Source organism: Pagrus pagrus (genome assembly GCF_965226575.1).
Source record: "Pagrus pagrus genome assembly, chromosome: 3".
NCBI lineage: Eukaryota > Metazoa > Chordata > Actinopteri > Spariformes > Sparidae > Pagrus > Pagrus pagrus.
In genome coordinates, this window is record NC_140187.1 from 19,106,018 (window position 1) to 19,249,148 (window position 143,131).

Sequence of the window (143,131 nt, forward strand, 5' to 3'; positions counted from 1 at the left end):
GAGGAGGCTGATACTGTTATAAAAACAGTGATTATATACGACAGGGTGGTAAAGACCAGCACGTAAATGGAGCTGTTTAACCACAAAGAAATGTGGGGAAAAAAGGCTTCTGGAGCTGCTTTTGAGCAAAGACAGTGAGACAATTAAGACAGGAATATAACAGTCTGCAGGAAGCAAGGAATATATGTGAGCACAAGAGAGCACGTCAGCAGCCTAACCACCTCCCTACTGGTGAAATTGTTAATTAATGTGGCGCCCATTAATCAGTCAAATGGCTGCTAATTAGTCTTTTCAATCTCTTCTGCCTTGAACCACATTTTAAACTCTTTTCTTGCCCTCCTCCGCTGCCTTGTCAATAATCCAGCCACCACAGCCTCCCCTCTGTTTCTTTCTCTAAAGCAGCTGCCTGTTATCTCTGCTCATCGCTGACTGTTTCTCATCTATAAACATTCAGGAGCTCAGACGTTGACCCTCGACTCCTGGCTGACCTGCAGGTCACTGGCAAAAAAAGGACGGGGGTATTGAGGGGAAATCATCACGGCTGCTGTGTTATCTCTCAGGAGGCAAAGGAGAGATTTAAATAGAGAAAAAATATAGGGGAAATTGGAGTGAAGAATAAGAGCAGTGGGCCCTAAATACAGGTCAAATGAACAGGAAGGACAGTGGGCGTGATAACTTTCCCATGTCAAGTGTCCATCTCTTGTCCTGGCTTGGTCTGGGGCGAGAACACACTGCCAGCTGAAGTCCCATAGTCTCCCAGTCTGTGTCCTCCTGCCACAATCAGCTACGGCTCTGAAAGCGGATTATATAGTCCGCCCAAAATCTCCTCACCTAAGCTCAGAAAGAGACGGTAGTGTCTTTCTCACACACACACACAACAGGATTAGCATGCGTGTTAAATCATAGTGGGGGGAAACACGGTGCACGCACACTCGCAGGAGGATCTTTATCAAGACAAGGAGGATGAAAATACATCTTCAAACAAGATGCACTGGCAAATTGATTCAGTGTTTACGGTTATATTAGGGCGTATTAATGCATTTTATTTTTTAATCAAGTTGTAATTGAAGACAGCTAATTGGCTAATTCATACATCAGTGTGCATGTTTTTTAATATAAAGACCATTAAGATAAAGATACAGACTAGATATTAGATATGGATTTGACTAATCTGAATGCTAGCTTTTAGATTAAAAAAAATTTGCTAACATCCATTTCCATATTACAATATTGCAGCAATTGTCACAGACCACCTGTGAAATGAAGACATTAAAGGCACAGTATCTAATATCTGCTGCTATTGGTCTTACAAATGATGTAAGAAGCAAAGGATCATGGAAGTTGTTGTCTTTATTGTTAAACAACCACCATTGCCAATTAAAATCTACCTATGTGACGTCCATGTCAAGTTTTATTCACGTTATGTTTCATCACGCTCAGCGAAATCCCTCCTCACTCTCCGACTCTCTCCCTGAAGTAACAGCGGCAGGCGACCAAATGAAACGCACCATTACCTTGAGTAAAAGTATGGATTTCTCTGGGATTTGATTTTGTCTGAAACATTTGGACTTATGTACACAAATCAACAAATTACATAACCAAAGTGCAGTAATCTTTAGACATTTGAATGCAAAAATCTTACACATGTCTTTAAGGGAAATATTTCGGACCCCTAAAAGATGATTCCCATTACTGTCTCATGACGAGACATCAGACTGGTAATGGACAGAGAAAAAGCTTTTCAATAAAAAACTAGAATGGATGGAGAATGAAAGAGGGGGTGGAGCGAGAAAGAGGCATTGGAGAGACACAAGAGATTTTTTTTTTCCCCGTCTGGTTTTCTATAAGAGGAACGAGAGGAGATAAGACTAAAAGGACTGTCACTCAGAGGAACAATCCTTCCAGTGTCCCCTCTTGCTCCTGCAGCTCCTCCTCCTCCCTCTCTCTCTCCAATTTCCACAGATTCCTGCTGAGATAGAGTCGCTGTTCACAGGGACAGTTTGCTGACATCATCCGCTACATACTGAGTGTCCTGCACTCTCACTGCCCCGCCCCACGACACTTCTTTGACAGGACGGACACACACATATAGACACAGAGACATGGTCGTTTCCAACCTGTGCAATCCTCAATGATCAGCTGATCAATCACCTACAACACTGATAATCATTGTTACATTTTCCTACTATTTGTTTTTCATCGTTTACTCATTCAAGGGTGGGAATGTTTACATTAAAGGAGGAAGACTTTAAAAATCATAAAAAGCATTCATTTTAAAAGTGTACATAAAAGTTAACAATCACACTTTTTATTCTGAATCTCTAACATCTTTCACCGTGTTTTGGTCGTGCTTTTGCTGACCAGTGTAATACGATTCGGCTGGCAGTTTCATACTGCATGCTTCAGTAGTAGGCGCATTTGTGTGTATTGATTTGGTTCTGGACAGTGTGACATCAGAAAAACTAGTGTAGGAAATTAGGAACTTAAGTACGACAGCAGAACAAACCAACCACAGAGAACTGCAGGTTGATATTTAGGGTTCAGTGTGTATGAGCTGTCATTAAATATCTGGATAATCTCTTCTGGCTATTGCACACATGCAGCAGTGAGCACATACAAACTGCAGATAGCAGTACTTCACGTTGCTGTTTGTTAAAACATAACTATTCATAAATTCATCAAGGGCATGAGCAAAGATCACACAGAAAATGGCAGTTTCAGCATAAGTTTGATTTATTTTTTCTTTCTGAAAATGTCAATATTCAACTTAATTCAAGCACTATATGGGGTAATTGCTACTCGGAGCAAAAAGCAACGCTACAAACTCCCATGAAAGTAATGAAATGAAAACACTAAAATATAAACAAATACTTTTGAAATCACAAAGCAACCCCTAAATGAATCCAAGCCTGAAACATAACATGGCCTTTATCCCAGCAGACAGTGAGTACAGAGATCTGAGTGAACTAGAGCTGCAACAATTGGTCAATCAAACTATTAGGCAGTCGAAAGAACTATCCTGATAACCAATTTATCATTTCAGTGATTTTTCAAACAAAAATGTCTAGCATTAGCTGGTTCCAGCTTCTTAAATGCTGATTTTCTTTGTCATTTATGACAGTAATTGTCCTTTCTTTGGGTTTTGGACTGGTGGATTAACATAAAAAGCAATTTGAAGACATCACTTTGGGCTCAGGGAAGTTGTGATGAGCATTTTTCACATTTTTTTTAACATTTTGCAGACAGGCAGATTCATCGATAAAAAAAATATTGTTAGTTGCAGCCCTAGCACAAGCCAGTTCAGTATTTGTAAAATGTGTATGCTAATCAAGGCTCAGCTGAACAGGAAAACATACTAAAAACGTTTTGCTGCAAGTCAAAAGGATTGATTCAGAAGAACAAAAGTACTGATTTATATAAAACAACTCAAATGCATCAACAGCAGAGGAGCAGCTTCCACCCATGTGATGATGCAAACTGGATTAAAGTCCATCTCCATAAAAGGGAGATAAAACAATCATTGTTTCACATGCGTTCAGCATTCCCACAATCATTGCATCTCAGCAGACTGTCTCCATCCCCAGAAAGAGGCTGATAGAAGAAGGTTATCACACCCCCCGATACAGAGGCCAGTGTTACCCTCACCTCTACAGGACCCCTGAAACTGCCTGTCTGAAGCACTGTGACAGTGTCAAGACTGAACCATCTTTTTATGGGGATCAAAGACATACCGCTTGAAATGCAAATTAATGCTAACAGGCTGCGAATCTGTTTTGGGCTCCTCTTCGTTTGCTGGTCCACCTTTGCCTCCACCCTTCCCTTTCTTCTTAGTGGTGGAGGATAACAACTGCTTGGTTTCTGGGCAAAGACCCTCTGAAGAAAACATAAACAGGCAGGTCAAGGTAAAAAGTAAACAAGGTGATTATCAAGAAACATTATATAAATAGATCCCCTTTGTGTAATTAATCTTGATCATACTGTCCTCCAGCATGTCCTACAGTACTCAGGTCAAATTAATCATCTCAGTGTAGGTACTGTATATCTGATACCTGATACAGATCTTTTCTCCCCTGTTATGTGTGCAGTAGGTGCTGTATCAGTGCTTCTGTGTGCTGACCTCAAGATCAACTGACGCCTTCATCCTCCTGATGTAACTGATGAAAATGTGCACAGAGCCAGATCTCAGCTGCTGCTCGAGTCTCTGGGTTAGTCTCCCCTATCTGCTCATACTTAACTCCTCCTTCACTGGGGCTCCTTCCTGTGAACGCAGAGGTGCTGTTGGAGGCTCCTTATGCATGCACCACAAATTCGATATCCGTCATTCGATATCTTTCTTTATGTGTGTGTGTGTGTTTTTTCGAGGATAGAAACTGGCTGTGTGCTTGCTGTTTTGCACACGGATGGTAAGAAATGTTCTGGGTTCACTGCTTTACACGCAGGCTGTCTGACCTCACGTACAAAACGGCGCCAGCATTCTTCTTGTTATCGTTATGCCAATGTGAGGGTTGTTATGATTGCAGCGCAGCCAGAAATCTCTTCTTGTTATCTATGATCAGCTGAAAATGTCCGCTAGCCACCACAAAACACACTCACACACCCAAACTTAAATGATTTGTGTTCACATACAAGTGACGCGAAGAAATTGCACTTTGTCCTCAAACATATTTCTAAGTATTTTTTAAAGACGTGTAGAAAAACTACTGCACAGACTTGAAGGGAAACGGGACTGATATGGAAGCATAAGAATAAAGATAAGTGCATGTGAAACACAGACATCATGAGTAGCAAACTCACCAGAGAGGGTCAATAATCAAAACCTAATAAGCACCAATTATGGGGACAAATTGGCTTCGGTAGACAAATAAATCAGGATCAGTGGAGAAGCAACATAACACGAGGTTTAAACTACTGTATTATAACAATATGGAGGAATGTTTATCTCGTTCTCTCCCTAAGCTGTTCGACAGAAACCTGCCACAAACATACCTTAATTCAAGGCTTTAAATGTTTAGATTTGCTACATTTGTCTGTATGTTTTAGTCAAATGAATGTTGGGGGTTTGCATACCTGCCAACATTAGGCAGTGAAAGAGAGGGAGATTTTCTGGGATATCAGCATATAACCCTATAACCCGACACAACAGACTAATAGAATAAATACAAGGATGTAACTGTAAAAAAAATGTACAATGAGGTCATGATCTAAAATCTAATAAAATATCACAGCAAATTAAGACATTGTGAGAAAGTGTGTGAGGAGCCATCATTGCTTAAGAGGGAGAACAAATTGATGCATGACGTCAGTCTGCAGAGTGCAAGCAAGAGGAGGGGGAAGTGAGACAGAGGGCAAATGGCAATAAAGGGGAAAGTCTTGCTCTAAGTTCAATGAAAGTTGGAAGCATATTTCTTCTTCTTGGCAAGGTTGCCAGGTACCACAACATTTGTATCACTAATCCATTAAGACCTAGGATCCCCATTAAAAATGTATTCTAACACCTAATGCATTGTTTGGGAAAACGTGTCAAAGTTCACTCAAACCTTTGTTTCTCAGCCTCTGAAGCAGATAGAAACTTGAGATAGTGACCATTCAAGAGCTTAAGACATTGGGTTTAACTGGAGATTAATACCTTTACTCCAATGTTCATTAACAAACTACAATGCATTTCCTCATTCACATATTTTGAAAGTGACAACATCATCCAAAACATGCTCACGTTGCATCAGGCTCTAAAGGGAGAAACACAAAATCGCTACGAATTATACGGAGCCTGGTGAAAATCTGTAGTGTTGGCAGGTATGGGTTTGGACTGTTATAAAAAATAAAACCGATGAAAGTAAGATGAAAGTAATCGTCAGTTGCAGCCTTGTAGGTATGAGCCGTAATTATGAACAACAGAAAAGCAATGACCTGTGACTTCTGCATTCTCGTCATTGTATGCATGAAAAGACAGATTATGAATACTGACAAAAAGCAACAAGTCACGTATTACCAAAAAAAAAAAAAAAAAAAAAAAAACAGACTCTCACTGCATTATGAAGTATTTTCATTTTTATGTACAACTGGAATAAAACTACTTCAGAGAGTTGCATCATGCATGGAAAGCTTGCAAAGTCCTCACTGCCATAAAGGAAATCTGCAGAGTTAAATACAGCTAAACCTATTGATCAAGTACTGTAACAGACTGTGAACCGATATAGGTCTGTATCAATGATTTGACCTACCCCTTATCAGCAGAATAGTGCCATCTTTGTCCTAATGCCTGTGGGGAGTCTCACATGAACACCACACTGGATGTCTACATTAGGTTCATGCATGAAGATGTGTGTGTCGGTGTGTCTGAGGCTGTTGAATATATGCGAGTGTGAGGCAGTGAAGAGGATGTAGGTGAGGCTCTCTTTCTACATGTTTTTGTTTTCTCTTCCCCCCCGGTGTGGAGCAGTGGGCTCGGAGCAACAGAAGGTAAAATAAACACGGAGCAGACTTCCCCCGGAACACAGGCAATCCCCAGAGGAATTCTGGGAATGTGGCTAAGGATGTCGGGCCTACCGCTCTTACCGCATCCTGAAAACTGTCCGCCGAGCCCCAAAATCTGAGAAGAAAGTGCTTTGGGTGTGTGTATTGATGAAGAGGGAGACTTGTCTGTGCTGACCGATGTCAAACTAAGCTAACACAATGATGATACGTGTGACAGACACTCCAACAAACAGCATCGTTGGTTTGACTACTAGTGCAACAGAGGTGATTATCTGTAGAACATATAATAACGCTTCAATTCAGCTAATCTTTAATTAATCAAATAGTTGATTAAGAAATTGGAAATGCCAACTTTTTTTATATTCGTTTAGGTGTTTTAGTAGTTTTACAAGCAGAAATGTCAGAAATGTGCTGATTTCAGCTTTTTAAATATTTGGATTTGCTGCTTTTATTTGCCATTAATGAAAGTAAATGAAAAGTTTTGGTCTGTTTGTTGCACAAAAGGAGCAATTTGAAGATGTCACTATGGGCTCTGGGAAATTGTGATGAGCATTTTAAACAACTTGTTTTTTTTGACATCTTATGGATTAATTTGACAGGAGAGACGAAGAGCGAAAAAGAAAGCAGCCAGGTTGGGATTCATCCCAGACTGCTGCATTGAGGACACAACCTCTCTATATGGAGCACATGCTCTACTGCGCTACTGGAGCACCAAGTTAGACCAAACTATTAGCTGATGATTTGTAAAAACAATCAGCAGATTAATCTACAATGAAAATAATTATTAGTTGCAGCCCTAATCCTTACCTTGTACCCTGATCTTGAACTTGCCGCTTTGTCCGAACCCGCCCTCGATAACGCCGGTCTCGCCCGTCGACAGCGTGACCTTCAACCCCACAAAGAGCTGAAGGTTTGTCTCCTTCTTGAACAGGCTGCGGCCGATCACAGTGTAATCGTCAGTCACCTGAGCACAAGAGAGAGGGAGAGAGCCTTAAGAGACGGATATATAAGCTCAAAATGTGACAAACATGATTAGAAGTACTTGTTAAATGGTGTGTGAGCATGTGATCTAATTATTATGGTGAGAATGTCAAGATGTCCTTTCTCTGGTCTCACTATCTTGTGGTTTCCTTGATTTCACTCATCATCATGACAGTGTGAGGAAGAGGCGCTGATCCTCTGCCTCGGGCCCTCATCGGCTGCAACACTCACTGAGAGTCAGTCACATTCTTCGAGGCTCGCCGCCTGGCTGTCTCGCGTTCACTCTTTCATCCTCCAGCACATTTTATGTTATATTTGTTTGTATTTCTTTCTTATCATACATCACTAACCCGCCACTAATCTGATAACAGGAGGGCACCACTCTGTCTCTGACTCACCCCCCACAGCTAGCTCTTCCTCTCTCTTCTGCCTAAACCCTCATTCATTCCTGAACATTTGACCCTGACGTCCCTCAAGCGTGACTGATGCGCTGATTTAAAAAAGTTGCTGTACAATTGCTGTACACGTCTGACAGAGCGTATGAATTGTGACTGGACGAGGCAGTCATATCTCAACAATGCCAGCAATGTGTTCTTTTGCGAAAAAGGAATTTTCAAGTCTTGAAACATTACTGTCTCTTTCAGGGAGACAGACGAGCGACAAATGAAACGTCATGTGACCACTGTCTGACCTCCCGCACATGCTGTTCTGCTCCTGAGTCACTGACTGGAGCTGTCAGCAGCCTGAGGTGCTAACAGCAGGAAACTAGTTCACACACTTGACCCCTGACCTAAATCTGACCCTGCACGAGGCTGCACACAGAGAAACTTAACTGTACAGCGCAGAAAGAAAAGACCAACATCTTCAGTGCGTCTACAGATGAACTGTTGAGTTTTTGAAAAATTGTCAGATCAGATGTTTAAGTCAATGAGACAACAACAGAATTAGAGAGGATGAGATCAGATCGGTGAGAAGTTGAACTCGGGATTTAGGATAGAACATAACAGGAATCACACCAAGAAAAAAATCCAAATGTGTGTGTGAGAGGGAAAGATGCTGAGGCAGAGAGAAGTGAAGGTGAGTCATGTGGGTATTCCTGTGCCACTCAGGTGTGTCCAAACACTGCCAGCCTCTGACAGCTAGACAGGCCTAGTGGCGTCAGGCGGCCACCCACGCACACCTCAATGTCACAGCACATGCTAAGGCATGCATGCGCACCCATCCGTGCCTCACGCTGCTCGGCAGGGCTGAATATGCATTCTTGTTTGTGTGTACGTGTCTGTTTACAAATACACAATGAGGGCTCTGTCTGAGAGGCACGCTCCAGTGCCACCAGCAATGAGAAACATTCAAAGAAGAACCAGAGCCAGAAGAAGGAGCACAAGGTGACAGAGAGGGCAGAAGAGCAAGGGCAACACTCAAGGGTAATCAGAGAAAACGACAGTCATGAAAAAGACATTTTAAATAAACTCTGTAGGATCCACTCACCCTTTCCACCTGTCCCTCCTTGTGTTTCGTCTTGTAGATGCGCAGACGGGGCAGGGAAGCCTCAGCATAGCCTTTATCTTCAAACCCCTGTAGCAGACGGCCTTGGAAGGCCAACCGGCATGCATTGGCGTGGATGTCTGTGTCCAACTTGGAACCAATCACCAGGCAGAGTGAGGGACACGTGACTGGCCGCTCAAACTCCAACAAAGCCCATTGGTCTGGGTCAGGTCCTGAACTTGCCTCACCCTGACCGGTCATATATTCATCCTGGTAGAAGTACTCCCTATCGAAGGTGAAGGGTGTTTCCAGTGAGCAGGGCTGTGGCGGAGCTGGTTTAGTGTCTGAGGGGGGCTCTGAGGCAGCCACAGGAGGCAGGCCAAAGAAGGTCACCTTCGCCATGACTGTCTCGTGACCCACGGTGATGTGGAACTTGGCACGAGTGGCAAGGGATCCCTTAAAGTAGCCTATCTTCCTCACGGAGATAACAGCTGCATAGAGGGTGCGCAGGGACCCCGGGGTGCACACCACGCCCCGCTCTAACAGTTTAGGGTCAAACTGTGTCACACACACACCCACACGATCCCCCTGCATTGCCCCAGACACTGGCTTCCGAAACATCTGCACCGACTTTATCTTCTTGGTCACCTGATGTCAGAAAGCATAGATATGTCAATATCTCACATTAGTTCAATATTTAATCTATTTAACAACTTTGTCAGGTCAAATTTTAATGTTGCATGTAAAAGTGAGTTATTAAACATAGTATACAGCACGAGATTAAATACAGGAAAAAAATCATCAAAACATTTTTTATCTGCACAGTACTGGGATGTTTTTTTAACATATTCAAAGCAAAAGGGACTATAGCGGATTAAGATTTTCTGTCAGTAAAGTATTCACATAGGTAAGTAAACAGCCTATTTAATATGCACAACTTTCAGTTTATGCTACTTATTTTTTAATAAGGTAAGATAGCTATTTTTTACAATATTAATTTTGACAATGAATGACAAAGACTGTCAAATGTGACACACATCTCATATCACAAGGATTTGTTTAACAGAGCTATTCTGGGAGGTATAAAGGATCTCTGGGCAAGGGAGGTCCGCAAGGTGGTACCCTGTACCTGCAACCAGATGATAGCAACTCATATTCACCACAGAGAGGGTGTGATACATCACTAAGGATTGCCCGTCCTTTTCCTGCCACTCGGGCCTCACAAAGTAACATTCTGTGTTGTTCCTGACTGGAATATGTATTTAGATACTATCAGGCTTTGGTAAAAACTTAATTATAGCTGATGATGTGCTTTGTTTGGTTCAAACTACACATCTCCAAACAAATCATAAGTATACAAATAAACAACTAAAAGATATCTATCTATCGACGCATCTATGGTTTTGGGATCTGGCATAGCCTACTGTTTCTGTGGTTGTTTTTGTTAGTTAGTTACAAACACTGACCAAATCAACAGTAGTGGCACAAATCAAGGGTGTGACAAACTGTTAATTTAGCCATTTGCTGCCACCAAGAGGTGAACATAAAAACTGCAGACCAAACTGCTATGTGGAGCTGACGTGTGCATCTGGTCTAAATTACCCAACTCCTGTGCTGCCAGTCCACCCCCCAGTCCCCTCATCCTTCCCTCACATTAAACTGACACATCCTCTGAACCCACTCGGCCATCCCTCCCTCTGTCTGCCCACTTCCAGTCAACTTCTGAACTTCCGAAAACTCTGTGGTTTCTACTTAAGAATTTCCAGAGCTCTGCTCTGTTACTTGCTTGTAAATATCAGACATTCAGAATTCATGACCATTTTTTTGGAGCATACCTTTAGCGCTGGGATTTCCACAGTGTCATTGATGGCCAACGACCCCTGCAGGATGGTTCCAGTCATGACTGTTCCCTGACCACGGATGGAGAAGCAGTGATCCACAGCCATCAGGAGGTCACCCCCGGGGTCTCTCTGAGGGAGGTATGTCTGTTTCTTCAAAAGCTGAGACAGACAGAAAAAAGGGCAAGAAGAGAGACGCATTTACTCAAATAACCCAAAAGACAACTGCTGTCATAATACTGCAGGGTCACACATACATAAAAACCAGATAATTGGATCCATAACTCATCAGTGCTAAGTCTGACTTTGTGGTGGCTTGACTTTGGTGTGCCTGATACACATTGTCTCTTGTGTTTTAAGTGCTGATTTGACCATAAACTGTGAGTCATAGTGCTGTTATTCACAGCCAAGGTAAAAGGATATCATCTTTTCAACTGCAGCATACTGTGTTGGGTACCGCCAGCCGTACATGAAGTTTTGATTCACTTCCCAGTTTGTTGAGAGAGCTTGACATCAGTACAGCCCGAATGTTGGGGGGGACATGGCCCTACATAATACGTTTCTATCTGATATCTAACGTTCGTTTACTATTTCACTTTATAAAGTAATTAACACATAACGTCAACATCCTTTTCAGTTGGTCAAGTATACTTTGTTGACTGAGCAAAGAAAGCATCGTTGTTAGTTTAAATTGTAGAATAAGTAAACACAGCCGAGCACTTGCTTTACTTTTATACCACCACTTGAACAATATCAACTCACTTAAAGTGCAGTATTCATAAGTGAGAACTTATGTGCTCTTTTGAGCTAAATTAGTAACAATGGAGGGGGACCCGCGTGTTTCCGGACTTTACCTCTATTAACTCTGGCACTCCATGTGGCTCCTCTGTGTCAGGAGCCTCCGGGCCCCCAGGCTTCGCTGCCACAGCAATCACTGGACATTCCTTAAATCTGGCCAACAGAAAAAATATTGGAACTACTTCATGCTTTGATGTTGAGGTAATGATTAAAGTTACTTCAAATAAAAAAACAAGTGGGCCTGACAGACTGACCGCTGGAATGCAGACAGAGAGACAGAATGTTTAATGAATGAGGAAGTTTGACAAGAGATTCAATCCCAGGCCATTGGGGACTACATGAGATGCCCTAACCCACAATTCACAGCCACTACCTCTACACACATCCCGATTCACTCTTGGACTTGTATTTAATACAGACCTGGTGTTCTCCAGTGTTTTGTGAAGTCGCTTGGTCATTTTCTCAATAGCACTTTGTCTCTTATTGGGTGGCAGCAGGTCAATTTTGTTCAGGACGACTACCATGCAAGGGCAGGTCAGTTCGCCTATCAGCAGACACTCTGCTGTCTGAGTCTGCACCCCTTTCACAACGTCCACCACCAGCATCATCAGGTCAATGATCTGGGCACCTACAGAAGGAAGAAAATTCAAACAATAAGGAAGATGGTGAAAAGCAGCAAGCTGAAACAGAACAACAACAGCAACACAGTCATTTGCTGTTAAAGACATCCTAGCTTTCTTGATGTGTATCTAAACAAAGATGTAAAAGCTGTGAGTATAGACTGTAAAGAGACTATTAAGCCGACAATAGCAATACAAACAGGAACACAGATACCCAAAAATAACAGTAGAACAAGCTGAGAAATTAGGGGAGGGGTGCACAAAGGCAAAGACAGAGTAAAAGGCTAGAGGGTTGAAACTAGAGCTGCAGCTCACTTGGTTGTCTTTCCTTTTGCTCTTTTCTTTTCCTGACTTTGGCAGTCTCTCTTTCCTGTGCTCCCCTCTTTTCTCTCGTTCTATCTGGCTCCCTCTCTTTCCTGTGCTCTCCCCACATGGGACAGGAGGGGAAGTTTAATACGTACCCCGATCACCATACTTTCCTTCCTCCCTAATCTACAGCATGTGCCACCCCACTGGCTCATAGGCTTCATTTAGTATGTCGGTTAGACGGCTCAGCAGCATTCAGTGTTCGAGTCTGCTCTGATACCAAAACCATTACTTCTACTAAATTTGCATTATGTTACACTATTTGAGCTTCAAAATGTTGGATCTTGGTTGACACACAAGATTGACTAAGAGAGAAAGCAAGTAAAAGAGTGTCCTCATTATCTCTGGACAGCTGCCCCCCTTTAGTTATTTCTCCTCATATTCCCAACCATACAAGTCAATATGACATGATCAGAGATATGGCGCCCTCTGCTGGAGAAGGTCAAATTTGTGTGTGATAACAGTGAGGATGTAGTGAAGGCAGCATCCTCCAGTGACCATGACTGTGCCATTTCGATAGCCAGGTCTTTGTCAAGAACATGTGATGACACATGTAATAATTTATCATCTCATGTTATATTGTGATGTGTTACTGACACACTGGTGCTAATATCGCAGTACACTGACACCAAGTAGGATCAATATTTGTGTTAATTATGGACATAATCCCTTCAAATTTAAAGTCAGATGCTCAACTGACTGTTCTGGGTTTTTTTTTTAGTTTGCAGTCAAACCATTTTCCAATTTATGGCTGTTTTTTTTACGTCTGGGGTGATGTGTGCCTGTAAATAAGGTTAAAAGGCTACAGGTACTTTGGCTGTGTGCTGGTTTGCTGTCACACTATTACAGCCAACTGAGACACTTCAGTGGAACTGAGCCATTGTTAATGTTATTGGTAACACCTGTGCTTTTCCTGCTATGACAAGTCAGAATGTCAGCTGTGAAAAAGACCTATTTAAGAGGCATGTTTTTATCTTAGTTGTATAGATTAGGGGTCAGCCAATATGGCTTTTACAGGGCTGATACCGATTATTAGAAATCAAGGACTGAAAACCAATATGAAATAGAACAGAACAAATCAACTACTTGAGTATTTCCTTTTTCCACTACTTTATATCTCCTCTTCACTGCATTAATTTGCTGAATTTAGTTACTAATTAGGCCTACTTTGCAGATTCAGATTACTCAGTGTTTACAGGCTATAAATCGTGACACGTTACAATTCAGATATTGTTTTTGTGGGAAATTGTGTGTGAGGAAGTTGCATCAGAGCCAGAGGTTTATTTTATCGACAATCTGACAGAAAAATCACCGAGATACCGATCATCGGAAAATGCTGAATATCGGCCGCCATAATCGGTCTACCCCTAGGATACAAACTCAGTTGCCAGTTTATTACCTACATTTTGCTCAAACTATGCAGTCAAAATTAACAGTCCTTCAATTAATCCCAGCTCCATGAAGGTTATACTGCTCAGTATAGTGAGAGGTGTTTCTAATATTTATCTACCATCATTGATATGAATGAGGTGGACACAAAGGTAGAATATTTCAGGGCTGATGTGCATATGTGTACCTAATAAAGTGCCAATTAAGTGTAGTTAGAAAGGTATGGGCTGCCGTTTACCACCTTTTCATGTACTGTCACCTGTGACATCTAGCAGCAAAACTTCAGAGAGCTCACCTCCGATGATAGTCCGAATAAGAGAGGCGTGACCCGGACAATCCACCAGGGTGAACTGCAGGCTGTCATACTGCTTCTGGCCCTCGCTGTCCCGCAGATGATCCGGAAGATCCACCGTGAAGGAGGAGAAACCGAGGTCCAGCGTGATGCCTCTCTCACGGGACTGCGGGTTCTTGTCGAAGGCAGCCGTGGAGGCGGTGCTGCTCAGCGCCCTGGCGAGCGACGTCTTCCCGCTGTCGACATGCCCGAGGACCCCGATGTTGAAATTTAACGTCTTGGTGCGACTGTCAGCAGACTCTGACATTTTGACACCGGTGTGATGTAATGTTGACTAGCGTGTGTATTTTTCCTCTACTCTGAGCTGGACCTTGAACTCAGCTCCAACAGAAACATTACACGGCGTTACTTTTCCTTCGTTGGCATCCACTCATTAGCACCTTCAACAACATTCAATAACAAGCTGTTTCAATTTGTTTGGGGTTTACAAAACATAGATAGCTATAAGTACGACTTTTGCGTTACTTCAGCGTGTAAACAGTTGAGAGAAACGACTTCCCTGGTGACAGTGCACTCCATCCTCAGAAAAACATGCTAAAGCGGAACGGCTTTTAAGCTAACAATAAATAAAACGAGGGAAAACTGACCTGCCATATTGGCTCTGTGGTTGGCTCTTAAATGTAAAACGTCGACGGGTTGACGAAAACCTCTCTATATTTTAAATTCTGCATTCATTTGACACTCTCAATCACACTTTGACAAGTTTCTAGCAGTTTCTACTACGACAAATCTACTGAAGCACAACCGGAAGTAAAAACTGTGAAGGGCGGGGTTTTGAGTGGATGAAATAAATGACAGTGATTTTATCCAATGACGTGTCGTATGAATCGACACGGTCCAATAGTCTTTCTAGAAAGTCCAAATGGGCGGTACTTCAAGGTATTACTTCCGCTGATTTTCCCTAGTTACCCACATGGAAACCGATTTCCCTGTGTTTTGAGTTTCCGCGCCGATTGTGGCGGTGAGAAATAATCTGAGGCACAGGAGGCGTTTTCTTCACCATAAACCTGCCTTGAAGCTTTTACATCCCATATTTGCAAATTAACAGTAACTATGAAGATCGAGGAGGTAAAAAGCACCACAAAAACTCAGCGGATCGCCACTCACAGTCATGTCAAAGGACTCGGGCTAGACGAGGCCGGGAATGCTAAACAGTCGGCATGTGGTCTCGTCGGCCAGGAGGCTGCAAGAGAGGTAATATTCATGTTTCACTGCACCTACGTTATACTTGTATTATATGTAGGAACGACCTCGAGAACTGAGGGATTAATGTAAGGATGATTGTCCCTCACTGCGGTCGGTAAGGTGCACCAACAAGCTAGCTGAGTTGCCTTAGCACTGTGGTGTCGCTGTTTCAGTCAGGTCAGGGGTTAGGAAAAAAAAGTCCACCCTAAATGTAAGTTATATTCATTCATAATCTCTCTTGTCTTAATATGCTATGTTAAAAGTTTGATTTTTTAGTTTTAACTGGTCTTCGCCGCCGCCCACCAGCAAAGATGATTAATGTATTGTTGAATGTAGACGCCAATGGATCTGCTGTATAGACACTCAATCACCCACGGTGATTTTATTTAAATATGATATATAGACAATATAGTAACACATATGGACAGATAGGCCAGGGGTTACAATATAGAAGTGAAACTTATAACTGAAAATATAAACCTGGTGTGACATACAGCTTTCATGGCTCTGTATTGAATTGACTCTAATGGTATGGACAATAGGGCAGGTCTAATGACAACAAGTACAGTAAATGTGTTGACTTATGTGCTTGACAGTAATCCAACACACACCTGCTTTGAAGTCAATTCATAGCGCTCAACTCAGGGTGGTAACCCACAGCCAGCTAGCTGTATAGCAGTTGTGTCCTGTTAACATGTTCTGAATGTATAATGGTACTTTTTTCACTCTCCAGGCTTGCGGCATCATTGTTGAGCTGATCCGTTCAAAGAAAATGGCAGGAAGAGCAGTGTTATTGGCAGGGCCACCAGGTACAGGGAAGGTAAGTGTGCTGTGCTGATTCACAAGAAAGACAGCAGCAAAGCTTCATTGAATCCAGCTGCTTTTGTTGCTGAAGATTGTGACGTTTAGATTATTTTTCTGCTTCCCCTCCTTCAGACTGCCCTCGCCTTGGCTGTAGCACAGGAGTTGGGAAATAAGGTCCCTTTCTGCCCGATGGTTGGCAGTGAGGTCTACTCATCTGAGATCAAAAAAACAGAGGTCCTGATGGAGAATTTCAGGAGGGCCATCGGTGAGTGTCGCTTAAATATGATTTATTTCCTACCATCTGTCAAAACAAGTCATGTTACTGAGGTTGTTGTTTTTGATAGGCTTTTAGAGGTCGGTTGATTAAAAAACATTTAAACAAATTCCATCCTCATTTATTGCTTTCGGTTAGGGTAACATAAGAGAGGGAGAAAGCTGTTTCATAACTCAGCACATAAAACCAAAACTGTACTCATACTCTACTTTGATTATCGCTTGGTGCAAAAAGACCTTATAAGTTCAACTCATTCCCTCAGTAAGGAGTCCTTGGGCAGGAAGAACAAGGTGTCCTGCTCACACTGTTCTCAGGAGCTGAAATGCAACACTTGACAGAGGATTTATGAGAATGATGTTGAGAAGGAAGGAAGGCCGGAGAGGGGGAAGGGGCTGCTGATGGTACCTGTCGCAGGGAAGGAAATCGGAGCTTAGGTAGAGGGAGAGGTGGTCATCAGCCCATTTGCCCCTCCCCTAGAACAGGATCCACAGGGGAGTGAGGGGGGTTTCATTTTGAAGTTTTCATCACTCTGTTGATAAGAGCACTGTGACAGACAGACAGTCCCTGCTTTAAGCACTGCTTTCTGACCCTCGCCACCATGGATCAGCCACCTGCGTGCTGTTCCTACTCAGTGCCACAGGCCACATGAAAGAGGGACAAGAGAGTGATCATGTTACACGAGATGATGCCCCGACATTTCATGGGCACACGCACACACGTTCAGTCTCTGTAATAAAATGCACTGTTCGGTAGACTGAAGGATGTGGCGGCTTAGTTGATACAGGAACATAAAGGCCTGATTGAGTCCTCACTCTGTGCTGTGATGTCGCCCACATTCAGGGCTGCGCATCAAAGAAACAAAAGAGGTGTATGAAGGAGAGGTGACTGAGCTGACCCCCTGTGAGACTGAGAATCCAATGGGTGGCTACGGAAAAACCATCAGCCACGTCATCATCGGTCTGAAGACCGGCAAAGGCACAAAGCAGCTCAAGGTCAGACTGAGAGCTAGAATCTTTTTCTTTTTTTTCTATCTTTCATTTGAACTTATCTTACTGCTACACGTAAAGCACTGAGTTATGTTGCATGTATAAACAGTACAATTATAATTGTTACTTATCTGATGGCACATTCAGTTTATCAAGAGCCAACTTCTCCAGGTACTTGAATATGTTTTTAAAATGTCACCGACCAATTGTTTGGACCGTCTTAATAAAGAGATTCAGTGCTTCTTTGGAAGATTAACTTAATGTTCAGAGTTAACGTTTAATGTGCTGTAATAACACTGATGAACAAGGTTAGAACGTGTGTTTTACTTTAAGCCTCTTGTCTTGTTTCCTTAGCTGGACCCCAGTATTTACGAGAGTCTTCAGAAAGAGCGTGTTGAAGTGGGAGATGTCATCTACATTGAAGCCAACAGTGGAGCTGTCAAGGTATCGCTACATTGCTTTCATGTGTTTATCCCTCATATTATCAGAATGTGACTAAGTATTCTAACTTAAGAGTCTTGAGACATTGTGCAGGATGATCATGATTTATATAAAGTACAAATTCAATGTACTTGTACTTGCCTTGAGTATTTCCATTCTATGCAGCTTTATCCTTCTATTCACTACATCTCAGAGGAAGAAATTGTACTTCTTTCTTCACTACATTTGTCTGGCCGCTTTAGTTACTAGTTGCTTTTCAGATTACAATTTGTCATACCCACCCTGTACAGTGAAAACCATGTATTTCCAAATTTTGAATGTTTGTGATAAAGTGAAGGATGAAGTATTCCTTCACGGTTTGAGAAAATTCTCCTATATCTTCATCTAATGTATTTTAAAACCCGCTTAGATTAGCTGGCATCCTCACAAAGCTGAAAACAGGCTGTTTTTCTGAGCTCATGAAAGTTGACTTTTTCGAGATGCATGTTTCTCACAGGACAGCAAAACTACCTATATATGATGATGTTATCAAGTATGATATACAACTGTAGGTATGATTTAATTACCCAACAGTGTACCAATTAGTTAAAATAAGCTCAACCTTACTTTTACTATTGATTCTTTCAGTAAGTTCTGCTGATGATACCTACATCATTTTACTTAAGTAAGGTTCTGATGCTTCTTCCACTGCTGCTCACCACTGTCACAAATTTTGGTAGAAAAAGACGAGTTTAATTCGCAAAATTGTTTCATTCAGAAACTCACAACTGAAATATTTCACATAGAAAATGATAAATGTTTTATTAAACAGAAGTTTAGCGTTTTCTGTCCTGCACGTCCTCTCCAGTCCTTCATGGTGGCGTTCTTTCATCTCCTTCAGCTCTGCATGAAAGCTCCGCTGCATTTCTACTGTACTCTGGAATGAGCCTCTCTCATTCCTGCAGCTCTTCATGCTCCCTTTATCTCTCCATCTCCCACAATGCCTCTTTTCCAGCAGCGGGGGCTTGTGGCCTGCGTTGACAGGCCGCGATGACGGTTCCTTTAATCGGTGCAGGTGGGCCGAGGGGGCGCAGGTCGGCTCTAGTCGGAGGCCAGAGGAGGAGGGCTGGACGACACATTTGTTACTGTTGACAGCCGTATCACGAGCTGCCCTCTGAGGCTCTTTCATCCCTCAGCCACATGCCCTCCTCTCTGCGATGGGCTGGCACTGGCTTCAATCACACACCTGTTCCCCTCTGCTGTCTTTTGTTTGACTGTTGTCCAGAGCGATGTGAGACGTTCATTTTTGTAAATTGTTATTACTGACACATTCCTCTCTGACTGTGTCTTTGCAGAGACAAGGTCGCTGTGACACTTTTGCTACAGAGTTTGACCTGGAGGCAGAGGAGTACGTGCCGCTGCCCAAAGGTGACGTCCACAAAAAGAAGGAGATAGTCCAAGATGTCACACTGCACGACCTGGATGTTGCAAATGCCAGACCCCAGGTATGATATTGCAGATTGCTGTTTGTTAATATCAGTGCAGCTGTTTACATCTTATAAAATTCACTGCCAGTTTGATGCACCAACCCCTATATTTTCTAAAGAATTGCTCATTATATAATATCAGTATAATATGCATTTGTTTTTACCCGTGTTACTGTTATTTTGAGTAATCTCTCGCACAAGAACTTCCTCCGAAATCAATAAAGCTCTATCTTATTTTACTTTATTTGATCTCAGGGAGGCCAGGACATTCTCTCCATGATGGGACAGCTGATGAAGCCCAAAAAGACAGAAATCACAGGTAGCGCCCTGAGAGATAACCATCTGGCTTCTCCACTAGTTGACTTTTACTCTGTATTCATTACATTTTCTCTTTTTCCCATTTTAGATAAGCTGCGTGCTGAGATCAACAAGGTGGTGAACCGCTACATCGACCAAGGCGTGGCAGAGCTCGTACCTGGCGTGCTGTTTGTGGACGAGGTGCACATGCTCGACATCGAATGCTTCACGTACCTCCACAGAGCACTCGAGAGCACCATCGCCCCCATCGTCGTTTTCGCCTCTAACAGAGGAAACTGTTTAATCAGGTTGGGGGTTTTGGAAGATTCAACAGAAAAGAACATTTCTTGTGCTAAGATGGAAGATTTGTAGCATAAACAATCATTTGTTTTCTCACCAGGGGGACGGAGGACATCAGCTCTCCACACGGGATTCCTCTGGACCTGCTGGACAGAGTCATGATAATCCGCACCATGTTGTACACAACGCAGGAAATGAAGCAGGTGAGAATCAGACATCAACATGTGTTTGTGACACCTGCATCTGTACGCGTGTCACTAACGATGCTGTGTTTCGTAGATCATCAAGATCCGCGCTCAGACCGAGGGGATAAATATCAGCGAGGACGCTCTTACACACCTGGCAGAGATCGGCACCAAGACCACCCTCAGGTAAGGATGTGCGCTGCGGATCGCTGAATAGACTGAAGAAAGGAGAAGCTTTACTTCGAGCATCCACTGTAGACCAGCATTTTCTATAGAAGGAACACAATTATCAAATAAAGAAGAAGGAATGAAAGCAGTTCTTTGACCAAAAAATGAGTAACATAACCTGAATATTACTCAAGAGTCACATATATATAGAAAAATAGTACTAAAGTATACTGCAGAGGTGTATGTGTGATTATACTAAGTGGCTTTTATTTCTCTCAGGTACGCTGTACAGCTGCTGACACCGGCCAGCCTGCTAGGCCGTGTTCAGGGAAAAGAGAACGTTGAGAGGGAGCAGGTAGAAGAAATCAATGAGCTTTTCTACGACGCCAAGTCTTCTGCCAAAATCCTCCAAGATCAACATCACAAGTTTATGAAATAAGAACTTTATTTCTACTTTTTCTTTTACGACTCGCAGGGCTGCTGTTCTCAGCCAGTTGTTACAGGGTTCATGTTGATTCTCCACCCTTGACCCTTTGTTTCTTTGTATTTCCCCATCTTCACACTCTCCACACCATGGCTCATTCTAGTGCCCTCATTTACTATAGTAGTTTTGTTCTAATAAATTTAAAGTTTTATTCTTTCTTTTTGTTGATGAAGATAATTTTTTGAATAAAAAAAGAAAAAACACAGATTGACTCACTTTTTTAAATTGCTTTTTGATTGGGCTGTTGCCTATTTTGCCACATTGGTGGCACGTCTTGCTATGAAACAGGATGGATGAGACAGAATTTGCGTAGTTCCAAGAGGTTTTTTATTGCAATAATTTTGACAAAACATCACAGCACAGGCACAGCTGTGCAGACATTAAGATATTATGTTGTTTTGCAAACCTATCTCAGGCTCTTCTTTTGAATGTTCAAATGTATAAATTACAGAATTGCAAAAAATGCAGCTTTTGTGTTCATTATTAGACGCATTGGGAGTTGATCCTAGTTTAACAAACAGTAGAAAAATGAGCAGAATCCTGTTGAGTCTGATTTACCATTCAATAGAAATTGTTTAATATTTTAAAAAGTGAATTATTAACCTTATAATAGTGCAATTACAAAACAGTAAAGTGCAAAAACAAGTGTGACTTTTACAAAGAACACAGAGACTTTTTAAAGATTGAAGTACAGATCCAAAACCCCTAACATGGAACAGGCGTTGTCCATTCCTGGTCAGGAGGTCCACTGCTACTTCCGGTTTGGTTGACCTGAGCGTGTGTTCAAAACCGTCTCCCCTCCTGACCTCGCTCTACTGAACACAGAGGGAGCAGCTTTACCCACTTTCTCTGCAAAGAAGATGAAATGACAACCAAAATGCTTTACTGATGAATGAGACAGTAAGACGGGTTATGTAATATGGTGGACATGACCTTTATAAACACACACTTCATTTTTCTTCTGACAGGCATCTCCCTCCCTTCCTGTCTGTATATGGAGTGGAAACTTGATGAGAAACTCCCCTCACATAAACTCACTGCCATGATGTGATCTCAGCTTAACCAGATCCAGAAACAAAAGACTGTTTCCTTTCTGTTTCATGTGTAACACTAGTGTCAAATCATATTTCCACGTGTGTCCTCACCGCACTCCTCCATGACTTGAAGTGTCTTGCTCTTTGCTGGCCCACTTGTCCCCAGTTTGTCCTTTGCGTCAGTCAGGTCCTCTTCCCTCACCTCAGGACGCTGCATTTGTTCATCTTCTTCCTGGCCGGGCTGAAGGACAGTAAAAAGGAAGAAATATGACCACACTCATCTGTGATTTCTGGCTGTCCATGTCCTCTCAACAGTATGAGAACATCTCCTTTATAAACAGAGGTCTTACCTGAGACATGTTGGTCGAGCAGTTGAAGAGATGCTGCTAGGAAACTCTCCTTATTCTCTTCTGAGTCCAGTCCAACATGCACTCGCATATATACACAACCTAGCAGTGATTCCCCTGGTGGACAATAAATCTGTTCTTGAGACTATAAAATGACGTAATGAGCGTATCTGCTCCTCCTCTTTTCTGTCTCTCTGCATCTGGTTTTTCTCAGAGTCGGCTGTCCTCTCTGCTGCCTCATTAGATCGTGTTGAGATCACTGCTACAACTTCTGCCGTAACATTATCGGACAAATGTCTCCCTGTGTGTTCCCTCCCTCCCTCCTGCAGCCAAACCCAAACTTTGTGACAACAAATTGGACTCAAAGTTCAAAAGATATGACTACTAGATAAGTAGTTGTCAGTCTTACAGCTTGAAACTAACAACAAACTTTAGACCATGTCTGACTCACAATCAAAAGTATATGTGAACAAGAGGGAGCAGAGGAGAGTGAGCATTGCCCTGCTTTAAAAGAATGCTGTCCCCACCCCTTCCTGCTCATTTTCCACAATTACATCATTATTCAGCCCTAAGGGACCCTGAATTCAGTGGTAATCATTACAGAGGAAGTTAAAAAATAACATGTCGCCAAGCAACATGTCAAATAATGACTGAACTCAAATCTACTTAAAGTAAAAGTAAAGAAAAATATGACAAACAAGTTGGCCTCCCATATGGTATGATTCAGCCTGCCAGATGACCAATAAAGTTAAAATCGTATAATTCAAAATGAAAGAGTTTTTTTGTCGTTGTTGTTGTTTTACCTGTTCTTAAGTATAAACACACGAGAGAGAACACTTTAGGTCAGACTTGGATAACCAGTATTTTTTTTTCTTTATGTCTTACAGAATTTTTGCCTCTCAGGACTTCCGCACTGTAACATTTGGCATATAAATGTGTATTCAGTCCAATACAATATGTGCATGCTCTTGGCCTGTGGTCCACCATTAACTTTCTGTTTTAGCACTCCAAGGGAAAAAGGTTGGGAACCTCTGCTCTACAAAGTGTGTACACAGTACACATCTACAGCACTGAAGTCATCAACATTTAGAGCATACAAAATATAAATGACAAACATCAAGTGGAGATGTGCCACTGTTCTTTGTGGTGTAAAACAAATATAATTCCTGCTACTTTACCTTGTCAAAAACAAAGGTTATGTGATCAGACATTTTATGAGTTGACTGAATTCCTAAAATAAACATTAGATCAGAAGACATAGTACATATACAAAACAGTGGTGAAAAAATGTTTTCATGTTTTGTTTTCATGAACAAACTGCAACACAAGACCTTGATTGTCCCATCACCGTAAATTTGAATGTGTCAAATGTAATGTTATTTAAACAGTTTTAAGTAAATGAGTATTTATAATTTTAAGTCATGTTATGTTATGCTATGTTGTGAATATAACTGTATATTCAGTTTTTTACTAAATAGCATTAAAATCACCTGGACTACATTCAAAAAACACAGTTTATACTCTTATATTTTATTATTAAATTATTTATAAGACCACATATATAAATTAGGTTTCCTTGTTTTATTGTGTAGGAACATCTATTCCTGTAACAAGTTGTTTTCTTAAAATACATTCTTTTTTTTTTTATTACCCACAATTAGATCCCAAAATGGTAACGACATGTTTGTTCACACTTGTAAGTGCCAACACAGGAATGATCCAGTGAACACACACACACACACACACACACACACACACACACGGTCACGAGGTCTCTTGAAAAAAGTTGTTCCCCGTTGCTTTCACACAGTCAGTAACCGTCAGTCAGTAGCTCCTGTTTAAACTTTTTGTAGTACCACAGAAGCTTCCCTCTGGTCCAGTCCACCGCCTTAATTTTGGTACATTTAAGTGAGTTTCTTTGTGTATTGGGGCAAGAGCTGAGTCCTCACAAACTGAACAAGCCGAGTCTCTGTGAGAAGAACAGCAACAAACACAACGAGCAGACACGCTGCTCCTACGCAGATATGGACCATCCTCAGCAACCAGCCGCTGTCACAGCAGAACATACCCTGAAACAAAGAATAAAGAAGCTCAGGCTGATCTGTGCAAGATTCAATACAGATTAAAACTGCTGTAATGGTCAGTATTAAGGGTTAAAATAAACAAAAAGACTTGATTCTTTTGTACCTCGGACAGAGCTGTGACAACAGCACTGATGCCCAGTGCCAGCAGCAGAAGCGGAGAGGGCAACAGGCCTCGCAGAGGTTTCCATTGACTGGACTGGAAGTAGTGGTGTATGTAAAGCAGGCTGTGCAGGATGCGAAGGCCCATGTTGAGGCAGTTTGCCATTATGAAGCCCACAGCGCCGGCCCACCACGTCAGCACGTAGGACAGGAAGAGGAAAGACACAGACAGAGCCAGCATCACCAGGTTATACCTGAGGACAAAACACAAGCACAGTGTTAATTCACAGGTTATATGATGTGTATTAACTAAATGTATGTGTCTGTGTATATTTCTTGTTTTACTTTAGTTTTTATTAATTATTATTTTATTATCTTTTTAAAATAATTATGTTTTAAAGTTCCACATTCTTACTTGTCAACCTCCCCTTGGCTCATGGCAGCAAACACAAAACACTCCGTTACACCATTCACAGCGAGCAAGAGAACATAGCAGCTGTAGCATCGCAGCAAATTGGGCCCTTTAACAAAAAAACAAAACATTTGAGCGGTGACAACAAATACCAAGTACAGCAGAATTTGTCACACATACCCAATATGACCAGTGGGTTGTAACTCACTTACCTGCCCCACTGCTTAGTAGTGAGCCACCATAAATGTCCAGAGCCAGGTGAGAGTAGGCGTAGCCAAAAACCGTGATAATCAGACCGATCACCAGCACCAGCTTCAGCAAACACTCCAGGACCTCAGCTGCAATGGCAACATCTTCCTGAAAACAAAACCCACAACATGAAGTAAAACCAGAAACCATTCATTTTTAGCCATTCACAAAAAGAGACCAAGTGTTTGCGATTACATCCAAGACTCTCACCTGTTTCTGACTTTTGACATCACGTCCTCGCTCAAGCACTTTGGCAAAGAAGATGTAGAAGCTTTCCTCGATGGGCAAGAAGATGAAGCGAGCCACCATGGAGCCCAGATTGTTGATGATGTCATAAACTCCCTGGTCTCCAAAGCTGAGGACGTTCAAGAAGGTCATGACGTAGCGCTCACCCTCTGTCAGGATCTGCTTCAGGAAGGACTGCTTGAAGAAGCTCCACGTGAGCCGTGCCAGAGTCCAATCAACCAGCGGCTAAAAAACAATAGATGCGGATTATCAGTCCTGTATGGTGTGAGTTATTCTTGTAACTGATCAGTTTGATTTTGTAGATAGATCTTATATAATAAATGGCAAAATATAGTCTTGCACTTCTACCTCTCCATCAGCTCTGCAGGGCAAGAGATCGCCAACACGGCAAAGAGGAAAGCTCTCCTTGGCAGCCTCTTTAGAGCCCAGGAAACGTATGAAGTAAACAGCATAGCACAGCACCAGGAAACCTGTGTAAACCAACTAAAGAAAAACCCATAGTTTAACATAATTTCATACCAAGGAAGTTATCACAGAAACAATACAGAGCAACTTACATGAGCAGCAGAGAAGATGTAAAGGCCCCATTCACGGGCAAACACCACAAGCACCACAGTTACACTGCACTTAGCAATCATCGCGAGGCTTTCAGCGACCACCTTCAGTCGGACAAACATGTGTGCCTGAGCCAGCACCCAGAGGGGCTCAGCCAGGAGCTCCTGCACTCCTGACAAGGCGAACAACACCACAGCAGGGCTGTAGTAAGGGACAGTGTGGGGGTCTGGGATTTCCAGGAGCCACAGCCACACACAGGCTAGCAGGGCTGCCCATAACACACCCAGAGGCAACCTGAGAGTTAAGAAAGACAAAAATCCAAGCTGAGTACACAAGATTAAACACTTCACACTTGAATCATTTTGTAAAATCAACTCACGTCAGCCACAGCAGGTTGATCACTTGTCTCCAGCTGTGGTTTGTGCCAGATACCCCACTCAGGCAGGCTCTCCGGAAAGCTTCTCTGGATAAAAATACTAATGTGGAGTACAGCAGTGTGAGCCTGCATGATATAGACACACACATACATGTTACAGGAGCTGGTATAGTGAAATATGTTAAATAATTGTGCTTTGTGTTATCTTGGCTGTTTGCACTGTTCTCTGTTTTTGCACCTTCATCTTGGACACCTTAAACTTGATAATTGATAAGTATGGAAGATTTAAAATTATATGATTATATATGATTAAGTCAGTCTCTTGTTTATTTTACCTGGACCATGTTTATGTTTTTTGTTTTAGGTTGTTGCTTGTTCCTTAATGTGAACATTTGTTATGCTTCTGTCTTGGCCAGGACTCAAATCTTAGTGGGAATATTCCTGGTAAGATAAAGACTGAAAGAAAAAAACCGTCTTTACCTGACATTGACAACCCCAATCAGCTCTTTGGACACAAACCGCAGTGTGAATGCATTCAGCAAGAAGGTGAGGACACGGAACATCACCTGAGATAAACAAACAAACAAACAAACAAACAAACAAACCAACAAACAAAACAAAACAGTAAAACATATTCATTATTAAACAGCCAAAACAGAAGTATTAGTTGACTAAACTTTAAAACAAGGGGCTGGCGTGGTGTTATAGCTCAGCTGTGTGTGTTCATCTACCTGTAGCAACACATTATACGACGCCAGAGTGGACGCATTCTTCAGTACGTCCTGAGAACTCATCTTGGACTTCGCTCAAAGTCTTCGTCAAGTGTTAATTTCACAACCTATCTGATGTTTTCTCCGGAGGAACGTCATAATACAGTCATACTGTAAAAACTGCCACTGTAGCTGCCGAAAAACCGATTACAAAAGCGCCTACTTCCTAAAGAGCAAGTGTGAGATTTCACTTGTGGACCAGCACTGGAAGCTAGCAGTACCGGTTACACTTCCGTACACAGTGTACGGAAGAGCTATACGCGGTGACGTCAGAGTACGTCATGTCCACCGCGCTGTCGCTAGAGGGCGTACCCATCCCCTCTGATCTCACTGTTAGAGGAGTGTCTGGCTCACAGACCAGTTATTGCAAATTTCTATTTCTGTGTCTTCACTAAATGTTTCTTGACAATTTATTGATGCTATTGGTGTAACTTCTGCATGTGCAAAATGAATTCTTCTGAGAAAAAGCCCATTTATATGTATACTTTTGTGAAACAGATCTAAAAGTCTATATTAACAACTATTATGTAAGTACAAGATGATGAAATCTATTAAAATTCACAAACTTTTCAATTTGATCTCAAAGCCCCCCTTCCTTAGTTTTTCCATCATGTATATTTAGCCAAAAATGTTTATTTCATTCCCTGACAGCCTATATATATCTGCATTTTGTTGATCTGAAAATTTCATGCCACCTAGAAGCACTTCAATGTCACTGTAAGAACTTTTCATTAATATAGTTTATAGGGGCATAATAACAGTGATGTTTCTGAGGAGGTATCAAAGAGCATCCTACCCAAACAGGAAGTGCAAAACTGTCTTCTGGAGGTTTTATTGATTTACTGCAAGAGAGGATATTGATTTTTCTATTTATTTTTTGGTTAACTTACAGATTCACAAAATTCAGTAATATATGAATGGATATATTAGATTGAGAACAGTATTTTAAACATGGTTCAGACTGACAACATGCATAAAAAACCGACAATAGGAATCTTTGAAACCTAAAATACATTAGTACAAACTCACCCCAAAATTAATGTTCATATCGAAACACTAAAATACAACAAACCTTCATTTGTAACCTGTAACCTTTTATCATAGGTAAGCCTTGATTCCAATGAAATGTCCTTGTTTTTGATAATTTAATTATTCATAATATGAGGATAATGTGAACTGTAAGTTTTAAAAATAGCAAATCAGACTTGGGAGATGATGTTTTTTTAATTGGATGTAAAAGATGGAGACAGTAAAAAAAAAGTACATCCTTAGCGAACCAATATACATGTTACAACAATATAAATATACATTGTCTATATACAGCATTACAGTAACTCTCAACTCATTGTTTAAAGTCAAGTACCTTTACTGAACTTTTTGCACTTGAATGCATCAAATCCGCCCCCATCCACAGACAGGACCTTTCAATACAGCTGAGATCAGCTGTTACTCTGATTAGATTTGTTCTTTACATGGCACAGTTGAGTCAATCACACAAGTTCTTCTTTGTCAGCAAGACATGATTTATCCAAGAATTCAGATGTTCCAAAGACAGTTAACATTCATTATTGATCTATATTTTAAGATTTTTGTCAGTCTGTTCTCTATACATGCAGCCATCTCATTCACACATCTATATTTTAAGTATACAGCATAATTTATTCCTATCGGTTTCTTTCCCGCCTCCTAATTTTTCATTGTTTGTTATGAAATGGGACACAAAATGGCTGCGGATGGTAGCAGTGACGTCAAGTGGAATGTAAGGATTTTCAACCTCCCACCCTAATATTATTACTCATATAGGCCTTCACAACCTAGACAAATAACAAGCATGCACACAAGCACAATTACATCAATATATACAGTACATGGCCCGTTTTTACTCATTTCTACATGTACCCAATGAGAAAAGTTTGTGCTTAAAACAAGGTCACAAAAATACTGATTGTTGAACAGCTCACTCATTTGCAGGTTTCACAATGTGACAGAATAAGAGAACTGTCCGGGCACAGTAGGGATGTAACCCAGGTCAGACTGTCGTTACGGCAGTCACTTTTCTAAAAGGTGCTCCATCTTAGGGTTGATGAATGAGAAGCCAGAGAACGCCGTCTGATCCATGGAGTCTATGAAGTTCTTATCGCTGTGGGAGAGACGAGGCTTCTCACTCAGGAACTCCCGATCAAAGTTGCTGCAATCATTCGGTGCTTTCTGTAAATGACAACAAACGTATCTCAATGAAGCAATCATCACAGATTATAGACATAACGTAAACACAGCACATGATCCATATTTCTTCATAATTTAATCTTAGGTAACATTTATGAGATGGGCATACCACTTTGGGTTTGAAGGGGGGATCAACCTCTCTCTTCTCCAGAGCCTGCCAGTTAATGACCTTGAAGAAAGGATGTAAACGGATATTGCCCACGATTCCTAGCCTGCGTGTGGGGTCCCTCTCGAACAACTGTAGGAAAACAAAGTTTGACAGAACAAGTAAGGAATGTGCACCAATATATGTCAAAAACAGCTTAATTAATTTAATTTGAATAGATTTCGTAAACCCAAGAGTTATATAATTCTGTCATCCTATACAGGAGCATTAAGCTTTGAAACGTGGAAAGACTAGATTTTCGCAAAGGTCCAATGGTGCACTCTAACAGATGTATTTTGTATAAAAAGTATGGTACAGACCCGCTCAAGCAGGTCCTTGGCTTCCTTGTTGATCCAGCGAGGATAGTGGGGCGTATCCATGCGGATGGACTCAAACAACTCATCCTCATCGTCTCCATGGAATGGTGACTGACCAACCATCATTTCATACAGCAACACCCCGTATGACCACCAGTCAACAGAAAAGGAGTATTTCTGTCCCAGCAGGATCTGAGTTGAAACACGATATCACGAATAAGAATCAGACACTTGTTTACATGCAGAATGACAAAAGCTTATCAGTTGCGGAATTGAATATTTCAGAACAAGAGTATGTCTGTAAGTATGAAACACTTCACCTCTGGAGCAATATAATCGGGAGTACCACAGAAAGTTGTAGCACGATTCTCTCCGAACAAGTTCTCTTTGCACATGCCAAAGTCGGCGATCTTTATGTGTCCCTCATGATCCAGCATCACATTATCTAACTTCAGATCTCTGGAAAAAACAAAACAATCGCAGCAGCAGGATTGTGAGTTTTCAATTATATTTTTTTGATTTGATGATTCTTTTGTATAAATTCATGTTTTAAATGAACTCTTAGAGGGTTTAATATGTGATAGAAAAGTGGCAGCTGGACTGTGAAATCTTGAATGTTCACTGCCTTAGAAGAGCACTCAAGCCAGAAAGGACTTTATAACTGACGTCTTACAAAATGTTTTTATGTAAGAACCATACCAGTGGTTTTGCATGTTTTATGCTGTAATTATACCTTGCATTTACTTAATGTCATATTGCTGACCATTTTTACGAAGAATACCTTACATTTCTTTATTTCGAGGCAGCCACTTGTTTTAGTTCATTCATTATCTAAATCTTACCTGGACCTGAAACTTGCCTATGGATGGGTAATCCATCAAAAAGAATATTTAGTCCACTAATTTACTACAGAAGCCCTAAAGGGCCATGCATTCATACATTTTATTTCCTCCGTTTTCCCGTGATAACGAGTTAATTTAATTTGTTTTCTCGAGATCTCAAGTTATTATCTCGAAATAACAACTGCTGTTTTCCCGAGATAACGGGACAATTTTCTCGAGATCTCGAGATAATGAAACTTTGTTTTCCCGAGATAATGATATAATTAATTCGAGATCTTGAGATAATGACTGTGATATGATAGGCCTGAGATTATGGAGACGCCCGGGACCTCGTAGCTGGTCAGCTATGTAGTTAACGATGACGTCAGGCTCACTTAGATTGCACTGCCGATATAGCTGAAGCCTTGCTAACGTCTTTATAGATTACGCACACTAATGTGTATATTATCTGTAATAGCAAAGGCATAATGCTATTTCAGCCTGTGTCAGTCCTTGATTGAAAAGATGTGTGACACGGTGATCGATATGCTCCTGCTCCTCTGACATTGCTACACTGAATGATGTTTCCTGCAATGATTAAATATACTACACTATCGTTTTGTTTTCTCAAGATCTCGAATTAATTATATCATTATCTCGGGAAAACAAAGTTTCGTTATCTCGAGATCTCGAGAAAATTATCCCGTTATCTCGGGAAAACGGCAGTTGTTATTTCGAGATAATAATAATATCTCGAGAAAACAAATGAAATTAACTCGTTATCACGGGAAAATGGAGGAAATAAAATGTATGAATGCATGGCCCTTTACGGCTTCCGTAATTTACAAGACATTTCATAAGTTATATTATTTTTACATGATTAATAGCAAGCAGCTCTACACAACTCCTGAGATTTTTAAGTCAAATTTTTTTTACTGCAAGAAATGAACAATTGTTTTTCTTCACAAAATCCACGATTCGTTGTTTCTCCACTTTTCAGACTGCATCTACAGGGACAGTTTTCTTAACAGTCCCTGCAAACAGCTGCATTTCCACACAATAATGAAACTTTGACAAAAAAATAAAAAGTGTCAAAATGCGTGGGATTATCTAACCAGGCAAGTTTAGAGTATTTTCAAGTTCATTTTAACATCACACTTGCAACTGGACTGAAATCAAGCAAGAGGAAGACAGGGAATTGTTTCAAAATGCTCAGTTGTTATGTAAAGAATATTTACGTTTATTTAAGTTTGACTGCAGAAACATGAAAAATACCAGTATGGTCATTTAGGTGTAAGTGCTGATGTGCTGTACATCCAGATGTGATACATATGTTTGCTCTGACCTGTAGATGATCCCTTTGGTATGTAAGAACTGCAGGCCACAAATGATCTCAGCAGAGTAGAACCTGGGAGGACAGACAGACAGATATCAACTTCTAATCTATGGGGATAAGCTACAGGTCCACGCTGCAGCTATCTCACTACAGAGTTGGCAGCTGAACACTGGTGTCACTGCAGACACATTTCAGTGTAGAGCTGAATTATTGAGGAGGACATTTGTATGGAGTAGGAGACTGGTGAATAACGCTCTCATAATGTGAAACCTGAGAGCCGCTGTGAGCCGAAATATTAGCCTATCTCTGACCTGTTTCGCTTGTCATCTGTGTCAGCTGAAACGATTCCTGAGAGGTGATAGAGTAGCCTCCGCTCTAACCCAATAACTGGTCATTCACTGTAAATGACCGACTGACAAGGACTGAATAGGCTGTCTGGTTTTATCCATTGATCATTCTCACTTAAACCCTTACAAATACTGTATACTGTAGCTCTCATAGAACGAGTTAGAAAACAAAACAGAATGGAAAATGAAGTCTTGATGTGGGTAAGAAGGTGTAGGTGAGTTGGCTCTGCTGTGTGTGGAACGTTGAGACGCCAGAGTAGAATCTCTACGGCACCGGGTCAACAGGTTAGCAGTAGCCACTGGGAGAACAGGGCCTTTGTGCTGATAAAGAGGTCACCGGAAACTCTGCAGTTCATTTGCTGCCTCAGGAAAAATACTGCATAACCAAATCCAGAAGATACTTTCCATTCCACTGTGACAACTTGTTCAGCAACACACAACCTTATTTAGTATTTTGAAGCATAAATGTAAACAAACATGAAAACTCATGTTGAGTTAAAAATGAATGCTTTGTCAGATAATGATAAGGCCCACTCTCTCTCTCCCTCAGTCACTGACGGTCAATTTTCCATCCAGGCTGAATACAGTCACTGAGTGAGGAGGATTTTAGTGGATGCCAACACAAGATCAGGTGTCTGTGTTTGCAAAGGAGAGAATTACTCCTGTCATCTCATGAGTCCAGGAGGCAGCCACCAGTTTAACTACAGGAACCTCAATGGCAGACCACATTTTAGAATCAGTGATCATGCTTTCATAATGTGATACCTTTTTTAAGAAAAAATCAATGCTGGTTTAAAAAAAAAAACATAGTGGTTAATGCATTAACCTGTCTTTTGTTTTCCTCTGATAACGAGTCAAATAAAACTAGCTCTGCTTCACCTTTAAGGTAAATTTCTTCTGAGTTTGTATGTTTTTGCTCACAAGCTTGTGAACATAACACCATAAAAGACCTTACTCACATTCTTACTTGTCTATTCTTAAAGTGCTAAAAAAAAATGACAATAATTATTTACAATAATAGCTCCAGAAAAGCTATGAAGGATCCTTGTGGTAAGACTGCTTTCTTAACAATTTCTGTCTGATTTCAAGAAGGTGAATCAATAAAGGTGACACCATTTACTGGAAAAATATTTCATACAAGAAGTCACTTCTAAATAAGCTTCAAAGCCCAAATGTTGCTGTGTTTAACAACACAAGATAATCATTAATCTTTTATTTATTGATTTAATGTTAGATTTGTGTTTCTAACAGCATTTGTGAAGAAATGTTTCACTTCCATCTCTATGTTTGTAAATGTGAGACTTGTGTTGGTGGCGGCGTAGGTTCATAACACTCTTTTTTACCAGAGAGCCACTTGTTTTCTTCTGGAGGGATTCCCACAGTGGGATGACTATAGAGGTGGGCGGTAGTAACTGATACCACTCCAAACAAACAATACACAGGCACTAAGAGCTGTTTACTCCTTACAAGGCCAGTCTGCTAGTGAGTAGTAGCTAATGGACGCCAGTGCAACCCCCGCTCCCCAGGATTCAGTAAATCATGTAAAGAAAAAAAAACATAATCTGAGAGAGACGAGGGGAGTAAAATAGGGAAAGTAAACATCGGCTCTTCTTTTTAAGCATCTGCTTTCCATCATCTCACTTATTCTGTATGGATGAGATTCTACACAGCTACAGGAGCACAAATACGCTGAGTAATGACAGCAGGTAGTGTGTGTTTTTTTTACACCAACTCTATCTTGTTATGTCAGTGTGACAGGTGTGACTCACGTGGCTCTGTAGAGTTCGAAGCGCCCTTTCTCCTGAATATGAAACATCAAGTCTCCTCCATTCAGATACTCCATCACAAAGAACAGATGCTCCTGTTGATAAGTTTCACTTTGAGTATGATGTAGAGTAGGAAAAAGAGTGACATAGATACTACTGAGGTGTAAAGGGACTACCTTGGTCCTACCTTGGTCTGGAAGGTGCAGTAAAGGTGTGTGAGGAAAGGGTTTTCCCAGGCCAAAGCCAAGACTCTCTTCTCTACCATAGTGCACTCCACATCGTCATCCATCAACACCACATCTTTCTTCAGAGCCTTCACTGCAAAGTACTCTCCACGACCCTTCAGCTCTGCCAGGAGAACCTGAGGAGAGGAGAGGAGACATTTGAACACCTTGTCTACAGCTCATAGTTTCATCAAACACAGACAATTATTTCAACATGAGGCCTGATGTTGCTAGTGTGTTCATGACGGTTGACAAGTATTGACTGAAGTGTTGTTGATTCACTCATGCTTGGATTGGGTTTCTGAAACAGAAGTCTCACAGTTGAATTCACACTGACATTGTTGCTTTGTACCTTGCCAAAGCTGCCTTTTCCCAAAACCTTGTGAAAGATGAAATTGTCCACATTGACGCGGGTCAGATGGGTGATGCGAGACTGAGACCGTGGGCTGGACCCCTCCCACAGTCTGCCATAGGGCGATCCATCTGATAGACAAGGTACCACACATAGAAATTACTTATACACATCATAATCTTAAACATTGAACACTTTTGGCATATTATTTTGCAAGCATTATTCCTAGTACAAAGCCTATTCTGCTCACATGAACGCATGCAAGTACATGCAGGTAAATGGTAACACTCACTTACCATTGACATCCAGTCCAGCAAGCTTGTTAACTTCATCGTAGATTCCAATGTCAGGCAGATTAGGCAGGTTTGGATCTGACCGGCGGGTGGACGACTTCTGATGGAGTAGCAAATGTAAAAGCAAAAATAAGCATGAAACAGACAAACAAATAGTTTCCCAGCAATGGTTACCCATCTAGCTGTGGGATATCCAATGTAAACACATTCTGGCTGATTCTTCTCTTGAAACGAGTGTGTGCTCCAACTGCCCCTCACATATACTACATGTATTTAGAGGTCAACAAGAGACAACAAGAATACTGGGGGTTCTACAACAAGCCAGTCTTAAACACACCAGGACAGGAAGCTCAGGTTCCCATCAAGGTCAGGTGTCATGTTCTCAACAATTTGTTAACAGAGGCTGGGAATTTGGAATCACACTCAGTTTGAAGGTTACACTTTATTTGAGAGTCTGAGTGTCATAATCTCCTGTGCAGAGCCCCGATAGATATGCTCTGTCTGGGTAAGGATTTGTTTTAATGTCGGGATTAATGATGGCAACAGGCCCAAATAAGGACTGGGTTTAGGAATACAATTGGGTCAAGGTTACAACTAGGATATGTGCCAGGGTACGATCATGGTTAGAGTCAACAATGACACTTTTTTGATGACAGATCTCGGTCATACACCAAAATGTTATTGCTTTTGACACTGTCAGGGTTTCCGTTATCTGGTAATTACCATTTTATCACTGGGAAAATCTTTTTGGGCACCATGTCCACTGAAAATAATTCCCATGTTCAAAACAAACACGAGTCAAAATTCTCGCACGGTGCGATCACATTCAAAGTTAATGCAAACTTATACACACAACTTGTAAATATTCAACTTGCATTGAAAAGTTGTGTGTATTGAGAGGCTTTGCAGAGTGTTGTGTGGGTGGACCAGGCTGAGCGGAGGGACCGAGCTGCTGTTTATCTGCCAGTAGAGCCAGGAGCAGAGCTGGAGCCTCTGGAGAAATAAACACCTGCAGTCACACTGCATTCTGCTCTGATCTGGAGCCATTTACTGGTGTGAGGAGCGCTCAGAGTTTCTTTGTTTTTTTTACTTTCGGGATTAAAAAGTGGATTTATCTTCACTCTCACCTCTCAACCTGACTGCAGCAGCAAGCCCTGGAGGTGCTGCCGACCTCCCCTGTCGGGTGTAATGTACTGTATTATGTCTCTCTTTGTCCTTGTTGACCGCTGACTAGAGGGTAAGTGAACATTACTTCATGAATGTACAGAGAGGAGTGGGGGAAAGAAGAGTCAGGAGGAAAATTATCAGAGTCTGGGCTGTTTCCTGAGTTAAGTCAGAGGCTGGACTGACACGAACGCAGACAGTTGGACCGAGCTTGGTCAGAATGAGACCCAACGATCAACTATCTTCCTACTCCTTCAACTATAGTTGATTGTTGAGTCTCACTCCCATGTCATCAAATACAGACTCTTTTGGTTGGTGGTGCACAACCAGAGTGAATTATTTTTAAGCTCAATAAACACAGACAATATTTAACAATTTCTTCCATCTTCCACACCAAAACGGAAACTTATTGCACCTCCTTATTCAAAAAAGCTGCATGCAACGTAAGATGAATGAATCAGAATCAGAATCAGTATTCCTTTATTAGTCCCGCAAATGGGTAAATTTGTGTGTCACCAATGTGTGATATAAACATAGTTCTCAGGATTATTATTAAGAGGGTAAAATTATAAGGTTAATTGTTGTTATGTTTTAACAGTTAATCAGTAACACCCTCAGACTTGGAACAACATCCAATTAAAGTGTTACCAAGCTTACTCCAGACTCCAGTCCAGACTCTCATAACAATGCTGTTTTTGTGAGTACAAATGTGTGTCAATGTTTATGAAAACAAATGTACAAGTGTACAAATGATTACTGCCTGGGGCTGGGCATTGAAATGTATCAAGCGTTTGTCTGAAAATTGTCTTAATCAATTTCCATTAAACCCCCTTCAGGAGACTAATAGATAAGTAAAAGATAATGTAATCAGATATATCTGTAATGTCTAAAAGAGCCATGCTATGATTTAATTAGGTGGTACAATACTTGAGTCAGACGTGTACTTTTCTAAATTCTTTAGACTTTACATTGACTGCGACCTAAATACTTCAAGACACTTGATTTGACCACATATTGAAAGACTTGTGACCAGCTCCATGAACTCACCTGGCTGACTTGTGTAAGTGCTTCAGCTAGTAGTTTCTGGTTGATACCACATAGGTTGGCTACTTTATCTTGACACTTGTGATGGACATTCATGGCACAATCTACAAACAAACAAAGTCTGTTAAGGATAAAAGAATACTTAGATTCCAACAATTAGTCAATCATATCCGCACTGTACCTTCACACTTGAGGCCTTGTTTGACTAAACCCCACAAAAGACTTCCACAGTGGTCGCAGAAGGTGGGACTCATGTAGTTGTTGGTCTTGAAACGGTGCGGCATGTCAATTTTAAAGCGCTCCTTCTGGAACTGTGGGGACAAAGGATTTGTTATGTCCATGAAGGCCTTTGGCACTTCATAGGTCTGTGCACCTGCCTCATCTTTTTTCTTTTTGACGTTGTCTTCTGCTTATACAGATATGCACATATCTGAGTTTATACAGTCAGAAGTGACCACACTGCTGGGTAAAAACTCCCAGAACTCCCTCAACTGTGGTTTAAAGTGCCTCTCTGAAACCACACACCGTGAGTGGAGCCATTCTCTTGATTAGTTGGCCTTTGATCATCTTTATCCACCTATACTGATGCTTGGTGAATAGAGCATCTTATTGGACGTGGACCCTGACTAGTACAGTATATGTAGTATGTGCCTTTGTATTAAACTCTGACCCAGAAACATTTGCCAGTTCGATGATATTACCATCATTGTTCATACTGATGAGGACGGACACTTTTCTACAACAGCAAAAACCAGAGTGAGAAAAGCCCACACTCATGTGAAATTTTGAGACATATGGAGAATGCTCATAGTACACGGTGTACTGCAGAAATATGTGATACGTACCACAGTATCCCGACTGTTGGCAGCCGTACCAGTACATCTGCCGATGATTTTGTCTATGCATTTCTTGTGGATGGCTGCATTGCATTCTGATAAAAGGGAAGATAAAACAAAATTTTTATACTTTGATCAACTATCTCAGCACATCCTGTGCACTGGCCACAACTGAATGTTGACAAAATTCTTACAAAAAATAACTCTTACCCTAACTATTTTTATTCATGGTCAAAATCACATTTTGTAATATACTGTATACCATCTATGCATTGTGCTTCACTGTACTTTACTGTACACTTACGTCTGCATTTATAGCCTTGCTTGTTGAGTCCCCTGTGGGAGAAGAGGTGACACAAATAGGTCAGTTTGTATCATTCTTTGATCATGTGAATATTTTGCTGATTGAACACTTGTTAGTCATAATGCACAACCACAGTACACCCCTGCTGATGTGTTTATCAAGTTTCCTTTTTCTACAAACTTCCTCTTCAGTGAGACCAAAAAAACAAGTAAATTAGTGGAGGTCTGTGGCCATCAAAGGATGACTAACATAATTATTTCTACAGACAGTACAACTAAATGGGAAGGTTGGCGTTTTGTTTTATCATATTCACAAGAAAACAGGTCGTCTAACTCACTTTGACAGAAATGCTGAGAAATATCAGGAAGTGCCTAAAAGCTGTTTTTAATCCACCCATGTCTGGTGTTTTAGTTTGTTTATCTGATTGGTGGTTTATGAGTTCCCCTTTAGCTGCCTTGAAGGTTTGTTTATAGGGCTGGAACATAGGCCGGACTGACCAGACAAATTCTCTGCACACGGAGCAGAAAGTGGGCTGTCTGAAGAACGTGGCGATGAACTCATGGTTCTTTATGAAGTGGATCTTGGCTTGCTTAATGGCCCCTCGTCTACGGTTCAGAGTTGGAGCTTCTTCCTCCTTCGCAGCCTGCTTACTCTCTTTCAGAAAGACAGAGAAACACAGATCAGTCGTTTCACAACACTGCATTGCTACAACAAAGGTCATTATGTGAATGTCACAATTGATAGTCTTAATGGTAATCTATGTGTATATATGGGGTTTGGGTAGGGGGGTTGAATTGAAAGGCATACAAAAATTACCGATTTTGTAATCAGTCTGGTTGTTTATGACAAAGTTAGAGCAGTTATTGTTATTTCATGTGAGTGATTTCTGCATTTGTCTTCTTGTCTCTGCTCTGGTTTGAAGTGTGTAGGTCTCCGTTAGGAAAAACCGTGATGTCCCATATCTCTGTGCACCAATCAGAATTTAGCAATAGTTATAGAGTTATAGGGCCCTATCAATGACGTGCTTTTTAGGACATATTTACTGTTTACACAGAAATACGAAAGATTTGAAGGCAAGATTACAGATTACAGGAGCTTAAGTGGCACAATGACAAACCAGAGAAAACAAAGCAACCAGACAGTCAAGTCCTACAAAGGGCCAAGACCAAAGGAAAGTAGTGTTTTTTCCTTTACCTGTATCCCCTCCCTCCAGAAAATACTGCACTGCCATCATCACTTTCCCAGAAGGATGAAGATCCACCTAAACACACAGTTAGACACACAGTTACACACAGACAGCCTGAGTTATAGCCCAACAAGGACAGAGGAGAGTCTGTAATGTCCTACCCAGAACTCAGCGCGCCCGTTGGCTTTCTTGCAGCGCTCAGCAAGGACAGACACTCCAACAGTGACCTCAGCTAGTGGCTCTTCCGCTGTCTTCATCAGCAGAACCTCGAGCACACGACCCTCATAGATGTGCGCATCAAAACAGGCCTTCCAAGCCGGGTACATGGTGGGTTTCCGCTGAACAAGGGTCTTGCCTCGTTCTAGAAAAAGGAACAGAGATAAAAAGAGAAAAAAAATCTTGTTAAGTTCTGAAGTGCAGGAAACAAGAGGGGAGTAACCACTTTTTTACAGAGGGGACAACTTCTGTAGAAGACGGTGGTGTAGGCTATTAAAGAGTTTCTCACCAGTTGTCAAGGCCTCCTTCATCTTGATTGCACAGAAGGGCGGGTCGGCCAGAGGAGGCAGGACGCCCAAGTCATACGAATTAAAGGCGATCCTCAAGAAAGGAGCCATGGTGACGAGTACCAAGGTCACCCACTCTAAGAGATGGACAAACACAGCGTTACCCTGGTGACATTTATCTATAATGACATGTTAGTTATACACACAGCTACACTTCAAAATCACATCCACTTATATACCCAAAGTTGCATATTTGCATGCAGCATTACTGCCGGCTCACATTGAAGCATTAAGATAAGTGCTGTATAATTGAAGAACTGCATCATTTCTATGTACACTGTGAGACCAACGTTATCAGAAAATGAAGATAAGATGGGACTCCTTTAATTGACGTCTCAGAAATATATTTTAAACATATTCCTGATACCCTGTCAAACATCTGCACTTGCACACAAAAACAGTATACGGCTGTGTCTGCAAAGACAAAGTGACTTCTGTTGAACCACAGTGAAATTCAAAGAAATGGGGGGGAAAAAATTCTGGCCCTGACTGCACCACCACTTTTTATTTACTCCTCCTGTGCTTCTTTCTCAATTTGAGACATTTCTACACAGTCACCCTGATATGGAGAAGGGACACAAAAGAACTTTACACCTCCGTCAGTTTTCTTCTAAATCAATACATTTAAAGATGAAGAAAACTAGTTTCCGCCCTTGTGCATTAGAGGTGAAATAAATGTTGATAGTGACAAACTAGTGAAAGATCTTTATCACCCTACATGCTGAAATATAGCAGTAGCAGCTCTATGACACAGGTTTCTGTAAGTGCAATGCAAAAGGTGACGCCCAGGCACTTCAGTCACACCCATGCTGTCTTACTTGCCTACTATGTTAATTCAACACCTCTCTGTGTAAAATTCAACCACAATGTCACATGTGATGGCATCATTTACGCCTCAGTCACTTGTTCAGTTCCTATGTCACAGTGTTTTTTTGGCCTTGTAGTTCCTAAAAGGTTGCAGCTGCAACAGTGGAGGTGTTTGCCTGAACTACAAAGGCAGAGCGAGCCTCAACATGTCGCTAATCCAAATACAAGCATGCAGCGCACCACAGTAGGCCTTGCTGGTATTCGCAATCCTAAACTCATAACCGCCCACACTGAGACCAGAAAAGTAAGACACAGGGAAACAACAGTAAGCACTGAAAAGGGAGGGTGATGAACGACCATGTTCGCTCACTCACATGCTCATTCGCTGCTGCTGTGGGCTGTGATGTCAGGGTTTTTGGAGTTAGTCAATACCAACCACACTGTGTGATTGAGGGCGGTGGTGATTGATTACCTAGCAAACTGTTCATGTGCAGTTTCGATTTGTCCCATCTGTTAAATTCAGTAGTTATGTCCCATGCACCAGTAAACTGTAACTTGTAAACTTCAACCTCATTAATATTTATTTCATTGTATAGTTATTATGACCACCACAAATATGTTTGTTAGCAGGAGTAGCAATACTTTTACTGATACAAACATTACATTAAGTCCCAAAGCCTCCGTTTCTGACGAGTTGGGAATGAGACCCAAAAATCAACTTTTTTTTTTACAGATAGCACCTTTAAGCAGTTTCATTAGTTGATAGTTGGCTGCCTTAACAATCTATTATTGATTAATCATTAAAAATAGATTATATATGTTGGAGGATTTTCCATTAGAAAACTGTTTTAGCCACTTTCATGATTTATGTCCGATGCAAAATCAAAAGATGTGAGTCAAAACTAAGTTACTTGAGTGATTAAATAACACAAACTAATGACCTAATTTTAATTATGGAGCTCCTGTCTGGCACTATTTAACAACTGGCCCAACAAAATCCAACACATATTGAAGCTACCAATTTTTGCATTTTGTAAACTGTAACAAGATACATTTGATGTATTTGTGCCCATCTTGATTGTCAGTTAATTCCTTTTTTAAATCAGTCAAATTCTTAAGAGCAATTCATCGATTAATCATTAACATCCCTACACTCTGACAGTACAAATGAGTTAAGTGAACCACATAAAAAGACAGTGAGTTTGTACAGTAATCTGTTATATGGATGTAATTACACCTTGAAACTATTTTGGAGCACCTCATAATCAAATCAGCAGGCTGCAGCACTAAACCAAACCTAACAAGTTGTTGCATGTACCTCTCTATGCCTCACAGACACACACACACACACACACACACACACACACATTCCAACACACACACGTGCTGACAGCCATGAACATACTGTATCTGGTTCTGAATCCTGCATATGAAATCCCAAACCTAAAACCAGGGTATCTGTTTCAGTAGTTTACAATGAAACTGTGAGCATGCAATCTGGTGAGAATAGGCATCAAACGAGAATCAGTCAGTGCATTTCAATTTATTTTTGCAGTTGTCTCTGAAGGATGTGGTTGATTGTCAGTTGGCTGAACGCAGACATAACCTGACTCAGTTTTCAACCACAGTGTCTTTACGACAAACAAATGCCGCGGTTTTATTTCAAACCAAGATATATCTATCTCTGCTGTCCAGACCTGCAGACCTCCGAGCGTTACAACATATTTTGTGACCCGTGAGAATCTGTGACCTGAACTCGAATTCCAAATGTTGCTATGGCTACCACCGCCTTATCAACGGACCCGGCTGAATGTTGGTAGCTGTCACAGCACGAAGTGATGGTGGCAAGGTCACTTTGAGTCATAGCCCAACACCTCACCTGTCAATGTTTGATTAACCAATCAGTCTTTTTTTTCTTTCTTCCCGTAGTTGGCTCCGTAACGCTGTAAAAACCTGACAGGCCACAGATTCCGTCGCAGCATTTAAGTTAAAATGTGTTTAAAAACGAGGCAAAACTCCTCGAAAAAGTTATTTCAATCAGAACAGCTCGCTAAGTGGTGTTTTTTTTTTTTTTTTTAGTGGCCACAGACGAGGCGTAGACATGAAAGTTAAAGCTGTCAAACTGTAAAGAATGAGTTAGCTAACGTTAGCGCCATCGGTCACGGTTGAACGAGTTTAGTTTCCCCACAGATAAAAGCATAAAAGAAGAAGAAGAAGAAGAAGCGAGGGCGACGTTTATCTTGTTCTTTGAGCAACTTTGTGCAAACTCCAGACGCTACAAACCCAGACTCTTTGGGAAAAGACTCGACTAAAAACAATTAAAAGAGCACTCTCACCTCGCCCTGCGAAGTCGGTGCTGTTTCTTCTTCACCGCAGCGCGACGAAAGTTGATCTTTCTCTTCCTCTCGGTTTTTTCGCTCCGTGATTCCGTCGATTGAGGAAGTGTGGCGCGCGCTCGCAGAGGCTTTCTCGGCAAGCTGTGACGTTTGCCTGCTATGCGCGCACGCACACACACACACACACACACACACACACACACACACTCTCTCTCTCTCTCTCTCTCTCACACACACACACACACACACAAACACACACAGCCAGTTGCCCTATTTTGAATACAAGTCCTTTTATTTGACATATAATGCACTTTCCACATGATTTGGATTATTTACACACATCTAAATATCGCCAGTTCCCATGTAGTTATCCATTAAAGCCCCCCTGGGTTGATTATAACATGATGGTGCAGACTTGTTGATCATCTGAGCTGGAAAGCAAAAACTTGCCCAGGCAAGTATCACTAAGGATAAAGATTTGCATTGCTGGTGAGTGTGCCCTAGATTACTGTAGCATAGCCCTGAATGAGAGGGAAGAGATGTTTTTGTGTTCATTTAAGGTGCTTGTGTGGCAGGGGATGGGGTCACGTGGTGCTGTAGGCTGCGGGGGTAGTTTTGAGGTTTGAGCAAGGTTTTTTGGTGGTGAGGAGGAGGTGGAAGATTTGGCTCTTGCAGCCAAAGCATCTTTTCTTGTCCTAAACTCACACAAACACTCCAAATTATCTGTATCCTGCATTTATCTCATGCCTGCCTTCACCCCCTCACACACACACACGCACACACATCTAAATATATGCGCGCACAAATGAGCAGGGGCAGCTATTCTCATCTGATGACACTAATGAAAAACTGGCTGAAGTGAGGACATAAATGAGGAAATGCAGTAGATAAATTCCTGCACAGTGAGTAATAATTACATGTTCAGGTGCAGTTTACGAGACTGAATAAACTGCTGTAGTGCAAAGTGACTGTATAGTGAAACCTGCTCGGATCAGGCTGACAGGGCACAGGTGTGTCAGTGTTCCCTTCTCTCCTCTCAGAACTTACATAACAGACAGATTGTGACTCATGGTAGACACAGGAAGTCTACAGTGGAGACTAGGTGTGTGCACTTAAGACGAGAGACACTGCTCAGCTGCTCTTCTCTGGCTCTGACAGATGCACGTTCAAAGCTTGAGGAACCCTCTCCTTCTGTTCTTCCTCTCGCAAACACACACACACACACACACGAACATCCGTATAGTCACAGTCATGATCCACCCGTGGGATGTATACAGGCTGTAGAACAGGCGGTTGTTAAATTTATCATACAGAGCTTAAAGAGAGCCAGATGAAGAGCCACATAGAAACCCCCTATATGAAGTTGACACATATAGCTATATGTAAAGTCAGGAGAAAATTGCATCATTTATATGTATCCCAGCCAGTGCCCAAGATAAATCTCTGTCGTAGAAAGATAAGATGATTGTTTTTATGAATACTGGATACTTTTCACCATCAGCAACCTAAAAGTTGTTTAAATCAAACCATGTGATTAAACTGCTTACCAGTTATGTCAACACAAAGATCACAACCCATAATTCAGGATCACAAGAGTACACATTGGTTCATATTCAGGGTCACAAGTCAAAAAGGTTGAGAACCACTGATTTCAGATATTTCTTATTCAAGGTTATATACATTGAGAGCAATTATTACACAAATAAAAAATGTAAAACTGTTAGATGTTAATACCTCATCCACCCTGGTAACACCTGATTTAAAAGTTGATTAGAATTAATCAGTTGATCAATGGACAGGCTCAAGAAAAAATAATACATCAACTCTGGCAAGGTTAGCAAAAGCATCTCCTTATATGCTTTAAGGGTAGTAAACCAAAAGTGATTTTGATGGTAAAAAATTAGAAAAAGCTCCAGTGTTTCAGAGGTACCAGCAGAGCCAATACTCTAATAATACTCTAATTTAAGTAGGCATGTAGCCATGTCAGTAGGTTAATCTCTTTGGCAATAACGCTATTACAGCATAATGAGTCCACAGTTTCTTTAAATTATACTGTGTTGTTTTTAATGATAAGACTTAAAGAAACAATTTGGCATTTTGGGAATCACACTTAATTCAGACTGGTATCATCAAATGGTGTATGATTAGCACAGCAATTGTTAAGTCATTTTGTGTGTTATCACAACACTTGTTTTGCTTTTCACGTGTCATTTAATGGCATCCACATTGAGCGTTTTGTGTGGCATTTTATGCGCAAAGGTCATAGAGAAACAAGATGCCAGGTGACATATTATAAAGAGCAAGAAAGTCTACATAAGGTGGAGGCTGGGATAGATAGATGGGTCAAACAAACACCAGACTTTTATCTAGGAGACTAGCTTTTGAGTCCTGTATGAGAACAAAAGTCAAAGGTGACTTCTTCTAACTTCTTCTAACTCTAAAGTGGAAAGCTACCGAATTCAGTGCTCAGTCGGGGTGACGGCTTATACCACACAGGCCGAGTGCTTAAAAAACTTGAAGAAAAGAAAGAGCCAAAGAGCCGCCCCAAAAAAAAGAAACAAGTCATGTAAGTGTGATGATGTAAACAGAAGGGAGTGGATTGCGAACTGCAAAACAGACAGGAGGTTAGCCAAAACAACAATAACGCTGACAGCAGCATTAAGTCTGTAATGGAGACGTGAAAGGAAATGGTGCCAGGCTGCCAGCCTGACTGGATCACAGCTGGCCAGCTTTCATTTTTTTGGGAGGTTTTGTGTTCAGTGGCAACAAAATTGCAGAATAAAAGCAATGTTTATATGAACCATCTAACACTAATTGTGTCATTATTCTATAGCCCATAAACTGTACAATCAAAATATACTTCTTAATAATAAGCTAAAGCAAAAATAAACCTGTATCCTGCCAACGTCACATATTATTTTAACCGAAACCATGATCCTTTCTAATTTTACTGTAACCAAGTAGTTTTGGTGCCTAAACCGAGCCAAACTGCCACTGTTTCTCAACGTTAACCACTCGTCACATCTGCTCCCCACAGACGTTTATAGGGAAGGATTGATGAATCACCTTCACAGAAAATTGGATTTTGGCGTATGCAAAGTTGTGCTTTTTGTGCAAGAGACTGAGTTTCTTTCCAGCAGAGAGTTGGTTGAGATGATCAACGTCATTTGTTTGTTATATTTGAAGCTAGCAAAGCTTAGCATCAAGGGGAAACAGCCAGCCTGGCTCTGTCCAAATGTCCAAAATCCACCTAGCAGCACTTAAATGCTCATTAATGATTAATGAGCAGGTTATATCTGGATTGTTTAATCCAAATGAAATTGAATATGTGAAAAACACAATTCGTTTTGCTCGTGTTTTCTGATGGAGTATTTCTTAGACCAGAACACTGACCTCCTGGAGTCTCCGCTAGCAACTGTCCCTGAGCTTCAGTTGTAGGGCGTCTTTTGTTAGCAACTTTCTCTTGCTGTCTCCAGACTTTTCGCTAAACTACGTTAACCAGCTGCTGACGCTCGCTTCATATTGAACACACAGAGAGTGGTATCAATCTTCTCATCCAATTCTCGGCTTGAAAGCTAAAAGCTATAACCCAAGATGTCAAACTATTAATTTCAATATTAAAGAAAAAATGTACAATCTGACTATCTTTGTGTTGGCTCAAAGGCTCTGGAGAGATTTGACATCTCTTAGTGACAGCTGCCGGCCCTGCTGACACGTGTTTATACTGCTCTCTCTGCAGATAGTTGCTGAGGACAGAATGGTCACGAGAGAATGGAGAGCATGATGTCGACTCTATGTTTAGGCAACAGGGATAATAAATGTTCAGTCAGAGGTGCAGAGTGTGCTGAAGGCTGTGTGTTTTTCTCTCTGTTTGTCCTGCACAGGGAGAGTGGGCTATTTAAAGCTTTAGGGGAGGTGGAATAGGTGTAACATTGACTTGGCAGTGTAGGCTGCAAAGAGTTTGCAAAGTGGGACATAAGAGTGCGTCCCTCTATTCTTCCAGCCTCTCCAACATAATATTTTTCTCTCTCCCTCTCCCCGTCTCCGAAAGGGTGCCGAGAGACACAAGACAAGGTGCAAACCTAGAAATGTCAAGCCAATGTCAAGTGGATGCAGCTTTTGTCCCCCTGTGTCCTATTTCTTGGTCTTTTTTATTTAATTCTGCAGCTATTATGTAATAAAATCTTTTCTTTTCCCCTGAGGCTTTGCTGCCCACACAACATTATGAGCGATGAGAAAGCATGCTGTTGTAACTCACGACATCAACACAAACACTGCATTGCCTTCTCAGACTGAGGCTGAAAAAGACCAGAAAGTTTGTAGAGTTCACACAACTCAGTTGTTAATAAAATGATTAGCTCAGATGAATATTTCAGCTTTTTTAGCATCAGTTATTAATGATTTCCGAGGCTGAGCACATATAACAGAGCTGAATGCATCCGACCTTATTGAGTAGGCTGTGTGTGTATGATTGATTATTTGCTTCTCTCTGCATTGCTCCTGCCTGCAGCAATATGGAAGTAAGCTTGGATTATGACACTGTTGCTGCCCTGCTGTAACGAAAAAGCCTATCTTTTCCACCATCAGACCCACAGAAAACTTTCATCACTTTATTAAATGAATCAGCACATTCAGAATCAACTGTCTACTCCAATTTTTGTCTCGTCTACCTTTCAACCAGCTCAAGTCAACGATTTCCTGTTTCTTGCTGCTTTGCTCTGACAGGAAAATCATAAGCAGAAGGATGGTTAAAATACAAACAGGAAAGCTGTGTTTAACGTATGGAACCTGACATATAACACTTCTGTATTCAGGTAAAAAAAAAGATATTTCGACTGATTTGTGCTCTGTTGCGTAAAGATGAAATCAAGTACACTTTTCATCACAGCAAATTAAGAGTACTTATTGAAGGACTCAGTGAGAAGGAACAGGTGCAGGTGTGGGGTGATACATTCTTGTAAAATCTGTCACTTGTAAGGAAATTGTGTTTTGTGTCTTAACCAATGTTAACAAAAAGAGAGGAAACACTATTTTGAGAAAAGTGAGGCAACAGAGGAGGGAGAAAACAGAACTGGGGCTAGAGAGGGAGAGCAGAGTGATGAATGATCTGTCCTCTATATAGGACGAGGTGTCTGCAACTTTTCAGGAGCCCCAGAAAGCAAACTTTGTGCCTGATATTATTCTGGGTCAGGAAGCCTCAGGGGGAGACGAGAAGCAGAGCAGGCCTGGCCTTTCTTTGGCCGCATAGCACACTGGTCTGTGTGTCACTCAATCCCCGGTGTCTTCCCAAGTGTGATCTGACGCAGTCGCCAGCTTCGTCAGAAAAGGCCACACATCCACTACATGTCAGCGCACACAGGATACGCTCATATAGGGGGTGCTGCGAGTGCAATGTTTCCATTTTTGACATATTTACAGAGCTCCATCAGTGAGGCCACAGTGACAGGAAGTCAATGACAGCCTGTTGTGCTTTAATGTTTAACCCACTTGCCATCTAGAGGACAGGAAGTGAATAAAGAGAAAACACAGACACAGGCTGTTTCCATCATTATAGCCTCTTTTACTTGATTTTAAAATAACATTGTTAGAAATTTAAACTAAATAATCATCATCAAAGTACAGTACAAAGTCCATGACACTGATGTAGATCAGTGAAATCATTGATTCAGGGCAAAACAATCTGCACATGAAGAATTTACATTATGCTTGTTCTGGATTGAATTGCCACCATTTTTCTCAAAAAGCATGTCCATTAAGTGAAGTACAGTTGGCCTCTATGATGAAGGTACACTCATATTCCTTTTTAAGTTTCATTCCTTTTTATATCAGTGCAAAAAAGCATATTTATCCACTGGCAGGACCATCTCCAACAATACAGTACATGGTAAAGCTACAGACACATCTTTACATATAAAATTACTCATTCTCTGATACAGCCTGTTCTTCAAGGTATAAGTCATAGAGATGCTTTGAATCCAGTGGAAGAACACATGTTGAAATGAAAGCAGAACTAAATCAAATTTTTTGGCTGAAGGCCATTCAACATTTGCATTTTTGAATGAGGTTTCATCAGCCTCTATGGAAAGACAGTAAGATTACTGTGGTTAAAGTGTGTGTTCAGTTATTCAAATGATTTGCTCATGTTCTGAAATAATAGATGCATTGGAAAAATCCTAGAATATCTTTCGTCTCTACAATCTACGTTCCCCTCAATGATTTGGAGGAATGCGGCTGACCAGCTGCTGAGGGAGATACAGGACACATCAATGTAATGTTCCACACAGGCAGGTATCTGGGCCAACGCCTCTCGCTGCTCTCAGCATCACACCTGCTGTAGCAGCAGGCAGGGGACACTGGAGGTTGACAAAGTAGGTAATCGCGTCCCCTCTCAAAGAACACCATGTCTTCTTTTATTCAGCCCAGCCAGGCAAGTTAAAACTTGCAGACATAATCAAATATTGTGTTTTATTCCGTGTTCCCTTCTTGGTGTCACAGTCTGTTTCGGAGCAGAGGACGAGGCCGTCCAGATGTGGCCGGCTCTATAAAACTGTGGCTTCCTCCATGGCATTAACCCACCTGTATGAGAAGAGGATTCCACATTAGGGAAGAACAACATGAGCTGCAGTTTTGCTGAAAGAGTAATTTCCGTCTACTTCAAACTTTCAGCTATGTGCTTGGCGGCATGACAGACGGCTACATTATTAATTGAGCTAATTTTATAGCTCGCTTCTGAATTTGAAAATGTATAGTATTTTGCCTTGAGGAGTGAGTTTTATTAACTTTGCTGTTTCTGTGCACACAACTCATTGCACACATTGTTGCTGCTCAGAGAAAACACTCACACAACAACACTTAGTGAAGCTCATATTTCCACTTCAGACCATGTAATCAGCAGTGTTGGGGAGTAGTGAACTACATGTAATGAAACTATATGTTTAACTGCATTTTGCAATAGCTTGCTGGTTGTTCAACTACATTCATTCAAGTTTTACTACTGAAAAAACAAACAATTTTGGGCCATAAATGGAACAGAAAACATGAATATACTAGGTATCAGTTATTGTATTGATTTATCTAACAAATGTTCAGAGAAGTTGTTACATGCTATTTTAAAAGTTACCTGGCTCACTGAGTAATCCTGCCTGGTGTAACACCTGAACACTAGTTTCTGGAAGTCAGGTATAAAACCAAAGTTGACATTTCTTGCACTTTCCCATGAAAAGTGGGGTATTTTATTTATTTATTTATGACCTGTGAAAAAGTGGGCAATTTTGCAGTAAACTCAATTAAGCAGCATTTTTTGCTGGCATGTGACTTTTTTGTATTATATTTTATTATAATTTCACAGAGGTGGCAAGAGTAAAACAAAGACTGGTAAAAGTAGAAGTACTGATTCAACTTATCTACTCAAGTTTAAGTAAGAAAGTTCAGGCTAAGTATAAAAATAAAAAGTATCCCTTTTCCTACCGGTTGTTTCTGTGTAAAGCTAACTGAACCTGAGGTACAGACATTGTAGGGACTAAAGGTAAAGGTTGTCAGAAAAATAAATACTCAAGTAAAGAACAGATACCTGAAAAATCTACTAAAGTACAGCAAAAAAAAAGCATTTTTACTTTAGTACTTTCCACCTCTTTATTTTCATATCCAATGTACAATTTTAAAAAAAAAATAAAGTAGTTAACCAAACTTTCTGGCAGCTTTTCTGTGGTTCAGCTTCTTCCAGTAAGAAATAATTGGTAGCTTCCAAAGTAGCTTCACCAACACTGGTCAAGGATGACATGGCTGTTATTTGGTCAAGAAGGACAAAAAATAAATCTGTTGGAACCCACTGAGCAACTGAGAGTTATACATTTGACTGTTTTGCTGAGTTTTCTCCCAGATAGCAACAACTTATCAAAAGCAGCCCTGTGAGTCATTCACACTAGCAAACACATCAGCTTATGGTGAGTCTGTTTTAGCTTCAGTCAGCAAGACAGGACTTTCATACTACAGTAAGTTATATTTGCACAGTGAAGTCAGACTAAATCTTGTAATTGTTGATATAAGAACATTTTCAAACAGCTGTCAATGGCTGCTCACCTCTGGGCTGTGTGGTTGTCCACAGCCTTAAAGGTGTAGTACAAAGTGTTTTTGTGGTAAAGCTGGAAGATGTTGGCCTCCTCCTCCTCTCCCTCCTGCTTGTCCGGTAGCTTCACCGTGAAGCCCAGCAGAGGTAAACTCTCCGATGCTACTTTCTCCTGCAGACACACAATTCATCAGCAGAACAGGAATGGATTAAAATACAGTAATGTAACTGAGGGCATTTTAACACTTTTAGTTATTTTCAGACATCTGATGGCTCTCACTATCTATTTAAGTGTGAATATGTGCTGTTCAGGTTAAAGGGGAGTGCATGTTTCCCCTCACCTCTTGACCTCGATAGGTGTAAAGCACCTTGTCTTTTAGGAGGAACCACAGTCTTTTCCAGCTCCTCTTGCTCTTCTTGCTGCGCTGCAGATTGCCACTAATGGAGCCCTCCTCGGACACGGTCGCCTGCACAACGTAGGAGCAGGAAAGGATTGATAATTGGCAATGTTACTTAAAAAACATGGCATTGATGACTTCCACATAAGCACTGTGCAGTGAACCTCTCTGCAGAGAGAGAAACTGACATGTTGCAGGTGTACCTGGTTGAAGGAGACGGTGCCTTTCCGATGTCTCCAGATGTTGGGAGGATGCATGTTTTGGAACACAGCAGAGAGAGGACGACTGGAGCGGTTTGGACGAGGGCTGTTCTTACCTGCAGACACGTCTCCACCTGCAGAAATATACACATGCCTTTTACAACAGAGGACAGGGACCAGACTATAACACCACACTGACCAACTAAGAAACAGACGGGTCATTGCACAACCTCCGTGTCTGACCTATACCACAGCAGAGGTTACATCCCTCTGTGTTGAGTCATAGTGGGGGTATGGATAAGTGACCATGGTTACAATATGGTGACTTGTTTTCCACAAATGTGAAATATGATTTTGGAAAGAAGGAAAGGAAAAATGAGAAGAGGTTTTCCTTTACTGATGAAAATTCATTGAAACTTACACACAGATTAAATAAACTTGAGTGTGAGCTCACTACCGAGGTATGAAACACACTAATCATCATTTATTTATACATTTTACATGATCTTCATACTATACCCAGTGTCCTTTGGACCTATAAAAGCTTATTATATACTGGTGCAACTGGTACTGATGTAATTTTGTATGTAATGTAATTTTTCCTCTATTTCCACCAGCCTCCGAATGTACTACCCTCTCTGTTTTATGAACATGTTTCCTGTAAAACATCTGCCAACACTGTCTGATTTCGGATCAACTTCTCCTTCTCAGTTTCCTCCTGGAGTCACAATTCTCCTGTATTTCTCCTGATTTTCACACCATTTCCCCCTTTTAGTTATCATAACCTGTTTCTGGCACTGTCTGTGGTCTAGCCTAATATACGCCTCGTCCTCCTCATTGAGTGAGAGACGCACAGACAAATGGACAAGAGAAAGAAATACTCAAGCAAATTCTATAAGTCCTGGAGAAACAGACTACACAGACTCTCTAAGGGTCAGGGGCAAAACAATGAATGAAAATGTATTACTTAAAGTTTACTGGGAATTAAAAGTAAAATTAAAATTATATAAAAATGCTGTTGGATTGTACTTATCATGTTGTTGTTTTCATTCTTTAAAAGTCACCAGAATGCAGAAAAACAGGGGGGATGACCACAGACTTGCACTTTGGTTTGAAATCCTATTTCTGAGGTGTCAAGGTTGGCAAGTATGATAGTGGGTCCCCCACTGATTACAATTAGTGATGAACAGCGATACTAAAAATTGTGGGCTGACGAGCAGAGTGACAAATCAAATTGATGAGTTTTCCCACCTCTTTTCTTCAGCTCGTTGTAACAGTGATCACACACTTTGGCCATGCGGTCTTTCATGTATTTCAGTGGGTATCTGTTCCTGGAGCAGCTCCGACAAACAATCTGCATTAAACAACATAAATTCACCACAGATTATATCAAATACACATTAAAACGCTCAGGAAACTGTGAGTGCATGCAGCACAATAAACACTGGCTAAAGGGACAATATTTATTGCATCCTGTCTCACAGATATTGAAGTGTTTAAGGAACGCTGTGTTTGATTTGTGTGTGTGACTCACTCTTCCGCAGCCGTGGCAATGGTGTCTCCGAAGAGTGAGGCTGAAATCTGATGTGCAGTTCATGCACATCATCACTTGTGAGACTGGAACAAGTGTGGGAGCTTTCTCTCCCAGAGACAGACGCAGACGATCCCTGCCCTGGAACAAACACAGAGAGAAAACCTGCTGTATCACATAGATATTGACGACGATAACTTATAACAAGAAAATGTTACAATGACTCAACAGATCAATACAGAGAAGAAGAGTTTGCTCACTTCTCCTGAGCAGCTGTTGAATGCTACAGATCCCCGTGTGTGTTCGGTCACTGTGCGGCTCAGAGTGTAAAACCAGTCCTCTCTTTCAATGAAGGAACTGCAAAAAATACACAGAAACACACAACACTGTTATTACTGAAATAATTCAGTAGGTGAAGCCATATAAAAGTTATTAACACCAAATATGGACAATATCGTCTGCTGTAGTAAACATTTTACACAATTTACATATTTTGAATATAGATATTATCCATTATTCAAACAGGACCCAGTAAAGTTTGACCCACCTTGCAGACAAAGTGATGGATATGTCCATTCCTTCAATCCTCAGTGCATTTTGGACATTTTCCATGATGGGTTTACTGACCTGGGAATCAGTAAAAATCAGAAATCAGAACAGAAAGACAGGCAGAGAACTAAAGGGCAAACATTTACAGTCTGACAGTTTGAGAAAAACATATTTTTCTATTCTCACATTCTCTCTTTACTGCAAACGAGTAAATCACTTACGTAAATCAGTTTCTTTTAATGCTTTCATGACTGTTTTTATTTCTCATTTTAATTGAATATCAATGTTGAAGTGAAAACATGGTTAAACAATTAAAGAGAGAACAAAATTAGGTTACTTAATGAAAGGCCCTGACCTTTAACCCAGTGAGTGGCAGAGTATTCTTCAGTCTGTATTTCCCGTCCTGCTGAGGGTAGGTGTACAGCAGCACATCATTCATCTAGTAACAGAAAGAAATAACACTCGTTGCTCACAGCAAATCTGCAGAACACACAAATACATGAAAAGATACCATAAAAAGTAAAACAGTCTGAACACTCAGCTGCCCAGACTTCATTATTCATGCAGGTGCAGGAATTCTCCAGTAGGTGGCACTACAAGCGCATATAAAACTCAACCTCTACTACATGATTTCACACAGCTGATTCAGTGGTCAAACTTCACACCAAACTCAATGTAGTTTTCCTCTCATTTTGGGCACAGTGTTGGCATAATCACAACATGCTGCATGTCTACCAGCTCAACACACACACACACACACACACACACACACACACACACACACACACACACACACACACACACACACACACACACACACTCAATCTCCCCCTGAAGGGAACCAACCTCATCACCACCTCCACCATCGTCCACTCCACACAGTACAGATCTCTACTGGTTAACTTAGACCTCAAATATTAAACACAAACTCAACTTCCATATGCAATGTGCTTATTGTTGCTTCACTTGGAGTTTCACTCTACAGAAGGACACAAAGTATGTGCAGAATTTGACTCTAGAAGGCTGTTATCACTTAAATCTGAGTTTAAGACAGGTATGGACAAGCATGACTTTGTGACATCACAACTAGGAGGCCTCATTGTCCAGTATAAGACTTTAACAAGTGTGATGTGAAAACCTGCAGTGCTCGTACACTGAGAATTTACTTTTCAGCGACATCTTGTGTCCAGTAATGAAAGAAAAATATTTTTGGGATTTGGGAAAAAGCTGGCAATATTTTGGTTTTCTGCTGTATATATTGTGTTGTGAAAAATAGAGGAAAATTCCCCAGATAATTAAAATAGTTCAATAGAGGCTTTGCATGTGATGTCACATTAATGTCAATATCATTTACAAACACAGAGTGGAGAGAGACTATGAGTAGCAACATTTTTAAGATTTATCAAATGCTACAACTTTAACGTTCAGTTTGAATGCGCCAAAAACACTAAAACACATCTAAAATGTGAAAGAGCTGAGTTAATTTGTCTTATTTGACATTACGTGTCCTCTGATGTGTCTATTTTGTTTGAACACATTGTGTTGTCCATGCTGAACAGACATTTGCATGTTCATCAATTCTAGATTTTTTTTCAATGAGGGAGAAGTAATGGATTAATTGGCAGAATTTTAACACTATGAGTATTTGTTCATGTCTTAAAACATGTCTTGGAGGGGATTTATAAATTTGAAACCCCATACTGTGGATTTTTATGATCATACACGAGTGGGATACTTCAATAAACAGATATCAATGATGATATCAAACTGGATCATTAACCTCTGTATTATTTTTCCAGTGACTCATTTTACTCACTGCCCCTGTGTGTTTTACTACTTTCGTTTGAGGCTGTCAGCTCCTGCAGACTTGTTTTATTGTGTTGTCTCCAACATTAATAATAGCTGATAACTCATGATCACCTTCTGGGTGGTTAAACAGGCAGGATAAAAGTTATGCAGCGAGGATTAGCAACATTCCTCCAGAAGAGATGTTTTACGAGCTTTTTTAGTGTCGAGCCCAGACCACAAATTTTGAAAAAGCCACAGGAGGGAAAAGCAGCTTGTTTGATGAAGCTCTATGGATAATTTGCGAAGGCGTGTAATTTTCTAATCTCTCTTGATTATAACATTTCAGGGCTATCTCATCTCTCATTATGATGATCTCTTTTTCAACTGAAATATAAGTTATTAGTTTAAACATAAAACTTCATTAATCACATCCCTCTTGCGGTTAACTTTAGTTACTTTTATGTTACTCACGTGAAAACACTGCCCACATTATAGGTGCTGCAGATACATCAGACTAACATTTAGCAGACAGGATTGTAAAAGGTCACAGGTGTACATGGATCCTTCAGTTCATAAGGAGCTGGTGTTGACCTTCCCTGTGCTGTCAGTAAAGAACTGGCTCAGGAAGTCAGCATTCAGAAACATCCTGCCAGGAAACCCTGCTCTTAATAGCTCAGTCTGGACGCAGAAACAGACCAGACAGAAAATGCCAAAAGTTTAGACAGAGATGACTTAAAAACTCACCGTGGTTACATGATGATAATAAAAAATATGCCAAAGTTCAACCACATGTGTCTGGTAGCTTATGTACAACAAACAGGAAGCAGCGTTTACCAGAAACAGATGGCGGGGCTGTCGATTCTTCCTGCTGACCTTCATCAGGGTGCCCTCCTTCACAAAGACCTGATATAAAAAAGTACACATAAACTTCACGAGTCATGACACATGGAGGGCATCTGCAGTAATTAATGTTGTTGTTAAACCCAGGCCGGCTGGGGATTCCCAGCTGAATGATTGTGTAAAGGGCAACACAGGGGTGGTGCAGGGCAGACAGGGCGGGCTGGCAATCAACAGACAGAAACAATGCTGTTATCAGAGTCATACCCTGCCAGGCTGCAGCAGGTCCCGCTGGCCACGGACACTGTACTCTATGTTGACCAGACGCAACAAGTTCTCCTGAGACACGAAGAGAGTAAAGAACAGAGAGACGTTGAAATAAAAGAAACGGTGAATAAGCAGTACCAGAAACCCCAAACAATTTTCTTCTGCTCGACTATTTTCATGACTCCTTTTGTTTGTTATCACCTGGATCAGGCTGGTATGTCAGATATTGTTCTCTTCAGAATGAGCCAGACGGCTCAAAAATGTCATAATTTGACATGAGACTCTATAACTGCTGTTACTAGCCACCACAAACGAGAGCCATGCAAAGTGGCTCGTTGAGACTTAGGAACAGTTATGCTTTGAGCTAAATGCTACCTCAACATGCTAACATGCTCACAAATGTCAATGCTAACTTTCTGGTGTTAAGCTGGTAAAGTGACCGTTAGTGGTGAAAAGTAACTAAGTACATTTAGTCAAGTACTGACTTAAGTACAATTTTTAGGTATTTTGTAGGTATTTTCTGCTATTTTACACTTTACTCCACACAATTCAGATGAAACTATTACTTTTTTTCAGCATTTATATGAAGTCTTTAGGTCCCTGTTACCTTGAAGATTAATGTCAAATGTCAAAATATCCCTTATTAAGTAAATTGTCATCCAGTTTTAACATTAAAGATCGAATTAGTGTCAAAAAAGGTCAAATTTTATGGACGTCTTCACATTTTTGTGTGTAAAACCTGTGTTTATATCTATATGGTAACATTAGAGATAGGAGACTGGTTTTAGTGATATCATTTTGATAATTTGCTCATATTTCTTCTTCTGTTTACACTTAGTCAAATCTGTACTGTGAAAAGTGACGCTACATTTACTCAGAGAGCAGTTAACTTTCCGTAATGAGTAATCTGTTTAGGAGCCAAACTTTAGGTGGATGACTGAACAGGGAAGAACTTAAAGTTGTAAGAGGTCGAGTTGTTTATAAATGAACAGAATTGGACTCTTTCGTCACACAGACACAGCCCATATTGTTAGAATTACTAATGTGAGGGACGCCACTGATGTGTGTTTTAATGTCTGTGTGCTCTGTAGAGAGGTTTAGGTTGAAAATAAGATATGTAGTTCTGGATGCAAATGTTTGTTTACATGCGCCTACACATGATACTCACCCCATGCTTTAAGCTGTCGTTTGCTTGATCTGCAATATCAGACACTACCGCCACAGCAGCTGTATGAGTCGAACACAGAGAGAAGGAATCAGGAAAGACACTTAATGAGAAGAAGTGTAAATATTCACCTTAAATATTCATAATTCCTGAGATGTTTCTTTGTTCTTTGTCTCTGTGTAGAAAGTCACCAAATTTAAAACTCAAAATGAGTGAGGAGCCCGGCCGTGTCAACAAGCCTGGACTGGGTTGGCTCCCTTATCGGAGATAAAAGATATTGTGTCTGACACGGGTCTTCTCATGAATTACACATGAAATGACTGTCTGGAGGGTTACCAAAACAAAAAGAACTACATTGGCTCTCTCACGGCCATCTCTCCATGTCAAATGAACACAAACACATTTGCTGTGAACAGAGCTACAAACACAGAGGCTCTCCTGTGAGCCGCTCTGTCCACACTGGTTCTGCTGTTAGTTTCTGGTACCTTGGGTGTCTTCATATTCCTTGGAATCAGGGGAGAGGTTGTTCAGATAATCTGTGAAAGGAGTGAGATAATGAATGCAACCACTATGAGTAAAATATGTTTTTCCTTGATTCATCCTTTACACATGACTCACCGGTGAGGAGCATGCGGTATTGAGCCACACGAACAATGACCTGCAGGAGCTGATGTTTTAGAGACACGTTCTCCCCGGCTGGGCTCTGCTGCTGAGACAAATCAACCAAATTCAGCATTTTCACTGTATCACTGCTACTCATCAAGAAACAGATTTACTGAAATAACCCACGTGAACTCTGGCCAATGTAATACTGATTGAAACAATTGACAGATATCTGAATGTGTAAAAAAAGAAAGACTTTGGCAAAGAAAGTGCAAGTTCTGCTGAGAAGCAAATTATAAAACATCACTGGACCCTTGAGTAGCAGCAATACTCATATTTTAAGTGTGAACAAGGGCCAATAACACAGACTGCTGGTCAGCACAGCACCTTACAAGAAAACAAGTGTCTGTACGCTTGTTTGTATGTGTGAATCCGCAAAGACAGCCATGCTCACACCTCTACGTACTATAAATTGGCAATTTGGCTTTTACTGATCATTCTGAAGTCAAAATTAATTGCATGGTGTAATAGCACTAGAAAACGGCACCATCTGAGTATTTCTCCCACAAAAAAAGAAGGCAGCATTACGGCACAAAAAAGTGCATCTGCCATTGGGCAACCAAAACAGGAAGAATTGTTTTCCCAGGTTGCTATTCCCAGGTAACAGTGGAACAACTGTAATAACTATGGAGACTTTACAAAAGGTGGAAGAGGCGAAGAAGGTGAAGAGAGAGAGTGATAGAAAACGAGGTTAAACAAGAGTGGACAGATAGCAATCACTCTATGGTGTTTCCTCTTACTACCGAGACTTTAGACGGTTCAAAATCAGCATTATTTGTTAGTAGACAGGTTTTGTTACTTACTTACTTACTTACTTACTTAATATCCAGAAGACTTATCCTATCCATAACCACTACTAGCGAACCCTTACCATAGTCTTTACAAGTGACCTAAAAATCAGCTATTTTCCAATTGGGGAACAATTTGCACCAGCTGTCCTCAATTAACTGGTTGTGCGTCTTTAGTAATATTCAACTGAGCGCTTTAGTTTTTTGGTCTTTGGTTGAATTCAAAAGCATAGGAAACTATTCAGTAGTTTCTTGTCAGCTGTTTCCTGTGAAAACTAATAATCAATAAAACTAATGAAAGAAAATTATGTGAAAGAGCTTACTGCACTGATATTAAAACACAACAGGCTTAAGAGAATCTCAGGACTTTTAAAAATGAATGCTCCTAAATCAGACAGAGAAAACTGTCCACCTCTGCAAAGACTTCTCCTCCGTGCTCTATAAACCAAAGGGAAAAATAATGAAAACTGTCCATGGCCGGATAATACCTGATTGTAAATGAGTGGATAGTGAACACATGCTGCAATCTCCCTCTTGAACTTCCAAGCATACTATCGTATCCTATTCTATTCAACAGTGTTGCTCAACAGTTTCATGTTCCAACTTATCAACTTAATAGCTGGATTGTTTGAAAAATGCTGTCTTGTGTCTGGTCATTTAATTGATTTAATTAAAACTCCTCACTAAAGTGCATCGTCTGGATGTGTTGTGGAGCTCAGAAAAGCTGCTGGGAAACACATCCTACATAAAATTTAAGATTCCCTTGTTTTCAAAGAGACATTAAGTGTTTAATTGTTGTTCTGAGTGGCTCATACCATCATCTATTCTTAACATCTTAACATACGTCTGTTTTTCCTCCGGGTGTCATGACAGTGTCTATTAACAGCCAAGAACATTGTGTAGGTGATGCTTTAAATTAAATTACTGCTCCTATTCATTTAGCTGTTGGCCTTTTGCTTGAACCTGTTAAAGGTTTGCATCTTTTACTTTTAGTCACAAGGGACTCTCTTATACTGAACTCTGCTGATAGGGGTGACGTGAAGATAAGGGAGGCTCTTGATAACAATCAAATATGTGAAGTTATATTGAAGTTTTCAGTTATTCCAAACAGCAAAACCTTCGTATGACACGTCAGTTAGGGAAGAGGAGGACAAAGAGCACATAGATTTCCCTCGCTGAGGAGCCAGTGAGAGTATTAAATGTCATATATATAAATTCACTTGATGTACTGTGTTTTGTTTTTTATTTGCATATCGGAATACAAATACAGAAGTATGAGGCCCTCTGATTTGACCTTGTAGAGAGATCTATTCATATCGTGTTATGTGTGACTAAAATCTTAATCTAAATCACAATTTTGACAGGGTTTAACATGCTAGTTTTCATAGACTGTATTATATGTTGCGTTACATGTTTTGAGTTTAGAGTTAAACCCCTTTTACACTGAACATAAAACCAACACACCATGTGTGACACACCAGAAAAAAACAGAAAGGCAACTCATCTATAGGCATTTAGCGGGTCTACCTACATTTAAACAACCCGCATATACATGCATATGTTTGTGTAAAACTATTACAGAGAAGGACGGTAGCACTGACCTCAAACTGATGAACAATGGCCGCAAAGGCAGGTGAAGTTCGGCAGCTGTCTTCCAGCAGGTTCATGCTTCGGTCGTAGTGGCCGATATAAGTGGTGAAAACCAAGAACTCTGCTTTTCTGGATAAGAAGATGTCTGCAATCCTCTGGCTTTCCTCCCTGGATGGAAAAACAGAGGTGAGATGGAAGGGAAGCAGCATGCAACAGTGTTCACATGTAAAATGCTTTCCGAGCTGCTTTAATGTTGAATTCTGTGGAAGAAAAGGGAAGAAGAAGTCTCACCAGTTTCGGATTCGATTCTCCAGCTCGTTGAGGATTCGGCGATGCAGCGTGTAAACATCAGGCAGCTCGTTGAGAATCTCTCGAAGCCTCTCTTCATCCAACACAGCTTCCCCCTCATCTCCGACTGCTGCCCCCACTGCTTCCCGAAAGTCCTGGTGGACGGGCGAGTGTGGAGGGACGGTTATATTTCATAGTTTACATTAAAATCTAACTAAACTTAACATTTCACCACAGTCTGCTTTTCTCAAATGCCTTTCCTTCCATTCTTCTGTAATAGTATAAAAAGATCATATCTGACAGCAGGGAGTACATGAGCTATTATATCAAGAGACATCATCATAGATAAGAACGCCGGAGCAGTGGAGGTCTGGTTCACTAATTTAATCCCAACACCAGAGGGATAACATCTGGGAAGGGAAGTGAAAGGGAAGCACTTGTTCCTCCCTCATTATCACTACTGAGGTGCCCTTGAGCAAAGCATAAAGCCCTAACTGACCCAGTGGTTCTGCAGATCGGCCTATTTTAGAAGCTACTGTAATTTCCTCACATAGATAATATCTAGTTACATACATGAGAATTATACTGCTATAGTAAATTCAAGGAGCATATTGATCACTTACCTCCTGCAGGAGCTTGAGGGCTTTCACATGTCTGTGGACAGACATATAAATACATGATTAAACAGGAACCTGATTAATTTGGACCGATATGCAGAGATGACCGATAAGGGAAATTAGTAACTTACAATCTCTCCGTATCCACCAGCTCTTTGGCGATGTAAAAGGCCCTGGATCGTCCGTCAGGCTGTAAACAATCATAGTATTTACTTGTAATAAGCCCAGGGTTGGGAAGAGCTAAAGCATTTTGGCAGCAGTTCAACAAATATCGCTGGCTCCTCTCTCCACATCGTCTCCAAGCGACAATCAAATTCTAAATAATGAGGACAGCCGTGTAGTAGCCCATTAACCTCCATTAACCCGCATTAAAATCGTGGCTTGTGAGGGCAATTTTGCAATTGCCCAAAGAGAAAAACATTTCACTTTGTTTTATTATGTTCTGTTCTTCAAATATGTCATTATATTGTAAGTATAATCATAAGTTTAATTTTCATAAAATCTATAAAGAACATCTAAAAGTTCACAATAGGAATCTAAAATTCCCACATTGGTATAGAAATAAATTGCTTTTTTCCATCTTTACACAAATGCAACAGACATTTATCAGAACTTACCTGTCTGTCATAGCTGCTGTCTATGCCTCCTTCCTCCTCCTCTGAGGTACGTCCTTGGTCTTCCTCACCCGCCATCTCTCCCCTGACATCACCCACTGAAACAGTCTTTGGAGCGACTGCCACTGAACACACGTTGTAGGCTTCTGTGTAGGCACTGGTGAGAAAGAAGGGGCTCAATAAATGATGTGTGCACTTACAGATAACTGACTCCCGACAAACAAAATCAAACTGTGCCCCCCTAAAATGAAGAATTCTTTGACGCCTTGATGGGGTCCTGACGCCAAGGTCGGAAACAAATGGCCAAGTCTTTAAAGTAGCACTTTTTACCATTCACTACAGGGTTTTTACCACAACTTTGACGCAGTGGTTACATAATGTGAACTGTGTTCAGTCCTCAAACCTCTATCATTTGAGAATAAATCAGATGAATTTCATTTAACCATCCAAACCATCTTTATGGTCCTTTATGGTGGTCTGCATTGAAATATCGCTATAATAAACATATTCAGCGTTAGAAGCAAATGTGAATAGATAAAACATTGCAGGTCTGGAGAACCAATAAAGTGATCCCGAGGTGCCTGCGGTGACAACTGTACCCGACCAGGGACGCATGTCAGTGTTTTATGCTACAAGATTCTCTTCTGCAGGGAGCACAAATGAATATGCTAATGGCTGCAGCTCAGCGGGGAGTGTAAGATATGCAAATACAAACACGTCCTTAAGTTACAGTAGTGATGCATTAGTCCTCTATGTGACCAATTGCCTTGCCAATGTTCCTGCCATGTTTTACTCCAAGCACCAGTGGATTTAACCCCACTGAGATGCAAATTATGAACAACATATGTGAGCAGTTCAGATCTCTGCACCACACACATTAGAGCTGCATGGCCCATTACTGCTCAGGGGATCAAACTTTGGATGAGATACCAGGGAGGGGGGTGTCTGAACCTCAAACTACATGAACAGTTTCTATATTAGGCTTTTATATCACTCCACATAAACTGCCTCTGCCTCTTCTCACAGTCCTGCTCTGTTGTACGAAGGCTCAAGGCAAAATCTATGGAGATGAATTACAGGAGCAGATAAGAAATAGTAATTTTCTTTTCGCCTCAGGTTCATTGGTGAGCCTATTTGTTCCGGTGATAGCAGTGATGGGGCAAAGACGCCAATGATCTCCAAACTATGATGTGCCAATATTGTCCCTTCAGGGTACTGTAAAACTAACAGCCTCAACCACTGACTCCACTGTCCATCCAGATATTGCTTTGCTGTGATTACTGTTTTCACTGGAAACTCAAAGTGTGTGGAAAATGACAATCACACTGCTGTTTTTAAACAGTTGTTATTAAAATTGTGTACTTCACAGTGGCGAAGCAATGATATGAAAAAGAAAAGAAAGAGATAAAACCTAGTGCTAAATGAAGCATCCAATGTTTTACTAAACTGTGAAGTCTTACTTGTCATCGTTCAGAGACATGTGTTTTTCAGGTTGTGCTTAAAAAATGTGTTGAGTCGAGGCCATCGATGTATGGGAAGGGGTACAAATAAGATGTGTAATAAAAGAATAATGACATAATATGGAACCTGATAAAGCTCATTTAATGGAGACATATTATGATCATGTTCATCTTAATAATTTTATTTTTTGGTTACTACTAGAATAGGTTAACATGCTTTAATGCTCAAAACACTCTGTCTGAAACGCTCTGTTTCAGCTCTCGTCTCTTTAGGGCATCCCTTCCGAATACCCAGACGGCTCTGATTGGTCAGCTCACACTCTCCTGAGCCAGCACCATTAACAACCACAGAGCAGTTGTGCTTAATTACTTCTTACCAGCAAACTAGCTACTAGGCATAACTATGCAAATGTATGACATAGTGGTGTAGTGTGATGTCACAAAATCAATGAATTAAAGGCGGGACTACTGACGAGACGTTCAAGGAGCAGTGTTTTCTGTGGGAGAGAGGAGCTTCTGTTGGTGCGGACTTTGACCTTTTTAACTTTCAAGATCTTTTACATGCAAGAACAAATGATACTGTGGGAAATACAAAAAAAGCAAAAGCAAAATAGGTCTCCTTTATCATTGTTCAAGAGGGCAGCTGTTTGCATATAACTTTTGTCTTACCTGACTGGAATAACAATATTATTTTTATCAGACATTAATTATTCAGAAACAGGGACCTGGGGACAAGTCTTCCCATTATTTTCTGATTAATTAATTCATCATTTGGTACATAATGCCTGAAAATTGTGGAAAAAGCCAATTGCAATTTCCTTTTTTCCAGAATGGCATGCTCTCATTGTGTGTTGTGAGAATCCTCACAATTTCTGAAGATGGAAAAACAAATGTTTCAGCCCAGTCGCCACAGATACCTCAAAGGTTGACATTTGTACCAAACATGGCATATCACATTCACATTCTATTCTTGTTAACCACCTTTCACCTCAGGAGTTGGAGCTGATGGTTGCGTTATTATAGCTAACAAGACCACAGTTCGAGTCACAATTTCCAGCGTTGTGATGTCAAAACTGGCTATTTTTTACAGGAAGTCAAACCATCTCCATCCATGCTAACAAAAACGGCGTGTGTGTAATACCTAGCCGGAGCAATAGCACAGCGTTGTTACAAGAGAGAAATGATAATCAACCTAAACAAATAAAGTTGCAACATAAAGAAACGTTCAGTTTGAACTTATTGGTGGTTTTGCAGAAATGTACTTAGCTAACATTTGTTCTGGTGATTGAGTTAAATGTTTGGCATTTTGCAGAAAAACACACACAGACAAAGCCTTCTACAAATTACAAACAACTATGTGGCCAAATGCTGAAATCTGAAACTACCAGTACAATTACGCTCATTGTGAACCCTGAGAATCTACACAGGCTGATATTTATATTCTGGATCACTTGATGCTTGCAAACAATAAACAAATGTTTAAACTCACTCATTTGAGAAAAAGACTGATGGGGGAATTAGTCATCATGTTGTTGTGACTGAAGCCACAGGATGGAGGCACCAGCAGAGTGAAGTAGAGGATACAATGAAGAGTGGGTGTATCATGTGTATTTTAGGAAATACAAAACATTAAGTTTTAATATCAAGCCAAATGTTTGCCCTCCATTTCACAAAACTAGATATTTCAGAGCCTCAGTTGTACAGTTTTTCATGCACACACAACAACAACCACAGTGATGAGGAGGAACCACTGCAGTGTACAACTGCTGACTACAGAACATACTGAGATTTTATCTCAGCACGTTGTTCCTGACTGGATAGAGAAGAGCAATGACTCTACAATGCTCTGACTATTAATCATCCTGAGCGGCCGGTGTGATATGGGCACAGCCAACAGGAATGCTGGGGGGATGGGTTAATGTTAGCACAGCATGGCTGATCATAGCAACAAATATCACCACAGCAGGGACACCAGAGGCTCTACCTTCAGCATCAACACAGGAACCTGTTTTTACCCCTCAAGAGATGATTTATGAATGAAACCAGCCTGTTTTCACTTAGATCTGAAGAGACCACCTCTACCTCCACCTCCAGCGTTTCCTTCTCTACCACCCAACATGCCTCAACAGCACACAGACACATCACAGCTCACTACATCTCACTGCATAGCAAAAAGGAAGCTACTCCGTTGTCCTCTCTACTGTACCTCTCATCACCACAACCATGTCTGCTGTGACCACAGCATCAGGGGACTCAACATAATAAATAGTGATAAATCCTCCTCCCCAGTGGCATTGTTAAACCCTCACAGTGGCCGAGCAGTAATAAAAAAGACTTGTGCTCAGCGTAAAAGATGGCAAAGATCACTAATATTATGTCCAGCAGCATCAATCTACATGAACACACAGTCACACAATGACTAGCAGCATGGCTCTACAGCAATGTCGGTCCATCATGTTGGTTCAAACTGACATAGTTCAACAACTACTCCATTGATAGCTGTGACATTTTGAACAGGTGATCCAGAAGAGGGATCCTCCAGACTTTGGTGACACCTGGACATTTTCTCGATCACCATCATCAAGATAAAAATATGAATTTGTCCCATACTTTGTTTCAAAAGTAATGACATCCCCACTAGCCTTACGCTGCAATCAACTGCAAGTCAGGAGTCAATCATTTCTGGTCTGTCTGGTTTACCAACTTCATGTCCCAGTGCATTTGCTCAGGAAAACATGGATGCCTGCAGCAAACAGATATATGTATAGTTATGATTAACATGAAGTGGATTTTGTGTGTGTGTGAATAAACTCGTGGACGGCGGAGCAACGCGGTTGTTCTTTGTCATTTTTTCCAAGTTGACTCAGGGCGTAAAAGCAGTCTCATGTCGTCCACATTATAATAATAAGAAACTTAAGACAAAGATGAAAGTTAAAGCCTGAAGATAGCCACGATAGTTGTTACACCACCTTTCTCAACAATCTCAACTTGGATGACCGTTCCAGTGCACTTTTCCATGTCGTTCTTTCCAACTACTTTGTGAAAACATGATTGTATAAAGGACACATGGGCTCAGGAATACTCGTAAAACTGTTGTCGGTTGTTTGCAAAAGATTGTGTTCTGTTTTTATGTTTTACACAGTTTCACAACTTTTTTGTACAACATCATAAAGCTGCTAGCATGGCTGTAGACTCTTGTTGTCTTGTTTACGTACCTTTCTGTTTCCTCTTCAGGCGACTGAGTTTTACTCTTGAACCCAGGGAGGCTGCTCATGTCCACATAACCGTCAGTGTCATTGGCAGAGGACAGCACTCGACAGGGACGGCCAAAGAAGTCTGCGAACGGCGGCTGTCGAACAGGCCTACGCTGTGGCACCTGAACGTTCTCGTAATCCGAGCTGAGGGCAGGAACATTCTCGTAGTCCGAGGTATCCGTGTTGGGGAAGGAGATGGAGCGTGGCTTGGTCAGGGGAAGAGGTGTGAAAGGCACACGAGAGCGATCCTCAAAGGACTCCACCCGGACAACGCTGCGATTGAGAAAGGCCACAGAGCTCCCTTTTGTTTTGCTGTCCTTGTAGAACAAGAATTTGGAAGCCGGCTCAGGAGAGACATGAGGTGTACCAAGAGATCGTGAGTTGAGTCGTGGGGAGCTACTTATGCTGTGTCTATCCGGATTCAGCAGTCTGCTGGGTATGTGGTGGCTGGACTCTGCTGAGGCCTTAAAGGAAGATGGGTTGACATCCACCACAGGCTTGCTGTCTGTTTTCCGTCTAAATTTAAGCATCAGGAAGCGCTTAATGGAGGATTTCTTCTTCCTGTTTTTCTCAGATGAGTCTCCTTCGATGAAAAGCGAGGGGGAACTCTTTGTGATGGGCCTCTTGGTGATGTAGGCCAGCTCAAACGGAGGAGGGATATCCACTACAGATGTCGGAGTCGACAGGCCACTGGATGACAGAGGTGAGCAGCGGGAGAAGCTTCCAGATGAACAAATGGCACCTCCCTGTCTTGGGGATCCTTCCCGGTAGCTGTAGGCACCCGGAGACGTGTCCTGTCCCTCCACGGAGAGGGAGCGGGGGTACAGGGACAAATAGTGGGGCTTGGTGTAGCTCTTGTGCAGCATTGAGCTTAACATGGGGCTGCTGCTCATTGCAGGTTGTCCGAATCCACTCATGTAAGGCCTCTGAACGAACTGCACTCCCATCTCAGCCACATTATTATTATTGTGCTGCGACAGGGAGCGTGACCGCTTCTCTGCTGACCTCTTATCAAAAGGAAAAACATTTTCACCCTCTGAACTGTGGCCTGGCTCTTCGTAAACGTGCTCATCACTGAAGTCCTGCTCCGTGTCCGTGGTGTCATCCAGAAACGGCACTATGTGACCATCCAGGTCCTCCAGATCATCTCTGGAGACATCGGAGTCATTCGGGGAGAGCAGCTGGCTGTCTGAGAGGGAAGATGTCAGCGATGTGTCCGTGTCCGTTGGCACTGAGATGGACACCAGCCTGAACCTTGGCTGGCAGTCCAGATGATTCAGAAAGGCCTCCGCTGCCTGAGCTTTGACATTCGCCCATTTCTGATACGATCTTACCTTGTTTTCATCAATGTTGTGGCAGCTGTTCCCATTGTTAACAACCTCCACGTAATCCTCAGAGGATTGTCCATTTTCTGTGGTTTCCGCATATTTCCCAACTGATAGTCCACTGCTGTTGACAGACAAAAGTTTCTGTGGTGTGACTGGACTTCTTGGCATCATCTCTCTGTTAATAATGTCCTCCGAAGAGACGTAATAAGGCTCATGAGTTGGATCATCCACTTTGGCGACATGTCTCTTACTTGTATCGTTGACCTGTTTCTGGTCAAAGTCATAAAAAGTAATGTTCTGTAGGTTTTCTTCCTTTTCCTTCTCTTTGAGGCCACACCTAAACTTTAGGATGTTACATGTGATGCCATAATCAGGAGCAGATTCCTCATCTTTCTCCCCTCTATCTGTTTGAGAAACTGTATTGGTGTCGTTGATGAGGAGACTGGGTTCATCTGTGAGAGACTCAGTTAAATCATCTCCTGTTTCATCGTCCTTCATTTGGAGCTTTTCCTGCTCCTTCTTCACTTCAGCAGAACAGCAGCCTGCATCCTCATCAATGCTATTAACAGAAATGTCTCCCATTGAGAGGCCATCCGTGTCAGCCAGTGCCTCTCCCGCGTCACAACCTTCAGCATCCATCTCCTCCGTCATGTCCGAGTCCACCATCTCCACCACCTCCTCTGAGTCTGCTGTGAGTCCACCATCGCTGACCCACAGTGTCTCCAGGGAGTCCACCTCCTCTGTTCGAGCACTGTCAGTTAACCTCCAGTCATCGTCTATCTTCTGAATCACGTCTTCTTCCTCTTCCTGTTCGTCCTCCACATTCTGAACATTTTTTTGTGGTGATTTGAGGATGTAGGCGTTAAATTGTTTCTCTACAGGCAACCTGACTGCAACCACCTTGTTTAGGCCGTTCTCTGCCTCATGCTCTTCATCAACCTCTCCATCTGAAGGCACTAAGACGCCATTAATGCCTCCTCCCTGGATTCCATTAAGCTCCGGTTTGACTTGAGGTTTCGGGGCTATTGAGGGTTTGGGACCCCTGGCTGCAGACATGAGAGGGGAGGGCAGCTTCAGACTGGCGTGACAAACAAATCTTGGCTTTGGAGCAACAGAAGGCTTGGTGCAGTCTGAAAGAACAACAGGAAAAGGAAACTGTAAGATTATGTGCTTTAAAATAGCTTACAGGTCATTTGTATTGTGTCCGTGTGACCTAAAACTGCTCATAGATTCGAGATGTTCTCATGTGGTCACAAAATGTGTACAATATTTGCTAAAGAAATAATTTAGCAGGCTAAAAAATCAACTTTCCTCATACTTTCCAAACTAAAAAATGGCTATAAAAGGACAACTAATGTTTGCCTTTACATCCTTTGAGAAAGAGTACAAAATAATGTAAGGGATTTCCCTGACTCACTTCCTGTGATTCAAGAGAAACCCCTCTCAGGCTGCCTTCACCGCTTTGAGAATAATACTTTTTAATGCAGCAAAGGACAGCGACAAAAAGGCAACACATGTAATTCATGAATATTTATTAACGCATGCAAAACACATGGTCATTTTCAGAGAGGTTTGATAAAATCAGCTCATTATTCCACTTTCCTTGAAAATAACAATCCACTCAAGATTTTTAGCATCATGTATTAATATCTACCCATAAACTAGATCAGAAAATCTTTATGTTTTAAAAAAATAATGGGTTTTTAAACCTGTGGGTGACTACAAGACTGGCTCTGGATTCAAAAAGCTCCATTGCTGCTAAATCACGTTTGAATCACTTTTTTTTTTTTATCAGAAAGGTAAAACATGAATTATTTACCAACGTTACACTGCCCTCTGCGCTGATATCAAGAAACACTGCGTTAAACACACTTTGGTTTGCTTCACATCCTGTTGCTACCGCTGGACTCACCGTTAATTCACAGAAATGTACAAAGTCAAATATTACTTTTTTTGCTTCCGGACGGCTTTAGGCTTCATGCTACTTTCTAAAAACAAACTAAATATCCAACACAAACCGAAATACGCGCTTTAATATAAGAAATATAAAACCACCCATGTCCTTTAAGACAAATCCCCTCACCTGTGTTCATTTTGGCGAAGCGACCATCTCCAACATCTCCTCCACGGAAGCAGCTTGGATTCTCACTATTTCAAATAAAACATGAAAAGAAAAAAAACGGTGCCAAACTCAGTTGAAGTGTCCAAATAGAGAGAGAGTGGGTGAGTGCGACTGAACACAGCTCTGTCTCTATCTTCCTCTGGGAGGGAGACGCTGCTCAGCTGATCGTTTGTGCGTCCTCCGGCGCGCAGGACGCGACTGGAAACCAAATGGAGAGAAAAGCCTGAGCCACGACAGCAGGATCCCCTTTAGTGAGCAGCAGCAGATCCAAGTCAAGCGTTGGCAATGATGATATCAGCCTACAACTGAATTTAAAAGGCTGATTAGTAGTTTTAATACACGTCACTAGTCATAAGAGCAAAATGTTAAGGCTGCATAGGATGCGACGTGAAGTTAGAGTGAGTTGAAGATAATACATCTTTAAATATGAACCTTTCTTGATTATAAACCAAACTACACGTGAAAATAACTTTTGATGACAGAAAATAATAGAAAAAATGCTACCACTTGATAATAAGGCACTTTAAAAAAGTAGTTTAATTAGCCTACTGGTAGATAAACCATGTAGTTATGCTTTATAAATCATAAGGCTTTAATGAGACTTTTTGGGTTGCCAGGTTATGAAAAGTGTTGTGAAGAGTGTTTGACTACTAACTATGCATGGTAAGGGATATTGTCAGGCGATACCGATAAGATAACCGATAATTTCACAGTTTTTGTATTAATAATAAGTTTATAACGTGTTGTCGATATACCTGAGCCTTAGAGAGGCTTATATGTAGCAAAGATGAGTGATTTAATATTTCACAGCTCTAATAAGATTTGTTGTGTTAAAACTCATAGACTTTTCCCTCCTCTCCTCTGAAAACAGAGAGAAGACAGTATGTTTGGCTCTTCTTCTTCTTCTTCTTCTTCTCCTTGTCTGTGTTTATTGATGGACCATAAACCAACTTTCAATGCTGCTCTTGTTAAGTCAATGAAAGCAAATTGGCTTCATATTATCGGCATAACAATCGCCAAAACCATTTATTACAACTTATAAACCCCTTGTAATTATTGTCTTATTAGAAGGTGGTACCAGAATAATATTAAACCTTCAAAAACACCAAACTTCCATTCAATCAAAGCTTCCCTTCATGTTTCCCACAACTTCTGTAATTTGTTTTAGTGTTGAGATCCAGTCATCATAAGGTGAAAACGCTACATCCTCAGATCCCACTTGTGTCTGGATGATATAATCATAAAGTCATTTTTCTCAGAATTACTGATCATGCCACATAAAAAAAGTATCTGTGATCTTTTATTGATAAACCAGCTTTGTTTCCCTGCACACCATCCGAAGGTCTGATTGGTGTACAACGGGCTCTTTCTACATAACAGGAAACTGCTCTCCCTGTTTCCTGCACAGCCCAACTTCACATCCTTGTGCTCAAATTTAACCCCTCGTTGAATTAACTGTGACTCACTGCTGGCGATGAAGTCAGGCAAGCTATTTTAATCTCCTGTATTGTGGTCAGCTGGTGAAGATTTATTACACCAAAAAATATCTGTGCTGTGTATCACAGATCCAGTAGCAACAATCAGTAGCGTAGAAACACTGAGTGACTCTGAGGGGTCTGTAAAGCAGGAGGAAGAAACAAAGGGAGCCAGTTCCAAACCCAAACCAAACCAGAAAGGTACCACGATATTTCTTTCAGTGTGCTGCTCTTGAGACCAAACACACTATAGTCATGAGCAGAGTGTTCGGCTCATTGGAAAACATTATGTGTCTGCACCTTTGACCACCTTTTTGTTGGTGCAATAATTGTGTTTTCATATGAGTCAATAAAGGGGAGGAAGGTGCAGTCCGCAGCACCGGAGAATAATGACCGATCTTCTGGCAAACATGGCCAATACGAATACATGTTTAGGGATGAGAGGTGTCCCCACACAAACACAATTAAATGGTTACATGGCAACATCTTGATATTGTCAATAGATCCGATGTTAAGTCCAGAGCAAATACTGTGGTCTCTATCAATACTTTGACTTCCCGCAGCCTGTGTGGCTCTCAGGCTGAAGAAGTAAATCTTCAAAAATGATAGCAGATATATATATTTTTATTTTCAAACAAGTGTGAATTCGCAGAAGCTGCGATGAGGTACATGCAGACATATGATCAGATTAATTATAAATATGGCAAAATGGTGTGTGAGTGTGTATGACGCACTTGACCTCCAAATGTCCGCCTCTCAAGGCAAAACTGTGGCTGCCAATGGATGGGGAAATTTGTGTGGACTGACTGTCCGACCAACCTTCAGAGCGTCAGTCAGAGCAACCTTAACAGCGTCGTACGAGCGAGCGTGAAAGCGTGAGTGTGTAAGAGCAAGCGTACGAGCAGCCGACAGAGTGAGCGACAGATAGAGTGACCATCAGACATCAGAATGACCAAGAGAGTGTCCGGGCCTGACTTAAAATAAAGTCGCCTACTAAACTATGTCTCACGAATGTGTTTTTGGATAAAAATGGTGCTCAATGGGACAGAAGAATAAGCTGAAAGGCTTATATTTGTTAGAATCAATTAATTGTTGGCTTTTTGTCTTATTAATGGGATTTATTCACAATAGGAAAAAATGTAGCCTTTAATGTTTTGAGTATTTCCTCTTAACCTCCACTGTTTTCATGGCACAAGTGTGTACTGATTCTTTCAACCTTCTGCTCTACACCACAATGGATTGTGCCTCTCTGGGCGTTCAACACCTAATCAATAAGTTGTCCTTTATCTATGATGATCTCTCTCATAAGGGTTGGGATGAAGGAGATCCAAGTCAGACACATATACAGCCATGATGTATTGGATGTGTACAGTATTGTACAGTGTCAGTATGTTTTCCGTGATAAATTAGAAAAACAATTTGAGCCATGTGCAGTGTGAACCCTGAGGTCCATCTCTGTCTGTGTGTCTCCTGTTTGCGTCAGGCGAGGAAAGAGTGCGTCTCCTCCTCTCTCCTGCTCTGAGGTGGAACAATAAGACTGGGGCTTAAAAAAGGAACTCCATCTTGATATACTCCTTCCTGTGACTGTTTTCAAGTCTTTCAGCAAAACTAGAGCACGGAGGGCGTAGTCACATAACTTAAAGGATAATTCCAGTTATTTTCAACCTGGGCCTCATTGTCCTACTGTTTTGACATCATCATGGGTTTATAAGGTTGTAAAAATTCAGCGCTCACTTCACTTCATGTGTCTACAGTTCACTAGGAAGCTAACTCATTGTTGGTCTCACTTTATTTTTACTTAGTTTATGCCAGAAGATTAGAATATACTAAATAAAATAAAACTCTATTTTTTTAATCTGTTTTGGTTTAAAAATAAAACTCTAGTTTTGGTTTAAAAAAGGGCAAACTGCAATAAGAGAGGACTTGTCACTATTCATTTAAGTCCAACTTACTTTCATAAAACACAAACGCAAACATAAAGAAGAAGAAGAAGAAACACAAATGGACATTTGTGTATCCTTGGAAAGTATTGTTGACACTGAATCCTGTAAGCTGTCAGGTTTATTAGACCAGTAGGACGCAGGAACAAACTCTAGTGTCACGGCTCTCTAATTTTAGTCTCCCTTCACATCATGACGACAAGGAAGAAAACACAGCTGGAGGGTTGTTTTTGTTCTTCTATGAGAACTTTCTGACAAGTGAACAAAGGGAAAAGTTCTGACAAAGGAGAGCTGGAAAAATAAGATTTATCACATCTATCACACGGCTATAGAAACAAAATCATTTAATCTTTTTTCTTTTTTTTTTTTTTTACATGTATCAACTGTAACTGTCTTTTGTAATATCATGTGTTTGTAGACATTTCCTTTACCTGGATGTGCTTCAAAGTACAAACTTGTGTAAGACAAATATTTACTGTCATAGGAACTAATGACAGAGATTTATTTATTTTATTTCATTTTACTGACGTTGCACTCCTGTAACAGTGTTTAAACAGGTTTTAAACAAAAGATAAAAATTCATGAAGCAGAACCAGAGAACTTTTTTAGTCCATGTACTTTTCTAACTTGTCAAAACCTCGCGCCTACATTACCCACAATGCATAGTGACCGCCGACAGTTTAGTCAGAGATTCTGGTGTGTCATGCTTGTAGTGGTTAATGTAGCCTTGAGCTGCTAGCCTAAAAAAACAGAGATAAAAAACTTGTATTCTTCTCAAATGACATCACTTGAGGCAGTTCATCAGGTTTCTCACAGCCATCTTGAAAGCCAGAAAAGGCTTTACGCAACATTCGTCACTTAAACATGAGCACTTTACCTCACAAGGCAGGGAAGGCTAGCTTGATAAGCCGATAACAAGCCATGTGGTCTGAGAACATTATCAAACAGATATCAGAAAAGGAAAGTGACTAAACCTGCTTTTCTTGAAACTTCTGAGGAGATTCGCTGCAACTTTGACTCACTAAAATAATCAAAGACAACATGAGTAAGCCAGTAGTGTCTGTATCATAGTTTAATCCTGATTAGCAAACAAAGGCTGTACATTCAGTATTAGTACACCCTTAAATTGCCTTTATTGTGCTATCATCACAGTGGCTAATTCTGCCCTTAACAGATGTTATGAAAGAGTGACTGTTTACAGAATACAGAAGTCTATTTACCTACTTCACTTATTCTTTTTCCAGGCTCCTTTGGCCAATAACAGATCTATTTCTAAGCACAATGGTTTCAACATTTTCTATGCTGAAGGAATTCAGTTTTATAATGCGCATTAAAACATTTGACATTTATTCATTGGCTTTGACTTTCAGCAGATTAATCACTGTTGATTTAAGTGGCAGCTATTAACTGAAACTGAGCAATACATCCATCAGGTTGTTGTCACAGGAAGCAATAAGTCTAATGTCCATATTAATGTGAGCACAGATCGCACATCTCCATAAAACCACACTGGATTAACCTGGACTGACCCTCTGTCATGAGTGTCGTGTGTGTCTTCAATAACTGTCAGTGTGTGTGTTTGTATGCAGCGGACAAGACGGATTTAATACAAGAATGCCAATTTACAAAATGTCAGACTATTCCTTTAATCGTTTGTTTTACAGCTATATATTTCTGTATAGTTGTTGTTTACACAGTGATTCTGTATATCCTTCTATTAGTTTGTTGTGCTTGTTCTGCTGTGTTTCAAATCAGATGTTTACTTTAGTTTGGCAAACTGCCGTTTAAGTTTAATAATTAATGAAGAGAAATGCAGGAGGGAGAGAGTCTGTGTTCTTTAGAGGCGACATTAATCTTCTACTGCATTGAGATGCAAGTAGCCCCTTAACAGCCCCTGCATCTAACAATCAATACTGACCATGTGACACTGGAGCGAGCGAGAGTGACATCGGTGCTGCCAAGAAACATTGCCTTCTCCTGCTCTCTTTTAAAGTGTCTAATCCAAGCAAAGTCACTGACAGTCACATTTTACCATCAGTGACCTGATCTGACAACACTGAGCACAGTTTAAACTCTTATTTATCCTTCAGCTGCTGACTTTTCCTCATGTGCTGGTTTCAAGACTCACAAATCTACCCCAAATAAAGTTTAATTGACTGATGAAGATGTTGTAAACACAGAACTCAGTGTTGTACCCTTTATATAGAGCAAGTTGTAACTTGAAAGAGAGATAAAAACAGGAGATCCATGGATATTTAACGGGTAGGGTTATTTTCCAAAAAGCGACGGAGGCTTTGCTCCAGTCTCAAGCATTCAGTTTTACTTGAAAAATAATGATCACCAGGAGAAGTTTGGTGTCAGGAAAGAACAATAAACAACGAAAAAAATCACATCATTCAGGCTGATAATGTCACATATCAACAACACATATACATCCACACTAACTAAAGGTCTCATGATCTAAACAACTTCAGCTCCTTATAAGCTTCTCGACCACTGTTGAACTCAGGTTTATATCTGCAAATGTTTCGTTAGACGTATAATGTCCAAGCAACATCCAACTATTAAACACATACTATGTAATTTCTGGTCTCCATGAGTAACTGGCATCATGGGAGTTGTTATCTTCATTGTTAAAGTGAAAAGTGAAGGCCCGTCTGTTCACTCTTGTTTTACCTCCGTTCACTGTCCACCTTCGCCTTCTCTGCCTCCTCCATCGGTGAGCTTCTTTCTCTTTTGCAGTGTAGCGTTTCCACAGTTATTCCAGTTGTTCTACCATTACCTGGACATAGTGGCCTGGGAAAACAATGCTGCTTCCTGTTTTGGTTGCCTAATGGCAGACACACTTCCTTTGTGCCATATTGACACCTTTTTCTGGTGGCAGAATGAATAGCATGGTGAAAGCGAGGTTTAAAGGGAACCAATCTTTTCGCAAATGGTGTCACTGCAATTGGTATTTACTGTTACCTGGATTAAATTACAGATTTTTCTGTGTTTGAAAATTGTTGGAAACATTTGGGAATCGGAAGAGAAAATTTTCATTGATTGATTTTAACTAATACAACTGATATTTATTTTGTTACATTTGCTGGACCCAAGGACAAGGATGGCTTGTTTATTCAGTTATGGAAATACATATTTATGAGTTCACGTCAGGACTGTGGCTGTCGAGAAGCAGACAGCCACACAATTGCTGTTGAAATTGTGTGACGTCACGTTTTTTCCAGCCACGCCCACGTAAAAACTTTAAACTTCAAATGAGTGCTGAAATGAAATAACCAAAAAAGTTCTAACTTTAGCAGAAAATAACAACCAGTATGTAGCTCCACTTGTAGAGGTAGATGCTTCAAAGAAATGTACAATTTGGCATTTTCAGCTGAAATGACATGTAGTACAACACCAAGCACCTTGTCCTGAAAGATTGCACCTTCATACAGTGGAGGAGGAGGTGGTTTGGCACATGATAGATTTATATGAAGGTACTTGGGGGAACATGTCACTTTGTCCATAAAATCTCCATAATATGACACTTTTTTAATCACTGTGACACTTACAATTATATTCAAAGGATTGCAATCACTGGTTGAGTAAAATCTCATCATTAATCAGTGTTTACTTTACTAAGTATACTGTATATAACCATAATATGAGCAGCCCCAGAGTTGACTGCAGGTAAGGAGCATGCTGGGTGGTTTGGAGCAGCCAGAGAGTGAGAGTGGACTGCCAATGAGACCACAGTCCCTTTCCTGCCTTTTTCACTCCCTTCTTCTCTTTCACACAAGCAGAATTTATGAGGCCATTACGGGTGTGCATGCAGTGTCAACAGTGGCCAGCTAATATCTTTATCCAGCAGCGTGAGGAGCGGGGGACCTGTCAGACAACACATACACCGCCCAGGAGACAAACTGCCCCCCCAGCTCACGGTTCAGCTCAACACACACGTAAACACTTCAGACATTTAACATGCCTCAGCTTTTTAAACAAATTAGCTGGCCTCTTTAAGGTACCTAGCAACTTACATAATGAATTCAGCCCAAGATTTCTCTTATTATGAACAAATCTGTACATTAAAGGAGGAAACTGAAACTTTCTCTTACTGTCTCCTTATTGTCAACAAATTTCATGAGAGTATCAAAAAGAACAGCGCATTAGTCTGTCACTAATCGTTTCTGGCCTCCCTAACCCTGTCTGTGGCTTTCAGTCTCAAGCCCATCGCTTTTTCTCTGACGACATATCTTTAATGGTAGGTCACATGGATATAGTTTTACAGGAGTAAAAAGTGCTTTTCTTAAGACTATTTTCAGCTGTGGATGTATACACAGAGCAGTGGTTTTGAGCCTTTTTGACTTGTGGTTGTTTATATAAAAGCGGTGCCTAGTTGTGGCCCCTTTTCATGTTTCAGATACAAAAAAATCATACAAATTTGTTCATAAGAACTTCATTAACCACATTAATCATCTCACGAGCCCTCAGATTTATCTTGTGACCCTTCGGAGTGTGCCTGAGCCCCAGGTTGGGAACCACTGGGTCAAACCTCCTAACTGCATTGCAGCATCAGTATTAACTGTCTAATAATTTCATATACATATAATGTCACCGAGGCTATTTTTCTATGTAATGAGCACTTTTACTTTTAATACTTCTTTACTTTTAATTACCCCCACCAAGGAGGTTGTGTTTTCACCTGTTCACCTGTCACTGGTTGGTTTGTCAGCAGGATTTCACAAAAACTACTGGACAAATTTCCATGAAACTTGGTTGGAGGATGGGTCTTGGCCCAGAATAGACCCCCATTAACTTTAAGTTTTTGGACAACAGTGGAGGTACAAAGGCACTTGCTGTAGAAAGATCATCTGTTGATTTAGGTCATCTCATGGGATTTACTAACGTTTACACTGTAGCACACCGCCAATCTTTCAATATCTTAGAGTGCTGGCTACTTTTGTTAGTTTTGCAGGGTTTTTATAGAAAGCATGTTTGTATTTAAGCATCAGTATCAGGACCAAATCTCAGTCATCGTATCGTCACCAGAGATGAAAATATTCAAATGATACCCAGCCCTGATGTAAACATGGTCAACAGAGAGCAAAGGTGTTATTTACAACATTAATTCAGCCGCCCCATGTTGTGAGCTGAACTGCAGCCAAACGCTGTCATTTGAGACTCCACGGGGCCTTTGTCCCTCTCTCTGTGATCCATCTGCTGCTGGGAGACGCTGCAGCAGGCCTGCCATCAAGCTCACTGGCACCAGTCACCAGTTTTGCATGTGGCTGTTTGACACAACACAGCAGGAGTGGCATTATGGCCTGGTGGCAAGAGCGGCTCAGTAGCTGTGGCAGCATTAGCTCTCATTACAGCACACACCAACTCATTACAGCTCACCGTGGGGTGATGCTGACAGAGGGACCCAGGCCTCCATCTGAAGCACATCGTCTCACAGTGTGAAAGTGGCGATGCACGGCGGTGGAAGATGCTATTCACTGATGGACCATTAAAGAAGCCTACAGCAGCAAAACACTGCTCTCACTGAGCAGTGTGGGATGTTGAGGCAATAATGGGTTTTAATTGTCTGGCCTGTGGACACTGATTGGATTTGGAAGCATTTGGTCAAATAAGTCTGATTTTTTTTGTCTTAATATTTTACTTTTCTTTGCAGATCTTGTCCTCAAAATTGTGAAAAATGTACTTCCCTGTGATGAGTTTGTGATAAGTGTAATATCTGTAGCATTAAAAACACGGATGAAACAGGCTCTTCTTCGCTTCTTCTCTTTGTATCTTTATTTCAGCTTTCACTTAGTTTATAACGTGTGGCATTTCTAGGAGCACTCTGACAACAGATAACAAGTTAAACTCCTGCAGCGCTCCACAGCTGAGATAAGCACACAGAAGAACAACTTACATCCCAAAGCGAGAAGGAAATTAAATCAACCAGCTGTCCATCTCAGGTGGTACAGTACAGAAGGTGAAATTAATTTAGATGGATAAACCTGCTTACGTATCAGAAATGAAATGTAATAAGCTCTAATGAATGCTACGTTTCCACGTTGTCTCTCTTTCAGTCTTCCCGGACCTCACGAAAAGCCCCCCTATTGTTTTATGACCCCACTAAAAAACACTCATCTCAAAGTTACTTTACTGCTCGTCTGGCAGTTTTCTATCAATGTTCTCTTAAACCAGTGTGTGTCTTTATTTTACCAGTATTCTTCATGTTCTACATGATTTATGACACAAAATCTCCTGTCAAAAATGCTACCAAAACATAAGTACTATTACTCACAAAATATTCACCTTCTATCCTGAACAACTCTCTCATTATGTGAGTTTAAATGTCCACTGGTATAAAGTGTTGTGCATCAACATCTTATCTTGCTTTTGAAAAATCCGTCTGAGTTCTGGAGTTAATACAACAATAACACTTTTGCACTGGTGTTCAGGGCTCATAAATCTTTTTTGGAGCAATTTATAGTGTGTAATAGCCACAAAGGTATCAACAGTACGGTGGCCCTGAAGTGCAAATCACAACAGCAAATACGAAAAACACAACCGCAAAAGCAATAAGCTCAAATAATATTAACCTCCCAGTAGAAATAATGCATTGTCTTTTGTGGTTTACAGTCATCTTTTGGCTGAGCTGATTTGCACAGCAGGGCCACCACTCAACAGTCATCAATGGAAGGAATTTGATTGGAAGGACTCCAATGGTAATTTCAATGTTTATAGGTTCAGCTCTGTGTTGGAGGATTAGTTGGATGATGGGAGATTATTCACATATTTTCTGGGACTGTCCAGTATTGCAAGGATAATGGTAAGATATAAAAGAGGAGATTGGAAGAATAATGAAAAAAATGTCATCCCAGTGGATCCTGTGTTGTTTTTACTTGTACCACCCCAAAATGTAACAGGAAAAGACCAAAGATAAACACTTTGTATACTGCAAGAAAAATCATAATACAAATTGGAGGAAAGCGCTTTTGCCGACACAGAATCAATGGACTCAGAGACTGAAACAAGTCTATATAATGTAATACATGACAGCAAAACTGCAAATGAAAATGCATTTTACTACTCCAGTTTTGCTGCACTTAAATGTCTAAATGTTAAATGTAAACGGATGCTCTTAGAAAGAAAAAAAGAGAATGAAAAATCTCTGTCATGGACTATTTAACAGTGTTTACTGATGTTCAGTGTTACTGACATTGAAATTTAAATAAAGTTTAAGGAGAAATTATAGGTAAGAAAACTGAAGTCTCTCTTAAGAGTGTTGTTTTAACATTTTTATAAACGTCTCATTATCCTGTAGTAGTCTTCTAAATTTGTTTGTTGGCTCAATATGCTTGATTTTACTGATCGAGTCTTAATGGCCTATTATACCTAATGGAGCCAGTAGTATTCCCTTCACTTGTTTTTATGTTAATGTAGGCAATTTAAAGAAGAATCCTGAACTGATCCTAAAAGCTCAAAATCCTGTCTCTTTTGGGCTATTTTGAGTCTGCAAAATTGCGGTGCTCTTTTGTTGAGTAATCCTTCCAATATCAAAGATTCATCCAGCCCAGTGAACTTGTAGTTACAGCATCTACCTTGGGATCAACAATTTATGAGTTTGATTCCCTCTTCCAGTTTGTGACTTCAGTCCCCAGTTGGCTCATTGAAACTCTGAGCCCGAAGAATTAAAAACCTCTTCTAGACGAGTGCCTTATCTTAGCTTGTGCCACATCTGGGTCTCATTGGAGTTACGCCAATAATAAACTGTGTGCAGCTTCTGGGGAAGACCTATGTGATGTTACAGTATGAGCAAAGCAAAGAGACTTCAGCAAAGGGTGAAGCTGAAAAGCAAAAAGCTGAAAAATAGTCAGGTAAAATGGCAAATTGCTGTTTTTATATGTTATTTTCTGTACAGATCTATCTATCCATCTATCTATCTATCTATCTTGATAGACAAAGTAATGTTTTGAAGTTCTATTCATGATAGTTTTAGTCTCCTTTGCCAATCCTTTTGTGTTACACTGAAATTTTACAGATGAGGATCAATAAAGACACAATCGAGGGCAGATCCAGACTAATAACACAAAACCTCTGCATGACTCTAGTGTACCTAAATACATCTTAACACCTCTCAAGTCTGTAAAGGGGTGCATTTGATCGCACCATGTCTTTGCTAGTAGAAGGGGTTAACATTGCAGCGTATTGTCCAGGCCATGCCTTGGTTTCCTTTTATCCCAGTCAAACTGCATTAACAAGGGGCCAGACCTGCCCCTCCCTCCTTCCCTCTCTGGATCAGGGGCCTGCAGTGTCATAAAGACAACATTGATTGCTGGCTTCAGTCTAAGACAGGATTACTGAGGAACAAGTGTCAGACACCACCTTCACCTCATATCCTTCCTCATAAAGAGGCCATTAGCTCCTGTGCTACAGTAGCTTTACAGCTGCACTCAGTAAACTGACTCCTACCCTGTGAGTGCGACCGTGTGTCTGAACTGTGCATAAGTGACTGCTGGTTAAACAGATATTGCTTTGCAAAAAATATCAATATAAGCTGCTATACTACATTAGATCTGAAGCTGTTTCCCTGTGCTGGAGGTAATTTATTTCCTGTTATGAAAACAGCAGGTTGCCATTTTCCTCAGCCACAGCAGGATTAAACTGCCACAACTTAATGCAGAGATCATTTCTCAGAGCAGCCGGTCGCTGAGAGGAGGGCGGATCTGTCAATGAGATACACCCGCATGTCCCTTATAAGTGATTAGACCCATCAAAGCGGCGAGTCAGCAAGTAAAATTAAGCTGAGAAGATGCACATTTTTCTTATTATTCATTTTAATTGTGCTGCCGTAATTCTAGAAGAGGTGTCAGGATGCCTTCCTGCTCTGCTCAGTGTGGGAGGGACGGTTAACAAATAACAAAAGAAGCTGCTCTGAGGGCAAATACATAGTCTACGGCCGTGCCAGCAGTTCTGCCGTGCTTTTACCCAAATGCTATCATGATAATTGTAGACTGCTCAAACTGTGTAGCCTACTGCTTACCATGTTCACCATCTAATGCTGCAATCCAGACAACTAGGAAATTGAACGTTTCAGATGTCCTTAGAAAAAGTAGCTACGATGGAACGCCAATCATTCTGTGAACTCAAATCTATTGTGTTTGTGTTTGGCTAGCTAGTGAATGGAATATTTAGATTTCCTAGTGGAGAATAAAAGTGCCGTAAAAATAAAATGTATTGTGGTGTCTGTTACTTCATGTGTCGTTTTTCCTCCTTTAATTTGATTTATATATGCAAGGAGGCCACAATGTTGAGGGTTCACTGTGTCCACTTTCCGAAGAGACATAATTTTATTATGCTCAGCCAAGTTTTTTCATCACTTCTGGCATCATGCACCTGGAACGCTGGGAGGTCGGAAGTTGGAAATTTCAGAAGAAAATTCTGAGCTGGGACACTGACTTGAAAGCAGCGTTACTTTAGCATTAGCATTTGCCATGCCATTTGTCAGTATACATTTTTCGTATTTTATTCATTCTGGTTGACTGTATGGTTGAATGGAAAATAGATGGATGAGTAACACAACACATTTGTTTTAGCAAGACAAGAGTCTGCAGCCATGCTAGCATTTCTGTAAGGGCTGTAATGTACTCATGCACAGCAGTGCTATGTGCTAAATACTAACATCAACATGCTAACATGCTCACAATAACAATGCTAACATGTTGATGTTTAGTTGGTATGATTTTTACTATAGTCACCATCTTAGCTTGGTTAACATTTGGTAATTAGCAGATTAGCAGAAACACACAGCTGAGAAAAACATTAGCTATGCTGTTTTTTTGGTCAGAAACCCAAATCCATCCAATAGTTGATGAGACATTTTACTCAAAACCACAAATGTCAACCTGGCGACCATGGACTGGACAATCCATCCAGTAGATGTTGAGATATTTCAGTCTGGGCCAAAGCAATGGACCAACAGACTGACATTGCCATGGCTAAAAAGAAAGGCACAAACTAAATGCAGCTGCCTCTGTGTACTCTTATTATTACTGGATGATTCTGCTGGAAACCTCATTAAAAAGAACTTTTCTTTATTGATATGAATATTGCACTCTGTACAGCATAATGTATGCGTATAAGAGCGTATTTAAATCCCTGTAGGACGATCACTGTGTGAGGTCTTGTTACTGTATGACCATCATCTCACCTCCTAGGCAGCAGATTTACTCAGGCAGCAAATTGGCTTCAACAATTCAAACAAAAGCACGCAAGTTAACCCTTAACACATACTGTATATGAGCACACACGTATATACACACACGGACTATGCAGACAATGCTGAAGCTGTCCCAGTGTGTATTTCCCACTCTGCTTAGACTGCGGCTGCAGGAACAAATAGGGGAAAAAACAGTGTTTGAGGTCACAGTGGGGTTAACAATCCACCACACCAGGAAGAGGACCACCTCTTCATACAGGAGATCAGCAAAACACACCAAGTGCCAAACTACCTATTCTCCTGCCTGAGAGAGGAAACAAGGGAGCCAGAAATCAAGCCAAATATCTAATTAAGGGGTTAATGGGCTGATCTGCTCTTTGATCTGTGATCAAGTTTTAATTCCAGCTCTCATAAATCAAACTACTGGCGATGATCAACTCCTCTGAAGAGTTTCCTGACCTTTATTCAAGTCTCACACGCTTTCTGTGGACCAGGGCAGAGGCGGCGGTCAGAGTCAGACAATTGACTGTGTCTATGTTACATTTCAACATGCGGTAGAAATCTTGTCCTTTGTTTTTTAAGACTACATGTTTGAGTTTACTGTATTGGTTCAATTGATCCTTCTATGAGATACAGGACTTAAGATACTCTGCCTGACAGTAGTAGTAGTGCTATAAAACCAGTGACATTCAACCTTCTGAATAAGATCACATAGTTTAATCCACTTTTACAGTCAGTCTCTCTCACTGCTGTGGGTAGTCGGAGAAGTTCCTAAATCATCTCCTACTGTTAGATTACACAATACCCATTTAATGACTTTCACCAACAGCATGATAATATTATCACCACAGTGTTTCTCTCAAGCATCGATTATCTACCTAACATCATTTGGATATTACTCTGATTACACTGTGAGGAGCATGTGAGAAAGAACTAAATGATTCATACAAATCACCAAAATGACACCATTTATCATAGCCAGAAACTGTAAAAACAGAAATGTGAACAACAAACACTTCCATGAGGAAAAGTGACTAAATCTAAGATAAAAAATAGTGATGTTTGAACAAAAACCCATGATAAATTACCAAGAAATTCAACTCTCTTAACTCTTTACAAATGACACTGTAGAGTTCCCCCCTACTTGCCACGATTGTGCCGTTTGTGCCAAAAAAATGGTCAGAGAAGTGGTTTTCAGTAGGTACGATCCACAACTTCTGACAAAGGGAACATTAAAATAATCTGTGTAACAAACTGAACCAGGTGTGGGACTGGCACAGATGCAGACCACCGGGATGTGTTCAGCTGAGCTCCAGAGAGCAGCAACAAAGAGGTTTACTTCAGGTTACTAACTGCTTAACATTTCAAAAGTCTCCAACCATAAATATTAAAACAAGTGCTAAGTTTTTAGAAATGAGAGGCAGTACATTTTATGAAATTAAAAAATGACAAAAGCATTTGCATTGTGATTCAAACACTAGAGCTTTAAATATTTAGTCAATTGACATAATAAGTCAGGTCTTTGGGGAAAACATTCCCTAGTTCCACTTACTCAGTTGTGAGGATTTTCTGCTTTTCTTTCTCTTATTGATAATAAACGGGGAACTTGGGACAGTTCTACGACTCAAGACATCTAAAGACGTTATCTTTGGATTCTTGAAAACAGGGATGGATTTTTGTCAACATTTTACAGACATAATTAATCATTTAAAGGGGGAAAGTAATCAACAGATGAATCGATAATGAAAATAACAGCAGCTCCAGAATGATTTCGTTTACCAGTTCAGAAAAATCACCGGGGTCAACAATCAGTCTGGTCACTCGCAGAGACTCTCTCAATATGAAGGTGTACAGTACCATCTGGTGGAAGTTTCCATACAGCAACTCGTAACCAGATCATTTCATGCCCTCTTGTCATGACAAAAATGATTCATAGCCTGAAATAGCTTTACTAAAACTAACAGTGTTATTCCCCAATGCCCCCCCAACAAAAAAAACAACAGAAAAGTCAGAACAGTGTTGAGTTAAATTCCTGATATTTATTAAATGCTAAAATTCCACAGAGCTGAGGCATTACGTTCTGTTGTTTTCTGTGGATTCTCCAAAAAAGGAAACATCAGTATTTACACTCACAGTGTGAAACATGACATCTTAGAGATTCCTGTAGAAGGACAGCATGTCGTCTAGACTCTGTGCAGGCTGCTGAGCCTGGCTACTGTCTGCAGGCTGAGGGGGATACTGAGGGGGATACTGAGGGGGATAATGAGGGGGATACTGGGGTGGATACTGGGGTGGATACTGGGGTGGGTACTGGGGTGGGTACTGGGGTGGGTACTGTGGGGGAAACGGAGGGAGCAGGTGAAGCGGTCCAGCAAACTGGGGAGTGGGAGGAGGAAACGGAGGACAAAATGCAGTAGGAGGATACTGGGAATTACATGGTGGAGCAGACACTGGAGCTGGAGCTGGAGCCGGAGCTGGAGCTGGAGCTGGAGCTGCTGGGTGATCGGAAGGTGTCGACTGTGACGAGGTCTGTGGTTGTGAAGGAGGTGGAGGACTTTGTTGACGTTGAGGAGGTGACGGAGCAGTTTTAGATTGTGATTCCTCTTTGCTGTCAGAGACTACTCCTGGGCCTTTGGTCCACTTGAAGGACGTCTTAAATTTATTCTCCTGAGATTTACCCTTCACTGGTTTTTGTCTCTTGTCCTCAGTAAAGTACGCAGTGGGAGGTGCAAATTCTGAATCTCGCTCGTCACGACATCGACTTTTCCACTCACTAAACATAAACTCTGGAAGAAGAAGTAAAGAATCAATGTTAAAAAAGTAAATTATATGATGACAGTAACTTAATTCATAATTCAGTTTGAATTCTTGTCTCACTCATGAAACATTCTCTCATAGTTATCTAAGCACAGCTCCATAACAAAGAAAATAAATTATGCATACATGACATCTTACAGCCTCATGTCTTAACTGAAGTTATGATATAAGGAGATTAATTTTTTACATGAAACTTGACACCAGGAAGCTTACCTTTGCCTCTGTCCCATTCTCTGACATGAGGAACTCCTGGTTTAGTGTCCCTCCTTTCCTGAATCTCTACTTCCACCTTCTTCACTGTGCTGATCTCTGGGAAGTCTTTTGGTGGAGGCGAGGGTCCTGTTACTTCACCTTCCCCTTCCTCTCCTAGGAGGAAAGATTCAACACAATCCCTCATTAACATTCATGTGATCAAAAGAAAAGAAAAAATAGTTGAAATTCGCTAATATCAGCAATAGAGTAACAGCTGCATTTGACAAAAGGTGTGTGTGGATTCTAACCTTCATTCTCTTCCTCTTTCTGCTCGTCCTCAGTGCCATCCAGCTTGGCCTTCTTCATCTTCCTCTGCCTCACCTTGGCCAGTCGGGCCTGCAGAATGGCCTGCCTCTTCTCCTTTAGGTGTTCCCTTTTGGTGCGCTGCTCTGTTGTCTGAAGGACAAGAAATTGAAAAAGAGAAAAAACGATGCTTTTGTCATCGGTTTAGACTCAAAATCGCTTTTATTCTTTAAATACGTGTTTAATGTACCTACATCTGAGAGTAAGGCCTGTCACGATAACTACTTTTACTGGACGCTGTACTGTCCTAGAAATAATTGCAATAAACAATACTATTGTCATTTTTACCCTCTTTCATATCACCAAAATGAACTCTGGAGGTCTGTTAACAAAAGCTGCAATGAAACACATCGGCAATATCAAGGTCAGTAAAACTGATTGAGGTCATGAACATACATCGATAAGTTGATAAAATGTTTACAATATATTGATAAGATAATTACTGTCACAGGCCTAGTGGAGTTTACTTGTAGTGTGAGAAGATTTGAATGCACACACTTAAGATAAATATGTCTGTGTTCATATCCATTCAGAGATCAGCAGCTCACCTGGTCTCTGAGCATATCCAGAGTTTCTCTCTGCTTCCTGCGGTGCTCTGCATCCTGAGAGAACGAAAAGTAACCGACACCGAGCTCCCGAGCCTCTGAGATGAACAAACAAACAAAATGCTTTTTACTGCACATGACTTACTTCGTTTCAAATGTGTACAGAAACTTTTTTCCAGAAACGTTTTAGAAATGCTTTAACAGTAACCTTGTCCCCTGATATCCTCGTAGTGGATCGGTCCAACAGGCCTCTTCATAGCCTCCTCTTCCTCCCTCTCCCACTCCTGCCTCTGCAGCTCTCGCCGCATGTCCTCTGAGAGTAAGGTCTTGTCAGCTGAGGCTTTTCTACATAGAAAAGTCATATCAAAAAAAGTTTAAGTTCCCAACATGACACCAATATCCAGTCTCCAACTTTATGAACCCATCACCTGAAGAATATTTACCCTTTTCCTTTAAGGTCTTCGTCCAGTTTCTTAAAACCTGGCAGGTCTTTCTTCATGCATCTTCGAGATCGGCCCAAAGCGTCGACATAATCCACCCTACAGAGAAACAATGTGAAGGAGAACAGTTAACAATTACAGGTTTCAAACTGTCGAATATCATCACATATACATTTTGAATTCTTTTTCATTTGTACTGTTTTAATTTTAACTTGCATTCTTGAGATTAGAAGTGGTGGTGGGGGTCGTCCTAGGGATTCGTTCATTTGTATAGATAATAAATATACTATTTAACACCATACTAACTAAGCTACATATTTCTAAACCGTTGATAATGAATGAATCAGACGTTACCATTCCTCTTCTGGGTTTTGAGGAGGAGGGACAGGAAATGAGTTGTCTCCTTCTTCATCATCCCTTTCTTTGTGTGTTTCTCTCCTTTTGTCAATAATCTTCTGGGTGAAGTCAACCAGGAACAGTCCTTCTGTCTCTTCATCTGACAAATTACAAGACAAGTTTATTACAAACTAAACACACATTGTTATACAACAATATATCAGAAAGATGTCATTTACGCTTCACCAACCTGGAAAGTCTCCTTTTGTCATCTGCTCATAGAGTTTGGCCTTCTCCTCCAACTTGCGTCTGTTATAGGCAGATAAATGAGGAGTTAGAGGTTGTGGTCACTATTTTATTATGACAGTAAATCTGCTGTATGATGTGTTGAACTGACTTTGCTGTATCAAGGCTGTTCTGCTCCTCAGCCAGCTGCTCTGCATCTTTCTCAGCTCTTGCCGAAACACCAGCATTTTGTTTGCTCCAAACATTAGGTTTCTACACAAGAGCATGAAGACAGGACACGATTAGATATCTCAATCTGTTGTCATACAAGCAGATAAAAATATCTTTCTAAATAACACATACTGTACCTTGACTTTGGATTGTGATGTGAATCCAGCACCAGAGTTTTCTCGCCCAAGTTTATCCTGTTTGAACTGTTCCTGCTTTCTGTAAAGTTCAGCTTTAAGGTCCACTAGCTGTAACAAAGACGGTATCATCGAAACATAAATCCACAGTGAACTGTTTTATGTTTATTCTTTAGCTATTAAAACAACTTTAACGGTGTTTGCTAGCAATATAGCCTGACAGCAGGTTAGCTAACGTTAGCTGTTATAATCATTTAATTAAACGTCCCAGAGCCACACAGAATATCAATAAAGTGTTTGTAAGGCTGTTTTTTAATGTAACTCACCGATGAAGCAGTCACATCGAAGGGTTTCTTCTTTTTTTCCATGTTTAATAGTTATCTTTCTACGACGTAATCTCTGTGCTGCTGCTGTACTCGACTTCTTCGTTGGTGGTGCAGCTCTCGCGAGAAAAACTGTCGCTTTACCGCCAACTAGTGGCGTTTGTTATGTAAACACAGTTAATCTGTCAAACAAGGTGCTTCTGTTGGCTGTGCAATGAGCTTATGTTAGAGTAAACTGTGTGAATAGAAGCTCTGAAAAGTGTTTCATATGGACGGTGTATGGATTTAGATGTATTCTAACCCTTAAAAATAAAATAAACAAAGCAATTACCTACTTATTGCACACATTGTCATCTCAATAAGAGGCGGTTTATGGTCACTGTATAAGGAAGACTGAGTGGAGACCAGCTGGACTCTGGATCAGTCAGATTGCTCTGATTTAGTTCAGCTTAGTCTAAATACGTTTGTCCTCTGATTTTGCCTAGCTAAAACTGAAAAATTAGGAAAACGTCAAGATCTGTTGAACATTTTTACCACATAAAAAAACATTTATTGGTGTGGAGTTTGTCAAATTCTCCAGATAAGACTCATTTTAAAAAGAGCTCTATTGTGTTCAGCATTGTGATTGTCAAATATCAACCTCAATATCTGACATTGCACTATTCCTGGGTATATTAACTCAACATTGGTATGCTGCTGGAGACATACATGCATATTAGGCTGAATTAGTTCCCATTATCAGCGTCTCTATGACAGCAATGTTATTACCTACATTACTTTCATTACTACATTGAACAGATAAGATGATCAGCAGGTTGTAACAGAGAAATGCCTACTCTGTTATCAATTTAAACATTTGAACAGTCTGACGCAAACAAGATATGACAGTAAAAGCACTTGTTACTATTATACTGAATGTATTTTCAAACCAAAATAAAAGAGAGTGGAAGCTATATAAAGGTATGAAGCTGGAAGCTGAACACAGGTTGGTGTCATATTGTTGGCAGTGGATCGAGCATTTGACATTTTTATTCCACCATGTTTTTGAAAAGAAACACATGTTTGCTGGTGTTTTTATTCTGTTCTCTGACTTTGTGGTGCAAGTCAACCAGTGCAGGCTCGAGCTTCCTCAGCCCCTCACAAAAACCTCAGGTAAGGAGCTTCCCTGTCTTTTAACACATGTGAATTAATGCTTTAACTCTTGAATATAAAATATAAGAATTGAATGGTGATATTTCAGTCTGTTTGATCACTCACTTAGAGCATGTAATAAAGCAGTTCCCTTTATATCCTGGTGTTCTGAATATGAAGCCATATCATCACTTTCAACACAAGGAAGTCTGAGTTTTGTTAAGTTAACAATGAGTTGGTTGTGTGTTTGTTATCTAATGCCTTATGTTTCTTCGTCCTCGCTAGAGAATCACCAGATTATTTAAGCTCCTGCCGTCCCAATGAGCCTGATTTTCAATTCCTGGCATTTTTTTTTTTTTAACATTTTAGACTTCTTTTGCATATATGATAATTGCATCTTTTATTGCATCTGAGTGGCCTCTTTATGCTTTTTTTTGGTCAGTCTTTGTCATTTCTTGTCATTTTCCATAAATTTGGAGCAGTAAAAAGAGGGACATTTGTTTACATACCACATCAGATGAATGCAATCATAGTAAGAAATTCAAATACAGTGATAGCATTGTTTACTATACCTAATTCAAGATCTAAGAAGTATGTTAATCACTGACTCTGAACTTCTAATGTAAAGCTGAACTGGTTACAATCATGACATTTCTCTGTAGAACAGGGGAAAGTCTTCCAGGGTTGGCCGCCAAGTCATGCAGGAGCCTCATCAACCCACTGAGGACAAACACATCACAGTGAGTGGAAATCACACTTACGGCTACAGCACACAACCACCACCCTTAATAACCATCCCTCTTACTTCATGGTCTTCCTCTCCTCTAAGCAGATAAGTGCCCCCTTTGAAATTGGCGTCACCATGACAGAGGAGGACTATGAGGAGTATGGTGTAGCACTTCAGGAGATCATTCAGCGTCTGCTGGGGAACACAGAGGCAGCAGGTTTGTGAAATACATGTTTTATACATCAAAACTTGTGTTCCCCTCAACCGATGTATAGTAAACAGATTACACTCACAATTTCTTGTTATTTTGACATGTTTTGTCACCTTTCAGAGGGACCGCCACAACTTTGAAGATCATGGAGGAAACTTAAGAATCTACCGTCTCCAATTTCAGCTTCATTAGATGGTGATTCTTAAAGTACTGAGAGCAGAAACATGCTGATCTCATTTCTTTTAAAGCTTCATGTATTCTTCAGCTCATTACTCAGAATGTGGCTATGGTATGTATCACTAAATCTTTCATTTCATTACAAACTTAATTATTAAACTGTTCAGCAGGTGAATCTATGTATATACACATTTAAATCATGATTGTTTTTGAAGCTTTCCACCACATCCCAGAGTCTAAGTGAGTTCATATAGCTGTTATTACAAGACCTTATTATGGAGCTTAACTGGTGGTAAGATGGTTTTAAATTTAATTAAATACAAAGTATAAGTTGATAAAAATTAATTTTGGTTGTTTGGAACTTTAAACAATTTTTATCAAACTCCTTTTTTTAAGGTCAATATTGAATGTTCCTTCTCAAATATGTAAAGTTGTAGTGAGAATCTCAGAGATTCATCAATATGTCAGACTCTTTCATTGAACATGTTTAGTCTATTTTCTTGTAAAACTCTCGTGTCAGCCGATGATTCATTCAGATTCTTACCTGTATAATTATAAAGAAATGTACCGTACAACCTGTCCTCATCATAGTCCTACATGTGTCCGTATAAATAAAGCATTAATTAACCTTTTGTCTCTCTGTCTCATCTTTGGCAGGGTATTGATAGAAATTATTCATGTAAAGAATCGGGGTGAAATTGAGTAAATGAGATGGAGGAATGAACAGGGGTTATATTTCCTCCTTTTAATTAGGTTATAGAATTGAGAATGGGTTCTGTGTTGGGATAAACGGCTCGGTTTTATCTTGCATTTGGCCAAAAAACAAAAATGGAAAATGGACATAAAAATAACTGTCCACAACATTATTTACGGTCCTGAGATCTGTTGGTTTGGCAGCTTCCTGAGGTTTTTAGCATCTCACAGGCTTAAATGTTGTTTCTTTCAAAGGGCGAAAATCCGATTTACAAATCCCAGAACAAGGCTGTTCAACTTCCTGTTCAAATTACAGGAACTGGGTCAAACATGGCAAAGCAGGAACTGCTCTCACTTGTGTCTGTCCTGCAGACAGCCACGAACATGGTGTGTTCTAAAACTGTTCAGGCTTTCATCATAACACAAGCATGGGTGAATGTATTTTTAACACATCCATCTTATCAAAGTGATTTACAGGAGACACATCCACCCATCTACCAGCCATCTAATCCTCAGAAGACCTTTTGTAACCAACAGAAAATGTAGGCCAGACTGATCATTCTCAAAATAAAAAGCACTCAAGCCAATGGACTCATGTGAGAGCCACTTCCTCACAATAAAGAATAAGGTTTGCTCATTGCAAACATCACATATATGTGTCACTGTATTAGAAACAACACTTCACTCTCTTCCATTTCGCATCTTCACACTCTTCAATCAGCACTCATATGTGTAAATGAGCGATTCAACAAACTACTATCATTGTGTCTCAATGAACTATTATAGGGAGACATGTCGGCATTGATTTCGAGTCGATGGCTCAAATGACCTGGAAGCTATTGAAAAAATTGGCTGATGTTTTCATTAACAATAGTGACTTTTTAAAAAAATATTCATGAAAAAAAAAATCCATTAAAATCCAAAAAAGCCAGGTGTGTCTCATTCTACCAGTATAACAAGACATGTCGGCATTGATTTCGAGGCGATGGCTCAAATGACCTGGGAGCTATTGAAAAGATCGGGCGGTGTATTCGCCAAAAATGGTGATTTTTCATTCAAATATTCATGAAAAATAGAAATTCCACTAAAATCCAGTAAAAACTGCTGTGTCTCATTCTACCAGTATGACAAGACATTTGGCCATTGTCCAGTAAAGATTGCTGTGTCTCATTCTATCAGTATAACAAGACATTTGGCCGTTGATTTCGAGTCGATGGCTCAAATGACCTGGAAGCTATTGAAAAAATCGGCCAAGGTCTTCATGAAAAATGGCCGCTTTTCGTTAGAATATTCACCAAAAATACAAATTCCACCCGAATCCAATGGGGACAGCTGTGTCTCGTTCAGCCAGTATAGGACCACGTTTGGGAGAAATTTCGGGTCAATCGGTCCAAACACCTGGAAGCTATTGAAAAAATCAGCCGAGGTTTTCATGAAAAATAGCCGCTTTTCTTTAAAATATTCACCAAAAATACAAATTCCACCCGAATCCAATGGGGACTGCTGTGTCTCGTTCAGCCAGTATAGGACCACGTTTGGGAGAAATTTCGAGTCAATCGGTAAATCGACCTGGAAGCTATTGAAGAAATCGGCTGAGCTTTTTCAGTAAAAAGGCGACTTGTCTTTAAAATATTCACCAAAAATACAAATTCCACTAAAATCCAATAAAAACTACTGTCCCTCCCTTCCGCCGACATCGATGACATTCGTGATCAATTTCGAGTCAATCGGCCGAAAGACGACTGTAACCCTAACCCTAGCCCCATAACCCTAACCCTAACCTTAGCCTTAACCCAGCCCCATGAACCATTGTCCCTTTTCACTAAAATATTCACCAAAAATACAAATTCCACCCGAATCCAATTGGGACTGCTGTGTCTCGTTCAGCCAGTATAGTACCACGTTTGGGAGAAATTTCGAGTCAATCGGTCAAAAGACCTGGCAGCTATTGAAAAAATCGGCCAAGGTTTACATGAAAAATGGCCCCCTTTCATTAAAATATTCACCAAAAATACAAATTCCACCCGAATCCAATAGGGACTGCTGTGTCTCGTTCAGCCAGTATAGGACCACGTTTGGGAGAAATTTCGAGTCAATCGGTCCAAACACCTGGAAGCTATTGAAAAAATCAGCCGAGGTTTACAGTGGGTACTAGTTTCATTTGGATGATTTCACGCGAGATTCACGCGTGAGTCACGGGAGAGTCACACGGATTTTTTGTGGAGGAGTAATTGTGTTTTCACCAGAAGCTGCAATGTGCCCAAACAACCGCCAGGTGGCATCTGTGAGCAGCAGGATGCCTCCATAAGACAGCAGCACGGAGCAGTGAACACAAATGGGGAATGCAATATAATAATAATACAGCATGGGCGAGCGGTCATAATAAGCTATAAATGCAGTGCATGCCCAAGCCCTTCAATAAAAAATAATTCAAAATATTAATCTGGCAGTGTGTTCAATTATACAATACCTTAGTTCTACTGTTTTGGTCTTAAATCCGTGCCTAATCTGTCCCGTTTTGCTTGCGAAAAGCTGGAAAGCTGACAGCTTGTTTCGCGCATGCGCACTGTGACACCGAGTAGTACAGTTAGAGGCTGTGTTTACTGTATATGAGCACTTTGAATGGCAAAAAAGCTGTCAGTGAAGCAGCTTATCTGCCAACGCGCATGCGCAAAACTGACTTGTTTGAATTGTTCAGTGGGAAACTGTCAGTGGTTCATTTCATCGTGTAGCCTGGTCAAAATGAGTGAAACTCATACGGCCCGACCCCCCCTCCCGTCAAACGATCCGGTCTGACAGTGACATATTGCCTGTTCATTCATGAAAACCATCTCGAAACACTCTTGGCGCTACTAGCCTAGTTCGCTCATTTTAAAAACACACCGGCAGCAGCGCCTACTGATCTGAGACATAAAAAAACATATAATATTTCTTTATTAATAAATAAATACCCCCCTTACGGGCGCGCATGGTATTGACACGTCAGCATGACCACAGTAAAGGGTCACCACTCGCCACTGTAATACAGTAGGCTATAGTTTTTCAATGAGACAAATGTAACAACTGCAGCTACAGTATACTCTCACTCTCTTTTTTCGGTCCTCAGTCTCGTCAGCTCCAAACACACCCGTCTGTGTTTTTAAAATGAGCGAACTACTGTCCGCAGATTTCTCATTCCCCACCTTGTTTGATTGAGAGTGTTGCTGGATGATTTCTCATGAATGAACGGGCTGTGTCATTTTCGGGCTGGGCGATAAAACATAGGATATCCTGAAATAACTTTTCCTCGATAGAAATAGGCAACAAGACGCGGCCCATACAAAGTTGATAGGTTTCATTCATCCATGTTTTGACAAACAACACAAACAGCCAGTGATAATGAGACAGGTGACACCGTCAGCCAGCCGGCCTGTACTGCGAAGGAGTCCAGCTCAAAACCTCAAGCCCCGGTCCGAGTTAACACGGTACTACGAAGCTGGTTATCAACTCAGCCTCATGCTCTGTGCGAGTTCACATCAAAGGAGGCGTGTGTGTGTTTTATTGAAAGCGAGGCTGGGTGTGTGTATGAAAATCGCCATGGACCGCGGAACGCATCTGGACAAGGGGGGGGGGGGATCCTTGTACCTGGGTTACTGTTACCAAGGATACGGAAATAAAAGTAGCGAAGCTCCGGACAGAGTTGCGGTGATTGTATCCACTTTATGATAGGCTACATTATGAAAACACATGAGTCTATCACAACAAGGGATTTTCCAGATCAACTCCGTTGGATTATCACGCTGATTATCCATACGAGAGGTAGACTGCCGGTTCTCACGGCCCGGACTTCTGCCAATAGTTTTTTTTTTTTTTTGGAGGGTGTGTGTGCCGAGCGGACCCGTTTAGAGACACAATGTAACACATTAGCGACACATTAGCATCCTCCATTTATCTCTGACCAATGGGTGTGTTTGTGGATACTTCACTCAAGTACATTGTCAGACAAAAGTCCTGCCCCCCACAGTACTTCACACAGCTGTTTGCTTTGAACAGAAAAACCGGTTCCTACAGTAGCTCTCCTCACACTTTTCAGTTCATAAGTGAAGAAATTTCGTTGTGTTTCATGTAATAAATTTCACATGTAAGGGGAGCTGAACATACAGCCTCCATTCAGAACTCCAAGACACATGTGCCAGACGCACAGAGGCATGCGTAAAACACAGATTGAGACCACTTCATGATTTTTAGTTTGTTTTTTAGTTCATTTTCGTTTCTTTTGGATTTTTGTGCGTATTACTGAGCCGTTTTGGTCCATATTTGTAAGCCTTTTTTCCCCTGGATTATATTTTCTAAAGTTGCAACAATATAGTAATATAATATATATTGTTTTCGTTTCATTGCGTTAAGTAAAAATCAATCCATTTTCTTTGAAACTATGAGATTGTAGAGCACCTAAAAACCAAAGCACTGTAGCGATTTTCATACACCAGAGGCGATTGCTCTAAGACTGCAAGGGAAGCTCAGCTTCCCCTAAAAAGTCACCCCCCCCCCCCAAAAAAAGTGGTGAAATATGTACTGCTGTGTGTACATTTCATTGACTAAATACGCGCTAGAAAGCCTTCATCTTTTGTTCAGAATCAGCTACTTATCACAGGTAACCGGCGCAACTTCCTTCTCATTCATCCCCGCAGAGCCACAGCGCTTTACACAGTCGGACGCTCAGCTTCTACTGACTTCAATGGGGAAGCGTAGAGCGATTAAAGTAGTATCAACAAAGTCACTGTTAACTAAATCAACATCTAATCTGTCCCTTCAAATTGTGTGTTTGGAGCAGCTGCAGACAGATGTGCATTAATGCTCCGCTCATGAGTCCAGCCGCATCGGGTCCAGGCTGCTGGCACGAACGAAGCAGCTTAGAAACTGTTTAAACGAGCGATCGTGGGCTATAAGTGGATTGTTACATTCACGACAACTTGCACAAAATAGATATGAGACAATTTGCTCAAACTTGGAGCCAGACCCGGCCAGGCTACAGGAGAGATCAAAAATATGGAGGGGGCCAGGACCCCCATGAGAACCACTGATCCAGTTGAACGTAACCACTGTGAAACAATAAAAAACAACAACATTGATCTGATTCACCGGCGTAGCGGTCCCTCTCTCCATTCACTCTCTAGCTATCTCGACCACAGCTGCAAATGAAGTAGCCTATGGCCTATGAACAGCGCCACTCTCCATTGCAGCTATGTTGTGGTCAAACGTGGAATTATCCCAAAATCTTTTGAGCTGCATTTCAGTACGATGCTTCCACCTAGTGGCTACAATGTGACCTACAATTTCACGCAAGGCGTGAATCACGCTTTCCGCGAGGGAAACCTCCATTTGAAACTAGTACCCACTGTACATGAAAAATGGCCGCTTTTCTTTAAAATATTCACCAAAAATACAAATTCCATCCGAATCCAATGGGGACTGCTGTGTCACGTTCAGCCAGTATAGGACCACGTTTGGGAGAAATTTCGAGTCAATCAGTCAAAAGACCTGGCAGCTATTGAAAAAATCGGCCAAGGTTTACATGAAAAATGGCCCCCTTTCATTAAAATATTCACCAAAAATACAAATTCCACCCGAATCCAATGGGGACTGCTGTGTCTCGTTCAGCCAGCATAGGACCACGGTTGGGAGAAATTTCGAGTCAATCGGTACAAACACCTGGAAGCTATTGAAAAAATTGGCCGAGGTTTTCATGAAAAATGGCTGCTTGTCTTTAAAATATTCACAAAAAATACAAATTCCACCCGATTCCAATGGGGACTGCTGTGTCTCTTTCAGCCAGTATAGGACCACATTTGGGAGAAATTTCGAGTCAATCGGTCCAAAGACCTGGAAGCTATTGAAAAAATCGGCCCAGGTTTTCATGAAAAATGGCCCCCTTTCACTAAAATATTCACCAAAAATACAAATTCCACCCGAATCCAATGGGGACTGCTGTGTCTCTTTCAGCCAGTATAGGACCACGTTTGAAGAAATTTCGAGTCAATCGGTCCAAACACCTGGAAGCTATTGAAAAAATCGGCAGAGGTTTTCATGAAAAATGGCCGCTTGTCTTTAAAATATTCACCAAAAATACAAATTCCACCCGATTCCAATGGGGACTGCTGTGTCTCGTTCAGCCAGTATAGGACCACGTTTGGGAGAAATTTCGAGTCAATAGGTCCAAAGACCTGGAAGCTATTGAAAAATTCGGCCCAGGTTTTCATGAAAAATGGCCCCCTTTCACTAAAATATTCACCAAAAATACAAATTCCACCCGAATCCAATGGGGACTGCTGTGTCTCGTTCAGCCAGTATAGGACCATGTTTGGGAGAGATTTCGGGTCAATCGGTCCAAACACCTGGAAGCTATTGAAAAAATCGGCCGAGGTTTTCATGAAAAATGGCCCTTTTTCATTAAAATATTCACCAAAAATACAAATTCCACCAGAATCCAACGGGGACTGCTGTGTCTCGTTCAGCCGGTACAGGAGCACGTTTGGGGGAAATTTCGAGTCAATCGGTCCAAAGACCTGGAAGCTATTGAAAAAATCGGCCGAGGTGTTGAGGAAAAATGGCGGCTTTTCCTTTAAAATATTCATGTAAAATACAAATTCCACCAGAATCCGACCAAAACTGGCGAGCCTCATTCCACCGGTGAGGAGGACATGCGTGATCAATTTCGAGTCAATCGGTCAAAAGACGACCGTGGTCCGAAACCCCAGCCCCTTAACCCTAACCCTGGCCCTAACAGCAGCCTTAAGCCGGCCTCATTTAAAATGGCCCCTTTCACTAAAATATTCACCAAAAATACAAATTCCACCCGAATCCAACGGGCACTGCTGTGTCTCGTTCAGCCGGTACAGGAGCACGTTTGGGAGAAGTTTCGAGTCAATCGGTCCAAAGACCTGGAAGCTATTGAAATAAATCGGCGGGGTAATTTTTCGTGAAAAATGGTCTTTTCTTTAAAATATTCATGTAAAATACAAATTCCACCGGAATCCAACCAAAACTGGCGACCCTGCTTACACCAGTGAGGAGGACATGCCTGATCGATTTCGGGTCAATCGGTCCAGCCAATCACTAACCCTAACCCTAACCCTAACCCTAGCCTCAGCCTTAAGCCAGGCCTCATGAAAGATTGTCCCTCTGACTAAAATATTCACCAAAAATACAAACTTCACCCGAATCCAACGGGGACTGCTGTGTCTCGTTCAGCCGGTACAGGAGCACGTTTGGGGGAAATTTCGAGTCAATCGGTCCAAAGACCTGGAAGCTATTGAAAAAATCGGCCGAGGTGTTGAGGAAAAATGGCGGCTTTTCCTTTAAAATATTCATGTAAAATACAAATTCCACCAGAATCCGACCAAAACTGGCGAGCCTCATTCCACCGGTGAGGAGGACATGCGTGATCAATTTCGAGTCAATCGGTCAAAAGACGACCGTGGTCCGAAACCCCAGCCCCTTAACCCTAACCCTAGCCCTAACAGCAGCCTTAAGCCAGCCTCATTTAAAATGGCCCCTTTCACTAAAATATTCACCAAAAATACAAATTCCACCCGAATCCAACGGGGACTGCTGTGTCTCGTTCAGCCGGTACAGGAGCACGTTTGGGAGAAGTTTCGAGGCAATCGGTCCAAAGACCTGGAAGCTATTGAAATAAATCGGCGGGGTATTTTTTCGTGAAAAATGGTCTTTTCTTTAAAATATTCATGTAAAATACAAATTCCACCGGAATCCAACCAAAACTGGCGACCCTGCTTACACCAGTGAGGAGGACATGCCCGATCGATTTCGGGTCAATCGGTCCAGCCAATCACTAACCCTAACCCTAACCCTAACCCTAGCCTCAGCCTTAAGCCAGGCCTCATGAAAGATTGTCCCTCTGACTAAAATATTCACCAAAAATACAAATTTCACCCGAATCCAACGGGGACTGCTGTGTCTCGTTCAGCCGGTACAGGAGCACGTTTGGGGGAAATTTCGAGTCAATCGGTCCAAAGACCTGGAAGCTATTGAAAAAATCGGCCGAGGTGTTGAGGAAAAATGGCGGCTTTTCCTTTAAAATTTCATGTAAAATACAAATTCCACCAGAATCCGACCAAAACTGGCGAGCCTCATTCCACCGGTGAGGAGGACATGCGTGATCAATTTCGAGTCAATCGGTCAAAAGACGACCGTGGTCCGAAACCCCAGCCCCTTAACCCTAACCCTGGCCCTAACAGCAGCCTTAAGCCGGCCTCATTTAAAATGGCCCCTTTCACTAAAATATTCACCAAAAATACAAATTCCACCCGAATCCAACGGGGACTGCTGTGTCTCGTTCAGCCGGTACAGGAGCACGTTTGGGAGAAGTTTCGAGGCAATCGGTCCAAAGACCTGGAAGCTATTGAAATAAATCGGCGGGGTATTTTTTCGTGAAAAATGGTCTTTTCTTTAAAATATTCATGTAAAATACAAATTCCACCGGAATCCAACCAAAACTGGCGACCCTGCTTACACCAGTGAGGAGGACATGCCCGATCGATTTCGGGTCAATCGGTCCAGCCAATCACTAACCCTAACCCTAACCCTAACCCTAGCCTCAGCCTTAAGCCAGGCCTCATGAAAGATTGTCCCTCTGACTAAAATATTCACCAAAAATACAAATTTCACCCGAATCCAACGGGGACTGCTGTGTCTTGTTCAGCCGGTACAGGAGCACGTTTGGGGGAAATTTCGAGTCAATCGGTCCGAAGACCTGGAAGCTATTGAAAAAATCGGCCGAGGTTTTGATGAAAAATGGCCGCTTTTCCTTTAAAATATTCATGTAAAATACAAATTCCACCAGAATCCGACCAAAACTGGCGAGCCTCATTCCACCGGTGAGGAGGACATGCGTGATCAATTTCGAGTCAATCGGTCAAAAGACGACCGTGGTCCGAAACCCCAGCCCCTTAACCCTAACCCTGGCCCTAACAGCAGCCTTAAGCCGGCCTCATTTAAAATGGCCCCTTTCACTAAAATATTCACCAAAAATACAAATTCCACCCGAATCCAACGGGCACTGCTGTGTCTCGTTCAGCCGGTACAGGAGCACGTTTGGGAGAAGTTTCGAGTCAATCGGTCCAAAGACCTGGAAGCTATTGAAATAAATCGGCGGGGTAATTTTTCGTGAAAAATGGTCTTTTCTTTAAAATATTCATGTAAAATACAAATTCCACCGGAATCCAACCAAAACTGGCGACCCTGCTTACACCAGTGAGGAGGACATGCCTGATCGATTTCGGGTCAATCGGTCCAGCCAATCACTAACCCTAACCCTAACCCTAACCCTAGCCTCAGCCTTAAGCCAGGCCTCATGAAAGATTGTCCCTCTGACTAAAATATTCACCAAAAATACAAATTTCACCCGAATCCAACGGGGACTGCTGTGTCTCGTTCAGCCGGTACAGGAGCACGTTTGGGGGAAATTTCGAGTCAATCGGTCCAAAGACCTGGAAGCTATTGAAAAAATCGGCCGAGGTGTTGAGGAAAAATGGCGGCTTTTCCTTTAAAATTTCATGTAAAATACAAATTCCACCAGAATCCGACCAAAACTGGCGAGCCTCATTCCACCGGTGAGGAGGACATGCGTGATCAATTTCGAGTCAATCGGTCAAAAGACGACCGTGGTCCGAAACCCCAGCCCCTTAACCCTAACCCTGGCCCTAACAGCAGCCTTAAGCCGGCCTCATTTAAAATGGCCCCTTTCACTAAAATATTCACCAAAAATACAAATTCCACCCGAATCCAACGGGCACTGCTGTGTCTCGTTCAGCCGGTACAGGAGCACGTTTGGGAGAAGTTTCGAGTCAATCGGTCCAAAGACCTGGAAGCTATTGAAATAAATCGGCGGGGTAATTTTTCGTGAAAAATGGTCTTTTCTTTAAAATATTCATGTAAAATACAAATTCCACCGGAATCCAACCAAAACTGGCGACCCTGCTTACACCAGTGAGGAGGACATGCCTGATCGATTTCGGGTCAATCGGTCCAGCCAATCACTAACCCTAACCCTAACCCTAACCCTAGCCTCAGCCTTAAGCCAGGCCTCATGAAAGATTGTCCCTCTGACTAAAATATTCACCAAAAATACAAATTTCACCCGAATCCAACGGGGACTGCTGTGTCTCGTTCAGCCGGTACAGGAGCACGTCTGGGGGAAATTTCGAGTCAATCGGTCCAAAGACCTGGAAGCTATTGAAAAAATCGGCCGAGGTGTTGAGGAAAAATGGCGGCTTTTCCTTTAAAATATTCATGTAAAATACATATTCCACCAGAATCCGACCAAAACTGGCGAGCCTCATTCCACCGGTGAGGAGGACATGCGTGATCAATTTCGAGTCAATCGGTCAAAAGACGACCGTGGTCCGAAACCCCAGCCCCTTAACCCTAACCCTGGCCCTAACAGCAGCCTTAAGCCGGCCTCATTTAAAATGGCCCCTTTCACTAAAATATTCACCAAAAATACAAATTCCACCCGAATCCAACGGGCACTGCTGTGTCTCGTTCAGCCGGTACAGGAGCACGTTTGGGAGAAGTTTCGAGTCAATCGGTCCAAAGACCTGGAAGCTATTGAAATAAATCGGCGGGGTAATTTTTCGTGAAAAATGGTCTTTTCTTTAAAATATTCATGTAAAATACAAATTCCACCGGAATCCAACCAAAACTGGCGACCCTGCTTACACCAGTGAGGAGGACATGCCTGATCGATTTCGGGTCAATCGGTCCAGCCAATCACTAACCCTAACCCTAACCCTAACCCTAGCCTCAGCCTTAAGCCAGGCCTCATGAAAGATTGTCCCTCTGACTAAAATATTCACCAAAAATACAAATTTCACCCGAATCCAACGGGGACTGCTGTGTCTCGTTCAGCCGGTACAGGAGCACGTTTGGGGGAAATTTCGAGTCAATCGGTCCAAAGACCTGGAAGCTATTGAAAAAATCGGCCGAGGTGTTGAGGAAAAATGGCGGCTTTTCCTTTAAAATATTCATGTAAAATACAAATTCCACCAGAATCCGACCAAAACTGGCGAGCCTCATTCCACCGGTGTGGAGGACATGCGTGATCAATTTCGAGTCAATCGGTCAAAAGACGACCGTGGTCCGAAACCCCAGCCCCTTAACCCTAACCCTGGCCCTAACAGCAGCCTTAAGCCGGCCTCATTTAAAATGGCCCCTTTCACTAAAATATTCACCAAAAATACAAATTCCACCCGAATCCAACGGGCACTGCTGTGTCTCGTTCAGCCGGTACAGGAGCACGTTTGGGAGAAGTTTCGAGTCAATCGGTCCAAAGACCTGGAAGCTATTGAAATAAATCGGCGGGGTATTTTTTCGTGAAAAATGGTCTTTTCTTTAAAATATTCATGTAAAATACAAATTCCACCGGAATCCAACCAAAACTGGCGACCCTGCTTACACCAGTGAGGAGGACATGCCTGATCGATTTCGGGTCCATCGGTCCAGCCAATCACTAACCCTAACCCTAACCCTAACCCTAGCCTCAGCCTTAAGCCAGGCCTCATGAAAGATTGTCCCTCTGACTAAAATATTCACCAAAAATACAAATTTCACCCGAATCCAACGGGGACTGCTGTGTCTCGTTCAGCCGGTACAGGAGCACGTTTGGGGGCAATTTCGAGTCAATCGGTCCAAAGACCTGGAAGCTATTGAAAAAATCGGCCGAGGTGTTGAGGAAAAATGGCCGCTTTTCCTTTAAAATATTCATGTAAAATACAAATTCCACCAGAATCCGACCAAAACTGGCGAGCCTCATTCCACCGGTGAGGAGGACATGCGTGATCAATTTCGAGTCAATCGGTCAAAAGGCGACCGTGGTCCGAAACCCCAGCCCCTTAACCCTAACCCTGGCCCTAACAGCAGCCTTAAGCCGGCCTCATTTAAAATGGCCCCTTTCACTAAAATATTCACCAAAAATACAAATTCCACCCGAATCCAACGGGCACTGCTGTGTCTCGTTCAGCCGGTACAGGAGCACGTTTGGGAGAAGTTTCGAGTCAATCGGTCCAAAGACCTGGAAGCTATTGAAATAAATCGGCGGGGTATTTTTTCGTGAAAAATGGTCTTTTCTTTAAAATATTCATGTAAAATACAAATTCCACCGGAATCCAACCAAAACTGGCGACCCTGCTTACACCAGTGAGGAGGACATGCCTGATCGATTTCGGGTCCATCGGTCCAGCCAATCACTAACCCTAACCCTAACCCTAACCCTAGCCTCAGCCTTAAGCCAGGCCTCATGAAAGATTGTCCCTCTGACTAAAATATTCACCAAAAATACAAATTTCACGCGAATCCAACGGGGACTGCTGTGTCTCGTTCAGCCGGTACAGGAGCACGTTTGGGGGAAATTTCGAGTCAATCGGTCCAAAGACCTGGAAGCTATTGAAAAAATCGGCCGAGGTGTTGAGGAAAAATGGCGGCTTTTCCTTTAAAATATTCATGTAAAATACAAATTCCACCAGAATCCGACCAAAACTGGCGAGCCTCATTCCACCGGTGAGGAGGACATGCGTGATCAATTTCGAGTCAATCGGTCAAAAGACGACCGTGGTCCGAAACCCCAGCCCCTTAACCCTAACCCTGGCCCTAACAGCAGCCTTAAGCCGGCCTCATTTAAAATGGCCCCTTTCACTAAAATATTCACCAAAAATACAAATTCCACCCGAATCCAACGGGCACTGCTGTGTCTCGTTCAGCCGGTACAGGAGCACGTTTGGGAGAAGTTTCGAGTCAATCGGTCCAAAGACCTGGAAGCTATTGAAATAAATCGGCGGGGTAATTTTTCGTGAAAAATGGTCTTTTCTTTAAAATATTCATGTAAAATACAAATTCCACCGGAATCCAACCAAAACTGGCGACCCTGCTTACACCAGTGAGGAGGACATGCCTGATCGATTTCGGGTCCATCGGTCCAGCCAATCACTAACCCTAACCCTAACCCTAACCCTAGCCTCAGCCTTAAGCCAGGCCTCATGAAAGATTGTCCCTCTGACTAAAATATTCACCAAAAATACAAACTTCACCCGAATCCAACGGGGACTGCTGTGTCTCGTTCAGCCGGTACAGGAGCACGTTTGGGGGAAATTTCGAGTCAATCGGTCCAAAGACCTGGAAGCTATTGAAAAAATCGGCCGAGGTGTTGAGGAAAAATGGCCGCTTTTCCTTTAAAATATTCATGTAAAATACAAATTCCACCAGAATCCGACCAAAACTGGCGAGCCTCATTCCACCGGTGAGGAGGACATGCGTGATCAATTTCGAGTCAATCGGTCAAAAGGCGACCGTGGTCCGAAACCCCAGCCCCTTAACCCTAACCCTGGCCCTAACAGCAGCCGTAAGCCGGCCTCATTTAAAATGGCCCCTTTCACTAAAATATTCACCAAAAATACAAATTCCACCCGAATCCAACGGGCACTGCTGTGTCTCGTTCAGCCGGTACAGGAGCACGTTTGGGAGAAGTTTCGAGTCAATCGGTCCAAAGACCTGGAAGCTATTGAAATAAATCGGCGGGGTATTTTTTCGTGAAAAATGGTCTTTTCTTTAAAATATTCATGTAAAATACAAATTCCACCGGAATCCAACCAAAACTGGCGACCCTGCTTACACCAGTGAGGAGGACATGCCTGATCGATTTCGGGTCCATCGGTCCAGCCAATCACTAACCCTAACCCTAACCCTAACCCTAGCCTCAGCCTTAAGCCAGGCCTCATGAAAGATTGTCCCTCTGACTAAAATATTCACCAAAAATACAAACTTCACCCGAATCCAACGGGGACTGCTGTGTCTCGTTCAGCCGGTACAGGAGCACGTTTGGGGGAAATTTCGAGTCAATCGGTCCAAAGACCTGGAAGCTATTGAAAAAATCGGCCGAGGTGTTGAGGAAAAATGGCGGCTTTTCCTTTAAAATATTCATGTAAAATACAAATTCCACCAGAATCCGACCAAAACTGGCGAGCCTCATTCCACCGGTGAGGAGGACATGCGTGATCAATTTCGAGTCAATCGGTCAAAAGACGACCGTGGTCCGAAACCCCAGCCCCTTAACCCTAACCCTGGCCCTAACAGCAGCCTTAAGCCGGCCTCATTTAAAATGGCCCCTTTCACTAAAATATTCACCAAAAATACAAATTCCACCCGAATCCAACGGGCACTGCTGTGTCTCGTTCAGCCGGTACAGGAGCACGTTTGGGAGAAGTTTCGAGTCAATCGGTCCAAAGACCTGGAAGCTATTGAAATAAATCGGCGGGGTAATTTTTCGTGAAAAATGGTCTTTTCTTTAAAATATTCATGTAAAATACAAATTCCACCGGAATCCAACCAAAACTGGCGACCCTGCTTACACCAGTGAGGAGGACATGCCTGATCGATTTCGGGTCAATCGGTCCAGCCAATCACTAACCCTAACCCTAACCCTAACCCTAGCCTCAGCCTTAAGCCAGGCCTCATGAAAGATTGTCCCTCTGACTAAAATATTCACCAAAAATACAAACTTCACCCGAATCCAACGGGGACTGCTGTGTCTCGTTCAGCCGGTACAGGAGCACGTTTGGGGGAAATTTCGAGTCAATCGGTCCAAAGACCTGGAAGCTATTGAAAAAATCGGCCGAGGTGTTGAGGAAAAATGGCGGCTTTTCCTTTAAAATATTCATGTAAAATACAAATTCCACCAGAATCCGACCAAAACTGGCGAGCCTCATTCCACCGGTGAGGAGGACATGCGTGATCAATTTCGAGTCAATCGGTCAAAAGGCGACCGTGGTCCGAAACCCCAGCCCCTTAACCCTGACCCTGGCCCTAACAGCAGCCTTAAGCCGGCCTCATTTAAAATGGCCCCTTTCACTAAAATATTCACCAAAAATACAAATTCCACCCGAATCCAACGGGCACTGCTGTGTCTCGTTCAGCCGGTACAGGAGCACGTTTGGGAGAAGTTTCGAGTCAATCGGTCCAAAGACCTGGAAGCTATTGAAATAAATCGGCGGGGTATTTTTTCGTGAAAAATGGTCTTTTCTTTAAAATATTCATGTAAAATACAAATTCCACCGGAATCCAACCAAAACTGGCGACCCTGCTTACACCAGTGAGGAGGACATGCCTGATCGATTTCGGGTCCATCGGTCCAGCCAATCACTAACCCTAACCCTAACCCTAACCCTAGCCTCAGCCTTAAGCCAGGCCTCATGAAAGATTGTCCCTCTGACTAAAATATTCACCAAAAATACAAACTTCACCCGAATCCAACGGGGACTGCTGTGTCTCGTTCAGCCGGTACAGGAGCACGTTTGGGGGAAATTTCGAGTCAATCGGTCCAAAGACCTGGAAGCTATTGAAAAAATCGGCCGAGGTGTTGAGGAAAAATGGCGGCTTTTCCTTTAAAATATTCATGTAAAATACAAATTCCACCAGAATCCGACCAAAACTGGCGAGCCTCATTCCACCGGTGAGGAGGACATGCGTGATCAATTTCGAGTCAATCGGTCAAAAGGCGACCGTGGTCCGAAACCCCAGCCCCTTAACCCTGACCCTGGCCCTAACAGCAGCCTTAAGCCGGCCTCATTTAAAATGGCCCCTTTCACTAAAATATTCACCAAAAATACAAATTCCACCCGAATCCAACGGGCACTGCTGTGTCTCGTTCAGCCGGTACAGGAGCACGTTTGGGAGAAGTTTCGAGTCAATCGGTCCAAAGACCTGGAAGCTATTGAAATAAATCGGCGGGGTATTTTTTCGTGAAAAATGGTCTTTTCTTTAAAATATTCATGTAAAATACAAATTCCACCGGAATCCAACCAAAACTGGCGACCCTGCTTACACCAGTGAGGAGGACATGCCTGATCGATTTCGGGTCCATCGGTCCAGCCAATCACTAACCCTAACCCTAACCCTAACCCTAGCCTCAGCCTTAAGCCAGGCCTCATGAAAGATTGTCCCTCTGACTAAAATATTCACCAAAAATACAAACTTCACCCGAATCCAACGGGGACTGCTGTGTCTCGTTCAGCCGGTACAGGAGCACGTTTGGGGGAAATTTCGAGTCAATCGGTCCAAAGACCTGGAAGCTATTGAAAAAATCGGCCGAGGTGTTGAGGAAAAATGGCGGCTTTTCCTTTAAAATATTCATGTAAAATACAAATTCCACCAGAATCCGACCAAAACTGGCGAGCCTCATTCCACCGGTGAGGAGGACATGCGTGATCAATTTCGAGTCAATCGGTCAAAAGGCGACCGTGGTCCGAAACCCCAGCCCCTTAACCCTGACCCTGGCCCTAACAGCAGCCTTAAGCCGGCCTCATTTAAAATGGCCCCTTTCACTAAAATATTCACCAAAAATACAAATTCCACCCGAATCCAACGGGCACTGCTGTGTCTCGTTCAGCCGGTACAGGAGCACGTTTGGGAGAAGTTTCGAGTCAATCGGTCCAAAGACCTGGAAGCTATTGAAATAAATCGGCGGGGTATTTTTTCGTGAAAAATGGTCTTTTCTTTAAAATATTCATGTAAAATACAAATTCCACCGGAATCCAACCAAAACTGGCGACCCTGCTTACACCAGTGAGGAGGACATGCCTGATCGATTTCGGGTCCATCGGTCCAGCCAATCACTAACCCTAACCCTAACCCTAACCCTAGCCTCAGCCTTAAGCCAGGCCTCATGAAAGATTGTCCCTCTGACTAAAATATTCACCAAAAATACAAACTTCACCCGAATCCAACGGGGACTGCTGTGTCTCGTTCAGCCGGTACAGGAGCACGTTTGGGGGAAATTTCGAGTCAATCGGTCCAAAGACCTGGAAGCTATTGAAAAAATCGGCCGAGGTGTTGAGGAAAAATGGCGGCTTTTCCTTTAAAATATTCATGTAAAATACAAATTCCACCAGAATCCGACCAAAACTGGCGAGCCTCATTCCACCGGTGAGGAGGACATGCGTGATCAATTTCGAGTCAATCGGTCAAAAGGCGACCGTGGTCCGAAACCCCAGCCCCTTAACCCTGACCCTGGCCCTAACAGCAGCCTTAAGCCGGCCTCATTTAAAATGGCCCCTTTCACTAAAATATTCACCAAAAATACAAATTCCACCCGAATCCAACGGGCACTGCTGTGTCTCGTTCAGCCGGTACAGGAGCACGTTTGGGAGAAGTTTCGAGTCAATCGGTCCAAAGACCTGGAAGCTATTGAAATAAATCGGCGGGGTATTTTTTCGTGAAAAATGGTCTTTTCTTTAAAATATTCATGTAAAATACAAATTCCACCGGAATCCAACCAAAACTGGCGACCCTGCTTACACCAGTGAGGAGGACATGCCTGATCGATTTCGGGTCCATCGGTCCAGCCAATCACTAACCCTAACCCTAACCCTAACCCTAGCCTCAGCCTTAAGCCAGGCCTCATGAAAGATTGTCCCTCTGACTAAAATATTCACCAAAAATACAAACTTCACCCGAATCCAACGGGGACTGCTGTGTCTCGTTCAGCCGGTACAGGAGCACGTTTGGGGGAAATTTCGAGTCAATCGGTCCAAAGACCTGGAAGCTATTGAAAAAATCGGCCGAGGTGTTGAGGAAAAATGGCGGCTTTTCCTTTAAAATATTCATGTAAAATACAAATTCCACCAGAATCCGACCAAAACTGGCGAGCCTCATTCCACCGGTGAGGAGGACATGCGTGATCAATTTCGAGTCAATCGGTCAAAAGGCGACCGTGGTCCGAAACCCCAGCCCCTTAACCCTGACCCTGGCCCTAACAGCAGCCTTAAGCCGGCCTCATTTAAAATGGCCCCTTTCACTAAAATATTCACCAAAAATACAAATTCCACCCGAATCCAACGGGCACTGCTGTGTCTCGTTCAGCCGGTACAGGAGCACGTTTGGGAGAAGTTTCGAGTCAATCGGTCCAAAGACCTGGAAGCTATTGAAATAAATCGGCGGGGTATTTTTTCGTGAAAAATGGTCTTTTCTTTAAAATATTCATGTAAAATACAAATTCCACCGGAATCCAACCAAAACTGGCGACCCTGCTTACACCAGTGAGGAGGACATGCCTGATCGATTTCGGGTCCATCGGTCCAGCCAATCACTAACCCTAACCCTAACCCTAACCCTAGCCTCAGCCTTAAGCCAGGCCTCATGAAAGATTGTCCCTCTGACTAAAATATTCACCAAAAATACAAACTTCACCCGAATCCAACGGGGACTGCTGTGTCTCGTTCAGCCGGTACAGGAGCACGTTTGGGGGAAATTTCGAGTCAATCGGTCCAAAGACCTGGAAGCTATTGAAAAAATCGGCCGAGGTGTTGAGGAAAAATGGCGGCTTTTCCTTTAAAATATTCATGTAAAATACAAATTCCACCAGAATCCGACCAAAACTGGCGAGCCTCATTCCACCGGTGAGGAGGACATGCGTGATCAATTTCGAGTCAATCGGTCAAAAGGCGACCGTGGTCCGAAACCCCAGCCCCTTAACCCTGACCCTGGCCCTAACAGCAGCCTTAAGCCGGCCTCATTTAAAATGGCCCCTTTCACTAAAATATTCACCAAAAATACAAATTCCACCCGAATCCAACGGGCACTGCTGTGTCTCGTTCAGCCGGTACAGGAGCACGTTTGGGAGAAGTTTCGAGTCAATCGGTCCAAAGACCTGGAAGCTATTGAAATAAATCGGCGGGGTATTTTTTCGTGAAAAATGGTCTTTTCTTTAAAATATTCATGTAAAATACAAATTCCACCGGAATCCAACCAAAACTGGCGACCCTGCTTACACCAGTGAGGAGGACATGCCTGATCGATTTCGGGTCCATCGGTCCAGCCAATCACTAACCCTAACCCTAACCCTAACCCTAGCCTCAGCCTTAAGCCAGGCCTCATGAAAGATTGTCCCTCTGACTAAAATATTCACCAAAAATACAAACTTCACCCGAATCCAACGGGGACTGCTGTGTCTCGTTCAGCCGGTACAGGAGCACGTTTGGGGGAAATTTCGAGTCAATCGGTCCAAAGACCTGGAAGCTATTGAAAAAATCGGCCGAGGTGTTGAGGAAAAATGGCGGCTTTTCCTTTAAAATATTCATGTAAAATACAAATTCCACCAGAATCCGACCAAAACTGGCGAGCCTCATTCCACCGGTGAGGAGGACATGCGTGATCAATTTCGAGTCAATCGGTCAAAAGGCGACCGTGGTCCGAAACCCCAGCCCCTTAACCCTGACCCTGGCCCTAACAGCAGCCTTAAGCCGGCCTCATTTAAAATGGCCCCTTCCACTAAAATATTCACCAAAAATACAAATTCCACCCGAATCCAACGGGCACTGCTGTGTCTCGTTCAGCCGGTACAGGAGCACGTTTGGGAGAAGTTTCGAGTCAATCGGTCCAAAGACCTGGAAGCTATTGAAATAAATCGGCGGGGTATTTTTTCGTGAAAAATGGTCTTTTCTTTAAAATATTCATGTAAAATACAAATTCCACCGGAATCCAACCAAAACTGGCGACCCTGCTTACACCAGTGAGGAGGACATGCCTGATCGATTTCGGGTCCATCGGTCCAGCCAATCACTAACCCTAACCCTAACCCTAACCCTAGCCTCAGCCTTAAGCCAGGCCTCATGAAAGATTGTCCCTCTGACTAAAATATTCACCAAAAATACAAACTTCACCCGAATCCAACGGGGACTGCTGTGTCTCGTTCAGCCGGTACAGGAGCACGTTTGGGGGAAATTTCGAGTCAATCGGTCCAAAGACCTGGAAGCTATTGAAAAAATCGGCCGAGGTGTTGAGGAAAAATGGCGGCTTTTCCTTTAAAATATTCATGTAAAATACAAATTCCACCAGAATCCGACCAAAACTGGCGAGCCTCATTCCACCGGTGAGGAGGACATGCGTGATCAATTTCGAGTCAATCGGTCAAAAGGCGACCGTGGTCCGAAACCCCAGCCCCTTAACCCTGACCCTGGCCCTAACAGCAGCCTTAAGCCGGCCTCATTTAAAATGGCCCCTTTCACTAAAATATTCACCAAAAATACAAATTCCACCCGAATCCAACGGGCACTGCTGTGTCTCGTTCAGCCGGTACAGGAGCACGTTTGGGAGAAGTTTCGAGTCAATCGGTCCAAAGACCTGGAAGCTATTGAAATAAATCGGCGGGGTATTTTTTCGTGAAAAATGGTCTTTTCTTTAAAATATTCATGTAAAATACAAATTCCACCGGAATCCAACCAAAACTGGCGACCCTGCTTACACCAGTGAGGAGGACATGCCTGATCGATTTCGGGTCCATCGGTCCAGCCAATCACTAACCCTAACCCTAACCCTAACCCTAGCCTCAGCCTTAAGCCAGGCCTCATGAAAGATTGTCCCTCTGACTAAAATATTCACCAAAAATACAAACTTCACCCGAATCCAACGGGGACTGCTGTGTCTCGTTCAGCCGGTACAGGAGCACGTTTGGGGGAAATTTCGAGTCAATCGGTCCAAAGACCTGGAAGCTATTGAAAAAATCGGCCGAGGTGTTGAGGAAAAATGGCGGCTTTTCCTTTAAAATATTCATGTAAAATACAAATTCCACCAGAATCCGACCAAAACTGGCGAGCCTCATTCCACCGGTGAGGAGGACATGCGTGATCAATTTCGAGTCAATCGGTCAAAAGGCGACCGTGGTCCGAAACCCCAGCCCCTTAACCCTGACCCTGGCCCTAACAGCAGCCTTAAGCCGGCCTCATTTAAAATGGCCCCTTTCACTAAAATATTCACCAAAAATACAAATTCCACCCGAATCCAACGGGCACTGCTGTGTCTCGTTCAGCCGGTACAGGAGCACGTTTGGGAGAAGTTTCGAGTCAATCGGTCCAAAGACCTGGAAGCTATTGAAATAAATCGGCGGGGTATTTTTTCGTGAAAAATGGTCTTTTCTTTAAAATATTCATGTAAAATACAAATTCCACCGGAATCCAACCAAAACTGGCGACCCTGCTTACACCAGTGAGGAGGACATGCCTGATCGATTTCGGGTCCATCGGTCCAGCCAATCACTAACCCTAACCCTAACCCTAACCCTAGCCTCAGCCTTAAGCCAGGCCTCATGAAAGATTGTCCCTCTGACTAAAATATTCACCAAAAATACAAACTTCACCCGAATCCAACGGGGACTGCTGTGTCTCGTTCAGCCGGTACAGGAGCACGTTTGGGGGAAATTTCGAGTCAATCGGTCCAAAGACCTGGAAGCTATTGAAAAAATCGGCCGAGGTGTTGAGGAAAAATGGCGGCTTTTCCTTTAAAATATTCATGTAAAATACAAATTCCACCAGAATCCGACCAAAACTGGCGAGCCTCATTCCACCGGTGAGGAGGACATGCGTGATCAATTTCGAGTCAATCGGTCAAAAGGCGACCGTGGTCCGAAACCCCAGCCCCTTAACCCTGACCCTGGCCCTAACAGCAGCCTTAAGCCGGCCTCATTTAAAATGGCCCCTTTCACTAAAATATTCACCAAAAATACAAATTCCACCCGAATCCAACGGGCACTGCTGTGTCTCGTTCAGCCGGTACAGGAGCACGTTTGGGAGAAGTTTCGAGTCAATCGGTCCAAAGACCTGGAAGCTATTGAAATAAATCGGCGGGGTATTTTTTCGTGAAAAATGGTCTTTTCTTTAAAATATTCATGTAAAATACAAATTCCACCGGAATCCAACCAAAACTGGCGACCCTGCTTACACCAGTGAGGAGGACATGCCTGATCGATTTCGGGTCCATCGGTCCAGCCAATCACTAACCCTAACCCTAACCCTAACCCTAGCCTCAGCCTTAAGCCAGGCCTCATGAAAGATTGTCCCTCTGACTAAAATATTCACCAAAAATACAAACTTCACCCGAATCCAACGGGGACTGCTGTGTCTCGTTCAGCCGGTACAGGAGCACGTTTGGGGGAAATTTCGAGTCAATCGGTCCAAAGACCTGGAAGCTATTGAAAAAATCGGCCGAGGTGTTGAGGAAAAATGGCGGCTTTTCCTTTAAAATATTCATGTAAAATACAAATTCCACCAGAATCCGACCAAAACTGGCGAGCCTCATTCCACCGGTGAGGAGGACATGCGTGATCAATTTCGAGTCAATCGGTCAAAAGGCGACCGTGGTCCGAAACCCCAGCCCCTTAACCCTGACCCTGGCCCTAACAGCAGCCTTAAGCCGGCCTCATTTAAAATGGCCCCTTTCACTAAAATATTCACCAAAAATACAAATTCCACCCGAATCCAACGGGCACTGCTGTGTCTCGTTCAGCCGGTACAGGAGCACGTTTGGGAGAAGTTTCGAGTCAATCGGTCCAAAGACCTGGAAGCTATTGAAATAAATCGGCGGGGTATTTTTTCGTGAAAAATGGTCTTTTCTTTAAAATATTCATGTAAAATACAAATTCCACCGGAATCCAACCAAAACTGGCGACCCTGCTTACACCAGTGAGGAGGACATGCCTGATCGATTTCGGGTCCATCGGTCCAGCCAATCACTAACCCTAACCCTAACCCTAACCCTAGCCTCAGCCTTAAGCCAGGCCTCATGAAAGATTGTCCCTCTGACTAAAATATTCACCAAAAATACAAACTTCACCCGAATCCAACGGGGACTGCTGTGTCTCGTTCAGCCGGTACAGGAGCACGTTTGGGGGAAATTTCGAGTCAATCGGTCCAAAGACCTGGAAGCTATTGAAAAAATCGGCCGAGGTGTTGAGGAAAAATGGCGGCTTTTCCTTTAAAATATTCATGTAAAATACAAATTCCACCAGAATCCGACCAAAACTGGCGAGCCTCATTCCACCGGTGAGGAGGACATGCGTGATCAATTTCGAGTCAATCGGTCAAAAGGCGACCGTGGTCCGAAACCCCAGCCCCTTAACCCTGACCCTGGCCCTAACAGCAGCCTTAAGCCGGCCTCATTTAAAATGGCCCCTTTCACTAAAATATTCACCAAAAATACAAATTCCACCCGAATCCAACGGGCACTGCTGTGTCTCGTTCAGCCGGTACAGGAGCACGTTTGGGAGAAGTTTCGAGTCAATCGGTCCAAAGACCTGGAAGCTATTGAAATAAATCGGCGGGGTATTTTTTCGTGAAAAATGGTCTTTTCTTTAAAATATTCATGTAAAATACAAATTCCACCGGAATCCAACCAAAACTGGCGACCCTGCTTACACCAGTGAGGAGGACATGCCTGATCGATTTCGGGTCCATCGGTCCAGCCAATCACTAACCCTAACCCTAACCCTAACCCTAGCCTCAGCCTTAAGCCAGGCCTCATGAAAGATTGTCCCTCTGACTAAAATATTCACCAAAAATACAAACTTCACCCGAATCCAACGGGGACTGCTGTGTCTCGTTCAGCCGGTACAGGAGCACGTTTGGGGGAAATTTCGAGTCAATCGGTCCAAAGACCTGGAAGCTATTGAAAAAATCGGCCGAGGTGTTGAGGAAAAATGGCGGCTTTTCCTTTAAAATATTCATGTAAAATACAAATTCCACCAGAATCCGACCAAAACTGGCGAGCCTCATTCCACCGGTGAGGAGGACATGCGTGATCAATTTCGAGTCAATCGGTCAAAAGGCGACCGTGGTCCGAAACCCCAGCCCCTTAACCCTGACCCTGGCCCTAACAGCAGCCTTAAGCCGGCCTCATTTAAAATGGCCCCTTTCACTAAAATATTCACCAAAAATACAAATTCCACCCGAATCCAACGGGCACTGCTGTGTCTCGTTCAGCCGGTACAGGAGCACGTTTGGGAGAAGTTTCGAGTCAATCGGTCCAAAGACCTGGAAGCTATTGAAATAAATCGGCGGGGTATTTTTTCGTGAAAAATGGTCTTTTCTTTAAAATATTCATGTAAAATACAAATTCCACCGGAATCCAACCAAAACTGGCGACCCTGCTTACACCAGTGAGGAGGACATGCCTGATCGATTTCGGGTCCATCGGTCCAGCCAATCACTAACCCTAACCCTAACCCTAACCCTAGCCTCAGCCTTAAGCCAGGCCTCATGAAAGATTGTCCCTCTGACTAAAATATTCACCAAAAATACAAACTTCACCCGAATCCAACGGGGACTGCTGTGTCTCGTTCAGCCGGTACAGGAGCACGTTTGGGGGAAATTTCGAGTCAATCGGTCCAAAGACCTGGAAGCTATTGAAAAAATCGGCCGAGGTGTTGAGGAAAAATGGCGGCTTTTCCTTTAAAATATTCATGTAAAATACAAATTCCACCAGAATCCGACCAAAACTGGCGAGCCTCATTCCACCGGTGAGGAGGACATGCGTGATCAATTTCGAGTCAATCGGTCAAAAGGCGACCGTGGTCCGAAACCCCAGCCCCTTAACCCTGACCCTGGCCCTAACAGCAGCCTTAAGCCGGCCTCATTTAAAATGGCCCCTTTCACTAAAATATTCACCAAAAATACAAATTCCACCCGAATCCAACGGGCACTGCTGTGTCTCGTTCAGCCGGTACAGGAGCACGTTTGGGAGAAGTTTCGAGTCAATCGGTCCAAAGACCTGGAAGCTATTGAAATAAATCGGCGGGGTATTTTTTCGTGAAAAATGGTCTTTTCTTTAAAATATTCATGTAAAATACAAATTCCACCGGAATCCAACCAAAACTGGCGACCCTGCTTACACCAGTGAGGAGGACATGCCTGATCGATTTCGGGTCCATCGGTCCAGCCAATCACTAACCCTAACCCTAACCCTAACCCTAGCCTCAGCCTTAAGCCAGGCCTCATGAAAGATTGTCCCTCTGACTAAAATATTCACCAAAAATACAAATTTCACCCGAATCCAACGGGGACTGCTGTGTCTCGTTCAGCCGGTACAGGAGCACGTTTGGGGGAAATTTCGAGTCAATCGGTCCAAAGACCTGGAAGCTATTGAAAAAATCGGCCGAGGTGTTGAGGAAAAATGGCGGCTTTTCCTTTAAAATATTCATGTAAAATACAAATTCCACCAGAATCCGACCAAAACTGGCGAGCCTCATTCCACCGGTGAGGAGGACATGCGTGATCAATTTCGAGTCAATCGGTCAAAAGGCGACCGTGGTCCGAAACCCCAGCCCCTTAACCCTAACCCTGGCCCTAACAGCAGCCGTAAGCCGGCCTCATTTAAAATGGCCCCTTTCACTAAAATATTCACCAAAAATACAAATTCCACCCGAATCCAACGGGCACTGCTGTGTCTCGTTCAGCCGGTACAGGAGCACGTTTGGGAGAAGTTTCGAGTCAATCGGTCCAAAGACCTGGAAGCTATTGAAATAAATCGGCGGGGTATTTTTTCGTGAAAAATGGTCTTTTCTTTAAAATATTCATGTAAAATACAAATTCCACCGGAATCCAACCAAAACTGGCGACCCTGCTTACACCAGTGAGGAGGACATGCCTGATCGATTTCGGGTCCATCGGTCCAGCCAATCACTAACCCTAACCCTAACCCTAACCCTAGCCTCAGCCTTAAGCCAGGCCTCATGAAAGATTGTCCCTCTGACTAAAATATTCACCAAAAATACAAACTTCACCCGAATCCAACGGGGACTGCTGTGTCTCGTTCAGCCGGTACAGGAGCACGTTTGGGGGAAATTTCGAGTCAATCGGTCCAAAGACCTGGAAGCTATTGAAAAAATCGGCCGAGGTGTTGAGGAAAAATGGCGGCTTTTCCTTTAAAATATTCATGTAAAATACAAATTCCACCAGAATCCGACCAAAACTGGCGAGCCTCATTCCACCGGTGAGGAGGACATGCGTGATCAATTTCGAGTCAATCGGTCAAAAGGCGACCGTGGTCCGAAACCCCAGCCCCTTAACCCTGACCCTGGCCCTAACAGCAGCCTTAAGCCGGCCTCATTTAAAATGGCCCCTTTCACTAAAATATTCACCAAAAATACAAATTCCACCCGAATCCAACGGGCACTGCTGTGTCTCGTTCAGCCGGTACAGGAGCACGTTTGGGAGAAGTTTCGAGTCAATCGGTCCAAAGACCTGGAAGCTATTGAAATAAATCGGCGGGGTAATTTTTCGTGAAAAATGGTCTTTTCTTTAAAATATTCATGTAAAATACAAATTCCACCGGAATCCAACCAAAACTGGCGACCCTGCTTACACCAGTGAGGAGGACATGCCTGATCGATTTCGGGTCAATCGGTCCAGCCAATCACTAACCCTAACCCTAACCCTAACCCTAGCCTCAGCCTTAAGCCAGGCCTCATGAAAGATTGTCCCTCTGACTAAAATATTCACCAAAAATACAAACTTCACCCGAATCCAACGGGGACTGCTGTGTCTCGTTCAGCCGGTACAGGAGCACGTTTGGGGGAAATTTCGAGTCAATCGGTCCAAAGACCTGGAAGCTATTGAAAAAATCGGCCGAGGTGTTGAGGAAAAATGGCGGCTTTTCCTTTAAAATATTCATGTAAAATACAAATTCCACCAGAATCCGACCAAAACTGGCGAGCCTCATTCCACCGGTGAGGAGGACATGCGTGATCAATTTCGAGTCAATCGGTCAAAAGGCGACCGTGGTCCGAAACCCCAGCCCCTTAACCCTGACCCTGGCCCTAACAGCAGCCTTAAGCCGGCCTCATTTAAAATGGCCCCTTTCACTAAAATATTCACCAAAAATACAAATTCCACCCGAATCCAACGGGCACTGCTGTGTCTCGTTCAGCCGGTACAGGAGCACGTTTGGGAGAAGTTTCGAGTCAATCGGTCCAAAGACCTGGAAGCTATTGAAATAAATCGGCGGGGTATTTTTTCGTGAAAAATGGTCTTTTCTTTAAAATATTCATGTAAAATACAAATTCCACCGGAATCCAACCAAAACTGGCGACCCTGCTTACACCAGTGAGGAGGACATGCCTGATCGATTTCGGGTCCATCGGTCCAGCCAATCACTAACCCTAACCCTAACCCTAACCCTAGCCTCAGCCTTAAGCCAGGCCTCATGAAAGATTGTCCCTCTGACTAAAATATTCACCAAAAATACAAACTTCACCCGAATCCAACGGGGACTGCTGTGTCTCGTTCAGCCGGTACAGGAGCACGTTTGGGGGAAATTTCGAGTCAATCGGTCCAAAGACCTGGAAGCTATTGAAAAAATCGGCCGAGGTGTTGAGGAAAAATGGCGGCTTTTCCTTTAAAATATTCATGTAAAATACAAATTCCACCAGAATCCGACCAAAACTGGCGAGCCTCATTCCATAGGTGAGGAGGACATGCGTGATCAATTTCGAGTCAATCGGTCAAAAGGCGACCGTGGTCCGAAACCCCAGCCCCTTAACCCTGACCCTGGCCCTAACAGCAGCCTTAAGCCGGCCTCATTTAAAATGGCCCCTTTCACTAAAATATTCACCAAAAATACAAATTCCACCCGAATCCAACGGGCACTGCTGTGTCTCGTTCAGCCGGTACAGGAGCACGTTTGGGAGAAGTTTCGAGTCAATCGGTCCAAAGACCTGGAAGCTATTGAAATAAATCGGCGGGGTATTTTTTCGTGAAAAATGGTCTTTTCTTTAAAATATTCATGTAAAATACAAATTCCACCGGAATCCAACCAAAACTGGCGACCCTGCTTACACCAGTGAGGAGGACATGCCTGATCGATTTCGGGTCCATCGGTCCAGCCAATCACTAACCCTAACCCTAACCCTAACCCTAGCCTCAGCCTTAAGCCAGGCCTCATGAAAGATTGTCCCTCTGACTAAAATATTCACCAAAAATACAAACTTCACCCGAATCCAACGGGGACTGCTGTGTCTCGTTCAGCCGGTACAGGAGCACGTTTGGGGGAAATTTCGAGTCAATCGGTCCAAAGACCTGGAAGCTATTGAAAAAATCGGCCGAGGTGTTGAGGAAAAATGGCGGCTTTTCCTTTAAAATATTCATGTAAAATACAAATTCCACCAGAATCCGACCAAAACTGGCGAGCCTCATTCCACCGGTGAGGAGGACATGCGTGATCAATTTCGAGTCAATCGGTCAAAAGGCGACCGTGGTCCGAAACCCCAGCCCCTTAACCCTGACCCTGGCCCTAACAGCAGCCTTAAGCCGGCCTCATTTAAAATGGCCCCTTTCACTAAAATATTCACCAAAAATACAAATTCCACCCGAATCCAACGGGCACTGCTGTGTCTCGTTCAGCCGGTACAGGAGCACGTTTGGGAGAAGTTTCGAGTCAATCGGTCCAAAGACCTGGAAGCTATTGAAATAAATCGGCGGGGTATTTTTTCGTGAAAAATGGTCTTTTCTTTAAAATATTCATGTAAAATACAAATTCCACCGGAATCCAACCAAAACTGGCGACCCTGCTTACACCAGTGAGGAGGACATGCCTGATCGATTTCGGGTCCATCGGTCCAGCCAATCACTAACCCTAACCCTAACCCTAACCCTAGCCTCAGCCTTAAGCCAGGCCTCATGAAAGATTGTCCCTCTGACTAAAATATTCACCAAAAATACAAACTTCACCCGAATCCAACGGGGACTGCTGTGTCTCGTTCAGCCGGTACAGGAGCACGTTTGGGGGAAATTTCGAGTCAATCGGTCCAAAGACCTGGAAGCTATTGAAAAAATCGGCCGAGGTGTTGAGGAAAAATGGCGGCTTTTCCTTTAAAATATTCATGTAAAATACAAATTCCACCAGAATCCGACCAAAACTGGCGAGCCTCATTCCACCGGTGAGGAGGACATGCGTGATCAATTTCGAGTCAATCGGTCAAAAGGCGACCGTGGTCCGAAACCCCAGCCCCTTAACCCTAACCCTGGCCCTAACAGCAGCCTTAAGCCGGCCTCATTTAAAATGGCCCCTTTCACTAAAATATTCACCAAAAATACAAATTCCACCCGAATCCAACGGGCACTGCTGTGTCTCGTTCAGCCGGTACAGGAGCACGTTTGGGAGAAGCTTCGAGTCAATCGGTCCAAAGACCTGGAAGCTATTGAAATAAATCGGCGGGGTATTTTTTCGTGAAAAATGGTCTTTTCTTTAAAATATTCATGTAAAATACAAATTCCACCGGAATCCAACCAAAACTGGCGACCCTGCTTACACCAGTGAGGAGGACATGCCTGATCGATTTCGGGTCCATCGGTCCAGCCAATCACTAACCCTAATCCTAACCCTAACCCTAGCCTCAGCCTTAAGCCAGGCCTCATGAAAGATTGTCCCTCTGACTAAAATATTCACCAAAAATACAAACTTCACCCGAATCCAACGGGGACTGCTGTGTCTCGTTCAGCCGGTACAGGAGCACGTTTGGGGGAAATTTCGAGTCAATCGGTCCAAAGACCTGGAAGCTATTGAACAAATCGGCCGAGGTGTTGAGGAAAAATGGCGGCTTTTCCTTTAAAATATTCATGTAAAATACAAATTCCACCAGAATCCGACCAAAACTGGCGAGCCTCATTCCACCGGTGAGGAGGACATGCGTGATCAATTTCGAGTCAATCGGTCAAAAGGCGACCGTGGTCCGAAACCCCAGCCCCTTAACCCTGACCCTGGCCCTAACAGCAGCCTTAAGCCGGCCTCATTTAAAATGGCCCCTTTCACTAAAATATTCACCAAAAATACAAATTCCCGAGAGTCCAACGGGCACTGCTGTGTCTCGTTCAGCCGGTACAGGAGCACGTTTGGGAGAAGTTTCGAGTCAATCGGTCCAAAGACCTGGAAGCTATTGAAATAAATCGGCGGGGTATTTTTTCGTGAAAAATGGTCTTTTCTTTAAAATATTCATGTAAAATACAAATTCCACCGGAATCCAACCAAAACTGGCGACCCTGCTTACACCAGTGAGGAGGACATGCCTGATCGATTTCGGGTCCATCGGTCCAGCCAATCACTAACCCTAACCCTAACCCTAACCCTAGCCTCAGCCTTAAGCCAGGCCTCATGAAAGATTGTCCCTCTGACTAAAATATTCACCAAAAATACAAATTTCACCCGAATCCAACGGGGACTGCTGTGTCTCGTTCAGCCGGTACAGGAGCACGTTTGGGGGAAATTTCGAGTCAATCGGTCCAAAGACCTGGAAGCTATTGAAAAAATCGGCCGAGGTGTTGAGGAAAAATGGCCGCTTTTCCTTTAAAATATTCATGTAAAATACAAATTCCACCAGAATCCGACCAAAACTGGCGAGCCTCATTCCATAGGTGAGGAGGACATGCGTGATCAATTTCGAGTCAATCGGTCAAAAGGCGACCGTGGTCCGAAACCCCAGCCCCTTAACCCTAACCCTGGCCCTAACAGCAGCCTTAAGCCGGCCTCATTTAAAATGGCCCCTTTCACTAAAATATTCACCAAAAATACAAATTCCACACGAATCCAACGGGCACTGCTGTGTCTCGTTCAGCCGGTACAGGAGCACGTTTGGGAGAAGTTTCGAGTCAATCGGTCCAAAGACCTGGAAGCTATTGAAATAAATCGGCGGGGTATTTTTTCGTGAAAAATGGTCTTTTCTTTAAAATATTCATGTAAAATACAAATTCCACCGGAATCCAACCAAAACTGGCGACCCTGCTTACACCAGTGAGGAGGACATGCCTGATCGATTTCGGGTCCATCGGTCCAGCCAATCACTAACCCTAACCCTAACCCTAACCCTAGCCTCAGCCTTAAGCCAGGCCTCATGAAAGATTGTCCCTCTGACTAAAATATTCACCAAAAATACAAACTTCACCCGAATCCAACGGGGACTGCTGTGTCTCGTTCAGCCGGTACAGGAGCACGTTTGGGGGAAATTTCGAGTCAATCGGTCCAAAGACCTGGAAGCTATTGAAAAAATCGGCCGAGGTGTTGAGGAAAAATGGCGGCTTTTCCTTTAAAATATTCATGTAAAATACAAATTCCACCAGAATCCGACCAAAACTGGCGAGCCTCATTCCACCGGTGAGGAGGACATGCGTGATCAATTTCGAGTCAATCGGTCAAAAGGCGACCGTGGTCCGAAACCCCAGCCCCTTAACCCTGACCCTGGCCCTAACAGCAGCCTTAAGCCGGCCTCATTTAAAATGGCCCCTTTCACTAAAATATTCACCAAAAATACAAATTCCACCCGAATCCAACGGGCACTGCTGTGTCTCGTTCAGCCGGTACAGGAGCACGTTTGGGAGAAGTTTCGAGTCAATCGGTCCAAAGACCTGGAAGCTATTGAAATAAATCGGCGGGGTATTTTTTCGTGAAAAATGGTCTTTTCTTTAAAATATTCATGTAAAATACAAATTCCACCGGAATCCAACCAAAACTGGCGACCCTGCTTACACCAGTGAGGAGGACATGCCTGATCGATTTCGGGTCCATCGGTCCAGCCAATCACTAACCCTAACCCTAACCCTAACCCTAGCCTCAGCCTTAAGCCAGGCCTCATGAAAGATTGTCCCTCTGACTAAAATATTCACCAAAAATACAAATTTCACCCGAATCCAACGGGGACTGCTGTGTCTCGTTCAGCCGGTACAGGAGCACGTTTGGGGGAAATTTCGAGTCAATCGGTCCAAAGACCTGGAAGCTATTGAAAAAATCGGCCGAGGTGTTGAGGAAAAATGGCGGCTTTTCCTTTAAAATATTCATGTAAAATACAAATTCCACCAGAATCCGACCAAAACTGGCGAGCCTCATTCCACCGTTTAGGAGGACATGCGTGATCAATTTCGAGTCAATCGGTCAAAAGGCGACCGTGGTCCGAAACCCCAGCCCCTTAACCCTAACCCTGGCCCTAACAGCAGCCTTAAGCCGGCCTCATTTAAAATGGCCCCTTTCACTAAAATATTCACCAAAAATACAAATTCCACACGAATCCAACGGGCACTGCTGTGTCTCGTTCAGCCGGTACAGGAGCACGTTTGGGAGAAGTTTCGAGTCAATCGGTCCAAAGACCTGGAAGCTATTGAAATAAATCGGCGGGGTATTTTTTCGTGAAAAATGGTCTTTTCTTTAAAATATTCATGTAAAATACAAATTCCACCGGAATCCAACCAAAACTGGCGACCCTGCTTACACCAGTGAGGAGGACATGCCTGATCGATTTCGGGTCCATCGGTCCAGCCAATCACTAACCCTAACCCTAACCCTAACCCTAGCCTCAGCCTTAAGCCAGGCCTCATGAAAGATTGTCCCTCTGACTAAAATATTCACCAAAAATACAAACTTCACCCGAATCCAACGGGGACTGCTGTGTCTCGTTCAGCCGGTACAGGAGCACGTTTGGGGGAAATTTCGAGTCAATCGGTCCAAAGACCTGGAAGCTATTGAACAAATCGGCCGAGGTGTTGAGGAAAAATGGCGGCTTTTCCTTTAAAATATTCATGTAAAATACAAATTCCACCAGAATCCGACCAAAACTGGCGAGCCTCATTCCACCGGTGAGGAGGACATGCGTGATCAATTTCGAGTCAATCGGTCAAAAGGCGACCGTGGTCCGAAACCCCAGCCCCTTAACCCTGACCCTGGCCCTAACAGCAGCCTTAAGCCGGCCTCATTTAAAATGGCCCCTTTCACTAAAATATTCACCAAAAATACAAATTCCACCCGAATCCAACGGGCACTGCTGTGTCTCGTTCAGCCGGTACAGGAGCACGTTTGGGAGAAGTTTCGAGTCAATCGGTCCAAAGACCTGGAAGCTATTGAAATAAATCGGCGGGGTATTTTTTCGTGAAAAATGGTCTTTTCTTTAAAATATTCATGTAAAATACAAATTCCACCGGAATCCAACCAAAACTGGCGACCCTGCTTACACCAGTGAGGAGGACATGCCTGATTGATTTCGGGTCCATCGGTCCAGCCAATCACTAACCCTAACCCTAACCCTAACCCTAGCCTCAGCCTTAAGCCAGGCCTCATGAAAGATTGTCCCTCTGACTAAAATATTCACCAAAAATACAAACTTCACCCGAATCCAACGGGGACTGCTGTGTCTCGTTCAGCCGGTACAGGAGCACGTTTGGGGGAAATTTCGAGTCAATCGGTCCAAAGACCTGGAAGCTATTGAAAAAATCGGCCGAGGTGTTGAGGAAAAATGGCGGCTTTTCCTTTAAAATATTCATGTAAAATACAAATTCCACCAGAATCCGACCAAAACTGGCGAGCCTCATTCCACCGGTGAGGAGGACATGCGTGATCAATTTCGAGTCAATCGGTCAAAAGGCGACCGTGGTCCGAAACCCCAGCCCCTTAACCCTGACCCTGGCCCTAACAGCAGCCTTAAGCCGGCCTCATTTAAAATGGCCCCTTTCACTAAAATATTCACCAAAAATACAAATTCCACCCGAATCCAACGGGCACTGCTGTGTCTCGTTCAGCCGGTACAGGAGCACGTTTGGGAGAAGTTTCGAGTCAATCGGTCCAAAGACCTGGAAGCTATTGAAATAAATCGGCGGGGTATTTTTTCGTGAAAAATGGTCTTTTCTTTAAAATATTCATGTAAAATACAAATTCCACCGGAATCCAACCAAAACTGGCGACCCTGCTTACACCAGTGAGGAGGACATGCCTGATCGATTTCGGGTCCATCGGTCCAGCCAATCACTAACCCTAACCCTAACCCTAACCCTAGCCTCAGCCTTAAGCCAGGCCTCATGAAAGATTGTCCCTCTGACTAAAATATTCACCAAAAATACAAACTTCACCCGAATCCAACGGGGACTGCTGTGTCTCGTTCAGCCGGTACAGGAGCACGTTTGGGGGAAATTTCGAGTCAATCGGTCCAAAGACCTGGAAGCTATTGAAAAAATCGGCCGAGGTGTTGAGGAAAAATGGCGGCTTTTCCTTTAAAATATTCATGTAAAATACAAATTCCACCAGAATCCGACCAAAACTGGCGAGCCTCATTCCACCGGTGAGGAGGACATGCGTGATCAATTTCGAGTCAATCGGTCAAAAGGCGACCGTGGTCCGAAACCCCAGCCCCTTAACCCTGACCCTGGCCCTAACAGCAGCCTTAAGCCGGCCTCATTTAAAATGGCCCCTTTCACTAAAATATTCACCAAAAATACAAATTCCACCCGAATCCAACGGGCACTGCTGTGTCTCGTTCAGCCGGTACAGGAGCACGTTTGGGAGAAGTTTCGAGTCAATCGGTCCAAAGACCTGGAAGCTATTGAAATAAATCGGCGGGGTATTTTTTCGTGAAAAATGGTCTTTTCTTTAAAATATTCATGTAAAATACAAATTCCACCGGAATCCAACCAAAACTGGCGACCCTGCTTACACCAGTGAGGAGGACATGCCTGATCGATTTCGGGTCCATCGGTCCAGCCAATCACTAACCCTAACCCTAACCCTAACCCTAGCCTCAGCCTTAAGCCAGGCCTCATGAAAGATTGTCCCTCTGACTAAAATATTCACCAAAAATACAAATTTCACCCGAATCCAACGGGGACTGCTGTGTCTCGTTCAGCCGGTACAGGAGCACGTTTGGGGGAAATTTCGAGTCAATCGGTCCAAAGACCTGGAAGCTATTGAAAAAATCGGCCGAGGTGTTGAGGAAAAATGGCGGCTTTTCCTTTAAAATATTCATGTAAAATACAAATTCCACCAGAATCCGACCAAAACTGGCGAGCCTCATTCCACCGGTGAGGAGGACATGCGTGATCAATTTCGAGTCAATCGGTCAAAAGGCGACCGTGGTCCGAAACCCCAGCCCCTTAACCCTGACCCTGGCCCTAACAGCAGCCTTAAGCCGGCCTCATTTAAAATGGCCCCTTTCACTAAAATATTCACCAAAAATACAAATTCCACCCGAATCCAACGGGCACTGCTGTGTCTCGTTCAGCCGGTACAGGAGCACGTTTGGGAGAAGTTTCGAGTCAATCGGTCCAAAGACCTGGAAGCTATTGAAATAAATCGGCGGGGTATTTTTTCGTGAAAAATGGTCTTTTCTTTAAAATATTCATGTAAAATACAAATTCCACCGGAATCCAACCAAAACTGGCGACCCTGCTTACACCAGTGAGGAGGACATGCCTGATGGATTTCGGGTCCATCGGTCCAGCCAATCACTAACCCTAACCCTAACCCTAACCCTAACCCTAGCCTCAGCCTTAAGCCAGGCCTCATGAAAGATTGTCCCTCTGACTAAAATATTCACCAAAAATACAAATTTCACCCGAATCCAACGGGGACTGCTGTGTCTCGTTCAGCCGGTACAGGAGCACGTTTGGGGGAAATTTCGAGTCAATCGGTCCAAAGACCTGGAAGCTATTGAAAAAATCGGCCGAGGTGTTGAGGAAAAATGGCGGCTTTTCCTTTAAAATATTCATGTAAAATACAAATTCCACCAGAATCCGACCAAAACTGGCGAGCCTCATTCCACCGGTGAGGAGGACATGCGTGATCAATTTCGAGTCAATCGGTCAAAAGGCGACCGTGGTCCGAAACCCCAGCCCCTTAACCCTGACCCTGGCCCTAACAGCAGCCTTAAGCCGGCCTCATTTAAAATGGCCCCTTTCACTAAAATATTCACCAAAAATACAAATTCCACCCGAATCCAACGGGCACTGCTGTGTCTCGTTCAGCCGGTACAGGAGCACGTTTGGGAGAAGTTTCGAGTCAATCGGTCCAAAGACCTGGAAGCTATTGAAATAAATCGGCGGGGTATTTTTTCGTGAAAAATGGTCTTTTCTTTAAAATATTCATGTAAAATACAAATTCCACCGGAATCCAACCAAAACTGGCGACCCTGCTTACACCAGTGAGGAGGACATGCCTGATCGATTTCGGGTCCATCGGTCCAGCCAATCACTAACCCTAACCCTAACCCTAACCCTAGCCTCAGCCTTAAGCCAGGCCTCATGAAAGATTGTCCCTCTGACTAAAATATTCACCAAAAATACAAACTTCACCCGAATCCAACGGGGACTGCTGTGTCTCGTTCAGCCGGTACAGGAGCACGTTTGGGGGAAATTTCGAGTCAATCGGTCCAAAGACCTGGAAGCTATTGAAAAAATCGGCCGAGGTGTTGAGGAAAAATGGCGGCTTTTCCTTTAAAATATTCATGTAAAATACAAATTCCACCAGAATCCGACCAAAACTGGCGAGCCTCATTCCACCGGTGAGGAGGACATGCGTGATCAATTTCGAGTCAATCGGTCAAAAGGCGACCGTGGTCCGAAACCCCAGCCCCTTAACCCTAACCCTGGCCCTAACAGCAGCCTTAAGCCGGCCTCATTTAAAATGGCCCCTTTCACTAAAATATTCACCAAAAATACAAATTCCACCCGAATCCAACGGGCACTGCTGTGTCTCGTTCAGCCGGTACAGGAGCACGTTTGGGAGAAGTTTCGAGTCAATCGGTCCAAAGACCTGGAAGCTATTGAAATAAATCGGCGGGGTATTTTTTCGTGAAAAATGGTCTTTTCTTTAAAATATTCATGTAAAATACAAATTCCACCGGAATCCAACCAAAACTGGCGACCCTGCTTACACCAGTGAGGAGGACATGCCTGATTGATTTCGGGTCCATCGGTCCAGCCAGTCACTAACCCTAACCCTAACCCTAACCCTAGCCTCAGCCTTAAGCCAGGCCTCATGAAAGATTGTCCCTCTGACTAAAATATTCACCAAAAATACAAACTTCACCCGAATCCAACGGGGACTGCTGTGTCTCGTTCAGCCGGTACAGGAGCACGTTTGGGGGAAATTTCGAGTCAATCGGTCCAAAGACCTGGAAGCTATTGAAAAAATCGGCCGAGGTGTTGAGGAAAAATGGCGGCTTTTCCTTTAAAATATTCATGTAAAATACAAATTCCACCAGAATCCGACCAAAACTGGCGAGCCTCATTCCACCGGTGAGGAGGACATGCGTGATCAATTTCGAGTCAATCGGTCAAAAGGCGACCGTGGTCCGAAACCCCAGCCCCTTAACCCTAACCCTGGCCCTAACAGCAGCCTTAAGCCGGCCTCATTTAAAATGGCCCCTTTCACTAAAATATTCACCAAAAATACAAATTCCACCCGAATCCAACGGGCACTGCTGTGTCTCGTTCAGCCGGTACAGGAGCACGTTTGGGAGAAGTTTCGAGTCAATCGGTCCAAAGACCTGGAAGCTATTGAAATAAATCGGCGGGGTATTTTTTCGTGAAAAATGGTCTTTTCTTTAAAATATTCATGTAAAATACAAATTCCACCGGAATCCAACCAAAACTGGCGACCCTGCTTACACCAGTGAGGAGGACATGCCTGATGGATTTCGGGTCCATCGGTCCAGCCAATCACTAACCCTAACCCTAACCCTAACCCTAGCCTCAGCCTTAAGCCAGGCCTCATGAAAGATTGTCCCTCTGACTAAAATATTCACCAAAAATACAAACTTCACCCGAATCCAACGGGGACTGCTGTGTCTCGTTCAGCCGGTACAGGAGCACGTTTGGGGGAAATTTCGAGTCAATCGGTCCAAAGACCTGGAAGCTATTGAAAAAATCGGCCGAGGTGTTGAGGAAAAATGGCGGCTTTTCCTTTAAAATATTCATGTAAAATACAAATTCCACCAGAATCCGACCAAAACTGGCGAGCCTCATTCCACCGGTGAGGAGGACATGCGTGATCAATTTCGAGTCAATCGGTCAAAAGGCGACCGTGGTCCGAAACCCCAGCCCCTTAACCCTAACCCTGGCCCTAACAGCAGCCTTAAGCCGGCCTCATTTAAAATGGCCCCTTTCACTAAAATATTCACCAAAAATACAAATTCCACCCGAATCCAACGGGCACTGCTGTGTCTCGTTCAGCCGGTACAGGAGCACGTTTGGGAGAAGTTTCGAGTCAATCGGTCCAAAGACCTGGAAGCTATTGAAATAAATCGGCGGGGTATTTTTTCGTGAAAAATGGTCTTTTCTTTAAAATATTCATGTAAAATACAAATTCCACCGGAATCCAACCAAAACTGGCGACCCTGCTTACACCAGTGAGGAGGACATGCCTGATCGATTTCGGGTCCATCGGTCCAGCCAATCACTAACCCTAACCCTAACCCTAACCCTAGCCTCAGCCTTAAGCCAGGCCTCATGAAAGATTGTCCCTCTGACTAAAATATTCACCAAAAATACAAATTTCACCCGAATCCAACGGGGACTGCTGTGTCTCGTTCAGCCGGTACAGGAGCACGTTTGGGGGAAATTTCGAGTCAATCGGTCCAAAGACCTGGAAGCTATTGAAAAAATCGGCCGAGGTGTTGAGGAAAAATGGCGGCTTTTCCTTTAAAATATTCATGTAAAATACAAATTCCACCAGAATCCGACCAAAACTGGCGAGCCTCATTCCACCGGTGAGGAGGACATGCGTGATCAATTTCGAGTCAATCGGTCAAAAGGCGACCGTGGTCCGAAACCCCAGCCCCTTAACCCTGACCCTGGCCCTAACAGCAGCCTTAAGCCGGCCTCATTTAAAATGGCCCCTTTCACTAAAATATTCACCAAAAATACAAATTCCACCCGAATCCAACGGGCACTGCTGTGTCTCGTTCAGCCGGTACAGGAGCACGTTTGGGAGAAGTTTCGAGTCAATCGGTCCAAAGACCTGGAAGCTATTGAAATAAATCGGCGGGGTATTTTTTCGTGAAAAATGGTCTTTTCTTTAAAATATTCATGTAAAATACAAATTCCACCGGAATCCAACCAAAACTGGCGACCCTGCTTACACCAGTGAGGAGGACATGCCTGATCGATTTCGGGTCCATCGGTCCAGCCAATCACTAACCCTAACCCTAACCCTAGCCTCAGCCTTAAGCCAGGCCTCATGAAAGATTGTCCCTCTGACTAAAATATTCACCAAAAATACAAATTTCACCCGAATCCAACGGGGACTGCTGTGTCTCGTTCAGCCGGTACAGGAGCACGTTTGGGGGAAATTTCGAGTCAATCGGTCCAAAGACCTGGAAGCTATTGAAAAAATCGGCCGAGGTGTTGAGGAAAAATGGCGGCTTTTCCTTTAAAATATTCATGTAAAATACAAATTCCACCAGAATCCGACCAAAACTGGCGAGCCTCATTCCACCGGTGAGGAGGACATGCGTGATCAATTTCGAGTCAATCGGTCAAAAGGCGACCGTGGTCCGAAACCCCAGCCCCTTAACCCTGACCCTGGCCCTAACAGCAGCCTTAAGCCGGCCTCATTTAAAATGGCCCCTTTCACTAAAATATTCACCAAAAATACAAATTCCACCCGAATCCAACGGGCACTGCTGTGTCTCGTTCAGCCGGTACAGGAGCACGTTTGGGAGAAGTTTCGAGTCAATCGGTCCAAAGACCTGGAAGCTATTGAAATAAATCGGCGGGGTATTTTTTCGTGAAAAATGGTCTTTTCTTTAAAATATTCATGTAAAATACAAATTCCACCGGAATCCAACCAAAACTGGCGACCCTGCTTACACCAGTGAGGAGGACATGCCTGATGGATTTCGGGTCCATCGGTCCAGCCAATCACTAACCCTAACCCTAACCCTAACCCTAGCCTCAGCCTTAAGCCAGGCCTCATGAAAGATTGTCCCTCTGACTAAAATATTCACCAAAAATACAAATTTCACCCGAATCCAACGGGGACTGCTGTGTCTCGTTCAGCCGGTACAGGAGCACGTTTGGGGGAAATTTCGAGTCAATCGGTCCAAAGACCTGGAAGCTATTGAAAAAATCGGCCGAGGTGTTGAGGAAAAATGGCGGCTTTTCCTTTAAAATATTCATGTAAAATACAAATTCCACCAGAATCCGACCAAAACTGGCGAGCCTCATTCCACCGGTGAGGAGGACATGCGTGATCAATTTCGAGTCAATCGGTCAAAAGGCGACCGTGGTCCGAAACCCCAGCCCCTTAACCCTGACCCTGGCCCTAACAGCAGCCTTAAGCCGGCCTCATTTAAAATGGCCCCTTTCACTAAAATATTCACCAAAAATACAAATTCCACCCGAATCCAACGGGCACTGCTGTGTCTCGTTCAGCCGGTACAGGAGCACGTTTGGGAGAAGTTTCGAGTCAATCGGTCCAAAGACCTGGAAGCTATTGAAATAAATCGGCGGGGTATTTTTTCGTGAAAAATGGTCTTTTCTTTAAAATATTCATGTAAAATACAAATTCCACCGGAATCCAACCAAAACTGGCGACCCTGCTTACACCAGTGAGGAGGACATGCCTGATCGATTTCGGGTCCATCGGTCCAGCCAATCACTAACCCTAACCCTAACCCTAGCCTCAGCCTTAAGCCAGGCCTCATGAAAGATTGTCCCTCTGACTAAAATATTCACCAAAAATACAAACTTCACCCGAATCCAACGGGGACTGCTGTGTCTCGTTCAGCCGGTACAGGAGCACGTTTGGGGGAAATTTCGAGTCAATCGGTCCAAAGACCTGGAAGCTATTGAAAAAATCGGCCGAGGTGTTGAGGAAAAATGGCGGCTTTTCCTTTAAAATATTCATGTAAAATACAAATTCCACCAGAATCCGACCAAAACTGGCGAGCCTCATTCCACCGGTGAGGAGGACATGCGTGATCAATTTCGAGTCAATCGGTCAAAAGGCGACCGTGGTCCGAAACCCCAGCCCCTTAACCCTGACCCTGGCCCTAACAGCAGCCTTAAGCCGGCCTCATTTAAAATGGCCCCTTTCACTAAAATATTCACCAAAAATACAAATTCCACCCGAATCCAACGGGCACTGCTGTGTCTCGTTCAGCCGGTACAGGAGCACGTTTGGGAGAAGTTTCGAGTCAATCGGTCCAAAGACCTGGAAGCTATTGAAATAAATCGGCGGGGTATTTTTTCGTGAAAAATGGTCTTTTCTTTAAAATATTCATGTAAAATACAAATTCCACCGGAATCCAACCAAAACTGGCGACCCTGCTTACACCAGTGAGGAGGACATGCCTGATCGATTTCGGGTCCATCGGTCCAGCCAATCACTAACCCTAACCCTAACCCTAACCCTAGCCTCAGCCTTAAGCCAGGCCTCATGAAAGATTGTCCCTCTGACTAAAATATTCACCAAAAATACAAATTTCACCCGAATCCAACGGGGACTGCTGTGTCTCGTTCAGCCGGTACAGGAGCACGTTTGGGGGAAATTTCGAGTCAATCGGTCCAAAGACCTGGAAGCTATTGAAAAAATCGGCCGAGGTGTTGAGGAAAAATGGCGGCTTTTCCTTTAAAATATTCATGTAAAATACAAATTCCACCAGAATCCGACCAAAACTGGCGAGCCTCATTCCACCGGTGAGGAGGACATGCGTGATCAATTTCGAGTCAATCGGTCAAAAGGCGACCGTGGTCCGAAACCCCAGCCCCTTAACCCTGACCCTGGCCCTAACAGCAGCCTTAAGCCGGCCTCATTTAAAATGGCCCCTTTCACTAAAATATTCACCAAAAATACAAATTCCACCCGAATCCAACGGGCACTGCTGTGTCTCGTTCAGCCGGTACAGGAGCACGTTTGGGAGAAGTTTCGAGTCAATCGGTCCAAAGACCTGGAAGCTATTGAAATAAATCGGCGGGGTATTTTTTCGTGAAAAATGGTCTTTTCTTTAAAATATTCATGTAAAATACAAATTCCACCGGAATCCAACCAAAACTGGCGACCCTGCTTACACCAGTGAGGAGGACATGCCTGATCGATTTCGGGTCAATCGGTAAAGCCAATCACTAACCCTAACCCTAACCCTAACCCTAGCCTCAGCCTTAAGCCAGGCCTCATGAAAGATTGTCCCTCTGACTAAAATATTCACCAAAAATACAAATTTCACCCGAATCCAACGGGGACTGCTGTGTCTCGTTCAGCCGGTACAGGAGCACGTTTGGGGGAAATTTCGAGTCAATCGGTCCAAAGACCTGGAAGCTATTGAAAAAATCGGCCGAGGTGTTGAGGAAAAATGGCGGCTTTTCCTTTAAAATATTCATGTAAAATACAAATTCCACCAGAATCCGACCAAAACTGGCGAGCCTCATTCCACCGGTGAGGAGGACATGCGTGATCAATTTCGAGTCAATCGGTCAAAAGGCGACCGTGGTCCGAAACCCCAGCCCCTTAACCCTGACCCTGGCCCTAACAGCAGCCTTAAGCCGGCCTCATTTAAAATGGCCCCTTTCACTAAAATATTCACCAAAAATACAAATTCCACCCGAATCCAACGGGCACTGCTGTGTCTCGTTCAGCCGGTACAGGAGCACGTTTGGGAGAAGTTTCGAGTCAATCGGTCCAAAGACCTGGAAGCTATTGAAATAAATCGGCGGGGTATTTTTTCGTGAAAAATGGTCTTTTCTTTAAAATATTCATGTAAAATACAAATTCCACCGGAATCCAACCAAAACTGGCGACCCTGCTTACACCAGTGAGGAGGACATGCCTGATCGATTTCGGGTCCATCGGTCCAGCCAATCACTAACCCTAACCCTAACCCTAACCCTAGCCTCAGCCTTAAGCCAGGCCTCATGAAAGATTGTCCCTCTGACTAAAATATTCACCAAAAATACAAATTTCACCCGAATCCAACGGGGACTGCTGTGTCTCGTTCAGCCGGTACAGGAGCACGTTTGGGGGAAATTTCGAGTCAATCGGTCCAAAGACCTGGAAGCTATTGAAAAAATCGGCCGAGGTGTTGAGGAAAAATGGCCGCTTTTCCTTTAAAATATTCATGTAAAATACAAATTCCACCAGAATCCGACCAAAACTGGCGAGCCTCATTCCACCGGTGAGGAGGACATGCGTGATCAATTTCGAGTCAATCGGTCAAAAGGCGACCGTGGTCCGAAACCCCAGCCCCTTAACCCTGACCCTGGCCCTAACAGCAGCCTTAAGCCGGCCTCATTTAAAATGGCCCCTTTCACTAAAATATTCACCAAAAATACAAATTCCACCCGAATCCAACGGGCACTGCTGTGTCTCGTTCAGCCGGTACAGGAGCACGTTTGGGAGAAGTTTCGAGTCAATCGGTCCAAAGACCTGGAAGCTATTGAAATAAATCGGCGGGGTATTTTTTCGTGAAAAATGGTCTTTTCTTTAAAATATTCATGTAAAATACAAATTCCACCGGAATCCAACCAAAACTGGCGACCCTGCTTACACCAGTGAGGAGGACATGCCTGATCGATTTCGGGTCCATCGGTCCAGCCAATCACTAACCCTAACCCTAACCCTAACACTAGCCTCAGCCTTAAGCCAGGCCTCATGAAAGATTGTCCCTCTGACTAAAATATTCACCAAAAATACAAATTTCACCCGAATCCAACGGGGACTGCTGTGTCTCGTTCAGCCGGTACAGGAGCACGTTTGGGGGAAATTTCGAGTCAATCGGTCCAAAGACCTGGAAGCTATTGAAAAAATCGGCCGAGGTGTTGAGGAAAAATGGCCGCTTTTCCTTTAAAATATTCATGTAAAATACAAATTCCACCAGAATCCGACCAAAACTGGCGAGCCTCATTCCACCGGTGAGGAGGACATGCGTGATCAATTTCGAGTCAATCGGTCAAAAGGCGACCGTGGTCCGAAACCCCAGCCCCTTAACCCTAACCCTGGCCCTAACAGCAGCCTTAAGCCGGCCTCATTTAAAATGGCCCCTTTCACTAAAATATTCACCAAAAATACAAATTCCACCCGAATCCAACGGGCACTGCTGTGTCTCGTTCAGCCGGTACAGGAGCACGTTTGGGAGAAGTTTCGAGTCAATCGGTCCAAAGACCTGGAAGCTATTGAAATAAATCGGCGGGGTATTTTTTCGTGAAAAATGGTCTTTTCTTTAAAATATTCATGTAAAATACAAATTCCACCGGAATCCAACCAAAACTGGCGACCCTGCTTACACCAGTGAGGAGGACATGCCTGATCGATTTCGGGTCAATCGGTCCAGCCAATCACTAACCCTAACCCTAACCCTAACCCTAGCCTCAGCCTTAAGCCAGGCCTCATGAAAGATTGTCCCTCTGACTAAAATATTCACCAAAAATACAAACTTCACCCGAATCCAACGGGGACTGCTGTGTCTCGTTCAGCCGGTACAGGAGCACGTTTGGGGGAAATTTCGAGTCAATCGGTCCAAAGACCTGGAAGCTATTGAAAAAATCGGCCGAGGTGTTGAGGAAAAATGGCGGCTTTTCCTTTAAAATATTCATGTAAAATACAAATTCCACCAGAATCCGACCAAAACTGGCGAGCCTCATTCCACCGGTGAGGAGGACATGCGTGATCAATTTCGAGTCAATCGGTCAAAAGGCGACCGTGGTCCGAAACCCCAGCCCCTTAACCCTGACCCTGGCCCTAACAGCAGCCTTAAGCCGGCCTCATTTAAAATGGCCCCTTTCACTAAAATATTCACCAAAAATACAAATTCCACCCGAATCCAACGGGCACTGCTGTGTCTCGTTCAGCCGGTACAGGAGCACGTTTGGGAGAAGTTTCGAGTCAATCGGTCCAAAGACCTGGAAGCTATTGAAATAAATCGGCGGGGTATTTTTTCGTGAAAAATGGTCTTTTCTTTAAAATATTCATGTAAAATACAAATTCCACCGGAATCCAACCAAAACTGGCGACCCTGCTTACACCAGTGAGGAGGACATGCCTGATCGATTTCGGGTCCATCGGTCCAGCCAATCACTAACCCTAACCCTAACCCTAACACTAGCCTCAGCCTTAAGCCAGGCCTCATGAAAGATTGTCCCTCTGACTAAAATATTCACCAAAAATACAAATTTCACCCGAATCCAACGGGGACTGCTGTGTCTCGTTCAGCCGGTACAGGAGCACGTTTGGGGGAAATTTCGAGTCAATCGGTCCAAAGACCTGGAAGCTATTGAAAAAATCGGCCGAGGTGTTGAGGAAAAATGGCCGCTTTTCCTTTAAAATATTCATGTAAAATACAAATTCCACCAGAATCCGACCAAAACTGGCGAGCCTCATTCCACCGGTGAGGAGGACATGCGTGATCAATTTCGAGTCAATCGGTCAAAAGGCGACCGTGGTCCGAAACCCCAGCCCCTTAACCCTAACCCTGGCCCTAACAGCAGCCTTAAGCCGGCCTCATTTAAAATGGCCCCTTTCACTAAAATATTCACCAAAAATACAAATTCCACCCGAATCCAACGGGCACTGCTGTGTCTCGTTCAGCCGGTACAGGAGCACGTTTGGGAGAAGTTTCGAGTCAATCGGTCCAAAGACCTGGAAGCTATTGAAATAAATCGGCGGGGTATTTTTTCGTGAAAAATGGTCTTTTCTTTAAAATATTCATGTAAAATACAAATTCCACCGGAATCCAACCAAAACTGGCGACCCTGCTTACACCAGTGAGGAGGACATGCCTGATCGATTTCGGGTCAATCGGTCCAGCCAATCACTAACCCTAACCCTAACCCTAACCCTAGCCTCAGCCTTAAGCCAGGCCTCATGAAAGATTGTCCCTCTGACTAAAATATTCACCAAAAATACAAACTTCACCCGAATCCAACGGGGACTGCTGTGTCTCGTTCAGCCGGTACAGGAGCACGTTTGGGGGAAATTTCGAGTCAATCGGTCCAAAGACCTGGAAGCTATTGAAAAAATCGGCCGAGGTGTTGAGGAAAAATGGCGGCTTTTCCTTTAAAATATTCATGTAAAATACAAATTCCACCAGAATCCGACCAAAACTGGCGAGCCTCATTCCACCGGTGAGGAGGACATGCGTGATCAATTTCGAGTCAATCGGTCAAAAGGCGACCGTGGTCCGAAACCCCAGCCCCTTAACCCTAACCCTGGCCCTAACAGCAGCCTTAAGCCGGCCTCATTTAAAATGGCCCCTTTCACTAAAATATTCACCAAAAATACAAATTCCACCCGAATCCAACGGGCACTGCTGTGTCTCGTTCAGCCGGTACAGGAGCACGTTTGGGAGAAGTTTCGAGTCAATCGGTCCAAAGACCTGGAAGCTATTGAAATAAATCGGCGGGGTATTTTTTCGTGAAAAATGGTCTTTTCTTTAAAATATTCATGTAAAATACAAATTCCACCGGAATCCAACCAAAACTGGCGACCCTGCTTACACCAGTGAGGAGGACATGCCTGATCGATTTCGGGTCCATCGGTCCAGCCAATCACTAACCCTAACCCTAACCCTAACACTAGCCTCAGCCTTAAGCCAGGCCTCATGAAAGATTGTCCCTCTGACTAAAATATTCACCAAAAATACAAATTTCACCCGAATCCAACGGGGACTGCTGTGTCTCGTTCAGCCGGTACAGGAGCACGTTTGGGGGAAATTTCGAGTCAATCGGTCCAAAGACCTGGAAGCTATTGAAAAAATCGGCCGAGGTGTTGAGGAAAAATGGCCGCTTTTCCTTTAAAATATTCATGTAAAATACAAATTCCACCAGAATCCGACCAAAACTGGCGAGCCTCATTCCACCGGTGAGGAGGACATGCGTGATCAATTTCGAGTCAATCGGTCAAAAGGCGACCGTGGTCCGAAACCCCAGCCCCTTAACCCTAACCCTGGCCCTAACAGCAGCCTTAAGCCGGCCTCATTTAAAATGGCCCCTTTCACTAAAATATTCACCAAAAATACAAATTCCACCCGAATCCAACGGGCACTGCTGTGTCTCGTTCAGCCGGTACAGGAGCACGTTTGGGAGAAGTTTCGAGTCAATCGGTCCAAAGACCTGGAAGCTATTGAAATAAATCGGCGGGGTATTTTTTCGTGAAAAATGGTCTTTTCTTTAAAATATTCATGTAAAATACAAATTCCACCGGAATCCAACCAAAACTGGCGACCCTGCTTACACCAGTGAGGAGGACATGCCTGATCGATTTCGGGTCAATCGGTCCAGCCAATCACTAACCCTAACCCTAACCCTAACCCTAGCCTCAGCCTTAAGCCAGGCCTCATGAAAGATTGTCCCTCTGACTAAAATATTCACCAAAAATACAAACTTCACCCGAATCCAACGGGGACTGCTGTGTCTCGTTCAGCCGGTACAGGAGCACGTTTGGGGGAAATTTCGAGTCAATCGGTCCAAAGACCTGGAAGCTATTGAAAAAATCGGCCGAGGTGTTGAGGAAAAATGGCGGCTTTTCCTTTAAAATATTCATGTAAAATACAAATTCCACCAGAATCCGACCAAAACTGGCGAGCCTCATTCCACCGGTGAGGAGGACATGCGTGATCAATTTCGAGTCAATCGGTCAAAAGGCGACCGTGGTCCGAAACCCCAGCCCCTTAACCCTGACCCTGGCCCTAACAGCAGCCTTAAGCCGGCCTCATTTAAAATGGCCCCTTTCACTAAAATATTCACCAAAAATACAAATTCCACCCGAATCCAACGGGCACTGCTGTGTCTCGTTCAGCCGGTACAGGAGCACGTTTGGGAGAAGTTTCGAGTCAATCGGTCCAAAGACCTGGAAGCTATTGAAATAAATCGGCGGGGTATTTTTTCGTGAAAAATGGTCTTTTCTTTAAAATATTCATGTAAAATACAAATTCCACCGGAATCCAACCAAAACTGGCGACCCTGCTTACACCAGTGAGGAGGACATGCCTGATCGATTTCGGGTCCATCGGTCCAGCCAATCACTAACCCTAACCCTAACCCTAACACTAGCCTCAGCCTTAAGCCAGGCCTCATGAAAGATTGTCCCTCTGACTAAAATATTCACCAAAAATACAAATTTCACCCGAATCCAACGGGGACTGCTGTGTCTCGTTCAGCCGGTACAGGAGCACGTTTGGGGGAAATTTCGAGTCAATCGGTCCAAAGACCTGGAAGCTATTGAAAAAATCGGCCGAGGTGTTGAGGAAAAATGGCCGCTTTTCCTTTAAAATATTCATGTAAAATACAAATTCCACCAGAATCCGACCAAAACTGGCGAGCCTCATTCCACCGGTGAGGAGGACATGCGTGATCAATTTCGAGTCAATCGGTCAAAAGGCGACCGTGGTCCGAAACCCCAGCCCCTTAACCCTAACCCTGGCCCTAACAGCAGCCTTAAGCCGGCCTCATTTAAAATGGCCCCTTTCACTAAAATATTCACCAAAAATACAAATTCCACCCGAATCCAACGGGCACTGCTGTGTCTCGTTCAGCCGGTACAGGAGCACGTTTGGGAGAAGTTTCGAGTCAATCGGTCCAAAGACCTGGAAGCTATTGAAATAAATCGGCGGGGTATTTTTTCGTGAAAAATGGTCTTTTCTTTAAAATATTCATGTAAAATACAAATTCCACCGGAATCCAACCAAAACTGGCGACCCTGCTTACACCAGTGAGGAGGACATGCCTGATCGATTTCGGGTCAATCGGTCCAGCCAATCACTAACCCTAACCCTAACCCTAACCCTAGCCTCAGCCTTAAGCCAGGCCTCATGAAAGATTGTCCCTCTGACTAAAATATTCACCAAAAATACAAACTTCACCCGAATCCAACGGGGACTGCTGTGTCTCGTTCAGCCGGTACAGGAGCACGTTTGGGGGAAATTTCGAGTCAATCGGTCCAAAGACCTGGAAGCTATTGAAAAAATCGGCCGAGGTGTTGAGGAAAAATGGCGGCTTTTCCTTTAAAATATTCATGTAAAATACAAATTCCACCAGAATCCGACCAAAACTGGCGAGCCTCATTCCACCGGTGAGGAGGACATGCGTGATCAATTTCGAGTCAATCGGTCAAAAGGCGACCGTGGTCCGAAACCCCAGCCCCTTAACCCTAACCCTGGCCCTAACAGCAGCCTTAAGCCGGCCTCATTTAAAATGGCCCCTTTCACTAAAATATTCACCAAAAATACAAATTCCACCCGAATCCAACGGGCACTGCTGTGTCTCGTTCAGCCGGTACAGGAGCACGTTTGGGAGAAGTTTCGAGTCAATCGGTCCAAAGACCTGGAAGCTATTGAAATAAATCGGCGGGGTATTTTTTCGTGAAAAATGGTCTTTTCTTTAAAATATTCATGTAAAATACAAATTCCACCGGAATCCAACCAAAACTGGCGACCCTGCTTACACCAGTGAGGAGGACATGCCTGATCGATTTCGGGTCCATCGGTCCAGCCAATCACTAACCCTAACCCTAACCCTAACACTAGCCTCAGCCTTAAGCCAGGCCTCATGAAAGATTGTCCCTCTGACTAAAATATTCACCAAAAATACAAATTTCACCCGAATCCAACGGGGACTGCTGTGTCTCGTTCAGCCGGTACAGGAGCACGTTTGGGGGAAATTTCGAGTCAATCGGTCCAAAGACCTGGAAGCTATTGAAAAAATCGGCCGAGGTGTTGAGGAAAAATGGCCGCTTTTCCTTTAAAATATTCATGTAAAATACAAATTCCACCAGAATCCGACCAAAACTGGCGAGCCTCATTCCACCGGTGAGGAGGACATGCGTGATCAATTTCGAGTCAATCGGTCAAAAGGCGACCGTGGTCCGAAACCCCAGCCCCTTAACCCTAACCCTGGCCCTAACAGCAGCCTTAAGCCGGCCTCATTTAAAATGGCCCCTTTCACTAAAATATTCACCAAAAATACAAATTCCACCCGAATCCAACGGGCACTGCTGTGTCTCGTTCAGCCGGTACAGGAGCACGTTTGGGAGAAGTTTCGAGTCAATCGGTCCAAAGACCTGGAAGCTATTGAAATAAATCGGCGGGGTATTTTTTCGTGAAAAATGGTCTTTTCTTTAAAATATTCATGTAAAATACAAATTCCACCGGAATCCAACCAAAACTGGCGACCCTGCTTACACCAGTGAGGAGGACATGCCTGATCGATTTCGGGTCCATCGGTCCAGCCAATCACTAACCCTAACCCTAACCCTAACACTAGCCTCAGCCTTAAGCCAGGCCTCATGAAAGATTGTCCCTCTGACTAAAATATTCACCAAAAATACAAATTTCACCCGAATCCAACGGGGACTGCTGTGTCTCGTTCAGCCGGTACAGGAGCACGTTTGGGGGAAATTTCGAGTCAATCGGTCCAAAGACCTGGAAGCTATTGAAAAAATCGGCCGAGGTGTTGAGGAAAAATGGCCGCTTTTCCTTTAAAATATTCATGTAAAATACAAATTCCACCAGAATCCGACCAAAACTGGCGAGCCTCATTCCACCGGTGAGGAGGACATGCGTGATCAATTTCGAGTCAATCGGTCAAAAGGCGACCGTGGTCCGAAACCCCAGCCCCTTAACCCTAACCCTGGCCCTAACAGCAGCCTTAAGCCGGCCTCATTTAAAATGGCCCCTTTCACTAAAATATTCACCAAAAATACAAATTCCACCCGAATCCAACGGGCACTGCTGTGTCTCGTTCAGCCGGTACAGGAGCACGTTTGGGAGAAGTTTCGAGTC

The 143,131-nt window shown here is 42.8% G+C and overlaps 7 protein-coding genes across 12 annotated transcripts; 1 reads left to right on the plus strand and 6 right to left on the minus strand.

Annotated features, from left to right (window-relative positions):
* Nucleotides 1–2,709: 2,709 nt before the first annotated feature.
* eefsec (eukaryotic elongation factor, selenocysteine-tRNA-specific) lies at nt 2,710–15,089 on the minus strand. 3 transcript variants are annotated; one of them, XM_084349974.1, is made up of 8 exons: nt 14,891–15,087; nt 14,247–14,683; nt 11,997–12,204; nt 11,633–11,729; nt 10,776–10,940; nt 8,944–9,588; nt 7,282–7,438; nt 2,710–3,873 (listed from the first exon to the last, which is right to left on the minus strand). In XM_084349974.1, exons 2-8 carry the CDS (start codon nt 14,548–14,550, stop codon nt 3,692–3,694), a joined length of 1,758 nt encoding a protein of 585 aa, XP_084206100.1. In that variant the 5' UTR covers nt 14,551–14,683; nt 14,891–15,087; the 3' UTR covers nt 2,710–3,691. The 3 variants fall into 3 exon arrangements, with proteins under 3 accessions (XP_084206100.1, XP_084206099.1, XP_084206101.1); XM_084349975.1 differs by adding an exon at nt 4,118–4,258 and having other exon boundaries at nt 3,786–3,873; nt 14,247–15,089; XM_084349973.1 differs by having other exon boundaries at nt 14,247–15,087.
* A 110-nt stretch (nt 15,090–15,199) lies between these two features.
* On the plus strand, nt 15,200–21,098 carry ruvbl1 (RuvB-like AAA ATPase 1). Its single transcript, XM_084349977.1, has 11 exons — nt 15,200–15,497; nt 16,222–16,308; nt 16,425–16,557; nt 17,407–17,558; nt 17,907–17,996; nt 19,328–19,477; nt 19,715–19,778; nt 19,866–20,064; nt 20,157–20,259; nt 20,336–20,427; nt 20,689–21,098. The coding sequence occupies exons 1-11, from the start codon at nt 15,357–15,359 to the stop codon at nt 20,846–20,848; spliced, it is 1,371 nt and encodes a 456-aa protein (XP_084206103.1). The 5' UTR covers nt 15,200–15,356; the 3' UTR covers nt 20,849–21,098.
* A 94-nt stretch (nt 21,099–21,192) lies between these two features.
* On the minus strand, nt 21,193–22,422 carry mustn1a (musculoskeletal, embryonic nuclear protein 1a). Its single transcript, XM_084349978.1, has 3 exons — nt 22,278–22,422; nt 22,039–22,168; nt 21,193–21,742 (listed from the first exon to the last, which is right to left on the minus strand). The coding sequence occupies exons 1-3, from the start codon at nt 22,284–22,286 to the stop codon at nt 21,645–21,647; spliced, it is 237 nt and encodes a 78-aa protein (XP_084206104.1). The 5' UTR covers nt 22,287–22,422; the 3' UTR covers nt 21,193–21,644.
* Nucleotides 22,423–23,111: 689 nt separating this feature from the next.
* rft1 (RFT1 homolog) lies at nt 23,112–27,294 on the minus strand. 2 transcript variants are annotated; one of them, XM_084348518.1, is made up of 10 exons: nt 27,027–27,294; nt 26,776–26,861; nt 26,299–26,421; nt 25,922–26,213; nt 25,713–25,847; nt 25,329–25,589; nt 25,082–25,226; nt 24,873–24,978; nt 24,462–24,711; nt 23,112–24,343 (listed from the first exon to the last, which is right to left on the minus strand). In XM_084348518.1, the coding sequence occupies exons 1-10, from the start codon at nt 27,087–27,089 to the stop codon at nt 24,179–24,181; spliced, it is 1,626 nt and encodes a 541-aa protein (XP_084204644.1). In that variant the 5' UTR covers nt 27,090–27,294; the 3' UTR covers nt 23,112–24,178. The 2 variants fall into 2 exon arrangements, with proteins under 2 accessions (XP_084204644.1, XP_084204645.1); XM_084348519.1 differs by lacking the exon at nt 27,027–27,294 and having other exon boundaries at nt 26,299–26,395.
* A 976-nt stretch (nt 27,295–28,270) lies between these two features.
* On the minus strand, nt 28,271–43,283 carry prkcda (protein kinase C, delta a). Its single transcript, XM_084348212.1, has 18 exons — nt 43,133–43,283; nt 39,932–40,066; nt 39,588–39,787; nt 39,435–39,501; nt 38,738–38,894; nt 38,241–38,272; nt 37,946–38,031; nt 37,282–37,411; nt 37,104–37,204; nt 34,896–34,992; nt 34,600–34,730; nt 34,211–34,384; nt 34,027–34,118; nt 31,920–31,982; nt 30,074–30,212; nt 29,757–29,945; nt 29,401–29,529; nt 28,271–29,273 (listed from the first exon to the last, which is right to left on the minus strand). The coding sequence occupies exons 2-18, from the start codon at nt 40,038–40,040 to the stop codon at nt 29,115–29,117; spliced, it is 2,055 nt and encodes a 684-aa protein (XP_084204338.1). The 5' UTR covers nt 40,041–40,066; nt 43,133–43,283; the 3' UTR covers nt 28,271–29,114.
* Nucleotides 43,284–48,685: 5,402 nt separating this feature from the next.
* On the minus strand, nt 48,686–70,825 carry fgd5b (FYVE, RhoGEF and PH domain containing 5b). Of its 3 annotated transcripts, none has more exons than XM_084349609.1 (21): nt 70,618–70,825; nt 67,168–69,664; nt 62,496–62,649; nt 62,010–62,068; nt 61,885–61,915; nt 61,265–61,416; nt 60,985–61,141; nt 58,551–58,638; nt 58,418–58,468; nt 57,936–57,994; nt 56,768–56,839; nt 56,498–56,566; nt 54,231–54,314; nt 53,874–53,953; nt 53,587–53,683; nt 53,330–53,467; nt 53,047–53,149; nt 51,799–51,929; nt 51,566–51,664; nt 51,212–51,369; nt 48,686–49,708 (listed from the first exon to the last, which is right to left on the minus strand). In XM_084349609.1, the coding sequence occupies exons 1-21, from the start codon at nt 70,625–70,627 to the stop codon at nt 49,672–49,674; spliced, it is 4,326 nt and encodes a 1,441-aa protein (XP_084205735.1). In that variant the 5' UTR covers nt 70,628–70,825; the 3' UTR covers nt 48,686–49,671. The 3 variants fall into 3 exon arrangements, with proteins under 3 accessions (XP_084205735.1, XP_084205733.1, XP_084205734.1); XM_084349607.1 differs by having other exon boundaries at nt 51,539–51,664; XM_084349608.1 differs by lacking the exon at nt 48,686–49,708 and adding an exon at nt 50,600–50,914 and having other exon boundaries at nt 51,539–51,664.
* A 15,460-nt stretch (nt 70,826–86,285) lies between these two features.
* Nucleotides 86,286–89,988, minus strand: ccdc174 (coiled-coil domain containing 174). The gene is made up of 11 exons (XM_084348517.1): nt 89,876–89,988; nt 89,553–89,660; nt 89,357–89,457; nt 89,210–89,268; nt 88,978–89,119; nt 88,627–88,722; nt 88,392–88,528; nt 88,187–88,281; nt 87,584–87,731; nt 87,297–87,449; nt 86,286–87,052 (listed from the first exon to the last, which is right to left on the minus strand). Exons 1-11 carry the CDS (start codon nt 89,915–89,917, stop codon nt 86,418–86,420), a joined length of 1,716 nt encoding a protein of 571 aa, XP_084204643.1. The 5' UTR covers nt 89,918–89,988; the 3' UTR covers nt 86,286–86,417.
* Between the last annotated feature and the right edge of the window lie 53,143 nt (nt 89,989–143,131).

Excerpts from the sequence above, each read along its gene's own strand:
- eefsec (XM_084349974.1), bottom strand. The coding sequence starts at position 14,550 with ATGTCAGAGTCTGCTGACAGTCGCACCAAGACGTTAAATTTCAACATC. Across the intron at positions 12,205-14,246 it reads TATTCGGACTATCATCGGAG|GTGCCCAGATCATTGACCTG; the intron begins GTGAGCTCTCTG and ends TTCCTTCTGTAG. Across the intron at positions 3,874-7,281 it reads GTTCAAGATCAGGGTACAAG|AGGGTCTTTGCCCAGAAACC; the intron begins GTAAGGATTAGG and ends TGTTTTCTTCAG.
- ruvbl1 (XM_084349977.1), top strand. The coding sequence starts at position 15,357 with ATGAAGATCGAGGAGGTAAAAAGCACCACAAAAACTCAGCGGATCGCC. Across the intron at positions 17,559-17,906 it reads AAGGCACAAAGCAGCTCAAG|CTGGACCCCAGTATTTACGA; the intron begins GTCAGACTGAGA and ends TTGTTTCCTTAG. Across the intron at positions 19,779-19,865 it reads CAAAAAGACAGAAATCACAG|ATAAGCTGCGTGCTGAGATC; the intron begins GTAGCGCCCTGA and ends TTCCCATTTTAG.
- mustn1a (XM_084349978.1), bottom strand. Across the intron at positions 21,743-22,038 it reads TCAAGTCATGGAGGAGTGCG|AGAAAGTGGGTAAAGCTGCT; the intron begins GTGAGGACACAC and ends TCTTCTTTGCAG.
- rft1 (XM_084348518.1), bottom strand. The coding sequence starts at position 27,089 with ATGAGTTCTCAGGACGTACTGAAGAATGCGTCCACTCTGGCGTCGTAT. Across the intron at positions 26,862-27,026 it reads CGTATAATGTGTTGCTACAG|GTGATGTTCCGTGTCCTCAC; the intron begins GTAGATGAACAC and ends TGTTTATCTCAG. Across the intron at positions 26,214-26,298 it reads ATCAACCTGCTGTGGCTGAC|GTTGCCTCTGGGTGTGTTAT; the intron begins GTGAGTTGATTT and ends CTTAACTCTCAG.
- prkcda (XM_084348212.1), bottom strand. The coding sequence starts at position 40,040 with ATGGCTCCTTTCTTGAGGATCGCCTTTAATTCGTATGACTTGGGCGTC. Across the intron at positions 34,385-34,599 it reads GAAAAGGCAGCTTTGGCAAG|GTTCTCCTGGCAGAGCTGAA; the intron begins GTACAAAGCAAC and ends TCCTCTCCTCAG. Across the intron at positions 29,946-30,073 it reads CCGATTATATTGCTCCAGAG|ATCCTGCTGGGACAGAAATA; the intron begins GTGAAGTGTTTC and ends GTTTCAACTCAG.
- fgd5b (XM_084349607.1), bottom strand. Across the intron at positions 61,417-61,884 it reads CCCTCAAGCTCCTGCAGGAG|GACTTTCGGGAAGCAGTGGG; the intron begins GTAAGTGATCAA and ends CCCGTCCACCAG. Across the intron at positions 49,709-51,211 it reads GACAACCACACAGCCCAGAG|GTGGGTTAATGCCATGGAGG; the intron begins GTGAGCAGCCAT and ends CTTCTCATACAG.
- ccdc174 (XM_084348517.1), bottom strand. The coding sequence starts at position 89,917 with ATGGAAAAAAAGAAGAAACCCTTCGATGTGACTGCTTCATCG. Across the intron at positions 89,120-89,209 it reads GACAAAAGGAGACTTTCCAG|ATGAAGAGACAGAAGGACTG; the intron begins GTTGGTGAAGCG and ends GTAATTTGTCAG. Across the intron at positions 88,282-88,391 it reads CGAGGATATCAGGGGACAAG|AGGCTCGGGAGCTCGGTGTC; the intron begins GTTACTGTTAAA and ends TGTTCATCTCAG.